The sequence below is a fragment of the Podarcis gaigeae genome (genome assembly GCF_964106915.1).
Source record: "Podarcis gaigeae genome assembly, chromosome: 8".
NCBI classification, from domain to species: Eukaryota; Metazoa; Chordata; class Lepidosauria; order Squamata; family Lacertidae; genus Podarcis; species Podarcis gaigeae.
Window position 1 is genome coordinate 57,466,568 of NC_139684.1, and position 140,492 is coordinate 57,607,059.

The 140,492-nt window shown below is 46.2% G+C and overlaps 7 protein-coding genes and 1 long non-coding RNA gene across 16 annotated transcripts in view; 4 read left to right on the forward strand and 4 right to left on the reverse strand.

Moving 5' to 3' along the window:
• Positions 1-2,378: 2,378 nt before the first annotated feature.
• HPCA (hippocalcin) lies at positions 2,379-31,435 on the forward strand. Of its 2 annotated transcripts, none has more exons than XM_083751954.1 (4): positions 2,379-2,900; positions 19,418-19,856; positions 26,608-26,713; positions 27,553-31,435. In XM_083751954.1, exons 2-4 carry the CDS (start codon positions 19,479-19,481, stop codon positions 27,648-27,650), a joined length of 582 nt encoding a protein of 193 aa, XP_083608080.1. In that variant the 5' UTR covers positions 2,379-2,900; positions 19,418-19,478; the 3' UTR covers positions 27,651-31,435. The 2 variants fall into 2 exon arrangements, with proteins under 2 accessions (XP_083608080.1, XP_083608079.1); XM_083751953.1 differs by lacking the exon at positions 2,379-2,900 and adding an exon at positions 7,370-7,383 and having other exon boundaries at positions 19,458-19,856.
• On the reverse strand, positions 29,097-42,997 carry TMEM54 (transmembrane protein 54). 2 transcript variants are annotated; one of them, XM_083751942.1, is made up of 6 exons: positions 42,704-42,997; positions 36,005-36,198; positions 35,402-35,461; positions 34,399-34,587; positions 33,826-33,960; positions 29,097-31,850 (listed from the first exon to the last, which is right to left on the reverse strand). In XM_083751942.1, the coding sequence occupies exons 1-6, from the start codon at positions 42,714-42,716 to the stop codon at positions 31,758-31,760; spliced, it is 684 nt and encodes a 227-aa protein (XP_083608068.1). In that variant the 5' UTR covers positions 42,717-42,997; the 3' UTR covers positions 29,097-31,757. The 2 variants fall into 2 exon arrangements, with proteins under 2 accessions (XP_083608068.1, XP_083608069.1); XM_083751943.1 differs by having other exon boundaries at positions 33,792-33,960; positions 42,704-42,960.
• Positions 42,998-47,419: 4,422 nt separating this feature from the next.
• RNF19B (ring finger protein 19B) lies at positions 47,420-70,261 on the reverse strand. Of its 2 annotated transcripts, none has more exons than XM_083751708.1 (9): positions 69,181-70,261; positions 56,414-56,619; positions 55,125-55,266; positions 53,601-53,763; positions 52,813-52,927; positions 50,747-50,887; positions 50,184-50,391; positions 49,443-49,574; positions 47,420-48,200 (listed from the first exon to the last, which is right to left on the reverse strand). In XM_083751708.1, exons 1-9 carry the CDS (start codon positions 70,119-70,121, stop codon positions 47,744-47,746), a joined length of 2,505 nt encoding a protein of 834 aa, XP_083607834.1. In that variant the 5' UTR covers positions 70,122-70,261; the 3' UTR covers positions 47,420-47,743. The 2 variants fall into 2 exon arrangements, with proteins under 2 accessions (XP_083607834.1, XP_083607833.1); XM_083751707.1 differs by having other exon boundaries at positions 55,125-55,269.
• Positions 70,262-72,869: 2,608 nt separating this feature from the next.
• On the reverse strand, positions 72,870-85,719 carry AK2 (adenylate kinase 2). 2 transcript variants are annotated; one of them, XM_083751909.1, is made up of 7 exons: positions 85,541-85,719; positions 83,308-83,433; positions 80,735-80,845; positions 78,942-79,036; positions 77,739-77,811; positions 76,566-76,761; positions 72,870-73,647 (listed from the first exon to the last, which is right to left on the reverse strand). In XM_083751909.1, the coding sequence occupies exons 1-7, from the start codon at positions 85,646-85,648 to the stop codon at positions 73,640-73,642; spliced, it is 717 nt and encodes a 238-aa protein (XP_083608035.1). In that variant the 5' UTR covers positions 85,649-85,719; the 3' UTR covers positions 72,870-73,639. The 2 variants fall into 2 exon arrangements, with proteins under 2 accessions (XP_083608035.1, XP_083608034.1); XM_083751908.1 differs by lacking the exon at positions 72,870-73,647 and having other exon boundaries at positions 75,035-76,761.
• A 4,925-nt stretch (positions 85,720-90,644) lies between these two features.
• On the forward strand, positions 90,645-102,617 carry AZIN2 (antizyme inhibitor 2). 2 transcript variants are annotated; one of them, XM_083751810.1, is made up of 12 exons: positions 90,671-90,827; positions 91,026-91,144; positions 93,054-93,134; positions 93,359-93,531; positions 94,425-94,598; positions 95,690-95,862; positions 96,963-97,097; positions 98,194-98,359; positions 99,546-99,708; positions 100,596-100,708; positions 101,337-101,551; positions 102,276-102,617. In XM_083751810.1, exons 4-12 carry the CDS (start codon positions 93,433-93,435, stop codon positions 102,418-102,420), a joined length of 1,383 nt encoding a protein of 460 aa, XP_083607936.1. In that variant the 5' UTR covers positions 90,671-90,827; positions 91,026-91,144; positions 93,054-93,134; positions 93,359-93,432; the 3' UTR covers positions 102,421-102,617. The 2 variants fall into 2 exon arrangements, with proteins under 2 accessions (XP_083607935.1, XP_083607936.1); XM_083751809.1 differs by lacking the exon at positions 93,054-93,134 and having other exon boundaries at positions 90,645-90,827.
• A 1,621-nt stretch (positions 102,618-104,238) lies between these two features.
• LOC310850442 lies at positions 104,239-109,006 on the reverse strand. Its single transcript, XR_014567316.1, has 3 exons — positions 108,875-109,006; positions 108,287-108,381; positions 104,239-104,346 (listed from the first exon to the last, which is right to left on the reverse strand). It is a non-coding gene; the product is annotated as an uncharacterized lncRNA (long non-coding RNA).
• Positions 109,007-109,089: 83 nt separating this feature from the next.
• NDUFS5 (NADH:ubiquinone oxidoreductase subunit S5) lies at positions 109,090-113,855 on the forward strand. Of its 2 annotated transcripts, none has more exons than XM_083751990.1 (3): positions 109,090-109,187; positions 111,743-111,960; positions 113,493-113,855. In XM_083751990.1, the coding sequence occupies exons 2-3, from the start codon at positions 111,745-111,747 to the stop codon at positions 113,595-113,597; spliced, it is 321 nt and encodes a 106-aa protein (XP_083608116.1). In that variant the 5' UTR covers positions 109,090-109,187; positions 111,743-111,744; the 3' UTR covers positions 113,598-113,855. The 2 variants fall into 2 exon arrangements, with proteins under 2 accessions (XP_083608116.1, XP_083608117.1); XM_083751991.1 differs by having other exon boundaries at positions 109,102-109,191.
• Positions 113,856-127,102: 13,247 nt separating this feature from the next.
• The window catches only part of MACF1 (microtubule actin crosslinking factor 1), a 292,549-nt gene continuing 279,159 nt past the window's right edge, over positions 127,103-140,492 (forward strand). For all 3 annotated transcript variants that reach the window (XM_083751563.1, XM_083751572.1, XM_083751574.1), the window contains exons 1-2: positions 127,103-127,253; positions 132,367-132,643. In XM_083751563.1, the coding sequence (XP_083607689.1) occupies positions 132,424-132,643 (220 nt within the window). In that variant the 5' untranslated portion in view covers positions 127,103-127,253; positions 132,367-132,423. The remainder of the gene's footprint in view (positions 127,254-132,366; positions 132,644-140,492) is intronic.

A 140,492-nucleotide genomic window follows, 5' to 3' on the forward strand; every position in this document is an offset into this window, starting at 1 on the left:
TTCCTCCAGCATTAATTCACCAAGCTACTAACTCTCAAACTCTGCTTCTCCATTAGGAATATGGGGGTAATAACCTACCTTGGCTCACCTTAAGGGTGGTTGTTCGAAGGATTGTTGAAAAAACACAGGAAATGTGCTTTGAGCTCTTTAAGGCTATGTACACACTATATCTTTAAAGCACATTAGAAACACATTTTCCCCCTCAAATAGTTCTGGTTCCTGTGATCCCTAAGGGTTGCTGGGAATCATAACTCTGCAAGGGGTAAAGGATGCACCCAACCTAAAGCTTTCTCTGTTTTGCTAAGCAGCAGCATTGCTGTCACGCAAATTCCAGAGGGGCTGCCCTTTGAGTCCGTAGCACCTTAAAGACTAACATTTATTGTGGATTAAGCTTTCATGGATTAGAGTCCACTTAATCAGATGCAAATGCAGCCTAGTCCCCCACTGCTCCTGGCCAGGATGCCCGTGTGGCAAAACACACCAGAAGAGATCAGTGGAGCAAACAGTGTGTTGTTGTTTTTTCTTTGTTGCTTAGCGTTCTCTGGGAATCTTGTTAGAGAGATGACTCCCCAGCCCTGCCCAGCAACATCTTCCTAAAGGTTTTATGGTTCCACCCAGAACTGGAAATGGGGCTGTAATTTTAATCACTCTATCAATGTTTATTTGTGTAATTTAGAGCAAGGATGCCTCTTCCTCCCATCTGTCCAGGCCATCTGCTCCTTTCGTCACTCCCAAACAGCCCTGCCTGGCCTTTGATTGAGATGGTGCAGGAGTTTAGGGAAATGGGGGGGGGGGGATTTACCTGATTCAGAAAGTGCCTGGCACACACAGTGGCTCAAAGTGAGCAGACCCCTGCTGGGACCCCCAAATGCTACATGATGAGAGAGTGGGCAGAATAGGTGGATGCAACCTGGCCAAAAGTCTGCAAATGCCACTGGTCCACACCATGTTTTGCTTGCCTGCCACTATGAAGCATTTGTGGCACATTGGTAGCCTGAAAGTTGGAGGTGGGGGAAAGAAAGCTCAGGGAACTCGCCATAGGCACCCATTAGCTCGTATCATCAAAAGTGCAATACTCTTCAGCTTCATCTCAGACAGCTTCTTTTTTGTATCCCCCCATTTGGGGGGGGGGTGTTCAAAGGCTGCTAGATGCAAGTAGTTTTGGTGAGCCTTGGAACTAACAAATCCATAGATTATCAAAACCACTTCTTCAGGAATTAATGCATTAAAGTTTCTCAGTTTTTTAAAAAAATGCACATAGAAATGAAAGTGGTCATCTGACATGAGTGGCCCTTTGCTGGTCTCAGGGTCCCAACCAATGCTCAGTCCTGCTACTCTCTGGAGGTGGTCCTGGAAAAGGGGTAATGCAGAGGATTGTACAAGCGTCATTGGAGCTTTAGGAACACAGGAAGCTGCCTTATTCAGGATGAGACCACTGGTCCAGTATTGTCAACACTGACTGGCAGCAGTTTCCCAGGGTTTCAGACAAGGTCTCTCCCAGACCTACATGGAGACACTGGGGGTTGAACCTGGGACTTTTTGCATACAAAACAGAAGCTCGGTGTGTCTAATGAGTGTCCCCTTTTTGCTCAGTAGCAGCTGTGGCTGGCAGGGCCCAAAAGTCTAGGATCCAACACAAGTCCATTCAATGCCCTTCAACCTCCCACTGCCCCCCCCCCCACTTCCTTTGATGGATATTTATGATGCCTTTGTTTGGTTTTCTATCCACATGTGCAGAGCAAGGAGTTACATCAGGTAAAGTGAAGCAACAGCCAACACAGGAAATTTGAAGCAGAGAAGTGACAGCCAGTGCAGGCACTTTGAAGCCCCCCAACAGGTCTAGTGCAGACCCCTGATTTCAAGAAGCTGCAGAGCACAGGAGACTGCTTCTCACTCACGTTTTTAAGCTCTTGCTCTCCAACACACAGAGGGTTATTTTCTCTAGGGCTGCCCTAACACTACTCTTGCCTCATGGTCTGCAAGAAGGCAGGGAAGCTGCGTCTTCCAAGCCTCCCCTGTTGCCCTCTGGTCAGGTCGCTGCTCTTCAAGGAAGTCACAGAGGCTCCCAAAGGCACTTGCCCCATCATGGCGTGGCGTGGGTGGGGACATTTGGACTTTCTGTCCAGACTTCAGCATATCTCTTCGGTGGGGCCAGCTACTTCCAAGGAAGGGTCCCTGGGGTGGCGATCTGAAACCGATCTAAAAGAGATGTGCGTTTGCTGCCAGGGATGTTGCAATGGATGCTCCCCCCCCCCCATCTCTCCCTCTTCGTTCCCCCATTTTCTCTCCTTTGCAAATGAGGAAATCGAAACATGCAAATCGCTCCCCCCGTCAATCAACCCCCCCCCCATATGAATCAAAGCTCCCCTCTCCGCTGCGGGGTGGGGTGGTGGTAATTCTCTGCAGAGTCCTGTAGGCTGGGCGCCTCTTGCGCCCAGTCGGACTGTACCATCCTGGCCCCGAGAAAGGGGAGGGAGGAGGTTTGCTCCGGGGTGGGCGCCTGGCCTGCATTTGAAGCCGGGCGCGGGGTGGGCGAGAGGAGGGGGCCAAGCAGCGCGTGGCTCGGCAGGTAGAGCTCTGCGGGTGTGGGGCCCGGGGGGAGCCCGACGGGTGGAGCCTGAGGGGCCTCCCCTTTCTCTTTTCCCACGTTTGCATTTGCTAGAGCCCCGAGGACCCCCCCCCCCCGCCCCGCTAAGCCCCGGCAGCGGGCGGGCAGCGCCTCCTCGTCGCCAGCGCCGCGGCTGCTCTGGATGGAACAGCTGGGAGGAGGAGGAGGAGGAGGAGGAGGAGGAAGCCTGGCGCTGCTGCTGCTGCTGCTGCTGTTGCCGCCGCTCGCTTAGGAGCCGCCTCAGCCGGAGCCAGCCAGCCAGGGAGCCGCCAGTGCCCGCTTCGTCGCCCAGGTAGGTCGCTCGGGGAGGCGGGCGAAGTTGCAGCCAAACGAGCCCGGGAAGGAAGTTGCCATTCCGCCCCCGCCGGGGGCAGAGAGCGGCCGTCTAGGAGAGATTGCACCGGGCGGCGGATTGCATTGCGTTGCACGTGGGGGTGAAAGGAGCCGGGCGCGCCGGGTCCCCTCCCTCCGATGCAGGCTCCTTGCAGCGAACGAGGGAAGCCCTTTGGCGGGGGGATTCTAGCCGTCTAGGATCGTAACGCTCTTCGTGGGGAAAGGGAGAAGGAGCTCTGTCCTGACACGCCTTTCTTCCCAACACGGATCAGCGGTCTTCGTAACAGTTGCTTGCAACTGCGGCCGGGGATGGGGAGGGGCTGCCTCCGGCACAGGATGGGAACTGCACTGGGAGAAGGGCGTCCCCCATCCCGTAGGAAGCGCAAGAGGGGCCCCCCACTCCCCGAGCGGAGAAGGGCCAGGCTCTCCCACGGTTGCACTCATATGTTGCTCCTCACTTGCAATTCACGGGAGGTGGGTTTTTCATTATTTAATTTTTTTGCGAGGGGGTGTTGAAGAGGAGAAGGGCTGGGTAGAATGCATATGGAAAACGGGGAGGAATTCCTCCCCAGGTTGATTAGAGGCCCGCGTTGGGTAATTGCCCATGCAAATATGGGGCGGGGGAGCAGGAATGGGGCAGAGTGAAGGCATCCCATTTGGAGTGCCCCACAGCCCCGTGGGAAGGGAGAGGGCAGGGATTTCTCCATCCATATGCGTTATGCAGCAGGCATCCACCAGGCACCCAGCACCAGACAGTGCTCCTCCAGCCTCTCCATCCAGTGGGCTATACATACCTTTCTCTCTCATCTCCTTTTATTTCTTCATAGAATAGTAGAGTTGGAAGGGACCCTGAGGGTCATCTAGTCCAGCCCCAGGAGCACCAAGTCTCCTTTCCTGAATCCGAGTGCAACCTTGATATATTGCAGTGTAGCATTGTCTTGAGCATCCCCCCAAAGTGGAAGGAGTTAGTTCAGTTTCTAACCTAAGGCCCCTTCCTTGCAGTGTTCAGTTTCTAACCTAAGCCTTACCAATTGCTTACAGTGTATGATTAACTGATAGCTTTCACTGGCACAAGATGTGTTGACGGCTTTAACTCAGATGGCCTTTTAAAAAAGGGATTCAATCAATATTTCTTTTAAAACAAACTCCCCCAAACCTTTCTATCTCACCTTTCTTCCACAGTGGACCTCAAAATGGCACGTGTAAGATTCCCAAGGGGGGTCCCTCTAGGCGCTAAACAGACCCACACTTGTTTGGCTTCAGCAGCTTCCTGTATCACATGCCTCCAGACCCATGTTGCTGACTCTTAGCCACAGTTTGAACCCCCCCCCCCTGCCACCCATGTCCACAGGCAGTCTACCTGTGAAGATCTGGTGCCAGGAACAAAGAGTAGGGAAACAAACAATCACTTTTATGTGATTGAAGCAGGTGTTGGCTGTGAAAATGGCAAATTCCATGCTAGGGGTGATTAGGGAAGAGATCGAAAAATAAAAGTACAATATCATAATGAGCTTTTGCAAATCTATGGTGCAGCCACAGTTACAATACTGTGAGCAGTTTTGGTTGCCAAATCTCAAAGGGGATATTGGAGAGCTGGAAAGGGACCGCGATCAAGGCAAGAGCTACTTCCCAGCAAGGAAAGGTTACAATGTTTGGAGATTTTCAGTTAGGAAAAAAGTGAATGAGGGTGTGTGTGATAGAGCCGCCTTCCTGAATTTGCTGCCCAGGACTGATAGCAGTTGTAGTCCAGAGCATCTGGAGGGTATCAGGTTGGAGAGAGCTGTTGTAGAGGAATATAAGATGGTGCATAATGTGGAGAAAATGGGGGCAAGGAGGAGGATTCCCCCCCTTTGTCGCAATTCTAGAACTCAGGATCATTGAGTGAAACTGAGTGGAGAGGAAACAGGCAAAATAAGGTACTCCTTTGTGCAGGAAATAGTTGAACTATGGAACTCACTGCCACAAGATGTCAGGATGTCCACCAACTTGGATGGCTTTAAAAGGAAATCAGATAAGGAGGAGGATAATGCCATTGGTGGCTACTAGTCTCAGTGGCTGTTCCAGGGAATCGGAAGTGGAGAGAGTTCCTATTGTGCTCAGGCCCTGCTCGTGGGCTTCCCAGAAGAGGCATCTGGTTGGCTACTGGTAGAACAGAATGCTGTACTGGATGAGACATTGATCTGATGTAGCAAAGCAGTTGTTGATGTGCTCGTGTTTTATAAGCTGCTGGTGCAAATTCTCTGTAAAACTGAAGTAACATCAAAACTCCCCTCACAAGTGTTTAGGATTCTGTGCAGAATGGTGGTGGATGGGGAAATAGTTAAAGGCTCCCAAAAGTCTCTCTCTCTCTCATATCCCAATATCTATAGGTATATGTTTTATGAGGGAGAAGTAGTCGTGTGTGTTCCAATTTTCTATATGTTTTGTTTTTCGCAATAGCTGACTGCGGGTGGGGGACATTTTTTCTGGATGGATGTAGAGATGGAGATGCTTAAGGGTTGAAAGGCCCCTCTCCAGCTATGTATGGATACTGTTAACTGCTCTTCTTGGTAATCGGCAGACCTCTCTTGGGAAATGCTCTTTTTGTGGAATTTTTCATTGTAGATGGCGGTGATTGTTTGGTGCAGGGATCTAGCTGGGGTTTTTTGTACTTAAGCTTAAGGGTGCTTATGCTAGCAATGCACAATTGCAGTTTTTATTAAATCAAGGAGAAAGTAAGGTGACTGTAATGACTTTAAATGCCCTGGATGAAGCCTGAAAGAATCACAGGTGCTCAATTAGCCTGGCACCTAAAAAACTGGCGCTAACACTTAGGCATCAGAAGAAGGAGATCCGCCCCCCGCCCACCTGCTCTGGATGGTTTGAGCAAAGCAGAAACCACTGAAAATACCTGCCCATGATGATAACTGCAACTTGATTTACACATCAAGCAGTGTGAAGTGGTTCATTCCAGTGCTAGAATTCTGAAATGTGCCACCAGGCAGCTTTGGGAGATGACCCTTTAAAAAAAAAGTGTGTTTTTAAAATGCTCCATGCTAAAAAACTAAACTAAAACACCTCCCTGCTTGGAGAAAAGCAGCACATCAAAGAGATGGGTATGCTAACCCTTTCTGCTTGATGAGCTTGCTTTCTACATCAATAGCTTATCAAAATTCTGTCACCTCATTCTGTGTAATGTGTTGAACAGCTCTGGATTGTGGACCCAAAGGGCTGGTGTCAAAATAACATTTGGTAGCGAAGGGAAGAATTTGAAGCATATCCATGCAGTTGGTGGGAAGAGTGGGTCTCCAGAAGTGAAGTCATCTGTGTGTGTGTGTGTACAGTATATGTGCAGTGCTTTTTTCTAAAAAAATGTTTAGGGGTACTCTCATTTTGAGTCAAGAAAATCACCATTTTATAGTTCAAGTTGGGAAAAAGAAATACAGTAAATGGACAAAAGTACAAAGATTCACAAAATGTTTAGGGGTATGTGTACCCCTGCATCCCCCCAGAAAAAAGCTTTCTCTCTCTCTCTCTCTCTATATATATATATATACATATGCACACACACACATACACAAATGAGGTGATGAGATGGGTTATTTATGCAATTTCCCCCATAATTTCCCTGGAATCCTACTGGATCCTGCTTGTCGGTTTAACCATTGGAAAGTTAAGAGGATGTGAATAAGCAATTTGGATGACATTTTCCTTTGTGGATGTGCTCAAGGGATTGCGTCAGGAACTCCTCCTGCGAACGCCAAATGTTGCATTGAAACAGACCCAGGACAGTTTTGGGCTTTGGGGGGAGTGTTTCCCTAGATCCTGCAGGAGAAGGCTGTAGCCTCCATGCTCTGATCTGGGTGCATAGACATCTGTCTGATCTTGCAACAAAACACTAGATTAGCTAGACCGTGACTCCGCTCCAACCAGTCTTTCCTTATGTGTTGGGGTTTTTGAAGTGTGTGTGTGTGTCCATTTTGAGCAAAGGGAATGGGAGTGGTGGTGAACCACATTGCACATTTCCTCTGCTCACCTCTCTCGCTCATTTCTTTTCTCCACTCCCCCTCGCAACCCTTCTACAGGGTCCTCAAATGGGTTGTGGGCATTGGGGGGCTATGAATGCTCTCAGTAAGGATGACCAAATGATCAAGGACTGCCAGTTCATTGAATGTCCTCTAGCGAGCAGCCAAGCACACACCCCGTACTGACCTGAACGAGTATCGCAAAAGGCAAGAGTATTGCTTGTCCGTAATATTTTCTTTTTCCTGCCTGCTCTTCTCTGGGGCCAGTACTGGGCATATTCACATGACCAGTGGAAAGTGTTTAGTATCTGAGATGATGGGGAATGTATGGCTCACGATCTGGAGTCTTGGACTGAGTCGGCAGTTTGCGTCCAATTGCTGTTAAACTCTCTTGATTGAATTATTTCTTTTTCAGTGCCTCAACCTCATCTTCTTTGGGTGAGTATTGGATTGTCATTAAATGTGGTGTGTACTATAGAGCTGAGGGAAGCAGATCCTTGACAGTTACCAAATGGAACATCACCCAAAATCCTTAATGGGGTGCTATCAAGGATAAAGGTGGAAAAATGTAATGTAATGTGTTTGGGTTCCCGGGGTCTCAGAAATATGACCAGTCATTCGACTTGTATTTATTAACGCTGCCTATTGCAACTTTCGCTGTGTGACCAAGAGATCTAGAAACTTTTAACAAAAATGAAAGCTGAGATTCTCAGAATTCGTTGTGCCTCATTCAAATATGGAAGTGCGAAGGAAGTTGTAGAAAAAAGACCTTGCGGAGAGGAAGGAAGGAAATTCTTCCTGTTCAATACCAAACCCGACTGACAGGCTTCCAGCACAGCTTACTGAGAGAATATTACAAATCACAATTGTACAATAAAGCTTGGGGTGGTTTGCCTATAGAACAAGGCAGCTGTAGAGCAGATAAAATTGCAGCACAGAGAGGTAAAAAACTGATCAACCTAAGCTGAATAAACTAAAGGTTTATGAAATAAAGGTGTCTTTCCCTGGGGAGAATATTCCAGAGTCAGGAGGCCACACCTGAAAAGGCCCTACTGGTAAGATATGTTTTCTTCATCTAGCCCCAATCAACTGGCTAGGGATGATGGGATTTGTAGTCCTAAACGTCTAGACAGTGTCAGATTGAGGAAGACTAATTTAAAGTAATGGCAACTAAGTTTCATTATGATCCCCAGAAAGTCTTAGAATAGAGCGGTGGTGGCTTCTGGAACCTGGTAGCATCCTGATGAGTGCAATTTACATAATGTCTGAGTTGTCAGCACATAGAAAATGGAACGTGTGTTGTCCATCAATAGGAGGCATTTCCCATGAAAGTGGAATCAATTCTTTACGAAGCAGCAGAGGTGTTGTGTTCTGAGTTGTCTGCCCACTAGGTGGTGCCATCCATCCAGCACTGGGTTTTAGAGTGGTAATGGTAAAGGTAAAGGTACCCCTGCCCGTACGGGCCAGTCTTGACAGACTCTGGGGTTGTGCGCTCATCTCACTCTATAGGCCGGGAGCCAGCGCTGTCCGCAGACACTTCCGGGTCACGTGGCCAGCGTGACGAAGCTGCTCTTGGCGAGCCAGAGCCGCACACGGAAACGCCGTTTACCTTCCCGCTAGTAAGCGGTCCCTATTTATCTACTTGCACCCGGGGGTGCTTTCGAACTGCTAGGTTGGCAGGCGCTGGGACCGAGCAACGGGAGCGCACCCCGCCGCGGGGATTCGAACCGCCAACCATGCGATCGGCAAGCCCCTTTGGGTTCTAGAGCAGAAAGGCCAAAATTCCTTAAGATTAGCCAGAAAGAGCTGAGAGTGGCATCCTTACAGACAGAAAACAACAACAACAGCAGCAGCAGCAGCAGTGGTGGTTGTAATAGTAGTAGTAATAGTTTGGATCCTTGCTACGTTAGGAATTCATTGCTCCATCCATTCAGAATCACGAACGTCTTCCTTGATTATCCTTTTTAAAGTCCAGATTATTGAGACTATAATTCCAGGGATAGTCTGCTGAAAGGGGTTAGTAAAATATGAATGAACCATCTCTCTCTCCCCTTCTGTCTCTCCATGATATTCTCTTTTGCTTTGCTGAAAATAAATTTCTGCTCAAAAGGGAGCTGACCCACTTCTGCTAAAGCTTCCAACACAAACATTGCTCAAGCCACGTTCTTCCAGGGTGGGGCTCCGGGTGTGGGGGAGCCTTGTCTAAAGGATGGCCCCCTCCACATGTGATGAAAGAAACCCTCCTCCCCTGGCAAAACCCTGAGGGAGGCCAGGTATAAAGGAGGAGCAGGCTTTGCTGCTCCTTCTAACGGTTACAAGGAGGAGGAGAGATCTTGCCAGAACCTGTCTTCCACACCCTAATCTTGAAAGGCTGCCCCTGCAAAAAAAAAGATCCCCTAGCCCCCCCCCCACTCCTGTGAAAGATCCAGGAGTCCTTCACTGATCATGGTCACCAGAAAGACTTTGGCTTCATAAATCAGACCCCTGTTTTGTGCAAGCAAAGCCCCACACATCCCTGCTCCTGGATATGCTCAGCATTTCCAAGTCCGTATTTCTGCTTTAAATATATATTTTTAAGCTTGGGGTATGAATGGGAGAGAGGATGTGAGCTTTCTCCTGCAGGTATCAGACCAAGGCCCATCTAGCCCAAGCTCCTATCTCCATCAGTGGCCAGTTGAATGTCTCCAGGAGCACACTAAGAGAGTGTGAAGGCGGCAGCCACCCACTCTTGCCTCTCCCAGCATCTCAAATTCAGAAATAGAGCACCTCTGAACACAGAAGTTCCATTTAGCTGTCAAGGCTCATAGTTGCTGCTCTGTGGACCCATTCCACGTATGCCTTTGTCCAAGGAGAGCCACACCTTTGGGAGGGGCTGCCTTTGCTCAGTGGCAGAATGCACATGGAAGGGTCTCGATTCAGGCCCTGGCAGGATCTCAGCCAGCAGGAAGACCCATCTGTGCCTGAGACCCTCAAGAATCCCTGTCAGGCAGGCAGGCTCAGTAGACTTGTACATTTGCAGCTATTCTTCTGCTGGTGTGTTTTAAGGAGGCATCTTGTGATAGCAAGCTAATAAGTCTCTTGTGTGAAGCACTCCCTTTTTACTGTCCTGCTGCTGTGTGCAGGAGACTGGAATCTGGTGTGGTGTCATCCCCCCACCCCCTGCCCCAGGTTTGGGCAGGAAGAATCTTCTCCTGAGGATCTGTTGTGCCACTTTTAAATCTGACAAGGTGGGCTGCCCTTGAACCCTACGCGTGGACTTCCTGTGTGCACACGCATGGGTCTTCTGCACACAGTGCTGAAATGGGTGGTCAGCTTTGGGTGTGACTTCAAGTTGATCAGCCACTATGGCAAGAGAAGCCACACCTCCGTCCTTCCTGAATATGCTGTGACTGATTGCAGTTCTCTGGGTGAGCCGACCAATCACTGGTCAGCAACTTAGAATGCCATTTCACAGCATCTCTGGTTACAAGGCTCTCAGGCCTGGGAAAGGTTGCCAGGTGAGATTTTAGAGACCCTTCGTTCACCTGGTGCCCTTCAAATGTTTTGGACTACAATTCCCTCAGTCTCAGCCAACACATCCAGGATCTTGGGGTCCTGGTGAAAAACTCAATGAACATGACAATTTGGTGTGTAGCTGCTACAAAAGGGCAAACTCTCAGGGGAAAGGTGCTCTTATCTATGCTGTGGCCATACGTGAAATACTGTTCTCAGTTTTGGTCCCTCCATTGTAGATCTAGGGAATGACAACCAAAGTGATCAAGGCGTCTGAGACAATTCTCCTTTGATGAAAGTTTTCAGCGTTGCTGGTTTGGGGGCTTTTGAGAGTAGGAAATGGGGGACATGGAAATGGGGGACTTTATAAAGTGATACATAGCGTGGAAAAAGTGGTTGGGAACATGTTAAGAACATAGGAACCTAAGAAGAGTCTTCTGGATCAGTCCAGCATCCTGGTCTCACAGTGGGCAGCCAGATGCTTTTGGGATACCCACAAGCAGAACATGAGCACAAGAGGCTCCCCACGGGGGAAATGCACACGGGGGAATGGTGAGGTTTGTTCTCACAATATTTGGTCAGCTTAGACCGTTTAAAAGGGATTATTCAAAATACAGTGGTACCTCTGGTTGCGAACGGGATCCGTTCCAGAGTCCCGTTCACAACATGAAAAGCCCGCAACCTGAAGGGCCGTACCTGCGCAGGTGCGTGGCACGATTTGGCGCTTGTGCACATGCGTGAGCAGCGAAACCCGGAAGTAACCCTTTCTGGTACTTCCGGGTTGCCGCGGGATGCAACCTGAAAAACGTAACATGAAGCAAACATAACATGAGGTATGACTGTAATGGAGCATCAGACTCCCTATGGTTACTAGTTGTGATGGTTGTGTACCACATTGAGGATCAGAGACAGTGTGCCTCTGAAGACTAGTTGCTGGGAGGATGTTGCAGTTGTGCTCATGCCTTGCTTATGGTAGGCTTCCCATAGGCATCTAGGTGGCCACTAGGATGCTGGACTGAATGGGCCTTTAATCTGATCCAGCAGAGGCTCTCTTCAACAGAACAGAGGGGAAGAATATGCCTTTATATCCACTGTATGTATTTAGTTATAACGGTTAGTTAGTTATCCTTCCCTTTCTCCCAAGTTTGCTCAGGGCGGGGTGCACAGATCTCTCCCACCCCAAAATGTTTGTTCTTGCAGAAGAACCCTGGGAGCTTGGTCAGGCTAAGTCACATGGTGGGGATTTGAACATGGACCCTCCCCAGTCTGACACCAGCCAATTCACCACACTGGTTGCTCGGCAATGGAAGGAGGCAAAGGCAGCCTCTTCTTCCTCCGACTCCATTCACTTGTGATGACAGTTGGGGAGACCAACAAGGAAGGAACAGAGGCAGCAGGATAGAACCAGTGTGGCATAATGGTTAGAGTGTCAGACTAGGACCTGGAGACTAGGATTCAAATCCCTGCTCAGCCAGGAAGCTCGCTGGGTGACATTGGGCCAGTCACTGCCTCTTAGCCTAGCCTACCTCACAGAGTTGTTGTGGGGATTAAATGGGGAGGCGGGGAACCATATACACCACCTGGAGCTCCTTGGAGGAAAAGGTGCGATATAAATGCAGTAAAATAAATAAGGTATGAACAGGGTCCCTTCCAAGCAAAGCCAACTGTCTGCCTTGTTATGAGTGCCTCTTCTGTTCTGGCCCCTCTGCTTGAGAATCAAGTGGATTCCACTCCCGGTTAGATAAGGGATTCTGGTTTCTCACCCTGCCCACGAACAAACACAGTTTTCCACTTCAAGGTCCCCTTAAGTGAAACCTTTCCATCTGAAGGGAAGTATCACTGCCATTAAGAGCAGTTTAAAAATGCATCAAGTCAGCCACAGCCATATGACAAGAAAATTAAAAGAGAAAAAAAACCACAAGGAAATGTCCACCCACACACAGAAGCCAGGGTGGGGCATGCTATAATTTTTAACTGCCTATGGAAACCAGTGGAAGAAAAAGGAGAAACCCAAAGTGGTGGTCGGCTTAAAAATGAAGAGAGAAAAAATGTAACTCCTGCATCTAAGCTCAGTCATACATTCTATCTCATCCATTCCAATGGGATTTGAATGTTTCTAAGGCCTTTCAGAGCTTCTGGTGTATTCTTAGGAATGCTAGAAGGTTGAAACTGTCAGACTGAGAAGAAATAAAGACTCTGTGCGAAATCCTCCCTTTTTCTCCCCTGCCCACCATGTGAATACAAAGGAGTGTCAAAGGCGTAGGGTCCTGTGTTTACAAAAGGGTCGCTCTTAGCATGGATGAGGAGGAGCAGCCCTTGGCCAGAAATTTCATGGTGGTGGTGCAGAATCGCTGGGAACTATAGACAGATAGCCTGATTCATTGACAGGAAATTTTATAAGGAATTTGTAAGGAGTGCCCTCTGCTTTGCGCTCGTTGACTAGAATACTGGAAAATGGATTTCTTAACCATAGAACTGTGCGGATTAGAACATGGCCTCCGCTGTTTCCTTATATTCGCGCAAGTAAATGGGCTAGAGACTTGACTTTTGTTTTTTAAATATTCAGGGAATTGATTTATTTATTAAAAAGAATTATATACCGCCTTATCTCATATATATATATATATATATCACAGCGGTTTACAGCAATATAAAAATATGGAACCATACAGTTCCAAGAACAAACGGAGTTAAAAGAAGTTAAAACCAAAAGAATTTAAAGCAAACATCAGTAGAAGAGGCCTAGAAATATTTCTGTGAGGCAGGCCAGTTCTAGATTTAAGGGGGCACTGAGGTAGTCCCTCTTGGGGTGTCCCCTCTGCTATGGAGGGGAGTTTGAAGTTGCTTCTGGTAGGCAGTAGCAGCATGAGGCAGCTGGGCCCAAGCGCCCTTTATATTTCCCATAATGCCCTAGGGCAACGTTCTAGGGCCATCTTGGGACATCTAATGGGGCCTAGGTTGTTTGGAGTTCTGGGCTGGAAAAATTATCTGAAGGTGGGAGAGAACAAGGGCAGGCATACAGAGCAAGCCAAGGTGGCTGCTGGCTCTGGGTATTCCAGTAACCATAGGCAGCCCAATGATGAAGGCAGCTCTAGCAGTTGCTCAAGGGCATCCTTCACCAACCTGGTGCCGTCCAGTTGTTTTGAACTATGGCAGCCTTGCTGAGTGGGGCTAACAGGAGTTGTAGTCCAACATAGATGGAGCGTGTGGGGTTGGCGAACACTCTTCTGGCATAACCTCCCTCATAGGATGGTTGTGAGGACAAATTGGGCAGGGGGAGTTCTTTGGAGAAAGTTAAGGGTTTTCAGCCTTGCCCTAACAAATAAATGAATCATCCCCATTCTCCACGGTGAGTTTGCAGGCTCCCTGCAGCTGTTGTAACATCCCATCCATTATCAAAATGGGGCTTTCTCCATTCTGGAGTGCTTCTTAGTTTGGAAACTGTTTTGTGTCCTGGAGGTGTCCCCTCCTCCCCTCCTCTCTGGTCTAAATATATTTTCGCTTTTAGAAGGAAGCTGCTGGGCAATGTGCTGGGCCCTGACCATCCAAATGGCGCCCTTTTCCTTCTGGGCCGGAACACGGACCCAGCCTAATTGCATCTGTGCTGTCATTCTCCTTGTGCAGCTGAGCTTGTATGAAAAATTGCGCAGCTGCGGCTGCTGTAAGAAATAGATGGAGGGGAAATGAATCCAGTCTTGAGAGCTTTCTTTTTCCCTTCCCCAAAAGGCAGGCTCATCTGATAGCTTCAAATCAGAGATCCGGTTTGAGCAGGGGTGGAAATAAAATGTGCTCTTGTATAGCTTTTTATTTATTTCTTATCACCCTCGGCTGATAAGCCAGTGGGTGAGAGAACAGGCTATGTTTTTGCAGAGAGCCAGTTGCTGCTTATTTGTACTGAGTTGCAGCCTCTTTTGTTCCAAGCAGCGTACAAATGTAATGAAAGAGCAAGGTTTAATTTCTGCAAAGAAAGACACCAGGGGATCAGTGCTGTGTGGAAGCTTCTTGCAAAGCTGACCTCTAAGCCAAGGGTGTGGGTGTGTTGCATCTTTTGGATTAAGCTGTGGTATGCATTGTGCACTTTGCACATGATCAGAGATGTTGTCTTCATTATTTCTTCTTCACGTTTATTCTAAGGTTGAGCTGTGGCTCAGATTAAGCTCAGTGACAGAGACTGCAAACTTTTGGGGTGGAAAGACAAAATTAAAGGCAAGGTGAGGGGGGGGGAGGCTGGGAGAAGGAACAGCATTGAAATGGGAGGTCCAGAGACATGTATCAGGAATGTGGAGGCCTTTTAATTCGGGATTGCTGCTTTGGTAATGGGAGAAACCTGTTACCTGAGATTCATGGTGCCCTCTTTGAATAGCGTCCAGATATGTAGCAAGCCAGAATCTATTAATTTGTAATTACTAGATCAGTCTTTGTCAACCTGGTGCTTTCCAGATCTCGCGGACTACAGGCTGGGGCTGATGGGAGTTGTAGTCCGGGATATCTGGAGGGCACCTGGTTGATGAAGACTGTTCTAGAGGCACAGTTGGAAAACCCTTTCCCCTTCACACACTTCCCTGCCCCCTCTTCCTGCTAGTAATATGTGGACCTTTCATGAGGTCTCTATGGGCCTTTCCACACAATGGCTGTATTCAAAAACCTTGGTGGACCACAGTTTGTGGAAACCAAGCCTTATGAGGAACGGTGGATGGAGCTGGGTATTTAGCCTGGAAAAGAGGAGACTGAGAGGAGTAATAATAGCCATCATATAGCTACCAAATATCTGAAAGGCTGTCACATGGAAGATGGAGCAGGTCTGTTTTCTCCTGCTCCGTAGGGTAGGACACGAACCAATGGATTCAGGTTACAAGAAAGGAGATTTCGACTAAACATTAAGATGAACTTTCTGACAGTAAGAGCCATTTGACACCCACAGGAGGTTATGCACTCTCCTTCATTGGAGTTTTTAAAGCAGAGGTTGTACGGCCAGCTGTCATGGATGCTTTAGTTGAGATTCCTGCTTTGCAGGGGGTTGGACTAGATGACACTCGGGGTCCCTTCCAACTCTACAATTCTATGGTTCCCAAGAACACAGAGGTTGCTCCTGCATCACTCCTGGCATGAGCAGCAAACCACAGATCCCTCGCGTAATGTTGCATCCAAACTGCAAATTAGCTCAAACAAACCACCTCTGGGAACAAGCCTTGTGGGTTTGTGTCACAGCTTGTTAGGAGCAAAACAAACTGCAGTCCCCTATTTCAGACAGAAAGGTGGAAAGTGTGGGATGGTGACTTGTTGCTCCCACTGGCTGGTGGGGAAGGGCATAACCGGAGCAGTCTCTGTGTGCTCAGTAAACCATTAACTTCAGCAATAAACTGTGAAACACCACAGGGATACTGTATACAAGAATAAAAACAAGATGAGTAAAACCAGATAAACTTCCATGGACCATGAGTTCCATCTGGCAGGTAGGCACCTGGTCTGAGCCTCTGTGCAATAGACCTCTGGCACATGTGGCACCACAAAGGGGGTCTCCCTAGATGATTACTGGGAATGGGCAAGTAGGGAGGAAGCAAGGTGGTCTTGCAGAGAGCCTGGTCCCAAGTTGTTTAGGGATTTATAACCTTAAATTTGGCCCAGGAGCGTTCCTGCAACACTGGTGTTAGATGTGGTATCCCTTGATGTGGGAATGCAACCAACGAGGCAGAATGTGATCTAGCAACCATTTTGTGGCTGTTGTGAGTTCCTTGCTGATGACATCTATGGAGTACTTTGTGCACACGTCGGGGTCGGGAGGAGGTTTTAGTATTTGCAAGACGATGATGATTTATGTATGTATTGAATTTATACCCCACCTTTCCTCCAAGATGCTCAAGGTAGCATAATACATGGTCCCTCACCACCCTCATTTCATTCTCACTACAACCCCGTGAGGTAGGTGAGGCTGAGAAGATTGCAAATGAGCCACAAAGACTGGATTAGAAGGCATAAACTTTACTGAGCCACGTGTTGCTTCCCAACAGTACACAAAATGGAAACTAGTCAGATCTTAACTTCCTTTCCCTGCAGGTGCCACCCAGAACTGATTCCCCCCATACTGACATTTGTAAATCACTTCAGGCCCTGTTCACGTTACAGAGGTAGCCTTGCAGTGTGTGTCTGTGAATGGAGGAGGGAGCAGGCACAATGCTCTTTGTCCCAGAGCAGATTCCCAAAACGGTGAGCCACTCACCTTTGCTGCTGCTTATAACTTGGGGGGGGGGGTGTATCTTGAGAGGCAAGGCCTCCCTTGACAGCAGCACCTGGCATTGCTACATCCACAGCTTGGAACTTAGTTGACTGGTATCTAAGTGGCAGCAAAGCCCCTTTCCCCAAATTTGGTTGGTACGGCTGCTCCGTCCCAGGGGCGCCGACTTATAAAAAATATTGGGGGGGCCCATACCGGGGTCCTGCCCCGGGAAGTTTTCTAAGAGCCGCTCCCGGCCCGTTGCTGCTGTTGCCGCCCGCCTCGTGGCCCCCTCGCCAGCTGATGGAGGGAGAGAGACCGAGAAGGAGAGAGATGCGTGGTGGGCAAGGCAAGTGCCCGCCGCGCCTCGCCTCCCACCGCCCCTCGTGCCGGCCGCCCCCTCCCCTCCCTTCCCCGCGCGCTCGCTCGCTCGCCCTCCTCACTCCAGCTCTTGGCCGTTCGCCCCAGGAACTCGCCGCTGTTGGGGTTGTAGATGAACCTCTGCCACTCGGCCATAGACTGGCTGAAGGGCTTCTTCTCCTCCTTGGCCATAGCGAGAGAGAGAGAGAGAGAGAGAGAGAGAGAGAGAGAGAGAGGCTGGAAAGAGAGAGGGAGCTCGGCGGTTCGCAGGCGGTTTTTCCCCTGCCGAAACAACAGCGGCTCCTCAGAACCGCTAAGTAACTCTCCCTCAGGCGCCCGGCGGGAGAGCAGAAGAGAGGAAAAGGAAAGAGGGGCTGGGCCAGTCGCACACACCGAGCAAAACTACTTGCGCCGCCTCTTTTACTACCGTAATAATTATTTGTTTTAACTCATTACTGAATGTATTTTAAAAGGTAACTATCGTCAAACAAGGAAAATAAAAAATACCAACATAATTTTGTGATTTTACAAAGCATAATATAACTAATAATTTTCTTAAATTATTGGGGGGCGGAGCCCCCCAAACGAATTTTTGAGGGGGCTCGGGCCCCCTCAGGCCCCATGGAGTCGGCGCCTATGCTGCGTCCCTCTATGGAGAAGCATGACACACCAGTTATCCCTGCTTTGGACACTCTGGGTTGTAGTTCTGTAATCTGTCATAGGTGGGGCTGCTTTTTAAAAATAAGAAGAAAAAGAAAGCTCTGCTGACCTAGAATATGTATTCATTTATTTTGTAGCATTGTAGCAATGAGGCTGCATTTTAACGTTTCAATATTTTATTGTTGTATTTTAATCTTGTTTTTAAGTTGTATTAATTCAACTTGTTTTTATTATTGCTTGTTAGCTACCCTGAGCCTAGCCTTGGCTGGGGAGGGCGGGATATAAATAATAATAATAATAATAATAATAATAATAATAATAATAATAATAATTATTATTATTATTATTATTATTACTGTTGTTGTTGTTAGGTCACCCACCCACCAAGTCCTCTGGGCAGGTTACTGACTTCAACAAATGCACACACACACACACACACAGAGAGAGAGAGAGAGAGTGTAAAAAACAATATCAATGTATTATTAATACCATGTTTAATAATACGTCTCTTGGCAATTAATTCTTTCAGCTTTCAGAGTTGCTTGTGTTCTGTGTAAGCTGGATTTATCAGAAAATCTGATAAATGAGCACAGAATGTGGATTCCTGAATATCTGAGCTTTCATTAAAAAAATTAAAAAATAAAATAATCAGATGTTAGTTTGTGTATGGAAGTCCAAATAAAAATTAAAACTATTGTGTACTTTCCTGAGGAATTGACAAAAGGTAGAAATGGGAGAGAAAGTTCATTCAGTTCACAATTAAAATAGAATGCACCTAATTTGCTCTTTCTAAAACATGTGAACTGAAACAGCTTTCCTTCAAAATTCACAGGTCTGTCTCTGAATTTTGCAGTGCAGATCTCCAACCATGTAATATATATATATATATATATGCAGGTTTTGGTGTCCTCGGGTGTCTTCCCGTGTAAAAGTTGGGGTGTCTAGGCGACGTTTCGCCTAGACACCCCAACTTTTACACGGGAAGACACCCGAGGACACCAAAACCTGCATTCCTGTACCCGTGAAAATCTACGAAAGCAAATATATATATATATATATATATATATATACACACACATGTGAGAGTAAAGTGTGCATAAGCTGCACATATAAAATGCATAGTGTTAAGGAGAATTGCTTAGCAAAAAATTTGTAGGTTCGGCAAAATGGCATACAAATATGTGTATATATTACGAGAAATTTGCGCCAAAATGCTGGTTAATTTTCATGGGACTTTAAAGAATAAAAAAAAGTCACAAGTTGATGTGGAAATGAAAAACTGAAACTAAAATTGATGCATTTGCCAAGCCCTAGGTGCAAACTGTCTGCTCATGCAGGGCTCTTTTTTGAGCAAGCCCTAAAAGGTAAAGGGTCCCCTGACCATTAGGTCCAGTCGTTACCGACTCTGGGGTTGCAGCACTCATCTCGCTTTATTGGCTGAGGGAGCCGGCGTACAGCTTCCGGGTCATGTGGCCAGCATGACTAAGCTGCTTCTGGTGAACCAGAGCAGCGCACGGAAACGCCGTTTACCTTCCTGCCAGAGCGGTACCTATTTATCTACTTGCACTTTGATGTGCTTTCGAACTGCTAGGTTGACAGGAGCAGAGACCGAGCAACAGAAGCTCACCCCGTCGCAGGGATTCTAACTGCCGACCTTCTGATCGGCAAGTCCCAGGCTCTGTGGTTTAACCCACAGCGCCACCCGCGTCCCTGGCAGGGTATAAATGAATGTTGGTATACCATGGGCAGTCGTTCCATTCCAAACTCCCTCTTGCTTCCTGCATTTCAGTTTTAAACCTCCAGTCCAACCATGGGGAAGCAGAACAGCAAGCTGCGCCCGGAGATGCTACAAGACCTCCGGGAAAACACGGAGTTCTCTGACCTGGAGCTCCAGGAGTGGTACAAAGGCTTCCTCAAGGACTGTCCCACCGGCATCCTCAATGTGGAGGAGTTCAAGAAGATCTATGCTAACTTCTTCCCTTACGGTGATGCCTCCAAGTTTGCTGAGCACGTCTTCCGCACCTTCGACACCAACGGTGATGGCACCATTGACTTCCGAGAGTTCATCATCGCCCTGAGTGTCACTTCGCGGGGGAAACTGGAGCAGAAGCTGATGTGGGCTTTTAGCATGTACGACCTGGATGGGAACGGCTACATCAGCCGGGAGGAGATGCTGGAGATTGTGCAGGTAACCTTTGGCCCTCTCCTCCTTCTCCTTCTCTTCTCCTTCTCCGCACAGGCTCTCCAGCTCCCCAAAACTTTCCCAGCCATGTCCATGAAAAATACCCTGAGCTCCCTCCATTGTTTCCTGCTTCCTTCAGTTCTGGGCAAGGTTTTGGTATTTCTGTCTTGAAGGTTATCGCTTAAGAAAAACCTATCCGATTTCAACATTGATCTCTTTGCCTCTGACAGCTTTTGAAGTTGTTATTTATGCGGCTTACTGCAGTATTTGTAGAACTTACGGTGCTTGGTAATGTTGTCCTAGGAGCATTGTCACGCTTTGCTGGTTTTTAATCTATAAAAAAGGACATGAAGGTCGAAAGATTGAGGAAATGTTGCCTAACAGAAAGTGGATTAGTTGGGTGTCATTCTAGAGTAAATATTTTGAAAATTTCTTTTATGTGACTGACAGGCGGAAAACCGGAAGTTGTTTTTATTTCTATTCTATTCTATTCTATTCTATTCTATTCTATTCTATTCTATTCTATTCTATTCTTCTATTCTATTTTTTCTTTTCTTTTCTTTTCTTTTTTTTCTCCTCTGGTGTTTTCTTTTCTCTTTCTCTCTTTGTTTTTATTTAGATTAAATTAGATTAGATTATTCTGAAAAAGCTTTTTAAAAATCTCATTTTTAAAAAGGGATGTGAAACTGGAAGTTGAGAAAGAAATTGTAACACCAACAGATTCATGTTGTACTTAGACACCCCACAGAACTTTGGGGAAAAGTGAAAAGTGCTTATGAGCTCATTGCAGACCAAGCTTAGCACTGAGGGCAAGTGCTCCAGCTCATCCACCTCTAAAGCCACCCCTGGATGTATCAGAGCATCTGCCAGCACTCTTCCCTCCAGCTGTTTTGGACCACAGTTCCCTGCTGTCTGGGGCTGCTGGGAGTTCCTAGAATCATAGAATCTTAGAGTTGGAAGGGACCCTGAGGTCATCTAGGCAGAGCAGAAACCCAGTCAGAGCAGGCTGTCCATGGGTGAACCATGCAGAGCTGCAAAAGGCAATTCTTGTGTTTCAACACCAGGAATGAGTGAATGATCCAGATGCACCCAATGCAGATCCTCAGTCTTAAATCAGGCTTCTGTGAAGGAGGTGAGACCAAAACAGCAAATCATGCAGAGAAATGACAGGGAGACTCCTCCATGGTGGGAACTATGGGCTCATGGGAGCTCTTTCAGTGATGAATTTTGTCTGGGAATTGTAGTCTCAGGGTGTCAGATAGGCAATGGAAGTCCTAATTGCTTATAGTATACTAGAGGCAGAAATAAGGGCTTGAAGATGCATGTCATGAGGTGGAGGAAAGAAAAAAACTTTCCCCTGCCCTACATTGGGAGGTGTCAAGTGAGGAGAAAGGAAAACAGATGCATTCTCCCCACTTTCCAGAAAAATTATCTCCCCCAATATATAGCAACTAAATGCTCATTTTTAGGGTTGGCTGGAGGCTTGAACAGGAGCTGAGAATTCACTGCAGCATTTGATGTAGTTCTCATCTTGGTTGGGTTTATTTCAAGCAGCCTTTCTCTTTCCACCTAGCACTCACTGTTTGAAGGGAAGTGTTGACATTGCCTTTTTCAACCCCTAAGATATGTAATGCAGGAGGACCAAAATAGTTCTGGATAACTAGACCCTAAAACTCAACAGTTTCAGAATTTCCCCCTAATTAAAACTGGCCCTCACTGCTTAATCAACCAAAGCCATAGTTGGTTAATATGCTGATTAAGTTGATCAAAGCTTGCAGTCCTAATTGAAGGAGTGGGCAAATCCAGTCTTAAGGGGTAATTAATCTTGAGTGTGTGCCGTTAGTAGTGATGATTTAATCTATGCTTCAGTTGATTAACGCACAAAGCTTTAAGATATGTACTTAGGCTGTGTTTATCAACAGTATTTGCAGTGGCCCAGAGTAATTCCTTGGAGGTGTGGGTGGGTGGGTGGCCTGTCAGTGAAGCCCAGGGGTTTTCTCTGGTTTTGCAGACAGGCCTTTCCTTCCTGTCTGTCTGTCTGTCTGCCTCCCTTCTTCTTTTCCACACACTCTCTCTGTGCCTCATTCTCTTCTCTCCCCCTCTCTCTGTCACTCTCTAAGCGCTGCTGCAGATTTAGAGGAGGATACGCCCGACAGAGGAGATGGGAGAGCTGCTTTTCATGGAAATTTAATCGGCAAAGGGAGCAGATTAGCTGGGGTGAAGGGTGTGACTGGCTTGCCCCTCATGGATCCCTCTGTGCCAGGGCACTCTGGCAACTCCTCACCCCACCCTTCACTGCCCACTAGACGGGGGGGGCAGGAGGGCTGGAACAGCTGTTCCATTTCTGTGCCACAACAAGATGAAATGAGACATGGAGGCTTTAATCCCGACCAGTGTCAGCAAGTCAAAGGAAGGCGCCCCCCGCCCCCCCATCAGTGATTTGGATGAGAAATTAGGCCCATATTGCAAGATGCAAAGCTATAGACCTCTCAAAGGAGCCCCAGGGCACAGTCGTAGAAGAGTCCATCCCTAATAATTTTGGTAGCACTCTTTAAGCAATTTTTCAGAGGGTTTTGCGGGATTTGTCTTGCAGGTCTTCATAGCTCCTCCCCAAGAGATGTCAGAGCATCACCTTCATCACCACTATTCCTATTATTCCTCTTCCCATTTTTCAGGAGATGGAGCTGAGACTGAGGAAACTAGGGACTTGCCAGTGGGCACACAGTGAGTCTGTGGCAGGCGTGAGGCTGGACCCTGTCCCGCTTTTGCCCCACTCCCCTCGGTGCCTTTTGGTTTCATCTTGGCTTTTACCTCATCATCATCTAGATAAGAACTAGTAAACGGGATGTGTTTGCAGAGAAGGAGCAGAGAGGGATCAGAAGTGCTGAAACATCACATTTCTCCATCCCTTGGTGGTTAAAATTTGGAGGCCTCTTGGGACCCTATGAAGGTACCTCTGACATCTCAGGAATACCCTAAATGGAACTCAGCTGGAAAGGTCTTCAGTAGGAAAGAGGCTGAATTTCACAACACCTTCACCAAGGCTGTTGCAATAGAGGCTTTTCGTGTGTTTAGGACAGCTACAGTCTGGAAGCAGAAACACACCAAACCCCTGACAGACGAGGCAGGTTGGAGCAGGGAAATAGTGGAACAGAAAAGTGCCGTGCATTCCTCCACTTTGTCTCCTCCCAAAACTACTTTTCTTTTCTTCTTCTTTTTTAAAGTAAACTGCATCAGGGACATTAGTATACACATGTGACACATTAGTGCATACCAAGGGCTATGTACACACGACTGTTTACTCTGGCTCCAGTGCTCTCCCACCACAGGGGTTGGAAGCTGAGCATGTGTGACCACAATCCTGTAGTCTTTTGAGAAATATCCCTGTTTGATATGTTTTTCCTCAAGCCAGCTTTCATCAGATTTGAAAACACAAACCATGGTTTATGGTGAGGTGTGCATTGTTCAGACAGCTGTTGTGCATGCACAGACGACAGCTTTGTCGGAAAGGAGTTCAGGTGGGATTGCAGGTTTGGGGAAACAAATTGGGTCAAGCGCATCAAGCAGAGATGCTCGTGTCCCCTTCTCTGGTGTGTACAGCAATGTGCAAATGCAGCTTGAAATGCATTGGCGGGAAGCAACATCACTCAATTTTAAGCCATGAATGTGTTCATAGCCTAGATCTCTCTCCAAAGAGAAGCCCTGGTCCTCAGCAGCTTCCTGGGCTGTGCCCTGGTAAAAACAGGCAGTGGAGCCTATAGGTTCGGTGGGTCCAACTCTGGTGTCTTTCACACACTGATGCCTCCCAGATGTTTTGGGCTGCAACTCACTGGCTGTGGTTCAAAACATCTGGGCACCAGGTTGAGGAACGCTGTCTTACACCCAGAAGAGAACCAGGTTTGACTTCAGCCTGCTGCAGCTGTTGTTCTGGTTCTGTGTCTTTTCAAACCACAATTTACTTTGAACATTCCTCTGCGCAGCCAGAGTGGGGGAGGGAGCAGAAACCCTTTGTAAATGAACTTGCCTTAGGGGATCCCTTTTTATTCCACGCTGACATGCGTTACGGTTGTTTTTGATCCCATCCAGGTTACAGCACCTGCTTTTTGGGAGAGAACAGGTGGGTTCCCCACAGAAAGCAAGAACTAGTCCGGATTGCTTGGAGGCAGCTGTGAATCTTTTAACTGGGTCTTGGATATTTATAAATTGGAGCTCTAAAGTGTCCTTGGCAGAGAGAAATTGGAGCACCTGGGAGGGTGGCTTCTTTTTTGTGCAGGTGAATTAAATCTGGGTGTGTTCCAAGATCAGTCGAGGGTCCCATCTACCCATTCCTCTTGAGAGGTAGAAAGAATAACATCCCCTTTCAGGTTGAAAACCCAGATCTGTGAAGGATCCAACCGTCCGGGGCTGGTAGGAGTTGCTGTCCAGAGCAGTTCAAGAGCACCAGGTTGGGGGAGGCTGACCTCGTAGCAAATGGCAGCCATGAACTCAGAGGCATCAGTGAAGGAGTTGGTTCAGCCAGGTGTTGGAATCCTGAATTTCAAACCTTTATCCAAGATGTGAGAATTCACTGGAAGGGTCAGCCTATGTTCCCTATCTGTAAAATGGGAATGCCAAGGGCTTGCAATGATGATGGTGATGATGATGATAAGTACCACAAAATAATCAGTGATCAGAAATCCACACTTATTTTGGTTTGGTTTGAAGTATCATGGCCATTTCATGGTTGGCCCTGGACCCAGATCTGTCTATCCGGAGGGGCTGTTGTGGAATTTGCTAGGTACTCACACAGGGCAATAGAACATGGTGAGGAGGAGGGCTTGTGCCCTACTTTTTCTGAGGTTGCTTCCTTAGACAAAATAACTCAGCAGGGGCTTCCCAGGAAGCATCTTACGAGGTTATGGAAATGCAACACAGACCAGTCACCTTGATCTCAGTGGCAGCTGGCCTGGGGAGTCTGCCTCCCTCCAGATGTGGCTGCACTCCAACTCCCAACATCCCTGGACGTTGACCACACAGTCTGGGGCTGATGGGAATTGGAAATCCCACACAACATCCAGAGGGTGCCAGGATGGGAACATTTCCTCCCCACCTCCTCATACTAGAATTCAGGGTCACTGAGCTCCAAAAGCAAAACACTTAACTTCACACAACACGCAGCTAGCTTATGGAACTCACAGCCACAAGGTAGTGGTGTTTGGTCAGTCGCTTAGACTGACTAAGGATTTGGCAAATTCACAGAGGATGGCCTTTCTGTTAACAGCTGTCTGCAGAGGTAGTATAGGAGACAGCAGGGAAAAGTGGACATCACCTCCAGGTTCTCCTTGGAAGCTCCAGGACACTTCTGTCTCCAGCTGCTGCAGGATGCTGGCGCAATGCCTGTGTTCTTACTGAATTTCCTGCCTAGCTTTATATTGCCCTCTCCTGGTGGCAGGAGAGTATTGCATGTCTGCATTAAGGGTTGCTGCTGCTGCTGCTGTTAGCCTGGGTTTGCCCTTCTGGACTCTGATCTTGCCCCATACAGGGCAGCCATGCAGAAGGGGTGGGGTGGTAGTGGTGGTAGTGGTGGTGGTGGGAAGACAGAGAGACAGAGACACTACCCCATCTGTCCTTACAGTTTGTTTTCCTCCCCACTGAATCCTGTCCTCAATGTTTAGACTATTAATTACCAATTTCTCCAACCACGCAATGCACACAGCCTCCTGGGAAACAGCAGGCCTGGGTAAAAAAGAAAAGGAAAGAACGTTATTTTGTAAATGCTGCTGTTTTATTTAATCAAGTCTGCTCTCCTTTCTTCCTTGTGGCCTCCGAGCGCTTGGAGATTGCACAAACATAGTGGTATTTCTCGTTGACTCTTACCCAAGGGGCCTCCACCACTCCTTAGAGAAGCCTGCCCTACCCTTGGTCTAGCTGGGGCTGATGGGAGTTCTTAAGCATCTGAAGGGCACAAGGTTGGGGAAAGCTGGCTTAGGGCAAGAGATACTAGGGTGGGGAGAGGATTAGACATGCATTAGATGTGGGAAGCTCCGGAGCAAAACCAGGAAACCCAGAGCTGAGCAGATGGTGCTGGCAGCTCTTGAGTTACCAGCATCGCCCAGCTTGCCCAGACAATGCTGGGGAGGTCACGGGCTGCTCTGGAGGGCCCCTCCCCATCAATCCCTGCCATCTGCGCTGTGCTGCTGGCCTGGCCCGCAAGGAGGCTGCTGCATTTCACACACTTTCTTCTGACCCATGGCAGGAATCTTCGCACAACCTGAAGATCTGAGGTGGGTCTGCCTGTGTGTGTTAGTGTTGCATTGGGAAGGTTGTGAATGTTTTTGTAGCGTTTCTGGCAGAAATTATCATAGGGGCAGCCTATGTGACGCCCTGCAGAAATTTTGGACTACAGCTCTTGTCATCCCCAGCTAGCAAGTCCAATGGTCGGAGATGATGGGCGTTGGAGGGAACCATGTTGGCCTGCCCTGTCTTAAAATATGAATTCAGAGGTGTTGCGAGTGCTCAGCTGCCTGGAAAGGGCAGCCTTTTCCCCTGGAAATCTCCCCCCCCCCCCCGGCAACAATTTCAGAGGCTTGGGGCTGGTTGTGACTATACACTTTTAAGAGGAGCTGCTTTCTCCATTCTGCATGGCATTCTCTTTATCGATCTGCCGGAAAGGCAAAATAGAGCTCAAGAGGGAGAACTCCTTGCTTAAGCTGACCGTCCCCACAGGGCTGCAGCTCGGAATTTGTGTCTCAACTGGTTCCCTGCTCCTTCTCCACAGGCCATCTACAAAATGGTCTCATCTGTGATGAAGATGCCTGAAGATGAGTCAACTCCTGAGAAGCGAACGGAGAAAATCTTCCGACAGATGGATACCAATAATGATGGTAAATGAAAGGAGAGAAAGATTAAGAGGCAACCATCATCCTTAAATCCAGAGCTCTTAGATGGAAAGGCAGGCATGCTGATTAAATATATCAGTTGGGGCGGGGAGAGTGACAGGAGGATGACCCACACAGTGATTTGGCAAAGCTGGAGGTCAAAGGTGGTGGGAGGCAGGGAAGGAAAGCCAAGACGCCTTCCTGCTGCAAGGACAGGTTTTAGCATCTGCTTTGCATGCAGAAGGTCCTAGGTTCAATCCCCAAACACATCTCTGTGTAGGATTGGGGAATGCCCCCTGGTCTGAAGCCCTGGAGAAGGAAGATCTCTTCCTGCTAACTCACCTGCAAGGTGGTTGCCACTTTGGGAACAACCAGTCTAGATGGTTTGGACAACAACTCCCATCAACCACTGTGAGTGCAGCTGTGAGATAGATGGATGGATGGATAGCTCTTGACCCTACATATAAATATAATGCAGCAGCCTAAGGGAAGCTAAGCAGGTGCTCAGGTGTGGTCATTGGCTGACCTTGGAGTCTTGCCATGGAGAAGAGGTAGGGTAATAAACAGTAAAACAAGGGGAGAGGTGACAGGAAGCCTCCACATGCTCCTTGTGATGCTGAAAGATGAAAGGGCAGCCTGAAGAGAAAGGTTGTTAACTATGCACTGGGTTGGACAAATTGGACATGGCAAATCTTTGATCTCAGGGAATCCCATAAAAGGTGGGGCTTCTGGGAGTCCTGTGCCATGCACAGGTGTGTGTCAGGTATGGGCCCTGAGCCTGTGACGTTCTAGGCTCCCTTCTGGACAGCGTGTTCATTTTGCTCTCCCCTGTCTTTCCTCCCCAGGCAAACTGTCCCTGGAAGAGTTCATCAAGGGCGCGAAGAGTGATCCTTCCATTGTGAGGCTGCTGCAATGTGACCCCAGCAGCGCCTCCCAGTTCTGAGCACCCCCCGCCCTGTCTTCCCTGTGCAGCAGCAGCGGCAGGACAAGGTGGCTTTCGGAAGCGGAGGCGGCCCCACCACCACCACCTCACTTGGCTCACGGTCTCTCCCCTCCCCCAAGGAGGTGACCAGCTTCCCAGTTCTCCCCTTGGGGTAACGGACATGTCCCCAAGGAGGCAAATGGCACTGCCAACGTATTTCTGTCTTCTGACTCACAGGTTTCCTCTCTCCCCCTCCCCTGAACACTGTAGTTGTGTGTGAAGGTGACACTGATGTGGGGGCTCCTGCGTGGTCAGGACAGTGGCAGCAAGAAGGTGGAGCACACAGGCCAGCTCATTTGCTGAGGTGTTGGCATTTGGGTTTTGCAAACTGTTTTCCACACCTGACTGCTGCTTGTGATGCACTATAACTGTGACTGCATGTGTGTGTGTGTGTGTGTGTGTGTTTGTACGTCTTTAATTACAGGAGCAGAATATGCTGCCTGGGGTCCAGTTCAGCCTCCTGAGAACCTTGCACTGTCTCTTTCTGTAAAGCAAGCCCTCTAGGATTTAGGGCTGCCAAGGGAGACTCTTGGGAAACTGAATGAAATCTCAGAAGGAAGGAGGAGATGATGGGGGGGGGGGGAGATGTTGAAAGATACGATGGGACAATGAGCAGGACTAGCAGTGGTCATTTGCTCAGTACTCTGTGTAGCTGTTGGCTTCTCGACCCTGGCTAGGAGAATATATTATGTATAAAACAGCCGCTGCCAACCTGGTTCCCACCAGATGTATCGGACTACAATTCCCATCAGCCCCAGCCAGCACCTGTTGGCTGGAGCTGTTGGGCGTTGTCACCCAATACATCTGGCAGGCACCAGGTTGGCACAGGCCAATGTAATATAAGCACAAATATACACGTTCAAATCATTTAGGAGCATTTCTTTCCAGTATAGAGCTAGTATTTTTCGCCTACACTACATGCAAACCCTGGTTGTTGTCTGATTCACATGGAGCAGTCTCACACTTTTCAAGTGTGCTTGAATGCAAACAATCCTGTCTCACTGAAAGGTGCCGGGCCTCCATGGCCTTCAGGTGCCCGCAGATCAACATAGGAAGAACCTGAGAAGGAATCACACATTGACAGCATGTAGGGCAATTTATTTAGGTGGTTCATTCGTAACTCACACCTTCCTTGCGTGTTTGTTTCAGGAAGGACAGAGCGTCATCCTTGACCTCTGTTTCAAGCACCACTGAAAGGAATAGCCCAAGCCCCCTTCCTTAAGCCTTTCCACATTTGTTGTCTCAGAGGGCACACCTTAGAGCACCTGGTGCAGTCGGGGAGAGCCCCTCCATCGGACCCTGAAAATCTGCAAGGGACTCCTCGGGTCTCAAGGCTGTCCATAGAGGAACAGCTACAGAAGCCAACCCCTCAACAGCCAAGGTTAAGCCTTCACATCCCTTCAGCACTTTCACATGTTTGTAGTTTATTTATCAGTTTTATTTATATCCCATCTCCCTCTCTGAAAGATGTCCAAGGCAGTCAGTTATCAACATAAAAACACAAGAATATCCAGTGTACAAAAATAATAATAATAAACCCCAGTCATACAACTCCAGTGCCTACCCCCATCCAGTGGCCTGGGCAGATAAAAACATCTTCAATTTCCTCTTGAGCACAACCAGTTAATCTTTCACCACCATCCTTGTAAGGTAGGCCAATCTTCTCATTCCCTGTATTACAGATTGAAGGCTGTGAGAGAGCAATGACTCAGGTAAGACCAACGAATGGGTGTGAGATTTGACCCAGGGTATCCATATGCTCAGTTGGTTAAGAGCCTGGTGCTGATAATGCCAAGGTTGCAGGTCCAATCCCTGTTTGGGACAGCTGCATATTCCTGCATTGCAGGGGGTTGGACTAGATGGACCTCAAGATTCCCTCCCAACTATACAATTTGATACACATGGATGGCTCAGATTCAGCTAGCACTAATAAGAGAGTACTGAGGCTTCAATAAACAGACACATTGTCCATGTTGCATGTTTCACCATGTGGGGGCGCCAGGCCCCACACTGAGCTTCAGCGAGGCAGTTCCTGTTGCTGCATTGTGGGTGAGAGATCAGAAGCAGGCAGCTGGGCTACTATCTGTGCAGGCCGGCCAGATCTGGCTGCCTCCCTTCCCAGCCAAGAACCACGTAGGGCTTGGCCACACAACCCATGGGTGTGTGCTTTGCAAATAAATAAATGGGAAACCTGGAACCAGGCAATCAAAATCTGTTCCTTTGCATACATGTGCCTAGTGAACACCCACCCACATTTCTGCTTCTACGGAGTTGGGCTTTTATTTCTGCTCTTGGGGAAGGCAAGCAGGGAGCAACAGTTACCAAGAGCTGAAAGTCCACTTTAAATGAAGGCTGGGGTTCTGACGGTGTGGCTGCAGGAGACACCATGGGGAGAGGCAGCAGGTATGGTTTGCCCAGATGAATCTCAGCCCAACCAGGAGAACTGTTGCACTAATGAATCAGTCTGTTCCCCCCAGACCACTCAACCCAATGGTCTTCCGGCTCTGGAATGCCTCTTTGTTAACCCACCCATCTCTAGAAGCATAGAGCATGCCCAGACAACAGCTTTAGGCTCCACCCACCACATGTGCACTGAAGTCCATTCTTCCCTGCCCTGCTATTTCAGTGAGTATTTGCAATTGGTGGGGAGGGGGCTCAGTGGACATGGGCTTAGAACTTTAGCAGTAGGTTGGAGAGTCTGTGCTCCTGCATGCGTGGCAAGCAGGATTAACTGGGTGAGGAAATGTGAAGGCACCCCAGTCAAATACAGTGAATGGTACAGCCCACACAACTGTTTCTGAAATGGAGGGCATCATCACAAGCTTGCTGTCCAGCTCTACTATCCAAGATGTGATGGAATGTTTTATGCTGTTCTGCGTGGATGAATAGTAGGAAGCTAAAATTGGGGGTTGGCATTCAGAGGGGCCCTTAGAGATGGTGCCCTTTGCAATTGACCCCCAAGGCTGGAGAAGAAGCAGAAGGAGCTGTGAGGCAAGAGGAAATGGCCAGTGGGGCAGAAGGTTTGGCACTGTTTGCCATGGCCTCTGCCAACCTGGTGCACTCCAGATGTTTTGGACTACAACTCCCATCAGCCCCAGCCTCATGCAACCATATGATGCTGAGGCTGATGGAAGTTACAATCCAAAACATAGAGGGCACAAGGTTGGCAGAGACCGATGTACAACTTGTTTAGCCGATTAATTAGCTGCCGCTTAACCCGTCAATGGTTAAATTAATGCTTTAAATTTCCCAAATCTTCAATGCCGATGGCCCTTCTAACATACTGAAGGCAGTGTCAGTTTAATTTACAATTTCACAAACAAATGCTACCACGCCTTCTTAGAAGGAAAAGGCCGTCTTCCGTAGATCCGTTTTCATTGCCTTCTAAATTAATGCAAAATAGCTTCTAAGAATCGCAGCCCCTCCAGTCAAAATTTGCCCCCCCCCCATTAGTCCAAGGGAGCATTCGTTGATCAATGCCATCCCACCCACCACCCTCCTTCTTCAAAGAGGGCTGTTTGCTCACGACAGAGCTCCAGTCCCCCTTTCTACCTCAGAAATGGCTGAGAGTATTGCCACCCCTCCGCTCTGGAGAAGAACCCAGCTCCACCCCATTGCAGAAGTGGAAGCATCAGTCCTTCATCCATCCATCACAGGAGTGCATGCAGGAAGCAGGAGGGGGAAGGGAACCACAGGCTTTGTTTGTTTTTAATAGCTTCAAAAATAAAAGGGTTTTTTTTGTCTCAGTGCAATGGCCCGCAGAGTCATTTCAGATGTTCACAGGAGCCACGTGGACCCAGCAGCTCCCTTCGTTCTGGAGGAGAGGAGCGCTTGGGGTCGATTTCTCAGCACAAAGCACCAGAGTGCTAATCAGAGCAGTAAAAGGAGGCCACTGTTCTCCCGCTTCTGGAGCCCAGTTGCTAAGCTTTGGGCCTCGCCCACTGCGGAGAGGAAGCACGAGGGGCCACGTCCATGCAGGCTGGAGCAAGGCTGGACCGCAAAGCAGAGGAAGCCACCAGATGACACGGCAAGAGCAGCCACAATCTGGGCGGTGGCAACAACTGGCCTCTAGAGCCGCGCCGTCTCCATGCGGTCCAACCTCAGGAGATTGTGGCCCTCGCAGCTTTCTCTGGTCTCAGGCATGACAATCTGCAGGGACACCTATAAATCAAAAAGGCCGGAATTAACAATAGTCCAGGTGCGGCAAAGCTACTTCAAGGTCATTTCTGTTTCTCAGAATTAACGTGTTGCTGCTTTTTAACCACACAAGGGAAATCTCACAGAAAACAATTGCTCACCGAGGGGGTTAATACTCAAGCTTGTCACATGAGGGAACAGTCACCACATGGCAAACTGGGCAAGGGGGCAGGAGGAGTTCATCAGATCAGGAAGCTCACTTGTCTTGACAGTTAACCAGTTGTTCATGGGTCGGGGGGGGGCAGTTTGTAGATAACAGACATCTAGATCATTGGACCAAATTCCTTTGATTAAAACTTTAATGAGCGTTTGGAACAGATCCCATTGGCATTCATGAGAGTAAATATGGCAGCTAGGTCACCACAGATGTCTGTGATGTGCCGCTGTCTCGTATTCAAACAGCTCTTCTGGGCTCAGTTGAAGGTGGTTCTTTTTCTGCCACAGTTTCCCCGTGCAAAAAGAGCTTTTAAGCCCTTTGCCTTGATTGCAGGGCAAGACTCGCTCAGGACACCAGCTCCAGAATGATAGGGATACTTCTGCAAGATCTTGCAGGAACTTGGGACAGCACTGCAAGAGCATCCCCAAAAAGGCCCACCAAGAGCCCCCCCTCCTGGCAGCAAGGCAGAAAGCTTAAAAACACTGCCATTCTTGCATTTCACTTGTGGGACTTCAGCCAGCCGACCTTCAACCACGTGTGGTAGAAATAATGCCATTTAAATGTACATAAGATGCAGTTGTGCTATATCAGTTGCTGGGAATCACAGCAGTCAGACGCTGCTTTGTGGGCTCCCCAGAAGACCCCAGGATGGCCCCCCTTGGCCAGATCCAGCAGCCAGGCTCTTCTTATGTGCCAAATCAGGTCACAGTGTCACTGTCGGGGTGGTGTATATGGAGCTGGCACACAGACACACTGATGCACACATGATAGAAAAGTTCTGTTATTGGCAGGTATACTGCAAATTAGGTACGGCCAGAATTAACAAGATGCAAATTTACCAATGAGTTGCAAATTGCTAATTATTTGACACTGGCCAAATTATTCAGAGGTGGTTCAAAGGCCCCAGAGGGCTTGAATTTGAATATTTGACAAGATTCTGACAAGCGTAATTGGATCCAGGAGTTTCGGGGTCCCAGCTGCATCAGAGGAGAAGGCCAGCGTTAAGAGCCTCGGCTGCCCTGCGGAATTGCTTTCAGTTTGCAGAGTAAAGGCTCTGCAGACCATTTGCCTACCATCTGAAGCTGCCACCGCTAACTCGGCGCCCTCTAGATCTTCTGGATAGCAGCTTATCATCCGCTTTAGCCAGCACAGCCACCATCACTGGGGCTGAGGGGGAGCTGTAGTCCGAAACATCTGGAAGGCTTCTAAGCTGGCAAAGGCCAATGTGAAGAATGGAAGCAGGCAGCTGACATAACCAGAGGGGCTGGGAGACTCCCAGCAGCCAACGAGGCCAGTGGGTTAGGGTTAGAATTGGTGGGGCCCAGCAAACCCAGATGTTCCCTGCATTGTGGCATTTATTTGCTTATTCATTGCATTTATTATACTGCCTTTCTGCCAAGGCACCCTGTGAGGTTAAAAGGGTTAAAACAAATGATACTACATGTAAAGTTGGGTGGGGAAGAGGACAGTCCGGCTAGAGCAGTCCCCAGTATGATCTTCACCTGCCTCCCTCGGTCTCAGATCTTAGATCCTGCCTCTAATTTATTTGTTTTATTACACAGGTGGGGCACCTCTGGCCCTCCAGATGCTACTGGACTGTCATCAGCCCATCTTAGCCAACAACTGGGGGTTGTAATCCAGCAACATCTGGAAGTGCAAGGAGCTATCAGAATTTGGGAGTGGTGGTAGAGTGGGGGAATCACACCGCAAACCCTTCTGCAAAGTACATGATCAAAGGAGACAAGAACCTGAATCAGGAGGGTGGTGCAAGGAGATTTGTACCTTCTTCTTGCGTGTCCGCCTGTGACACAGCCTCAGATTCAGGAGCACAAGGGTGATCAGGAAGCATCGAATGCTGAATATGATCTCTATGGCATCCAGGAGGAAGGAGATGCTCCAGAGGACCAAAGCAGAGCTCTGTGGGGAGGGAGGAAAGAGGGCATGAGGGGGGCCTTCAAATTTTTGGAGTCAAAACCCAATGCCTCATAGAACCATGAAGACAGGACCTCCGGATCACCTAATGCAGCATTTGCAATCAACTCATGCAATCCAGGGCCAGAGTATATCACAGTCCCAGATGGGGCAACAAGGAAACGCAAGAGATGATCCAGCTAAGGTCTTGCATTAGCTGAATGAGTGTGCATGGACTCTTAGAGACTTCTGCAAACTGCAGAGGATCCTCAGCAGGGAAAAGGAACAACATTAAAGGGTCCCCAGAGGTTAGGAACTAAACCATGCTAGAACCTTAACGTTACACTAGAAGCCTTTTATAATCCCGCCCCCTCCATCTTAGCACCTCTCCCATTGCTTCTTCCAAGAGCTCCCTCGTGGCAGGAGCCCACTTGGCAGACTTACATAGACCCGGGTGGGGTCAAAAGGGCACTCGTGTGCAATCTGGATGATATCCACATTGGCAAAGGTGCAACGAGCCAGCAGGGATCGCCCATTGTTGATGAATGTGTAAACAATGGCGACGGCCAGCCCCACGGAGCAGAACAGCGAGAGGAGGGCACTGCTGATGCTGAGGGAGAAAACGGCCCATCTCTGCAATGGAGAGAACACAGTGGTGGGTCTGCTAGTCAAATAGGCCAGGCACACATGGCTTGCTGCAGCAGGGAGCAAGGGGTCCAAATCCCACCCAAAGTGACCATGGGAAAGGTCGCTCTAAGGTCTGGGTGCATCATCTGGGAGCTGAGCAAAGAGCTGAGGTTTCTTGGACACCCACAAACTCCCAGGAACATGCAAAGTGTTTCTTTCACTGTTGTGTTTGGGCTCTGGTATCCATTCATTCATTTATATACAGTATTTCTAAAGATTTGTGGACAGCTTAATCACCACTCTCTCAAAGCCAAATTGAGATGCCAGGCATTAAACGTGGCACACCTCAAAACCTGCAGCCTGGCTTCTATGCCCATACCCTCCCCATGCCAAGCATCCCCACACTGAAATTGGCACAGCCACCATCCTAGAAGGCGGGTCCCCCCTTCCCCGCTCCTGGAAGGAGTCAAATAGATTGCAAGGTAGCAATGTGGAAACCAATCGTTCTTGGGTGGGGCTCTTTACTCCCCCAATTCTTGAGCTGCAGCCAGTGAGGATATTTTACAACTTCTGAAGCTATCAAACTTTCCATGCCATCATCTCATATCCTGGGTGGGGCAGGCAGCTGAGCTGACAGTAACTTAAGATATGAGAGTACTTAGCTGGGGGTGGGTCTCATGAAAAAGAGGGTCCCCTGCCTGAAGGTCAAGGCTTCGATAAACAGCTGGGTGTAACTAAGAGCCTTGAAGGGCTTCTCCACTCGGAAACATGACCTGTCTCTTAAGGGAGATGCCTCTGCTCCAAGAGAGGGGTTTCTTACCAGCGATTTCCGGGATACATATCTGGAGAGCACAATTGCTGCTATTCCACAGGAGATTGTCTGCAAAGGGGTGACAGATGACAGGAAATAACACACCGCAAAGAGTTTTACAAGGTTACAAGCTGGGCTGTACGTGTGGGAAGCCAAATCCCCAAAATCCAAATGGTGCATTCAAGGGGCCATATGTGCGAATAAAGCACATTTGAGAACTTTGCACCATCTATTTGAACATGGGGGACTAAAGAAGAGAGCATAAAAGAGTGCCCCCCCAATTTTGGCTCTGGCCATTCCCACAGTAGACCAACCTCAAACAGAACACAGGTTCCCTACCCTAAAAGCACATCATTTCCCCCACCATAAGAGTGAATAGCAACCATTTACTTGTATGTAAGCCAGAAAAGCTACACTATTGGGAGCGGACTACACTGCAAGATACTACTACTACAATTTTCATTACTCTCTGGCAACCATATCCCAAACTGGAGCACATTTGGTTCGTTTCCTAGAATTTCAAGGGCACCCTCTCTGCCTTTGCAGAGCTGGCCCTCAGAAGCCACGTCAGTCTTCCCTCCTCCAGCCAAGACCCTGCAAGGAGAGGCGTACCAAGATGGCAGAGATCACGGTCACAATGTTGGAGATGGCGTACTGCAGGGAAATGGTGTCATGCGGGTTGGCAATGTGCCGCAGCACCGTCCCATGGACCAGAGCGCTGGTGATGAAGTTTAGGTGGCCAATGACTATCAGGATGAGTCCTGTTTTCATCAAGAGCTTCTGGGCGCTGCTGGAGTCAAGGTGACCTGAAAGAGAGGGAGGCGAGGTCTTTCTTCCAGGACTGAGTCTGGCTCACAAGCCACTGTCTCACCTGGACCCAGAGCATGGAATGTTGCAAAGTAAAACAAAGCCAGAGGGAAATTATTATTTATTTCATCCTTATTGCCCTGCCCTTCCTGCCATTGGGAGCACAATAAAAACAAGCTACTTAGAAATTTAAAAAACCTCCCCCTTTCCATGCCAGACATCATGTCCCCCCGCCACGCCAGTATTTACCCTTTCACTAAACCAGGGTCCAGCAAACCTTTTATGCAGGTGGCTGGTCCACTGTCCCTCAGAGCTTGTGGAAGGCTGGACTATCTATCTATCTATCTATCTATCTATCTATCTATCTATCTATCTATCTATCTATCTCTATCATCTATCTATCTATCTATCTATCTATCTATCTATCTATCATCTATCAATCTATCATCTATCTATCTATCTATCTATCTATCTATCTATCTATCTATCTATCTAATCTATCTAATCTATCTATCTATCTATCTATCTATCTATCTAATCTATCTATCATCTATCTATCTATCTATCTATCTATCATCTATCTATCTATCTATCATCTATCTATCTATCTATCTATCTATATCTATCTATCATCTATCATCTATCTATCTATCTATCTATCTATCTATCTATCTATCTATCTATCTATTATCTATTATCTATTATCTATTATCTATCATCTATCTATCAAAAAACCAAATTGCTATGCACACTGCGAGGGGGGCAAGTAGTCCTCCTCCTTCACACACACACACACACACACACACACACACACACACAACCCAGCCACCTTCTTGGTTTGCCGCCTGCCTCATTCGCTGAAGGGCTGGCAGCGGTGGCGCGAAATGGGCTTCCTCCCTGCCTAGAGAAAGCATCCGGCCCCCAGGCCTTAGTTTGTCTACCCCTGCTCTAAACCTTAGTTTAGAAAGTTCAGGTCCCAAACATCATAATTTTCCCACATAAGGAGGGAAATTTCTTTCAGTTGCTTGATGGCTGCCTTTGTTGTCCTTTTCTGCCCCTTCCCCAATTCTACAGTATCCCTTTTGAAAGGTCACAGAACTATATACATGGAGGACGCCAAGTGTGGCTGTGCCACAGATTTGTATAAAAGCATCATGTGAGTTGATATAACGTGGCAGTTTTATGTTGATCCTTTCCTAAGAATCCCTAGAATGGAATTTCCCTTCCACACACCCCACCCCCAGGCTTCCTTGTGCTACAACATTTTCACCAAGCTTCCCAAAGTGATCCCAAGAGCTTGTTCCTGCTCCGTCACTGCCAGCTTAGACCCCCAAATAAGGTATATATATGTGAAACTGGATGTCTCTAAAGCCCACTGCTTTCTTCCTCTCCTTTCTGTGCTCTGTTTCATCTGCAGGAGGGCCAGAGCAATTGACAGTTTCTCCTTGCTCTGGCTAGAAGATAACGACGCTTTCAAGTTTTATTATCAACTTATTTTATTAAACCCTGTCCTTCCAAAGGAGCTCAGGGTGGCAAACCCTTCAGTAATAAAAAATACTTTTAAAAATAAATAAAAACATTTAAATGAAGCTGAATGCTGGAAGATTCAGGACAGATAAAAGACAGCCGTTCCTCATGCAGCTCATAATTAAACCATGGAACTTGCTCCCACAGGAGACAGGGATGGCCACAAACTTGGATGGCTTTAAAAGAAGATTAGATAAATTCATGGAGGAGAGGGGTCTCCATGGCTGTGCTCTGCCTCCACAGTCAGCAGTGTTATGCCTCTGAAGATCAGCTGCTGGAAACCACAGGAGAGGAGTGTTGCTGTTGCTCTCAGGTTCTGCTTGCGGACTTCCTATTGAGAACAGGATGCTGGACTAGAAGGGCCATTGGCCGGATCCAGCAGGCTCTTCTTATGTTCTTGTCTTTTAAGCACAAACTGCTTAGAACATCTAAACCTATACTAAAAAAATATATCTAAAAATTTAAGAACAGATGTGACAAAATCATGTGGTCTGGATATGTCCTCTGAAACAGGAGTTTTCAGCAGGCATCTAGAGGAGCACAGGAACAGCACTTCCCTAATGTCAATATTTGATTTGTTAGTCACGTAAAACAGGGTAGTTCTCTAGGCAACCTACAATCAAGTTTTAAAATTACAAAATTGTTTTAAAATGGCCATGAAATTTTTTTAACAAATCAATATATTAAACATGGAAACATTGCCAACCTTCACAAGAAAACAAAGAGGTTTGTGAGAGCTTAGCACAGTGGAAGTCAAGAGAATGAGGAAACTAAACAAGTAGAGGCTGGGTACTGCTTCCCTTTTCTTTGACAGGGTTACAACTTCATGCCCAGCATGAATTGTTTGCATTTCCAGTTAAATTCTAAATGCTCCATTTAAGCCACTGAAGGTCTTTTGCTAAAGTTCAAGGTGTTTTACAAGTTGAGCCTACCAGTCAGAAGCAAGCACCCCTGAGCTTAAGGGAGTTTAGTCCCAGGAAACCATACACAGCATTGCAGACTTGCTATAGAGCATAAAATAGCTAAATTCATGGATCAACACAGCTGCCGCCTGCACTCCTTGGTGTGTGTGTGTGTGTGTGTGTGTGTGTGTGTGACTGCAGGAGCTCCTGCTCTTGTATGTGAGTGGTACAGCCCAGCAACCCAGTGCCATGGATTGGTGGGCAATAGTGAGTCACCCTAATCCAGATTCTGATCTGCCTTTAGTGGGAACTAGATGTGCAGGCAAGCAGATTTTTCTTAAAGGTGACGAGGCAAGCCACACACCACAAGTTCAGTGCACAGGGCTCAGGATTCCTCAAACTGTGGGCCTTGGGCCACTTTCAGGTGGGCCTCAGCACCACAGCCTGAGTAGGACCTCCTCACTTGCCCTGCCAGAGCCTTTGGGTTGGACCAAAGCCAGCCTCTCCTGCTGTGTAAAGGCGGTCCCTGGGAGACAGAGAAGTTCAAAGGGGGAGAAGAAAGGAAGGTCTCCTTCCTTTGAAAGGGTCAGAGGTGCTGAAGGAAACTAGAAAGCGAGAGAAAAGCCTAAGATTGAAAATGCTATTCTCATACAAATTTTCAGAGCACTTCACAGCTTAAAGCCAAACAAAGTGGGGTCCAGGACAAAAGCAGAATAAAACACAAGCTTTGGAAACAATAAAATCAATTCAGCAACTTCCGAAACCAGCAAAAAATTTTATCCAATATAAAAATGATAATCTATAAATGGTTGGGGGAAAGCCTTCCTAAATAACAAGATATTCAGTAGGTGCCTAAACATCAACACTCCAGGTGCCTGCCGGATTTCAGCTGGTCGTTTATTCCAGAGAGCTGGAACTCAGACACTAAAAGGCCTGTTTCTAGTACAGGCTAAAAGCAACTCTGGGGCAAATGGCACTCTCAGTGGTGCCTCATCTGAGAAACACAGTTGCTGGGCAGCAATATAGTGGCGAGGAGGAACTAGATAGAAATAGAGAGACTGGAAATAGAAAGAAAAGAGGTAAGAGGGGAAAGCTGTTATCGGAGGAAGAAACACATGTAAAAGATTAAGGGAAGAAAGGCACTGGCAGAGAGGGTTTTTTTTGGGGGGGGGGTAAAGATAAGGCACATGCTGAATGTGATAGGAAAATGAGTAAAAAATACTTTTACTAGTTTGGAAGACACAAGGGCTATAGGGCTTTCCTGGTGGTGGCCCCATGCTTGTGGCCCCACCTTCCTACAGAAACTACGAAAGGCCCTTTCAACACACACATTCAAAACAAGCCATTTTGTTCCCTTCTGCCTTTGTTTGACAACATTTTAATGCCAGTGATTCTGATTCTTATGTTTCTAACCTCTCTGCAAAGTATTTTAATTGTATTTCCATTGGTTGCACATCACCTTGGGAGGTCAAAGCCCTAAGTGATGGAATATAAATAAATACTTTAAATAAAGAGCTAAAACATTGCAGATTTGGTAGGCTCCTGATTTATAATGCCTATGGAGTTACCACAGAGACATGCAATATCTCCTGAAAATCAAGATGAAAACAGGACAGTTGGAGGGTAAACCATCTCCTTTTAAAGTATTCCAGGGAAGGAGGGTCTGGCTTGTTCTGACCGACAGTCCCAACAGCTGCTGCCAATCAATGCAGACAGTACTGAGCAAGATGGACCAAGAGCCTGAGTCAGTACTAGACAGGTTCCTGTGTTATGTTCTTGTAGCTCAGTCGGTAAAGCCTTAAACTCTTAATCTCAGGGTTGTGGGTTCAAGCCCCATATTGGGCAAAACATTCCAGCATTGCATGGGGTAGGACTAAATGAGTCTCAAAATCCCTTCCAATTCTATAAATCTATTATTCCTGTTGGAGAGCCTGGGGTCCTGCAGATAATATTAGACTCCAACTCCTATCAGCATGGCCAGGGATGATGGGAGTTGTAGTCCAACAACTTATGTAGGGCTGCAGATTCCCTAGCCCTGGGCTACATGGACCAAAGGTCTGATGCAGGAGGCCATTGAATGGCTACATCTTGGACCGACTCTATGGTGACACCATGCTAACTCCCAGAAGCCTCAGCCAGGCGAATGGAAGCTTCTGGCAAAACAGTTTTTTAAAAATTCCTGTAAGGCCATAGAACAGGTTTTAGGGGACCCACTTTTTGCTGATTTATCACACTATTTGCTTTCTTATGGTGACTTTGTACTTTCATTATATGTTTGGAGAAGGACAGGACAGAAATGAGACTATAAATCAAGATACACAATGTACTACCATATGCAAAGATATACAAATTGTACCGAAAAATTACACCTTTTCTATTTCCAGCCCCACTGCATCTTTGCCCATTAACATTAATCTTGCCAGATTGCTGGTGTAGTGCCCAATATACAGAATGATATACATTTCATTTACTGAAAAATGCTGGATATGGGGAGGGAAGGAGCAACACAATAGGTTAACAGTTACAAGAGTCAATAATTAGGAAGGCAAGTTAACCTAACTCAGATGCAGGAACAAGTTTGGAACCATTCTCAATATTCACCAGTGGTGCTTATCTGCACCTGTACAGTATTTGAACTGTGTGCATACTTTATTGCTCTTTGGACTAGGGCACAGGGAAGGTCTCTCAGAGGCGTAACTGTAAGCTAGGCCGATGTTGTTCAATCTTGGGTGCCCAGACACTGTTGGACTCTCATCAGCCCCAGCCCCCAAAGCCAATGGGATTATATGAGTTGGCGTTGAACTATATCTGGGAATCTAAGGTTGAAAAACCACTGCGTCGGGCTGTCAGGTGGCAGCTGGGAGTCACCAGCCACAGCCTGACAAAAGGCACAGCTCCCAGACCTCCAGATTTGTCAGGTGTTCCAGGCCTGAGGATCAACACTTCCCTTCCAGAAAGCAAGTGAAAGAACCTCAGTGGCTGTTTGTGGGGCAAGCTCCTCTTTACCACAACTGTGTTGCAGAACAGAACGATGCAGAGCCACCTCCCATAGATCAAGGCAGAGAGAAAGAGACAGAGAGAGGAAATGGGGAGACAGACACCTTTTCAGAGGGAAAATTTCACACCATTGGATCAAGGGTTTATGGAGAACATTCAGGCATGTTGACTCAGGCTCCATAAGGAAGTCCCAGCAAGGTGGCATTTCCTTTGGAAAACAAGTCTGTGTCTTTAAAGATTAACCACTCGTTAAACAGCAAACAGCAATCAAGGTCATCTTCCTGCTAGAACATCCCAAAGTCTACAGGCTGCAAGTAGGGTTTTTGGGTGGGGGGAGGAAGGAGAAGGTAAAATTTTAAAGGACATTCAGCATGCTAGTGGTTTAGACTCCCGTTTTTGCTCTTGCAGGTCAATGTGGTAACCGGTGTGGGCAGGTACTTCTCAAGAATCTGTTCTGGAAATCATCTTTGTAGACAGGTGATTTCCCAGGGCGCACAGTCTTCCTCCCTGTTTTCTTCACTTGTCAACATTTCACTTAAGCACCTTAGGCACAGGTGCCTGCCTTTTGGGCAGGGGGGGAATTATGAAAATTTGTAAAGTCCCATGTGTGTTGATGGTTCTAACTAAAGCTGTTTTTCAAGAACAAAAACCACCAAGAGCTGAAGAAGAAAATAGGAGTTCCATTTTTATTCTACTAGCCAGCCTTAGGCAAATCACTTTCTCAAAGTGTGCCTTGACCTCATATACTACTAAAACCCAGGATCCCTTTGGATGCCACAGAACAGCCTTTGCCAACTTTGTGCCCTCCAGATGTTTTGAGCTGCAACTCCCATCAGTCCCAGGACCAGCACAGCCTTGCTGGCTGACACTAATAGGAGCTGTAATCCACTAGCCACAGGGTGGCCAGGTTGGCTGCCATTGAAGATGCTGAGCCAAACCTCTTAAGCTGTGTTTGGTTGCATCATGGGACACTTGGCACTGTTGCAAGGAAGCCTGAAGGTACTGACACCTTTCTAGGGAAGTGCCAAGGGTCGGCCCTGCCCCGCTTGCCTTTGACTTTGGAGAGGAGCCAACTCACCCAGCCGACACATCTTTGCAGTTTGGGATCAGGCCATCAAAATACATGAGTTAAAGTCCTCTGTTCTCGTTGTCTCTGCAGAGCACCTGGGAGCTGGCCTTACTGCAGCTGCAGCTGCCTTGGCACTTCTTGACCATCCACCTATTTCGCGCTTCTTCTGGTGCCGCCTGGCTCTCAGCATCAACCCTCCTCCTCCAGCCCTACAACTGCAATTTGAAATCAGCTCTTCCTGTTTGACCAGCTCTCCAGGCTCTAGAACAAAGGGCCAAACTCCACCTTCTCCTTCCCGCAGGAAATGTGATTCACCTCCCAAACCCCACCCACTCTGGAGTTCCTTGCTCCAGCCTTCCTGACTTGCTCCCCAGGTATGTCAGCTTGACTTAACATGCTCAGACGCCAGTGGCTTGTCTGATCTAAACTTCCCACCCTGCCCCCTCTGCATGCTTCTCACTGCAAGAGTTTTGGTATTTATTTCTCTTCCTCTCACCTGCAAAACATTTGAGACAGAAAATGTGGCTTTGAAAAGCTCATGTGCATTCCAAAATAGAATCAGGAATGTCATTCCAGAGCAGTAACTTGAATATCTTTTGATCAGCCCTGCATTTCAAGGTGCCCAAACTTGCAATTCCGGATGTCAGAAATTCGAAGGCAGCAGAGTCAGGTGCACAACGATCTTTCTGCAGGTCTATTCTTAGGGCCATTGGCTTCTTGGATTCACTTTGCTGTAGTGCCACCACCATTTGCCAGACAAAAATACACACACAGCAATTTGTAGTTCTTATAGTAGACTACGCAGCCAGCATTGCTCTCACAGAAGCCACTTGGTCCCATTCCTCACACACTCTGGAAAGCCAGATCATAGTGCCCACCTGCCAACCTCCAGAAGTGCTTTCGAGTCAGAATTTCTTTGTGAGGATTCATGCAATTGAGTTATTGCAGCACCTTGTGCATTTCGTTTTCTTCATGTTCTGATTGCGCTCCCCCCCCCCCCCGATTTCACATATATATGCAACTGTGCTTAGAGGAAACTGCATATTTACTGCTCTTTCCCTTTGTTTGTTGTAAAACATTTGAAAATAATATCTTTTAAAAGTTAATATGTTTACCAAGAGATACAGGAAGGGCAAGGAGCAAGCAGGCGCACAAACATCTGGTACTCTTCTAAGGCAACGTGAGCCATACCACCAACAGCAAGTGTGCTCTGGTAATTTCCTAAGGCTGGCTAACTGGCTAGCTATCTAATTTTATGTCACCCTCCATCTGGAGATCTCAGGGCACTTCACAGCATAAAAATACAAGATAAAAACACAAAATACATAATAAAAACAAAAACAACCCAATCCCTCCCCCCCCAAATCCCCAAATTTAAACAGATATAGAATGTTTATCAGCCAAAGGCTTGGTTGAAGACTTCTCTTTGTCAGCCAATTGGCTCCCAATGTGTTTCCGAGCAGAATTCAAAGTGTTGGTGCTGACCTTTAAAGCCCCAAACGGCCTCGGCCCAGTATACCCGGCAGAGGGCCTTCTCGGTAGTGATGCTTGCCCTCCCATCAGATGTCAAGGCAATAAACAACTATCTGACTTTTAGAAGACATCTGAAGGCAGCCCTGTTTAGGGAAGTTTTTAATGTTTGATGTTTTGTTGTTTTTAATATTCTGTTTGGAGCCGCCCAGAGTGGCTGGGGAAACCCAGCTAGGTGGGCAGGGCATAAATAATTTGTTGTTGTTGTTAGAACCTGAACTCGTCTGCCCTGTCTGTATGTCTCTTTTACCCAATTTCAAACTGAGGTGGGTGAAGAGAGAGCAAACCACTTAGGAACATATTGGAAGCTGCCATATCTGGAATCGGAATATAGGCCCAGCTAATTCAGCACTGTCAGCAGGGACCGGCTCTCCAGGTTTCAAACAAGGACGTTTCCCTACACCACCTGAAAATGCAATGGGTTGAACCTGGAATCTTCTGCATGCAAGCAGGTGCTCTGCTACTGAACTATGCCCCTTGCTTTCTTCCTTTGCTGCATGGCTTTTAGCTTTTCCATCTCATTCACCAATAGGAGTTTGGCTTGCACTGCAGATTCTGGGATAATCAGCTATACTATCAACACCCACCAGCTAAGTGCCTTCAGCTATTAAGTTGTAACAGAAATCTCAAGAGGTTGCCAATTTTTCACATCACACAACAGAACAGACTCATAGAGCAGGGAAGGACCAAAATGCCTAGTTCCAAGTGTCATCCATTCCCCAAGGCCTCCCTCAGATCTCTAGGCAATCCAAATCACAAGCAGAGAAATTTCAGGTACTCACAGAGGCCTAGTTTCAGAGGACTCAATACAGCAAGTGAAGCTGCATTGCAAGGAAAATGAGAGCACACCATCACCACATGCACATCCCGGTATCATAACCAGTCTGGGCTAGAGGGAGATTCCTTCTTAAACACAAGGTAATCAGAGTGCTTCAATAAGATTTTTTGGTGGGAGCTGCTGAAGGTCAAGGGTATTTTGACATTACACTCAGGGAGTCTCCAAATTTCCCACATCCATAGTTATAATGTTAATACCATGTGCAGAGGCTACTCACCACCAGCACTTACAGCCATTCAGCAGCAGGGAAGGGGGGGGGAGAGATAGGATTGCAGGGCCTCTCTGTCCACTCTGCTTGAAGATTAGCTCTGTCAGGCTTCTCCTTCAGCTGTTATCTACAGCAACCATTCCACCAGGCTGTAGAAGTGAGATGGGACTGTGGAGCCTCTCAACCAGCATTACTGGAAGACAAGCAACTTTTGACTCCTCTTCTCCTTGAAATATTTTCATTTTAGCTGATCACTTAAGGAATAAATAGCACCTGAGTTTACTTTTTTCCATCCTCCTTCCCAGTCTGTTTTCCTTTTGAGTCGTGTATTGAAATTGCAAGCCTGGGGGCAGGGACTAACATTTGTTAAGTGCTCTGGGAGCCTTTTTGGGGTGAAGAGCAGGATAAAAATGCATTAACACAGAATCATTCTGTCATGCCCTGCTTGTGAACTTCCTAGAAAGATTTGGTCACCACTGTGGGAGACAGATAGGGACTGGTCTAGCAGTACAGACCCTGTGCCTTATTCTCTCACCACGTATAGGGCTGCTATCAGTATTCCAGCTGTGTGGGGTTTTTTTTTTTTGAGAACTTTCATTGTAACTTCTGTATTATCTTCTACATGCCACCATCACTGGTATGTCAGGGACACACACAGTCAATTATTCACATCACCAGTATCCTGACAGTCATTCATTACTATGTTGAACTCAGATACCACCCCATCCATTTCTGCACAGCACTACCAAACTGGTGCTGCTCTGTACTGCTGCTCCTTCTCTTTCTAATTTTAGAATGGAGCAGTAATGACAGCTATTTCCTCTCCTTGATTGCACTTGTTTTAACTGCTCTGCTCCAGAGCTCATTAAGGAGAAAAATGCTGAAATATTTAGAAATTCAAACAGCAGTTTAACAGTTGGGCATCTTGCATAAGGCTACAAGAATAGAAGTGTAGGAAAATTTGGCTGTAAAGTGCTTCAGTCATGAATTTTGTATTGTGGAGGCAGCATTCACAACTAGCCCTTGAACTGTAGTGCAAGGAGGATGCAGGCTTCAGCCCGGATGCAGGTGTCTTGTCCTGTGCACACAACACTTTGTATTCCAGATACCAGAAACTGCCCGGGCAAAGAGAATGAGAAACTCAGTTTTGGTTACTGAACAGTGAGTGAACTGCTGAACAGTTAAGTCAGAGCAAGTACATGGTACTGGATCCTCAGGACCTATACCACTTCAGAATGAAAGTAGTTGTCACATTTTTAATACATATAACCTCCCAAACATGAAAAGCTAGTGTTATCAGGAGAAAGTTTCCACTTTCTACATGCAGGAAATGTTTGACACTGGGGAGCTTTCAAATACGCAAAACAAACCCACAAAGGCTTGAGGGAATTGTACCACATAGTATTCCTACATATTTGGATCTCCACTTTGCCCTCTGAGAGGCTTTCACTCTAAACACCTCTGCATGAAGGGTTAAGGGTGTGTGGGTGGATGTGCATGCGTGCACAGAAAAGCAAAGCTGCTTATACAAGGACTAACAGGATGTGAAAGAGTCAAATAAATAAATAAATAAATAAATAAATAAATAAATAAAATTAAATTTCCCGAAGAGCCTCCTTCACCTTTATGCTTCTGCTATCTTTCGCAGCCTTTTACACTCATTCCTGTTATACAATGTGGGGGTACCCAGTGGGACTATTGCTACATGACATACATCTGTTCCACTTCAGCCCTCCAGTCACTTGCCACACTCCAGTTGCAAGCTGCATCAAGCTTTCCTCTGGACTCATTTCCTTCAGGCTATGCCTCCTAAATGAAGTGTATTGTTGTCGTGTCCTTATCACTTCAATAGTCTCAGAGCATTCAACACCACAGTATCACTGAGTGCTCTGTCATGATGCAAAGCAAACTTGCAACTGCAGAGACTCAAGCAGCCTCTGGAGGGCAGCAACTTCAAACTTTCACCTTACTCTTGTTGGAAGTATGTGTGCCACACCCAGGCTTCTACACAACAGCACTAATCAGACTGAGTTAGAGGTACATCACTTATATTTTAGGGCAAGGAACAAGCTTTACCAAGGCAGGAGCGCAACAAGGAAAATTCAGAAGAACTTACTGGTCCTATGAAAAGGGAGGACAGGATCCACTGTGAATGGCAACAGGAATCTTTATTAAAGGCGTTCTTTAGGCGTATGTTTGGCAGACATACGATGTACACGCACACTTTTATGTACACTCTTACACAACTCACAGAGCATCACCAAGCGCTTGAACCAATAAATTAAAAAAAAGAGAGAGATCAAGGGTTTATTATCATGTAAGAAATGCCATTTCCCCAGAGACAGGTTAGGGCAGCAGTCTGGGGAATCAGAAACAAAAGCCAACAATGACATAATCACCCCCACTCCTGGGTGGCCCTCACCATAGTAGAGGCAGTAACAATCAGTGTGCTTCTTCTCAGGAGAGAGCGGCCTCATACTCGGGCCTCAATGCACTCCAGCGTAGAGACTCTCTCCTCTGGCCTGTGCCCTTCTGCTTGGGCACACTGGCCAATATGGGCACTTGGGCTCTCAGCACCTCTGGTGTTTGGGGGATGCAGGCAGGCAGCAGTCTGGGGATAGGGGGAATCACATTCATCAGAGGTAATGTCAGGCACATCGTCCGACTGACTGTCTGAGCTCTCCAAGTCACTTCGGATGCTTTCAGGCTGTGCTAGAGTGATGTCCCAGGTTTTGCTAGCAATGCAGTCTTTTTGCTCACAGCTTTGGTGGTTGCACATCTGCTCCTGCTCTTCTTCTGCTTCCTCTTCCTCATTCTCTGCCATCTGAGTGTGAACATGGAGAGAATCCTCTGTGCTGCTCCCACTAACAAGCTGGTAATGGCTCGGCTTGGTCTCTATGTCCACCTGGATCTCCATATTATTACACTCTCTGTGGAAGGAGGAGCCCGTGTGAGTTCTAGGAGACAACTTTTATTTCAGAACTATTTATTGCAATTCTGAGTTAACATTTCTAATATAGTTTTTTAAAACCTACTACAAAATAAACAGTATAATACATGAACAAGGCCCCACAACATATTGCTATGTATCCCTGATGTGTGTGTGCTACCTGAGCCTGTGGCTAGAAAAAACCCAAAATGTTAGCATCAACAACATTAAGTCACTGCTCCAATGTGGGTCCATATGTGTGCACAAAAGCATACACTTGGACACATAGACAAACAGATGTTTTTTAAACACTGACAAAGTGCAACCGTAAGAATAAACCCTGCTGGATCAAGCCAAAGGCTCATCTAGTCCTGCTCTGAACCTCACTCTTGCAGCCTGCAACAGGGGTACAACCAATTCAAAATAATGAGATGGCTAACTCCTGCAAGTGATTTGAACTGTCACCCTGAGTTTCAGCAGCCTTCCCTGATTCTAGGTCACACACAGAACTAAAGAATCCTGAAAACATTTGACATAACTTTATGTAAAAGTTGTTGCTTCCCACTAGGTACTGCAAGCCTATAAGAGCAGGCAACAGTTGAAGTACACTGAGAGCACATAGAAATATGTTAGCTGAAACAAAGTGGCACGAGAGGTACAGTGGACCCTTGGGTTACATTACCTTCGGGTAATGTAACGTTCGGGCTGCGAACATGGAAAACCTGGAAGTGTATACTTCCAGGTTTTGCCGTGTGCGCATGCACAGAAGCACTCTTATCGCGCCGCGTGTGTGTGCAAGAAGTGGCACCTCATGTTGCAGACTGTTCAGGGTATGTACGGACCCCCAGAACGAATTAAGTACATATCCTGAGGGTCCACTGTATCTGAAAATTTACTCTTTAAGTTAGTAGCAGAATAATGAAGTATCCAGTATGTGTATTCTTTTGTCTTAGCTTCCGGTTAATTTTTCACTACACATTAATCAGCCCCTGCAGCTAAATACTTCTGAATGATCTGCAGAGAATGATAGTCAACAAAATCCACACCAAGCCACATTCATCCAACTTTCCATCCAAATCTGCCATACAAGAAAAGGCTCTTCTCACTAAATGAGGTTTTCCATAGAAAACAAGTTATGGTGACCTCCTACCAACATCTTTTAACAAGATCAGAACAAAAATGATGGGCTTACTTCAGAGTCCACTGACCCCATTACAAACATGAACTATCTGCATTAACATACCTGTCTTGGGGGTTGTAAGAACTAATGATGGAGCCTGCCATAGCTCGCGTGCTGGCATTGTCACTGATGGCTCCAAGGCTGACCGAGTCCTTCGGGAAAATCTCTTTCTGGACATCAGCCTGCACTTCCAGCCTGGGCAAGGGACAGGAATTTATTAGGTTCTTTATACTAATGTAGCTCTCCCACCTCACTTGATGTTTGACTACACAAAGGAGTTATTTAATTCAGAAGAATTAAGCATAAAGTGACTCAGTTTTAAGTAACAACTTATTTTGCTGAATTTTGCTTTGCCTGTTTTTCTCTAGAACAGGATTAGGTCATGTCTGTGGTCATGACTAACAGTTCCTGTGTAGCACGTTCCCATACATTCTACAGTCAAATTCTGGGCTGTACATTTGGTGCTAGATAGAGATTTGATTACACAGCTGCCTATTTCAGACACTGGATCAGAGGAACAGACCTTATAACCTTATGATTCAGGATGCAAGCTTTCTTGTTATTGTGCCAATGGGATGTTGAAGTATGCAAGACAATGCATGACAAAAGGACAGAAAAGACTTAACCCAAATCATTTTTATTTCCAATCTAATAGAACCATGAAGTAAGAACAGGGGACATTCTTGCATGGGAACACCTAGCTTGGGGGTTGTGAAATACACGCAAACTAGGTTTACTTATGACTGAGTCTCAAACCCATGATATCACACACAGGTGCTGTAGCCTAAATGAACTTTTAATTACCTGCTGTACTTTCCTTTCCCACCCAAGAGGACTCCACCGCTCAGGGTGCCCCCTGAGAGCGCAGCAAAGCTGGCTGTCTCACTGTAGTTGCCCTGCATGACACTGAGCCCATCAGTAGGGCTCCCACTGGTGCTCAGCACACTGGTAAGGCCTTCAATGCTGCTTTCCCCGATGCTGGGATTCTTCAGAGCCCTCCAAGCATCCGCCACTAGAGACCATGAAAAATATAAGAAGGAACATAACACAAAAGGTGACTTGACAGCAGCATTCCTACATTAGCCAGTTAAGTTCTATTTAAACTAGCGTACCTGGAAGTAAAACAATGAAGCTGAATGAATTTAGTAGTTTTAAATATTTTTGTCCATATCAGTTTGGAGCAGCAAGTGAAGAATATGTACAAAGTAATGTGTTTGTAATGTTAGCAAGAAAGAGAAAGAAAATCAAACTGATCTCACAAGTTCACCCCATCAATTATCTAACCCTTCCACCTGTCCATGGATACAGCTGTTAAGCACAGTTGTTTTCCCCCCATCAAGATTAAAAACACAGAGTTACTTCTTTACCTGTAATTGGCCCATCATCTTCATCAAACTCGATTTTGACTCCTTTCCCATTGGCTGTGCTAACTCCACAACCACCACCACGACACAAAGAAATTGGCACAACTCCATAGACATATGCCAACATAATAGGGACTCCAATACCTGGAAAAAAGAATAAAAGTTAGCAGGAAACCAGAATCCTGCAAATACAGGTATATGTCCTCTCTGCACATTCTTCAAGGACAGGATGAGTGACATTTCGCTCAGTTATCTTCTTACCACCATGAAAGTGCTTAGTCAGAGACTAAGAACACTATCAACTGGAGAGAAGAGTAGTTTGCATAGATTACACAGATGGCTACTAGAAGAACAGCAGTAACATGTAAGTAGCTTGCCTTTCTTTCTTGCAGTTTGTGTGCTGTTCCATAACTGAGTGATTGAAAACCTCAGGAGAATGTCTCTTTCAACTGCAGTACCAGCGCAAACTTTCACATCAAGAATTGAGCATAGTGGGAGCTTTGTAGTATAATAGAGACACCCAGGATATCCTGAGAAAGTGGCCATTTATCAATTGATATTTGTGATTATAGGCTGTTTGGCCAACTAGCAAAGCATGAAAGTTGAAACAATCAAGCAAGAGAGCTTTGAAACCAGTTTGCCTTTGCACTAAGTCACAACAAACATTTTATTCTAGCAAAAATCCTTGATTCTATGAAGATAGAAGACAATTATGAAACTGACACCTAGTGTGTGCAAAGCAAACTTCCTGTCATTGTGGGTGGGGGAGGCGGGGAGATGAATGACTTTATATCTTGACTAAGGTAAAAACAGGAAGATTTCAATTAAAGGTGAGGTCTGGTTGACAAATCACCTTGTCCTCGTGAAAGTCAAAGCTTAGCAAGAGAACAGGGATAAATAAAATTCTTTTAAAAACATAATTGTTAAAGAGTGAGAAAATGCTGATCTATGGCAGGACTGAGGTGGAGGAACATGGGTCCAGAGGGAAAATATGAAACATTAAATATGACACAGGGTCTAAACTTTAAGAAGTAGTAAATATACAAAAGTCTATCCATTTTGCATAAGAAGACCTCCAAGTGGAAGGGTTCTGTTCATTCAAAAATATCAAGTTTAGTTCCTTGGAGGTTATTTGGTTGAAATGTATCTACTAAACTGTGAGATCAAGGGACTGTAAAGTATGGTGAAGAGTTCTGATATTCTTCTCACCCTTTGTCAGATTAGAAATGGAAGCATCTGTACTTGTTGTTCTGGGCACAGTGAAAAGACTCTTAGCGCTGTAGAGATAGCACATAATACCAGTAGCAGGTATTGCGAATCACAACAAGAGATCTATAGAGTTGCAGTTGATATTAATGTAAAAGCAAACATCCTCTAGATCTATGAATGGAAACCATATCAAGGGTATCAGCAAAAGAAACCATATAAACCCACTGGGCATGGATAAAGGAAGCAGAGCTGCTTCTTTTTGAAAGCATGCTCTGTTGCTTGGACACAGTTGCCTATTTAAGTGATGTTAGGGAAGGTATTGACCAAGGCTCATTTTCAAGGAAAGACACACAACTTTTTATTGAGTTATTATTTCAAGCAAAGAAGAGGGTGACAACGTTCAACCTCATTCAGTGTGGCTTATTGTAAAAGATGCTGTGGTACTACAAAAGCTGGAGGGCATCATGTTGACTGCCCCTGCTATAGAAAACAGAGGTGGTGCATGGCAACATTAATATAAGTGATAGAAAACTCCATAACTATATAGGGACAGGGAGGAGAAAGATAGTTTTGTTTTCCTGAGCTCTCTCAAAGGAAGTCCTTGGCTGTACCACTTTCACAATGCCAGAAGATTATTGAGCAGAAAGGAATTCACCACCACTCCGCAAAGCATGAACATTGACCACCACCACCCACCCCAAGTTCTGAGGATGCTCTGCAAAGGCACTGCATTGCATCCTGAACTAAAATATATGTGTTCCATGTAATTAAATTATAACCCATCTAAGGAGTGTTGGGGTTTGGAAATTCTTAATGCCACTGTCAGACTGTGCTTTCTAACACAGAACTCATCTACTTACCTACACTGACAGCAGCAATGACAGGCGATGCAATCACAGATAAGGTTACTCCACCAGTGATGGCCAGGTTCCTCTTGTGCTTAGAGGTTTTTTTCCCCTCATACCTGCTATGAATCTGATATAAGAAGAATCAAGGATAAAAACAGGCAATGCAACACAAAGAAGAATGGCATTCTAGGAAGATGTTACCTATTGCAGCTCTTAATAGTTTATAGCAGAGATGGATTCTCCAGAAAAAAAGAAGAGAGGCTGAAGGACTCTCTAGAGGTGGAAGTCTCACTCTGTCCATAACTGGACAGACTGGCAGAAATCAGAGCAGGGACCATCAACAAGAATCAATGCCACAAAATCAGCAGCAACTTCAATGAAACTTACTAGGCATGCAAAGCCGCAGGCAATATGCAGTTGGGCTGACCACACACGTGTTCTAAGGAATATTACCCACCCCAGGTCCCATAATGCAAACTTCAATTATCACTGAGATCTCTCCACCTCCAACCTAAGAGTAGCCTCCTGGATCTAACTATAGGCCCTTCTAGTCTAGCATCTTGTTTCTCAGTAGCCAACCAGATGCCAATGGGAAGTCCACAAACAGCTATGTATACAAAAGCCCTCCTCCACTGTCATTACCAATGATTGGTATTCAAAGGTATGGTGTAATATATTGTATGGTCCCTCTTAACTATCAGGGGAACAACCACCACTTCTGCACCTCCCCTCCCCCCTGCAAAAAAAACCATCAGCCTTGTAGTTGGATTTAATTCAGCGTATACAGTTATTATTCTTACCTTTCTCCCAACATAAACCGGGATTCCAATGACCATGGCTGGAATGGCAATGCCAGCAATGAGGGAAATACCCACTGGGGCACCAATCAATGTTCCGAGCTGCCAGAGAATCTTCTTTTTACGACTCCATGGCTTCTTGCCCCAGAATGTGCAACCAGAAGGGCTGCAAGAGATTTTATATTTGGTCTTCAGAGGAACAAGATTCAAAAATGGGGGGAAGGCAGACACCTGCCCACAAAGGTTCTACCAAACCTCTCCCCTCCTCTTCCTGTCCAAGTAGCTAAAGGTGTGTCTACAGCACAGATGGGGAACTGTTTCGACTCTGCGGCAGTGTTAGAAACTGAGATATGAAAGCTAGGAGCTAAATGGCGCCTTAAATCTAGGTTATGCACACAACAACATAATATCTAGGTGCGTTTTTTTAATAACAAGAATACAAAAATGAAAATGAATGAACTGCAGCTAAAAGTCTTATGTTCATTTTTCACATGGTCTAGTCCTCATCTGAAGATTGCAAAAAACAAAGCCATTCTTCCCCTGCCCACCCCCCCTCTAATATTCTTAAGAGGGTTTCTTTTCCAGTCTTCAGAGAGTGGCTGGAAATGGGGAGACAGAAAAAAGTCCTCCTTTCCTTCCACTGTGCAATTTTAATCTGAAATCTTAGGCTCAGAAACTGCTCTCGCTAATGAAATTCCCTGTCGCAAAACGTGCCTAGAACAATGGGAGTTTCGAATGCTGCTCTGAGGCATGCAGTCCCTCGCTGCCAACCCTCCAAGGGCCACATGCCAGCAGTGGGGGGGGGGAGGGAGGGCACACTTTCTCACAGACACATAATACGCACACACATGTATGTACACAGTACACAGCCCCCCACCCTGCAGCTGATCCATGTATAGTCATGGGTAAAAGAAAGTGCACCTCCTTTGAATTCTGTGGCTATACATATCAGGACATAATAGCAATCATTTGTTCCTTAACAGGTCTTAAAATTAGGTAAAAACAACCTCAGATAAACAACAATACATGACATATTACACCATGTCATGATTTGTTTAACAGAAATAAAGCCAAGATGGAGAAATCATGTGTGAAAAACTAAGTGCACCCTTACTGCTTCCATAGGAATTAAGAGGCTAAATAGCAGACAGGGGCTGCTAATCAAATGCCCTTGCTTAATTTATCATCAGCAAGTGTGCCCACCTCTTTAAAAGCCAAATATTTTAGCAGTTTGCTGGCCTGGAGCATTCAGGTGTGTTTTAACATAATGCCAAGGAGCAAAAATGACAGAACACTCTTAGAGAAGCAAGTGCTGCTGCCCATGAAATTGGGAAGGGTTCTAAGGCCATCTCCAACCAATTTTAAGTCCATCAGTCTACATTTCTAAGTAAGAGAACACAAATCAATATTTTATCTGTTTTGATACTCCCACAGCACAGTATCTTTTGAGCAGTAAAGGTTTTGGACCACAGCAACATATCTCTAGCAAGGTAGAGCAGCTTGAGGGCATTTTACCCTCCAACTTACCTGAGGTAATGCAAATCAGAGATTTCCTTCATACAAAGCCAGCAGAATTCACAGCCACATACAGCACAAGTCATGTGATTACAGCTGCCATCATTCATCTTGATGATGTAGGCACTGCAACGTGGACATGGCTTGATGTCATCTGCTATAGAATTGAAAAGGAGAATCCAGTCAAATTTTGTGCACCTAAATAAATCCCAAGAAGGAATTGAAAATCTTTGAGATCTTCCATTGTAAGAAAGAAGGTGAAAGAACCACCACAGTCTTACTCTTCCAGCCCATCCTCCTTTGAATGAAAAAAAGTGTTTAAATCACATGGCAGGTCAAGATTCGAAAACCTCATTGTTTCTAACTCAATTGACTGTGCTTAGGACCATGGCCTGACTCACTTATTTACCAAATTTAAATCTCACCTTTCCTTCAAGGAGTTCAAGAGAGAATATGCTCCTCCCTTCCACCCCCATTTTATCATTACCACAATCCTGTCATATAGGCAGGGGGGCGGACTGAGAATGAATGTCTGAAAGTCACTTGGTAAGGTTATTGCCTGAGAAACTCATTCTTAGTTTAAAGGGGTAAGAGTATCCTGGGCCTGACAAGTAATTCATCCCTGATATTTTTAACAAGGCTGCATAGGATCATAGCTCATTATTACTGCAAGTCCTTTAAATTCAGGAGGTCCCAAATTCAGTCCCTGTCATCTCTAGTTATATCAAGTGATGGGGAAAGACCTCTGCCTGAGACCTTGGAGGGCCACTGCCAGTCAGATTAAACAAGACTGGGCTAGATGGAGAAACAGTTTGACCTAGCAGAAACAGCTTTCTATCTTCCCAACTCCACCAAAACACACTGCTGTTGCCAGCATGCAATTTGAAGAATGACATTTGATTTGAACTAGTTATGTTCAATAGTTATGTTATGTCTGAGGTAAAAGTTTTATAACTCACTTGAAGCAAGTGGGTACTTTAAAACAGAGGTGTGAAATCTTAGACCTCGGTGCTAAAAGCATCCCTCAAGGCCTCTCTATCCAACCTTGAGATTCTTCTCAGGCCACATCCCTTATTCTCCTCAAGTAGTTTTGTCTGTCCAGAATGTGTCCTTGAACTGTGATGATGCTTCCTGTTTGCCAAGATAGAGGAGTGTATGTGTATGTGTATAAACCTTTGCCTTTTACATTGCTGAAATTTAGCTACCATACAAAGGTAAAAGTCACATTTAATCAAGTCAATCTCTTTCCGAGATCTTCACACACAACTGCAATAGCTAGCAAGTAACTCACTGGTACATACCTGGTCCAGATTCTTGTCCATAACTGAGGCCTGAGGTGTGCTTTGTCCGTACCCGCAGAGTTTGTGCTCTTTGTTGGCGGGCCATGTCGCAAGTTTGGTTTGGGTGCCATATCTGCTTGCAGTGATAGCAAAATTCAGTCTGGCAGCCTTCTCTCTCACACGTCAGTTTGGGGCAGCTTGCACATCCATAGGCAATAACAGCATAACTAAGCAAAAAAGTAAATGGCAGGACAGTGTTTTGTTTGGGACATGTATTGACAAAACTGGACTATGTGAAGTAAAGCCACACAGACAACTGTCTCTGTAGAAACCTACTCAGCCACAATTAACCTAGCTTTCTCAGATTTACTACCTATATCTCAGCAAAAATTAAGGCACTTTATTCGATGTACAGTAATTAACATCTACAATCTAACATATTGTTCTCTCCCTTGGTGAGAACAAGACATTTACTGACTTGCTTGTGTAACATTCTAAGAGCTCTAACCATGAGAAGCCTGTCATAATAAAGTTAGTTTTCTCCCCATCTCCCTTAATGGGCTTATAGTTAGTACTTTGGAAAGAGAAGCACCAATTGGCAAACAATTTCTACCTGAGCACAAAAAAGAAGTCAGAAGAGAGGTAAAAAACAATTCCTTGTCACAGAAGCTACCCACCATACACAAAAAAATGACACAAGGAGGTTGTCTAACACTGTAGTCTGAATATTTTGTAAGGGTCAGAAGTATCACCCTTGTTACTCTTCTATTAATTCCCAAATAATTCAGGTTGCATGACTATTTCTCAGATCTTGCAGCATGAGAAATCTGGAATAGTCCACATGATTCACAACCTCTGGGAGATGGAAAAACCATTTTACCCAAGTGTAGCACAATTAGAAAAGGTGGCCATCACATACCTACGTGCCAATATGCAGATTCAAAAGACAGAAAAGGAGGTCCATGTACGTCTGTAGGACTGCTTTATATTTCTAGTATACAAGAATGCGCAGTACCAGCAGAGAGGCAGATTTAAATATATTAACTGGCACCACCTGTTATCAAATGGACTGCCCTCAATTCATGCAAGTCCTCAACAAAAACAATTATGTTTCATCAGGAGATACAGAAATTCATGTTTCATCAGGAGATACAGAAATATGCATGACTACAGAGCATGCTTCCCTTCATTCTGCACTGTCAAAATTCAGGTAATTTCAACTTCCCCAGCTCAATCAAATTCTGCAGAACATGCAACCAGAATAAAACATGTCTAGGGTTTTTTTGCAATGTACTTAACTTGCACAAGTTATTCTAAATGTAACATTCATTTTTTTAGTGGATGTGATTCCAGAAAGCCATAGTTCTTACATGGAGGAGGGGAGGCCCTGCACTGTACAATTTGTATGCAGCTGCTGGGGAATCTATACTTCCTTTTTGTCAGTTTGATAATCTCCTAGCAGGTGGGAAAAGAGGCTTTGACTATCCCAGCTCTTCTAAACTGAGTCCCCACTGGGGAATTAAGCCCCCCTCTAGCCATTCCACCCCATCATTATCAGGAAGCCAACTGCTGTCCTACAAGAATCATCTTTCACAAGGAGAGCAAGAGGACAGCTGATAACATCAAGTTCAATGACATAGTGTTAATGACAAACCTTTCAGGCTTGAAGGTACAGAAGCCAACAATTAATTCTCAAGACTCCTTCTCAAGAACTGCATTTCCACACCCAAAACTACATTGAGAACAGAATCTACAAGTGAGACCTGCAACAAAACACTGAAGTGCTTTTATTTAAGGTTCCAGCCAGCAAGCCAGGCCCTTTTCCAATACACTGCATTCCAATACTCATGCCTACACCCACCCTGTTTTCTGGGTATCTCCCCTCACTCCATCAGTTTTCAGGACCTCCTGAGCAGTCTCAGTCTTCATATAACCATTTGGTTTTAGTGGGTCTAGGCAGGAGGAGAGTCACTGTGGTTCATAAGCTATCACTGCACTCACCAGAGAACTTCTCCCCATTGGAGCAGGCTTAGATGGCCTGCACCTGTTGTTGGGCCAGATAGATTGGGGTTGCTATCAGATGTTCTACCCACCCTGCTGCTAAACAAACAGCTTATCTGACCCAGCTGAAGGAGGTGTCCTTGACTGTGGTGTTAGTGAACCCCAGGACTGTTCTGGAGAATTCAAAGTTCATGCCTAATCTGCCTCTACTGGACCAGCCTCCATTGCATCCATGAAGCTGTCTCAGCATATTTTTGCACGGCCTGACATACAAGATGGGATCTAACTTTGATTTCAGTCTTTGCCACAGGGTGTGAGAGAGATTGTCTGGAGATGTGAAGGTATTGTTATAGCCCTGCTATTAGATCATTTCTTGATGAGATTTGGTGTCATTTCTTCTGCAGAAAGAAACTAGATTTATTTTTCTACTTGATTCTTTGCATCCCTCAGGTTTGAATACTGAAATTGATTATAGTTGCTTTCTATAAGTCATTACTAATGCTTGTATATATAACACCTGTTTATGGATAAAGTTTGTTTTACATTTGTTGTTCTAAAGGGGTAACTTTAAGAAGAAAACCTCACAGCTGCAGATTTCTGTCACCTGTAACTAAAATCAATGCTGCTCCTGTCTATATAATCTTACATTGTAACAGTTGTTGTTCACTGCAGAAACCACTATGTTAGAAGTTCTATTATCTTGATACTTCATATATGGTATGTACTTCTATAGCACAATTGTTTATACAATTTTAATTTGTTAAAATATGTTGAATTACGACATTATATTCATTTATATTACTTAGAATATGTACAACGGATGAAGCCCAGGAGGGCGAGTTCCATGACTTTGATATACTACATATGAACATGTACCACTGATGAAGCCCATGAGAGTGAAACAAGGCATTCTTCCGGAAATCCTTGTCAACACTGTGGAACTGTAGTAGGCTCCAATTTGGACTTTATGAACATATGTGGAACAGAAACTAGAAGACATTTGGTCTTTATGAATGAACTGATTTATTGGGACTTCCATCTATATTATTGCACTTTGTGTGCTGTTTATGTGCAAGATAAACATTTGATATTGTGATAAGAATATATAGGAGTATTGTTTATGTGAATGCACAGCCGGTTACATCTTGTGTGTTTGTCAAATGTATTTCATGTAACGCAAGCCTTTGCGAGATTTGGTGTCATGACAAAAATCCCTCCCTGCAAGCATAAAGGGTCTATCAGAATGGTCTGCCATTGAAGACTTATGGAATCCAACTGATTCTTGAATGCTCTGTGGATGTTTCCTGTCTTGATGTGGAACGGTGAGATGAAGCAGGCTATCAACAAAATTGCCCTCAAGCCCTCTGTCTGACACTGTGGAGCCTGAGTAACATTGTGGTTCTCTGCAGAATTTCTGACAATGACATAGAAAAGATGATAGGTAAAGCACATTTGGCCTAAGATGTGATGTGAGAGTGACTGAACATAATTGTGCCTATTGTGTGGTGGTTAAGGCACCAAAGGCTTAACTGGCTGCCACCATTGTGTCCTCAAGTAGCTGTCCAGCAGATCTTTTCAAAGTGGCATGTGCTTTACTTATACCTGCTGCAGCAAAAAGTAGGCTGGGACCCTCTGAGGCCTGCTGTAATAATTTTGCTAGGCACCAAGTAAAGGTAAAAGCATTCATCTCCACAGTGATCTGAACACCAAAGTTAGAAAGGATATTGGTGAGGTTTCCAACTCATCATCTGGTTTAGTCCTGTAGGATCAGTTTCAGCTAAAGAGGACTGAGGATGTAGAAAAGATATTTGTAACAGTTTGTCCTACCATATCCTTGCCCATCAAGGCTAATTCAAGCTAGCAGGAATGGGCTGGCAAGGAAATTCCAGGGATTGGTGAATGTGTCATTATGCAAAGGGGTAGTGCCAGACAACCTTAAAGATGTGGTTGTGTGACCACTCCTCAATAAGCCCTACCTGCAAACCAAGGTTTATGATTAACTACCTCCTGAACACAGGTTCTCCCTTTTTAGCCAAATCAAGAATGGTGGAAGTCCTAACACAGGCTTATTGGAGGATACTGATTATCTTGAGCCATTCCAGACTGGCTTCAGGTCATAGTATCCTCCCAATCAGCTTTGTAAGATATAAGTTGAGGGCACGATATTGCAGTGGTTCTGGTCCTATCTATGGGGTTGGTTCCACAGCTTCCTTGCAGTTATGCTATGGGTACTGCAGGGTACTATTCTATTGCCAATGCTATTTAACATCTAAACATAGCCATAGGAGTGGTCATTTGAAGTTTGGAGGAAAGTTCTATTTCTCTACTACATTTGAGTCATGAGTGTCATGCATGACCTTCAGAAACTGAATTTGAATCTATCCTGGCACTTGCTGCTAGCCTCTTGTTTCTGCCAAAGTTTTTAAAGTGCAAAGCAGATTTTTATATAAGCAAGGCACTGGTTACAGGGTATAGAATGTACAACAAAGGTTTAGATGCATGGCTAGGCACAAGTGAACACACTGAACTAACAAACAGCATGCCCCATCAACCTGTTGAGGAGGGGGTGCTTTTAGTGTGTGGTACGGCGCTGGAGTCTTTGGAGTGAGAAAGCAAATTAGCATTCCCCTGAGTGGGTTGGAACTGCGGTTTGTTCATGCAGGTGCCAGTACCTCCATGCCCTTGAAGACCGAAGTGGAGTTGGCTCTGCATCCAACCTAGTCTGTTGCCTCCCCAAAAGGCAGCAGCTCATCACTAACAGGAGGCAACATCAGAGGTGGTTCCACAATAGCAGAGGTCTGACTAGAGGCAGCTGTTATCACAGAAGAACAACATATCTCTGTCAACCCACTCAATCCCTCCCCTGAATCCAGCTGTGCAGTCACTGCCCCCCTCCTTTAGTTGAGATTCCTGCATTACAGGCGGTTGGACTAGATGACCCTCAGGGTCCCTTACAACTCTATAATTCTATGATTCAATTCCGTGGGATCCCAATTTCATCTTCCACAACCCACTGGGACCCTTCTCTATATTGCCAAACTTCAACTCCCCAAGTTCTTATTTTTCATCTGGATTGGACCAACCGCTCCACAAGACCTCCACAGGACTCATGGCAGAATCCTTAATGAAGTACATTGTGGGTGGGTGTTTTTGAGTCTGGAAATAGGGAAATCTGCCAGTTCTAGATGGGGTTGGACTCCTTTTGGAAGGACAAGTGCACAGTTTGGGGGTACTCTTTAATCCATCTTTGTCACTGGAGGCCCAAGTGACCTCAGTGGCAGGAAATGCCTGGCAGGTCTGCTAAGTATGATTACAGGGATACCCAGCTACTGTGATCAACATGCTGGTAACCTTACAATTGGGTTACTGTAACACATTCTATGTGGGCTAACCTTGAGGTTGGTCTAGAAGCTGCACCTAGGTTGCTGAAGCTTCCTACTGCACACATGTAACATCAATAAAGAGGGATCTGCAATGGCAGTTCATTAGCTGCTGAACAAAGTTTTAAGTGTTGTTTTTGACCTCTGAAGCCCTAAACAGCTTGGGAACAGATTACAGTATATTCAAGACTCCCTTTTCTTTATAGTCCATCAATGACACTGTGTTATTTCGGTGGGGCACTTCTGACTGCACTGCTTAGTTGGCTGGAGGGACAACTATTGTGGCACCCATTTTGTGGAAGAAGCTCCCCATGGAGATCAGGAGAGCAGTGGTAATAGGATAATTTCACAGATAGTTAAAAACCATTCTGTTTATCATGATATTTTCCTACAGCCAATTTTAAGATATTTTTGGGTTCTAGCTGCTGAAAAGATATGACTATCTAGTATTTTAAGTTAATTGTATTTATTTTATTTATTTGCATATTTTGAACTGCTTCGAGGTGCACAAATTTATAAATAAAAAGCTGTACGTATACAAATATAATATAGTATAGTATAATATAATATAATATATAATACAATACAAGTCAATAAAAATAGATATAGAATTCTGCTTCTACCTTGACCTCAAGTACCAATCTGCCTACCACCTTTCACATCCACGGACTGAATGAGGGCTAAATACATGCCCCACCCTATTCATGCTCTGCTCTACTCATTTACTGGTAATTCTGCCAACACAATGAATTTATTATAATGCCCTGAAATATTCCCCTCAACCTCAGGGAAAAATACAAAGCAACGAATGTCAGACAGCAGCACGAGCTGACTACAATGAAAAAGGTAGTTCCAGATTTGTATGCAGATCTAACTGTGCACTAGAAGACCAACATTACCATGGAAACACACCCTTGTGTTATGTCTGCAGTTTACCTCCCTAGGCAGAATAGCTAAGCTTGCCAATTTATGAAGATGCTTGAAGCATGGGTGGGATTCAGAAACCATGAGGATTTTGCATGCTATTTTTCTCAGAACATGCTTTTACTGCAGTCTCACAGAGAAACTGAACTATGAAACCTATGTGACAAAATTTTCTACAAAACATGTGAGAAGCAGGGAGAAAGAAATCATATGCATCGTTCTGAACCCACACAGATTACTGACAGCTCTTAGCATATGTGCTGCCTGAAGTAGTACCTATCTTGGCACCATGTACAATTGACTTTTGTGTAAATGTGACAGCTATTCATCAGAGCACATGCCCTATCCCACTGTCTCTTCCAAATGTTTTTTACACATAAAATCTCCCACCTGATAGCTGAAAAATTGATAGCTGCTGTTCAAGCAAGTGATATGCAAAACTGCAGCTGGATTTTGTGCAACCAATTTTTTTGATACTGTATTCTAACGGTATTACTAGCACTAGCAGCTGCACTGCCTGCTTGTGGTGCTCACCAACCCACCTAACAGCCCCCCACATTAACCCCCTAGAGCAGGGGTCAGCAAACTTTTTCAGCAGGGGGTGGTCCACTGTCCCTCAGACCTTGTGGGGGGCCGGACTATACTGGGGGGGGGTAACGAATTCCTATGCCCCACAAATAACCCAGAGATGCATTTTAAATAAAAATTACACATTCCACTCATTTAAAAACACGCTGATTCCCGGACCGTCCATGGGCTGAATTTAGAAGGCGATTGGGCTGGATCTGGCCCCCGGGCCTTAGTTTGCCTACCCATGGGTAGATCTGTGCTCTTTCTCCATCTCTCCCTGCCTCCCGAAAATTCTATGAAGATTCAACAATTGCAAAGGGGGAAGGAAAAGCAACGGTTAGGGCATGGGTAAGCAAACTAAGGCCCAGAGGCTGGATCTGGCCCAATTGCCTTCTAAATCCAGCCTGCAGATGGTCAGGGAATCAGCGTGTTTTTACATGAGTAGAATGTGTCCTTTTATTTAAAATGCATCTCTGGGTCATTTGTGGGGCACAGGAATTTGTTCTCTCCCCCCCCCAATATAGTCCAGCCCCCAAGGTCTGAGGGACAGTGGACCAGCCCACAGCTGAAAAGGTTTGCTGACCCCTGCCCTAGAGCTTCCCATTACCACCCCATGCAATTCCAAAGCTTACTTTTCACCTCTCAAACCCCATTTCTGATGCCAGTTCTCTCTATTCTATAGACTCACTTTGCACTCATTTCATCTTCACCCCCTTGTTTGTGCCTCGTCCTCTTTTTTGTGCAACACCCTTACATACAAACCAACCGCATGGTAATCTCGGGTACCTTCCTCTTCCAACACAGAGCAACTAAGCACCTTTTTCACCTTCCACTCAATTATGAAGCTATTCCCTCTTATTCTGCAGACCCTTTCATGACTCTACTTTAGTCTTCAACCCCATTCCCATGCCTCTTACTACCTCTTTTTTGCAACCCCTTTTACACTCCTATTTTTACCATCACCCCCTTCTTTATTCCATCCTCGTCCTCACTTTTCTCAACTCTCCCTTGCACACAGATCACCATTTGCATGCTTTCTCAACTCCCCTATTCTGCAGCCCCCTTTGTGGACACACACCATGATGATATACATTACTGTAACTTTAAAAATGAGTAGAATCTTAAAACCAAGACTGTCAGTTGGGCTGTTCAGTTTTAAAGGATGTTGTACATATATAGATGTTTGATTGTTAACAAACTAACTCTTCTAAATTACTACATTGAATCTTCACTGAACTTCATGTTGAAGACAACACATGGTATTAGGAGTGACATACATTCTGTGAAGCTACTGTGGGATATTTGAGGGCTCAGCATCCTTTATTTCTCTGAGGAATGGAAGAGAGAGAAGTTTGAGTTCAGCAACAAGGAAAAAATACTGAAAGAGGAAAAGAGGTTGTTTTAAACTGGTAAAAGTTTGAATAAAGCTGTGCTGGAGTAACCCTGGGGGTGGTGGTTGTGATTTTAAACAACAGCAGAGGTTTGAGTAAAGCAAGAATGGAAGACCACTGAGGATTTTTGCTTGTTTTAAACCAAATCGGTTTTAAGAAAGAGAACAAGCAGAGATGCATACAACACAGAAGCTAACAGCACAAAGCTAAAGCAAAGCCTTTCAAAACTCCCTTCTCAGTGTACTCAAACCCTGTTTTAAACTGCCACTTTGCCCCACTCAGTGTCACCCCTGCTACTCAAACTTCTGCCATTGTTTAAAACCACTTTCCCCCTCATAATGCCTCTCTTCTTTCTTTTTTGCTACCACGCCATGGCAACCTTCTGCGCAACCTGCCTGTAACTTTGCCCCTTACCCCACCCTGATTTCATGCAAATCCAGGATTGTGATGAGGCACTACAAATGGGGGCTACATTCTTACATTGTTATTATATACAGAGAAATGTAAAACATAACACTTTAATATGGAAAAGGTCTGGTTCATTATCTCTTGCCTGTTTCCAGACTTTTGGCAGGGGTGATATTTCATTTTTAAATGAACTTCTGCAAATTTAAGAACAGTGTATTTTTTAACAAAACAAAATCTAGATTCCAACAGTGAACGTCATGAAACCCACCAGTGTCTCAAGTTTGTTACAAAGGATACAGTGCTGAAGCTTCTTTCAGAATGTTTCTGGGTAGTCTTCAGGGTCTCTATGTACAAACTATTAGCTTAGAATACAAGGCAACCAGATAGGATATATTTCATTTCAGTGTTAAATAGCACACTAACCTTCAGAACCCTGCCACAGAAGTAGCACTATCTCAAATAAAGCAAGTTGGCGGTATCTATCCAAGAGCAGGGTGTTCCATCAGCTTGTTTTATGTTTCCTATCAAATCTGATAAATTTTGCATCAATTGAATAGAGGAAACAGTTAAGTGATAACCAGATTCTTGCTAATTAAGCAAAGCAGAAAAACTGCCCAACAGTATTTAGTGGAGCTACCATGTGGGTGGTATGCCTGCCCACCTTCTTTTGATCTCTAATTCCTCTAATTATGCAGTACAGCATAATTTGGGACTGCCCAGCAACAACATATGCATGACAGAAATCAACAGAATCAGAAGCAATTACAACAATTCCAAGAATATTCTGCAGTGCCCAGTACATTACAACTTCCCTTACCCCATGTTTTAAGATGAATGTTCTAAAGGACAACTTAAAGAATCATTGCTTGTACTTTCCATGCTGTCTTAAGAGAAACATTGGGGGACTGATTTAAAAGAAAACAGAAGTGAAAGTAAAACAAGACTTACTCAAATCTCATTCTGACTAACTGCCAAAGGCTAGGCCATTTCCCAGTTACCCAACTGGATGTTGAATCACAATGATTCAACATTTCACCACCTGCATCCCCATACATAAAATGCTTTCTTACCAGAATGTGCAAGTTTCTGTTCTTACTGAAAGTCATTGTTTACAGTTTCCTCCACTATTGTGAAAGGATAGCTTAAGGCTGTTGAACTTCTCAGCATACAGAGGGGCTGGGAAAGACCCACAATTCCCTGGCATTTTAGAAACAGGAACTTTTCAGTAAAAAAAATTCCACCACAAAGCTGAAATACATGCAACACTTGTGATCAGAAAATTTCAAATCAAACTCCCCTTGCCCCTACTTCCAAGGGTCACCCACTCCTCATCTGTAACATCAACCCCACATCAATAAATATTCATTAATACTTAAACCAGATTCTCAGGAAAATAAATTTTACTGACAAAACGATTCTGAGCAAAGTCTACCTGCAACTAAGTAGACAGGAATGACACAAAGTACAATTCACACCTCACTGCATGACCTAGTTAATTAACTACCATCAGCAGTGCCAGCCAGTCCTTGCCAAGGATTCAAGCCACAGAATGATTTGGGAGTATCTAGATCATCATAAACTGGGACTTTCCACAGCTGTCTGACACATTATCTTCCCTCTTGATGGGCCACCCCTCCTCTGTTACTGAGACCAACAAGTCATAGTCTATAAGGTAACAATAAACCACAGTCAAAACAAAAAAAAATCCTTCCAGTAGCACCTTAAAGACCAACTAAGTCAGTTCTTGGTATGAGCTTTCGTGTGCATGCACACTTCTTCAGATACAGAGTGTATCTGATACAGAGTGTATCTGAAGAAGTGTGCATGCACACGAAAGCTCATACCAAGAACTGACTTAGTTGGTCATTAAGGTACTACTGGAAGGAATTTTTTTTTTGTTTTGACTATGGCAGACCAACACGGCTACCTATCTGTAATAAACCACAGCTTAAGATTTGTTAAGGTCTTTTGAAGAAGGGCAGTTTATTACTAACCACCATCACTCATGGTTTCTTAGGTTTGTTTATGCTCCTTGTACTGGGGAGGAGAAATGTGGGATCAATCAAGCAGCAGGTACTACTCGTTCATGCTAAATCACAATAACCCAGAGATCCCAGCTTATCTTTACATGCCAACACAAAGTGTTTGAGATAGTATTTCCATTTCATATAACTATTCCTCTTGAGGATTTGATAGCCACAGCATAGAGTGAACTGTTTCATTATAGTCTGCCCTTTAATAAATTTCTAGACGCACAAATCCTTGTAAATGCAGTTAGTTTTGTTTACACATACATGTGCTTCCCTCCATTACTTATGTGTTGCCCTCCATTTACAGAGGGAAAGACAGTCCTTAATAAACACCTCAAACTTTAAAAGATATACTGATCTTGTAAAGTTTGTGTCTTCCACGTGTTTTCAGTCTGCACCATGATAACTGATCTTATACATACATCCTATTTCCCTTCCTACACTATGATCGTGTTCAGTATTACCCAAGCCCTGTAAAGAAAGTGTTCACTCAAGAGATGCAGCTCCCTGGGTCGTCTAAAGGTTTAGACTACAATCCTATGAGGAATGTATATGCTGATTTGCTGATTTTTAAATACTTAACGCAGGTTCTAGCACATCTTTGGCACTTCCAAATGATCTGATAATGAAAGTTTTGTTTTCATTTTCACTTTCACTCACACCTATTCCTTTGCAAAATTATAACCATTAGGCAACAAAAATAGCTGCCTTAATGAGATTGGAGAAACTCCTTTATTAAGGGCTGCGAATGATTGGAAGAAGCTAAGTGCATTCAAATTGACACTTCATTGCTGGACATAGTCCTGCTGGTGCACTGCATGCACTTGATCAGCAATGCTTTAGTCTTAAAAAATTCTGCTGTTTGCCACCATTTCCCCTAGGATATTGAAAGAGTGTGAGCAGTTTGGGAACAGGGCACTTACTTGTCTCCCTCTGGACAGAAAAAGTCAGGTGAGGCACCATTGTTGAAGCAACATTCCCCGTACTACACTTAATTTCTATAGGAACATGGAGCAGTCTGGGCTCCTTTCAGAGGAAGGGCAGGATAGAAACTTAATAAAATAAAATAAGTGAACAGTAGTTAAAAATACAATACTTATTACTGCATACAATGTTCTTAGTGTTCAAGTGTTTTTCAAACACTCCTACAAGTCGGAAAAAATATAAAATAATGATGTTAACTTTATTGCAGATAAGGGGCTAAAGCTAAATGGCTTGCTATGACTGTTAATGGCAGGTGAGATATGAACTATAGACACAATTATACACTATTTCCCAAATGAAGCAGCAGTGTGTGAACTAAACAAGAATATAAAATCTGCAAAAACCACCTCTCCCACAAAGCCTCTGGGCTTAATTCCCAAAGCCCTTATCCCCAACAGAAAAAAGCCAGAGAATGCTCTTCACACCCCTTTTTCTTATATTTCCATCACTTTGCCATTTTCTTTCTAAACTATCCACTTTTAAACTGTAAACTGTTGATGGCAGAGTGACATACCATTTTTGCTTATTTCACTCTAATGCACCATGTATTCAGCTGGTACAGAACATTGGCTTGGCTACAAAGACAATATTTAGTCAATGCAAAGGCACCTCCCCTGCACCTTTAAACTTTAAACTGCAGCTGGGGCTCAGTGACATGACCTTTAAAAAGAGTTATCTCCCTAGTACTACATGCCCGTCTGTGAACCTTGAAACCTGGTACACATCCTGCCAATCATGGCTGGCCCCAAATCAAAGTACTGGCTTGCTTTCGCTCTGAATTGGTGCAGGACTAAGCTGCTTGGAATGATGCTGTTCTTAGGTTTAATGTCCCCCACTGGCAAGAGCCCGCTAGGTGGTGCTGTCTGGACCTCACCCACCCCTATCTGTAACATGGGGGGCAAGATCCAAACCGGCCAACCTTTCCAGGGTTGTTGTAAAGATCACAGCAGGCTAATGCAGATAAAGCAATTTACTTCCCATAACGGCCACCAAAGTAGCAGCTGCTGTTTTTACTTATTATTATTATTATTATTATTATTATTATTATTATTATTATTAAGCGTGTCCTTCCTCCTGCCCCTGACTTTGCTCTCTCTCACCCGCAGTCCGGGGCCGGGCACCACCTGCAGTCCGGGTCGGCGGCCAGGCAGCGGCGGAGCATGAACTCTTCATACTTGGCGACGAGGTGGGGCGAGTCGCGCAGGAGGAGGCGGATGTCGGCCGGGTTGAGGCGCTCGCTGCACTCGGGGCAGCTGATGTTGACGCGCGACTCGGTGATCTCGATGCGCAGGTACTGGCGGAGGCACGAGCGGCACGAGCGGTGCGGGCATGAGAGGAGGCGCGGCGCGTTGCCCGCCGGCTGCCGCACCAGGCACAGCGGGCACTCCAGCTCCGACGGGGAGGACTCCTCGCCGCCCTCCTCGCACTCCGCACCACAAGACGACGACGAAGACGAGGTGGCGGCAGCGGCGGCGGCGGCATCGCCCTCCCCGGTAACCGCCGCCGAAGGAGCAGGAGGAGGCTGTGGCGGTGGCGATGAGGGCGGCGGCGGAGTGGCCTGGGCTGATGCTGCGGTGGGGCTGGCGATCGCCGCCGCCGCCGCCGCCTCCACCACCGGGGCGGGCTTGGCTTGAGGCGGCTCTGGCTTGGCCTTGGCCTTCCGGCGGCGGCGCACTCCGGCCCCGGAGGCTGAGGACGAGGCGGCCGAGGCGGCGGCCGAGAAGACGCTTTGGAAGCTGAGGAGGCGGCGTCGGCCCCGGCTGGTGCCGCTGTTACTGCCGCTGTTGCCGTCACCTCCTCCGCCGCCGGTGCCTCTGCCGCCTCCTGCTTGTCCTGAGCTACTCTTGGGGCATTTGGCCGGCGGGGCAGCCGCGTGGATCGAGGTAGAGCGCGGCGACTCCGAGTCCTTCTCTGAGCCCATCGCGAAGGAGAGGCGGACGGCCGGAGAAAGCGGCGGCAGCGGCGCCCGCTCGGCTCTGCGCCTCCTCTGAGGTGAAACGAGAGAGAAAGGGGAGTGAGGCGGGGGGAGGAGAGAGCGCATGCGCGGCCGATGGCCCGACCAACCGACCCACTGACTGACTGCTGAGGTAACCCAACCGCCGCCAACGGCCTTCCAGCTCCGGCTGCGCAGGCGCACGCGCGTCAGCTCCACACAACTCGCTTTCCTTACCCAAGCTGTCTGCTCCTTTCGCAATGCGCATGCGTCCCAAGCGGGGGAAGGCGACTTAAGAACCAATGTATTTTATGTAATTACATGTAATGCAGGCGTTGTGCTTTGAGCCTACGAGCTGCTCATAGAGTGAAGGTCCAAAAGGAAGGCTCGTGAGGCGCTCTCAGTCTCAGAGGGTGGGCAGGCAAAGCCTTGTTTCTCTGTGTGTGCAGAGTTCATGTGAGCCTCTGCTATTTTTGCCTTTGATTTGCCTCCCCCCACAAAGAAGACAGTGTATAAGTCTTATAAAATAAATACTGGGCCGGAAGATGTTCAGGTTGAGGAATAGCACCAAACAACTCTAGCTGGCTCCAACGCCTTTTGGGGGGGGGGCTAAAGTAGGTTTTCTAAATGCCACACGTTCCAGCTGCCACCCCAAGCCCCTAATTTTGCCCCTCTAGTTGAAAAAGGGTGTAGAGCACAAGCCTCAACATATGGGCAATAGCAAAGCACATGCTTGGCATGTAGAAGGCCCAGATTCTAGCCCTGGCATATCCAAGCCCCCTGTTCCCCTCAAAGAGCTACAGTTTCCAGGGTGATTTAACAAACCCAGAGAACTCAGAGAATTGTAATTCTGGGAGCAAAATAGGGGACCTCGATAACTCTCAGAACCCTTTAAAAACTACAGCTCCGAGGATCACCATCCTTAGCTCTTGATAAGACTGTAGTCGCGACAAGAGCCAAAAAGTCTCAAGCTGCTCCAGGTAAGGGAGCCTCATCTTGCACAATGAAATCCCAAACTACTGTACCAAGATTCTTCAGTTTCTTTAAGTTACTTTGTTTCAGCTTCCTCCATTTCTGGCTGCTTGATTTGTATTTATAGCCAGACACAACATATTATGTATCCGTGTGTGTAATTATACATGCAGGACAAATGCCCTTTAGACACTTATCCTCTAGTGTCAGTTTTTCTATGCACAATGAAAACCAGAAACCTAGATCATCTGCTCCCATAGGTTCCAAAGCTTGTAAATCCTATTGGAAGCACTTGCCCTGCACAGGAAACACCAGCAGGAACCAAGGAACTGGGGACCTATTGTTTTTGAGATGCCATGACAGAAGGTGCATTTCTCTCTGTCTCTGGGAACTACAAGGTGAACCCTAGAGTTTGCATCTCCTTTCCTGGGTGAGGGTCTGGACCAGCAGCTCCCTGTTCATCTGTTCAAACATCACTTGTTTTTTCACTAGAACTCGTAAGATCTGGACACCTAATAGACACATGGAATCAAATTTGCATAAAGGTCTTCAAGTGTGTTCTACCATTCAGCTTCAGTCTCCAGCTTCAGGTTATAGACTTGCAGCCCCCAGCCCAGTGGGGGACTTTCTGTAATAATGAATAAACCACGAATTCCAGAGGAAACTGCATGGAAGCAACCTTGTGCCTGGGAGAGATACGTATACAAGGGGATATTTGGGCAAATATTGCTTCTTGCATTACCAAACCCAACCCTTTGGGTTCTGAGCAGGCAGCAAAAAGCCAGAAATAAGTTTTCGCCTATTTCAATAGGAAAATTCCCACCCTTTTCCAGTATAAGCTGAGCCCTGAAGGTCTACTCTAATATGGAGGTCTTGCAATACTTCTGGAAAGTGTTTAGTGCAGTTGTTCCCAAACCTTTTCCCCACAGACCACCTGAACATCGCTGAGGGTCTTGTCAGATAGTTTTAGCAAGTGTAATATGCTGTGCTAAATGCCATATTGTTCTTAATTGTATTTGTATTGCTTCCTTTATTTCTTATATATTGCATTTTATAAAAGAGATACAGGCAACAATACAAATAAAAACCAACATGGACATTTAATGCAATGCATATGCCACTTCTCTTCTTCAGCCACAAATCCAGACACTCCATGGGCCAACCTGAATGGAGCTTTTCCTTGTATGGGGATGGATATTTATTTAAATTAATGGGCAGTCGATTATTCAACCAAAAATCTTTGTTTGCAAATTTTTAGCACCCAACTCTAGTAGAATGAACATAGATGAGGTTGAGCTTAGGGAGACTTTATAAAAAGTATAAATAAAATCCCACTGATAAAGCTGTCAGGTGGGGAAGAGCCCAATTCCTAGCCTCAATGAGCTGAGGTTTTCCTTTCTACAAGTGTGCTGCAAGTGTCCAGCATTCTTTTCTCACAGTGGCCAACCAGATGCCTTTGAGAAGCCCTACCTGTGTGCAACAGTGCTCTCCCCGGCTGGCATTCCACACCCATCGTTATTCAGAACATCAGTACCTCCACCACTAAAGCGAAGCACAGACAAACATGTGGACACTTGACAAGTCCTGTCCTGTCCATAGCTAGGATCACAAACCTTGCTATCTGCAAGCCCCAAGTTAAATTTTCTCTTTGAAGTATCATTACTTCCTTTCCTGCCCCACCCCCCCCCCACTTAGAACACAGCTGGCTGTGGTTTATCCTTCTGGTTTCTCTCTTCAGGGTTCAGGTTTCTATCGGGGTTTAAATCTTCCCTGAAGCCTGTGCAGGACCTGAGACTTTGCAAGAGAAACAGGTCACAAAGAACTTGAGCCTATTGCTGCAACCAGCCTCCCACAGTTCCCCACACCCAAAATCAAGGGACAAAATTGTTCAGGTACAAAAGTGACAGCCATTTTTATTGAAGCAGCAAGTGGGCCCTAAAAGGATGGCAAGTAAAAGAACTGGAAACTGCAGTTGTTTGAGGGCAGGGGGAGTGTTCTTGGTTCTGATCTTTCAATATTTAAGTGAATACTACGCTGAACAGTAAAGCAGGCAGCACTGCCCCGTCCAGAAGGTGACGACTTTAGATGCCAATTGCTGATGCAGGAATTCTGCAGCATCTCTGCAGCGGGAGTGATTGAAAAAGCCGTTATACCTGAGGCCAAAATTGTCCACCCCAAGTGGAGGCTACGTGGAGAAAAGGCACAGCAGAAACAAGGACTTGGGCACAGCTGGAACTCCTGGGCTTAGAGAAGCCTTTGAGCGGATTTCTTGCAGTGCATAGTCTGCTAATTTCTGTGCTGTGCCTCCAGTGAACTTCCTAAATCACTGGGGCCATCCAGGGAAAAACAACTGGGTCCAAGATAGCTTCCCCTCCCTGCCAAGTTAATTTTCTACAATGCAACTGTCTAGAGTCAGAGCTATGGTGATATCCATCCTTTACAAGCCCATTTTAACACAACACAGTACACATTTTCCTCCCTAAATTCTGGTTTGACTTTCTTAAAACAAAATTCCTGTCAAGTTACCCCTTGTGCTTCCTTCCCCTTTCCTTGCCCTCCTTTCATTTGCCCCCTTGGCTTGAGGGCAAAAGGGTGAGGGTGATGAACATGCAGCATTCGATCGTGTTCTGTCCTGTCTCGTCCACCTCCTGGATTCATGCGGCTGAAATGAAGACAAAATATAAAAAAAGAGAAATGGTCCTTAAGAACTCAAAAGGAATACTTCTTTATGGCAGACAGAGGGGGGATAAGAAATCAAGGAGGGGGGGCTTGGGGTATTTAACACACTTGTGTATTGCCCTTCATAATATTTATCCCAGGGTAGCTTGCAATGCAAATTAAAAAAGAGCAATAAGGATGATGGTGGGTGGCGAACGGACTGGCAGCTGCAATGGAGCTAAATGGACTGGCTGTCCTTGTTGGGAAGTTCTTGTTCTTAGGCTCTCTTAATAAAACCTCCATCCCCTACAGGAAAACTAGCTCTCCCTTCACTATTAGATTATAACCGCCTTCCTTTAGAAGGCCTCAGAGGATTCCCAGTGTACAGACCAAAGCTGCTTACGCTCAAGGGATTGTTCATAATCTTAAACTAACAAGGCACCATCATTTTCTCAGAGACAGCAACAAAAGCAAGCCTTGGACCAGGTGATTTGCAAGCTTGATTCAGCTGCATCCGTCTCCAAGCAAAGCCACGCAATCTGTGCCCCCAGAAACCTAAGCACCTTAGTAGAGTTCTCTGTTTGAATAAGAGATTAAGGCAAGAGCAGCCATAGGTTGGTTGCAAACAGGAAAGGGCTGCAACCCCATGGGATGAATGGGTCTTTTTAAAATCACAAATTCTGTGAAATGGGCTTCCTCTTGGAAAGAGATTATCTTTTCAATAAATCACCATTTTGAGAAGGTGTAATCAAGTCCCATTCTTTTGAATCCCATGAGAAAATACCATCAAACATCAGTTCTGAGAAAAACTTTACAAAAACAAAACAAAACATTTTGAGGGGTGAGAATGGTATGTCTCCCCAGTGCCATCAGATAATATAGTGAGACAAGGCAATTTAGATTTCAGGACTGTTATCAGGCCATCAAACAAGCAAATATTTTCGACTAAACTACATAATTTCCATTGTGAATTTTCTTTTTTCAAAGCTGCAAAATGCCTCTTAATATACTCTGCAGTTCAATGGGTTAAAGTGTTCTTCTCACTGCTGCGTTTCTTGCGCAGCGAAATACTATTTCAGCCTATTTAATCAAAAAAGGAGCACAGGTCTTTCAGAAGAGTCATTTGGGAACAAAAATGCATTTAAGAACAATGTAAGAACAATTAAAGGAAGGATAAAAAGAGAGAAGTGGAAAAAGACAAGGACACAGGTCAGTGGACAGGCACAATGACTTCCCTCCCCCCCCACCCACCCGCCAAGGGCACTCTATACTTTACAGTCCCTGATCTATCAAGTCAGCTACACATACACAAGGACAAGAGAGCTGGAAGGTTGTGAGGCTAACTGGCAGATATAAATGTGACCCCAGAGGTAGGCAGCAACATCCACGCATGCTAGAATTTGCACCTTTATTGTGTTGCAGCAAAATAGGAAAAGACCCCGGCAGCCACAAGAGCCAGGTGAAGGCGAGCAATGTAGCTGTAAGCTGGCATGATGAGCCCCGCAGATGGAAGCACATTATGAAATCAGAGTTCCCTCCCCCACCCTCTGCACGCCAGCAACATTGCCGCTCATCTCAAGAAAACTCAAGTGCATCTCAAGCATATCACAAAGGCAGGTCAAGTTTGAATGAGAACAACAAGGCTGCTTCAAAGCAAGATTGCAAAGTGGAGAGCAGGGGCTCCATTTCCATATCACCTCACTGAAAGGCAAGAACAGGCTCACTTCCAGCCAGCCTTCCCCAGCCTGGTGCCCCCTGCCTCCATGTTATTTTGGAGTACAACTCGCGTCAGTTCCAGCCATGCTGAGAGTTGCAGTCCACACCATCTGGAGGGCACCAGGTTGAAAAAGGCTGCCTTAGCGGAATACAAAGTCAATTCTCATGAATAAATTAAGTGTGCCAGTAATACAGGGCAACAGCATCCAGGCTCTGCCAGACCATTGTTAAGTGGGTTTTCAGTTTCTTCACCACAAATACAATCTGGCCCACATTCTGGCGCCACTGCTAACCTGCCAGAGGAAGGTAAATGGGAGGGAGTGTTGATTGTCTTGCACCTTTGCCCCACGGTGGCATAATTCAGCACAAAGCCTAGGAACCCTCCGTCTGCATTCTCACCTTGTCAAACCAGTCCTCATTTTGCCATCTTATGCAAGTTATGGCTTGTACATTAATATACTAAGCCACAAGCACACACACAAAACTTATGAAGAAGTTATGCAGAGTAGATGCTTCCACATATGGGCTTCCTATTTCAGGCTTTCATCATGAAGTTGTAGAAGTATGGGATATGCACCGCACTTCCAGTGATGTGCTGGTTGTAGAGTTTCCGCTTGGCCCGTGGAAGAACAGGATGTGCCCATGTCTCTTCACACAGGTGCACACATCTGTGCTGCTTTTGCACACCCCCTCTTTAAGCTGACATGGCATTTAATTTCCTGCAGTTTTAGAGCCAAGGACTCAGGACAAGGCCAGCCAGCAACTTTGCTTCCCGCCCACAGCCGCTAGTTTGTGACCTTCAGAACTCCTACAACATCGCACCAGGCCACCCGACATGTAGGCGGAACAGGAGAAGCGGCAGCAATTTTCCAGTTTAACCCTGTCACCAAGATGAGTAGCAGAGCGCTTTCACTTTTGACTGAACAGGCGCAGCAGCCTAGTTCCCAGGTTCCGGAAAGTGGAGCGTGAAGCCGCTGCGCCCCCTGCAGGCCACCTGCACACAGCCCACAAGCTCTTCAAAAAATATATGCATACAAATCGGAGAAAGCGCGGCATTTCCGTTTAATGGACAGTATATAAACAGCCTTCCTCCCTTGCAGCTTGATACCTCTCCTACAGAGCTTGCTCTTGCAGACCCCAGAAGACAGGAAAGGAGAAGGAAGCATCAGACAGGAGAGCCTTAAACAAACATAACCAGGTCTTTACATGTTGCTTTTGAGAAAGCTGCCAGGATGCTGGCAAAAACCACATCAGGGGACTGGGAAGCATCCACAGCCGTATGGATCCCACGCCTGCTATAGTAGTTAACCAGCGGCGACGTCTGGGTGTGGTAAGCCTGCAGACGAGTCTTCAAAGCTCCTTCGTTGTCATCTGACCGGCGTATCAAGGGCTCCCCGGTGACCTAACCAAGAGCAAGACATAAAAGCAGGGGCAGCTGGTGATTTGGACAGCAACACCCGTGCCACCTCTGAACACTGGCCATGCTCATCATAGCAGGCCAAAAGGACCAAAACTTCAGGATACTGCAAGACGCGAGAGCTGTAAAAAGCCTTAGCAAGCTTAAAACCTGATGCTACTAGCTTGATGACTCCCAGGAAATCTCAGGGGCTATTCCAGTTTCCATCAGAGCCAGCCCAAGATATCTGGTGTTCCAAGCACCTAAACTGTCCAACTTAGGAGGTGCCCCCCATTATTCCTTGTACTGTGGCAGAGAATGCTGGGATTCAAACTCTGCCTAGGGCACTTTGCATTAAAAGGGGGGGCAGCATAATTCTGTCCTCTCATTTTGCATAATTTGTTTTGAAGTATTTTGTTTAATTTATTTTGGTGCTGCTAACCATTGGAAGGGACCAGAAGCTATTCCACTCCCTCAACCAGTGGAAATATTATTTCAGTCTTCCCTTTGGATACTGAGATGTTGCCTACACAGTTTCAAGCAGTCTTTCACAGCCAGGAAGGCAGGGGTCAAATACGTGCCCCCACTGCTGCAAGACACTGGCCAGGCTCTGGTGAGTGAAACAGTCCCACAGGTTCTGCTTTGGATAACCCCTCCCACTCAGCCCAACAATTCTGCAGAAGCTAGAGGTATGTTCAGATCTGCACTTCTGATTTGATTAAACTGCAAAATTATCAGAGGATTCTAAGTCTAAAAGCAATATCCATAAAGTCAATTGGGAATTCAGTTTTGGTTCTGAATGAATGACCCAGTCAAGACTTAACTGCAGACTGAAGCCACAGCAAGACCATTTTTAAAAATTACAGTATTAAATTAAAATAAATTAAGTAAGTCTATCCAGCCTACTGAAGGCATCACAGAGCAATCAAATGCATATTGAATGGAGCGCCAAAAGGGAAAATCAAAATGGGAAGGTTACATACATCATCCTTCATGTGGACCTTAGGAGGATTGAATTCCTCATGGTATGAGCGGCCACTTGCTGGGTGGATGAGCCTGAAAGACACCACAGCAGTCAGTCGAGTGCATTTCAGAGCAGGTCCAGGGGAGGAGTTATAGAGGAGAATTTTCTTCAGAACTAGGACTACAAGCATTTGGATCAGGCATTAGTGCTGATGCTGCAGCATCAATGAATCTAAACAGGTGGTCAGTCCTTGGATGGAGACCACTGTTGTTGTTTTTTAATTAAAAAACACCTGTATTTATATCCCACCTTTCTTCCATCAGAGAACACAAGATGACAACTCAGGATTCCTCTATCCAGACTAACCATATTTAAAACCCTCTTAGGTTCAATGTATAGCTATGAAATAAGTTTTAAACGGGGTGTGGAGGGGAGACACCATAGCAGAGGTAGGGAACCTGTGGCACTCCAGATGTTGGTGGGAATCCTGCTCCCATCAGCTTCAGAAAACAACATTGCAGAATGCATCATGTGCCCTCAGACAGTGCCCTGGGACCTGTTCTCCAGAACAGGAGTTGCCAGTGTGGTGCCCATGGGTGCAAAGGTGTCACTGCCTCTTCCGTTATGAGATGGTAAGCAGGGCTAGTGGAGGTTGTACATGGAGCGGAAGGAGGAAGCTGGAGGAGTGGCACTCTATCCCACTTCCTCCTTCAGCTTTATGTGTTTTTCAATGCTCAGGTTAATTCTACTGGATCCAACTTTTAACCAGCTCCCTTGGAAAAGCACGCTTTCTCTCTTTCTGTCTCTTATGGTGTGTGTGTGTGTGTGTGTGTGTGTGTGTGTGTGCTAGATTTGCAGGAGGGGAGAGATAAGTGGCCAGAAGAGATTGTACCCATGGCACTCACTCAAAAACACCAATGTTCCCACAGGCTTATAAAGGTTGGTGACACCTGCTGTAGAATACGCAGAACAAAAACATAAACTTTAATGGGGGGAGTGAGCAGAAGACATGTACTTTTTCAACAAAGGGTTTCTTTGTGATTCTCATTAGCACTGCAATCAAGAGCTATCTGCTCCCCACACATTGCACAACACTGCACTCCTAGCTTTGTTTTATAAAGATTGTAACATGCAGCACCTAGCTTTTCTGAGTGGCTCAGCATATGGAAACACCCTTCTCCACCCCCCCACCCCAGTTTCCCCCAAAGGAAGTGGCGGTTACCGTCCAGTGATTCTCCGGATGAGTAAGGAGTCAGCAACACTGAATTCAATGACAGAATCTAGTTTCTCTTTTCTCTTTTCCATGAGCTCATCCAGCTGCAGCATTTTAAGAGAATGGAAAGAAGAACTACTTTTAAAATGCACAGAATGAGTGGATTCAGGCCTAATAAAATCTCCTCTGAAACAAGAAAAATGAAGGTAGCTGGACCCTCAGCAGGCCTGGAGCTCAGCAATGGAGCCCAAACTGAGCCATTCCAAAATAATGATCTCCATCTATGCGCCCACATTTTTCCAAAGAGAATATACACCTCCTCCCACTTTACTGTGGAGTGTTACAAAATAGCTCCCTTCTGTAGTTTGCAATCCACTTCATCAGATGCAGAAGTACTGGCCTTAGTTGTAACTCATGGTTGCTGGGGAAGGGAGTGTGTGGTCTTTGCCAGCAGTGAGGTCAAAATAAAGTGAAAGGGATAAGTATGTCATTAACAGTGACCATTCAGAAAATTAAGTTGTTGCCGATAACACAGACATCCTGGGCTTTGACAAGCCAATTAACACATGCCCTGTGATAAATATCCTTTGTACAATAAGTGTTGCCAGGGTCCAGACCTGGTGGCAAACCCAGATGCCAGCTCTGTCCTTGTTTCTACTCTAGCAACACAGTCACAGTAACTTCCAATGTCAAAGGTTCATTCACTTGTTCATCTTCCAGTTTGCTACATGTGGTCCTCTGGCAGCAATGCTCTTCTGCATTCTACATAGCCAAGCTCAACAGAAAAGAAGAAATGGATGCAAACCTGACATCAGAAATGGAAATATACAAAAATCAGCAGGGGAACATTTCAACTTCTCAGTGCACTCTGTGTTCCGACCAATATTTGTCCTACTCAGGCTAGTCTCGTTGAAATTAATGGACATGACCAGCTTAGGTTCTATGAGTAGAAATTACTTAGCTACCATCTTATATAACTTACCTTAAGGCAGCTATGGTGAAACAATTCATCAAGAGGTTTGATGCCATTGGTCACGGGCTACACCAGGACAAAGGATTTTAAAATCACACTACATGTGTTAACCAAGAGCAGGATGTCTGCACCATCAGCAAGTGTTTTGTTTTGTTTTGTTGGTTGGTTAATGGCCAATATAAACCTGGGACGCAGGTGGCGCTGTGGGTTAAAGCCTCAGTGCCTAGGACTTGCCGATTGAAAGGTCGGCGGTTCGAATCCCTGCGGCGGGGTGCGCTCCCGCTGCTCGGTCCCAGCGCCTGCCAACCTAGCAGTTCGAAAGCACCTCCGGGTGCAAGTAGATAAATAGGGACCGCTTACCAGCGGGAAGGTAAACGGCGTTTCCGTGTGCAGCTCTGGCTCACCAGATGCAGCTTTGTCACGCTGGCCACGTGACCCGGAAGTGTCTCCGGACAGCGCTGGCCCCTGGCCTCTTGAGTGAGATGGGCGCACAACCCCAGAGTCTGTCAAGACTGGCCCGTACGGGCAGGGGTACCTTTACCTTTACCTTTACCTTTTAATGGCCAATATTAGTAACATATGTACTTTTCTGCTTTTCATTTCATTTTATCCTCAAGTGTTTACAGTTACGCACACACACCTGAACTCTGGATAACACTTCATCTGATGAAGTGGGCTGTTGACCATGCAACCTTCTGCCACGATAAATCTTTAAAGTGCCACAATGCTCTTGCTTGGTTCTGCTGCCACAGACTAATTTAGTGGCACTCCTGGAAACTCTTATCCCCAATCTTAGAAGATCCAAGGGCAGGTATCAGGAATCACGTACCATCTCTGCTTGTCGCACTGTGCGAGGAAACCCATCCAAAAGGAAACCATTCTTGCAGGAGGGCGTCTCCAGGTTTTTGTCAATCAGCTCCACCACCATTTCATCACTCACCTTACAATTTGGAGTGGGATGGGGGGGGAGAGAGAGAGAGAGAGAGAGAGAGAGAGAGAGAGAGACACGAAAATGAAGTCTTGATACAGTGTCACCAGCATGTCAAACATGCTTACCCTACCCACAATACCTTTTTATTCCAAGAAGTCCTTGTGGCTATAAAGTAAGTTTGAAACTAGAAGTGCAAACACACTAAAGGATCAGAAAACAAGAAGGCAGAAAGGATAGCTTTAAGACCTTGTGTTGCACTCAGGATATCCCAGTTTATGCAACGGCTAGTGCAATATTGCACCTTTGATTTCAAAAGAGGAGCCACAGAACAAAAGCAACATCCCCACAATTGCAAGCCCTCTCTATTCAAAGTGCGCCACAGCACAGAAATTGTGCAGCCTGAATGTGGCTGGGGGTGGAAGAGGACTGTCAGTGTCAAGCGTCAGTGCTCTGGTGTTCCTACTCCCAGCTAAAAATTGAACTAAGTGATCTTACGATCCTTCCCACCTATAACTTTCATGAAAGCTTCAGATTTTAAATTTCCATTTATTCCTATGCACCAGAAATACATATATAAGTTTCTGATGTAGTTCTCAGTACTGAAAAAGCTACTGTTATCACCCATCTCAAGACCTGGGTGTGGTATGCAGTCAACGCAGCTTATTGGCTCCAGGTAAAAAAAACGCATTATCTAGAATATCCAGCCATGCCCACAGTGCTCTTGGATGTCTTAGGCCAGTGATAATCACAGTGGTGGCTTGAACGGAACAGATAAGCATTATCCATCACAGCCATGCTCTAAAACTGTAACTCTGAACAAAGTCTTGTTTGGAAGGCCACCAGCTTTGACACAACAAAATGCAGACAAACAGAAGCCATCCACATGCAACCCTAACCATGTCAATGAAGAAGTAAATCCTATTCGATTCAATAGGGCTCACAATGGGGCTATCTGTTTAGCCCATTTTAGTGTTGGCTAAGCTCTAAAATCTTCCTGGATTTTTAACTGTGTATTGACAAATGTACTTTTTTCTGACTGACGGTCGAATAAAAGGTTGATGATGATGAATAGGGCTCACAGTCCTAAGTGAGGTTAGGACTGTGGTCCTAGACACCAAGTCTTGGTCTAAAGATGTCTACAAAGCAAACAGAGAGGGCAAAAAGGCATCTTTTATCAGTTCAGCTGCTGGCATAAAACTGGAATATGTACACGTTGATCCAAAGTATTATTTTTAAAAGGTCAAACAGCAGCTAAATGACCTAAATTAAAATGACAGAGGTGCATTTGCAAACCTGGTACCCTTCTGATGTTTTGACTGGGGCTGACAGATGTAGAGGTCCAAAACATCTGGAGGGCACCAGACTAGCAAAGACTAGTCTAGACTATTGCTAGTTCAAATATTTTTTGTTGCTTCAAATAATGTCCTTTCATTTTATCACATGTGGTGGGAGTGTAAGAAAGTGAAATGCTTTTGGGAAATGATTTATAATGAGATGAAAAAAAATGTTGAGATATACTTTTGTTAAGAAACCAGAAGCATTGTTACTAGGTATATTAGGGAATGATGTTGAAAAGAAAGATATGAAGTTATTTAGATATGCAACAACAGCAGCCAGAATTTTGTTGGCCCAAAGATGGAAATAGGAAGAAATGCCAACGAGGTAAGAATGGAGAATGAAACTGATGGAATATGCAGAAATGGACAAATTAACGGGAAAAAGTCAAAACCAACGCGATCAGAGATTCACCGAGGACTGGAATAAATTTACAGAGTATATCAAAACTGTGTGTGATCAGGAAATAACGCTTGTTGGATTTCAAGAAGCCCTGTGAAAAGAATAGATAGGAATGTCGCTTAAAAGAGAAGATAAAATAAGGATTGTTAAAGTGCAACATAAATTTAGGAAATGTGAGAAGTTGACACTGACCAGGAAAGGATGGAGATGGACGGAAAGGAAGACATAAAACATTTGCTTCCCACCAATTCTTCCTAGTTTGTAAGCTAGACTGCTTTTATCACAGCAATCAGGAAATCTAAACTGTACGATGAAAAATTTAAAAGGTAAAGAGGCACTCAAATTTCTTTAGCCAGGAACGCCGGGAAAACTACTTGAACAAAAAAGAAAAGAAGGCAATGCAATTGGAACACCAAGCCTCACTTCCTGCAACCAGTTCATAAATCAAAATCCATGCCCAGGGCGATGTGTGACACAACTCCACCGGGCGGTGTGCTGAACGTGTCCACAGAGGTTCTGTGCTCAACTCCAAAACTCCGTGGACACGTTCAGCACACCACCGTTTCCAAATGGTTTCCAATTCTCAGTCACATAAATCAGAGGCCAAAGAACAGCATTACAGCATCAGCTGGTGCCAATACTCAATTTACAGAGCAGTTTCCAAAACCATAGAAGCTATTTAAAGGATATGGCCAAAGGGAATGGCTCAGTGGCAACGACCCCTCTGTACCTACCAGCTTTCCAGCATCCATCGTCTGCTTCAGCTTTTTGCCCAGTGGCGAGCCAGAAGCCACCATAGCTCTCAACATGTCGCCTGTCGCCAAGTGACACACACAATAGGCCTCAGCTAGCCGAGGGGCCTGCACGGGAAAGAACAAAGGAAACTTTAGGGGGAAATTCACAGAGCAGCAACTGTAGGAAATAATTTTGGTGCATATAATTAAATTACATAGAAAATATGTTCACATGACCACTACAATACGGTAGAAGCTTTACTGTGCCAGGTGTGTGAATGTACTTTTTGCACTAAAGCCTGCAGTGAAAGTTGGACCACTGAGTCCATCTAGCTTTGTTCTCTCCCAGCCCTACATGGAGATGCTGGAGATTGAACCTGGGACCTCCTGCATGCACAGATGCTCTACTATGGCCCTTCCCCTGTTGGAAGAAGGAAGCCTGGATTATAAGAATTGCTTTGGGGAATAAACAACGACTCAGTGGTGTCAGAGATTGCTAGTGAGAAAGGGATGCAGGATGAGCGTGTGAGGGAAGAAATGGAAACCCCAGTAAGAACCAAGAAGCAAGTAAGGGAAGGCAAAGATGGCCCTAGAACAGCTCTGGATAATTTATACTGGATTTTAGGATTAATTGAGTCATAGAACCAGTAGAGACCTAGGAGGTCACCTAGTCCAATGCTTTTCAGCTGTCTCCATATGTTGCTGGACTACAAACTCCCAGCACCTCTGACCACCGACTACTAAACTATCTGGGGATGATGGGAGCTGTGGTCCAACAACCTCTGAAGGTCAATCTAGTCCAACCGCTTTTCAATGCAGGATGCAACTACTTCATTTGTGACTGGCAGATATACAGTATCTGCTTAAATGCCTCCAATGAAGGAGATTCCGCAACCTCCCAAAGCATTCCTCTTAGGAAGTCTCTCCAAAAGTGTAGTTAAAATCTTTCCCCCTGAAACTTCCACCCCTTGGTTTTAGTCCTGCCCTCTGGAATAATGGAGAACAAGTTTGCTCCTCCAAACTTTGAACTTCCATCCCCCTCAAATGCATCAGAGTGAAAGTCCTTCTCCGCTCTGATCAGATATGCTAACATGTTTCCTAAATTGTTGATAACTGAAGCACACTCCCTCCTGCATTAAAACTGGGAAGCCCACTTCACTCATACAGGGATTTTCCTTTTCACAGACACTGAGGACAACCTCCTCCGATGAGCACTTCTTGCAGCAGGGCAGCCATTCCTTCAGGGCATGCTACTTTGCCCAGGCCCACAGTTTTTATACACTAAAGAATGCTGATGGTTTTTAGACAGGCAAGCAGCTGAAAGCCAGTTTTGCAAGAAATTATTTCAGACATGTGATAGTGCCCCACCCAGCACTGTACAAAGGGCAAGCTGCTTGGCTTGCAACAGAGCAGAACATAGATTAGTTGGGGCAAAGGAGAGAAATGGTTTTTTCACACAGCAAATAAAGTCCTACTCCAAACAACTTTCTGTTTTTGACACCCCAGCTTTAAATGCAGCGGCTTACATATGCTGCAACATCTGAGGCTGTACATCTTCCACAGGAAGTAAACCTCCCTCCACAACATGGGATAGAAAAAAGTCCCCACAGAGACACTGTGCTTCACAAACCCCTTTCTTTCTTTCAGAGTATGGGCATGTGTTGTGTAGTGGTTAGTTTCAGACTAGGCCTTGGGAGCCAGGCTTCAAATCCCTGCTCAACCATGAAGCTCACTGGATGACCTTGAGCCAGCCATTGCCTCCCAGTCTAGCCTACCCACCTAATAGGGTTGTTGTGGGGATTTAATGAGGAGGGGGAGAAGCACTAAATAAATAAATCTCACCCTACGCAACAGCTACTCCTGGCTATGGCAGTTTTGCTCAAAACTAAACAAAAAACTCGGCAGTTACGTTTAAAGTAGTACTAAAGCCCTACAAAGCAGGAACTTGCGGCAAAGTCCTACTCATTCGGGGGCGGGGGGACTTGCTGGAATAAAAATGTTTCCGGGAAATGTCCTGCGCTGGAAAGGGGGTCCCTGCACAGCCTGGGAATCCCGGACTCCTGGGTTCCTTAGAGGAAGCGGGGAAGGGGCAAAGAGGGTCGACTGGGGACCACGCAGTGCGGCTGCTGGACCCTTCACAGCCAAACGGGAGAAAGAAAAGGGCAGGAGCGGGGGAACTGGGGAAGTTCCCTCGGGGAGGGGCTGGCAATCCCGGACGCCTGGGTCCCCTCACCTGGGTCCCCTTCCCCGCCCCAGGCGGCCCGAGCAGCACAGCCCGGATGCCTTTGCGGACCCCGCGGCCGAGGGTTCCTTCCGTCCCGCATTCCTTGCTCGGAGCCATCGCCGCGATCTTCCTTTGCCGCCTGACCCCGGAGAAGGCGTGCGGAGAGGGCCCGCCCCCTGCCGGGCCTCCCATTGGCCCGCGCTCCCGGTCCCGTCCCTGCATGGCGTCCCTGTCGCCCAATAGCCTCGGAACAGCGAGGGGAGTACTTGCTGCCGATTGGGGGACGCGAGGGTTGAAAGGGGAACGCGAAGTGGCTTAGCTGCGCCTGCGCGCTCTCAGCTGAGCGGCCACGTGTGAGGCTGTCTTTGGAAGGGTTTGTGCAGAGATAGGCAGTCAGTCGACCGGGCCGCCTCCTCTTCCCTGCAAATCTCGAGAATTAGCTCTTAGAATCATGGAATTGTAGAATTGTAAAGATGAAAGGGATCCCAAGGGTCATTTAGTCCAACCCCCTGCAATGGAGGAATCTCAGCTAAAGCGTCCATGACAGATGGGCATCTTGTTGCTGAGGAGGGTGGCGCTGTGGGCTAAAACACAGAGCCTCTTGGGCTTGCCGATCAGAAGATCGGCAGTTCGAATCCGCGCGCGACAGGGTGAGCGTGTTGCTTTGTTCTCGCTTCTGCTAACGTAGCAGTTCAAAAGCATGCCAGTGCAATAGATAAATAGGTACCGCTGCGGGGGGAGGTAGACAATGTTTCTGTGCACTATGGTTTCCATCACGGTGTGATGGAAGTGGTTTAATCATGCCCCGGAAACCTGTCTGGACAAACGCTGGCTCCTGGCTCCTTCGCCGCATCCCATAGAGTCTCCTTTGACTGGACCTTAAACATCCAGGGGTCCTCTATTATCACTATCACTGCTTTCATTGATGTTTTATAATATGTAAGTAGTTAAAAAAAAAGTATATGAAATCTGGTTAGCTAAGTAAATGGTGCTACTATATAAATGCTACTATAGCACCATCAAAGCGCATGGAGCTTTAGAGAAGGTGCGGATACACTGGGATCAACTAGATGGTTGATTTGTAAGAGAGGGTGTTTCTCATATTTATTTATTTTTGCATAACATGTACAATATGCATGAAAAGGGCATCAGAACAAATATACACCTTGTTGAAAAAGCAGGAACATAAAATTATCAAAAAGCAAAACTATTATAAGGCTACCAACAACTAATACTGAAGAAAAGAAAAGTTTGAAGGGCAAAAGGACATAGGGCCAAATCAAGTCAATATTGTTGGAATCTGTCTGTCTCGGAAGACAATGGAGATGTGCGCCTTTGGAGGGAATTCAGACTGCTGGAAGCCAAACTTGGCAAGAATGAGGTGATGGATAGCCTCAATGGGAAAGAGTTTTAACAAAAATATTTAAATACTTATTCCACCTATATATAAGGCCACTGAAATGAAGAAACCTGTGCAGCACTGGAGTTCTGTGTGAAACTGGTGAGGTCAGTTCAGTTCTGGTAGTGAAACCAAATTTATTGGCTTAGAATATGCTCAGAAGCACCCTGCCCTTTAATTCTAACTTCATGTCTTTTGCATCTGGTTCTGGTTGGTAGATCTTGGGATTCTAGTGGGAAAAAGCAGATTCTGTAAGCCTGAAATCTGCTCAACCCCTTACTTTGCATAATATAAAAAGACAGGTCTCTGTGTGAGATGTTTATAATTAATACTTTGCGGGCTTGAGAACATGTGGAGAGGGGAGGAGAAGCAGAACATTGTTTCTTATGCAAAAGGACCCAGGTTGAACTCCTGGCATTTCTAGGTAGGACTAAGGAAGACTCCTTCCTAAAACCCTGTAGAGACATGGTCAGCTGTTTTGGCCCTCTAGCTGTTTTGGGACTACAATTCCCATCATCCCTGACTACTGCTCCTGTTAGCTAGGGATGATGGGAGTTGTAGTCCAAAAACAGCTGGAGGGCCAAGTTTGGCCATGCCTGGTGTAGAACAAATTCCCATTGGCTCCAGCTGGATGTGCCTGATGGGAGAGGTAGTTCGTGGCAGAGGATCTCTGCCGCCAGCACTCAAATATTGGTGACCTTTGTGCCTTGAAGAACATGCAGTTAGCAACCAAGTGAGCATAGAGTCCATAGGTCTCCTCTTGTCCCATTTGTTTTAAAATAAAATTTTAAACCAGCCTGCCCCCACTCTTATCAGCCTTACCTGAGCTGTCTATGCTGACAGTGGCTGTTAGGAGTTGTAGCCTAAAACAGCTGGAGGACACTGGGTTGGGGAAGACTAATTTATATTCTGTAGACAACACAGCAGCAATCATTTTAAACAGTGAAATGAGGCCATTAACATTGAATGTAGCCATATTATTGTGGTCATTGTGGTGTTCTTTAATTTTAAAATATGCTACAATCCTATATGGGACTCTCTTGTGATCGTTTGTAGAAGCTTTGATGAATGCTTATAAATCAGGGATGCTCCCCCAGATAACCTTGGCAGGACGGTCAAGCACTCCTTTTGGATCTGTTTGGTTTTTGCCTTTGTTAATCTGAATGCAACCTTTCTTCAGTGGTATGTGGAGCGTTTATACGAAGTCACTGTTTGTGGTAAGCTCACCCTCTAATCCAGCCCTTAAGAGATTCAAGCACTTGCCAATCAATTCTTCAAAAATATGACTATTTGAACTATTTTCCAGACAAATTAGAAAGCATGGCATGTATAAAAACAAATTCAGGATCCTCCAGAACCACTGATTCAAGGCTAGGATGGCTGCATTGTTGGTTATTTTTGCTTGTTTCTCCAGATGTATCTTAAGGTCAAGAACTTGCCTTGAGATGAGAAGCAGAATAACCCTGTTATTGCTGGAAGATGGATTCATTTCTCCTTTCTGACAAAAATTCAAGGATGCTTTGTTAGTGCTGACAGTGGAATAGATAAACCCCTCAAAAGACATGGCTCAAAAGTTAAGCATTGAGTAGTACATCAGTTCTGACAGGCATAAATGGTTAGAGTCTTTGGCTATGACCTGGGAGAGACTAGGATTCAAATCCCTACTTCATCATGAAGTTCACTGGGTGACCTTGGACCAGTGACCATCTCTTAGCCTAACCAACCTAACAGGGTTGTTGTGAGGATGAAATGGGGAGGAGGAGAACAACCTTAAGCTCCTTGGAAGGTAGAAGTGGTATATAAATATAATAAATATTGTTTGTACACTTCATTGGGCTCTCAACAGTCTTTAAAATGTCTTAGAATTACAGTACAGTGGTACCTTGGGTTAAGTATTTAATTCGTTCCGGAGGTCTGTTCTTAACCTGAAACTGTTCTTAACCTGAAGCACCACTTTAGCTAATGGGGCCTCCTGCTGTTGCCGCGCCGCCGGAGCACGATTTCTGTTCTCATCCTGAAGCAAAGTTCTTAACCTGAGGTACTATTTCTGGGTTAGCGGAGTCTGTAACCTGAAGCATATGTAACCTGAAGTGTATGTAACCCAAGGTACCACTGTATAGAGTTGGAATGCATCCCTAGGGTCATTCCTGCAATGCAGAAATCCTGCCCACAACCATCCCTGGGGGGACTTGAACCACCAACTTTCTGGTTAACAGTCAGATGCATTGACCCCTTGCACTAAACGATCAACTGCAAGCATTTTCATTAATGCTTCCATCAACTGCATCTGCATCTGTTTGCATTGAAGCAAAGCAGTAGGTCTGAAGAAGAAGAAAAATATATTTTGCTTTTAGATTATGCTCACTTGAGTGACCCTCACAGAAGATGAATTTCCTTATGCACGTGTGAGAGGAAGAGCACCCTCAATTTCTGTGAATATAAGTATTGGCAACAGGTTTTTAAAAAAGAGAAAAACATTAACTCTTAGAAAACACCATGACTTTCTCTTCTTCCCCCAACCTCCAGCTGTTACACCAGGAGGATTACAGTAATTAAGCCAGGCTGTCAGCAGCACAGCACACAAATCCAGGCCAGGAAAAGCTTCATTCTGGTTACAGCCTCAAAACGACAGAATAGTGAAGGATTCCCTCCAGAGGTAATTTCGCAGCCACAGGAGGATTTTCTAGACCGCGGAAGGGAAGCAATGAACTACACCCATCCAGTGCTGTGCACTGCAGTCCTGATTCAGATAGGGTGGGCAGAGAGACAGCAGCATTGCAGCAGTTGCTGTTGAAAACCATAGTAAAATACACTGGGTGTAAAGTGTTAGTTGGCCCAACTGACACAAGGGAGGGCCAGTCAGGGGAGGCTGGCCATGATCCAGCAGATGGCCACATGCCCTCTTGGAGAAAGGCAAAAGGCAATAATAATATTGCCCTTCAACTACTGTGTTAGGAAACGCATGTGATTCTGCCCACCGCTAAAAGCTGGAGCCGGTAGGTTTTGGGGTGTGAGTGTGGCATATCAATCTCCTCCACACTAAACTGCTGTTTTACAATCAGGTGGTACATAAATTTTATAAAACAAGTCACCCAAACATCGTACCCTGGATTTGTGACCTGCGGCAGAGCTTTATTCAGCCTGGTCAGGAAGCTCACATTAAAGCAAATGCCTTCTTTGCAAGAGGAGAGGTGCTGGGGACCCAAAAGCCACATCCCTTGAGTTTGGGGAGCAAGAGAAAGGAACTTGCTGCCTCTTTCACAAGCCTAAGCAACTCATGCAGGTCAGACACAAGTCGAGCTTGACCCAAGCCAAGCGGCTGCCCCAGTGGCAGCACCAGAACCTCAGGCTCCCCTGTCACGTTGCAGGGCTGAAATTATTGGGCGGCATCGTGCAGCCATTTGGAGGGACACACAAATGTTTTGGAGACCAGCTCTGATCTATTTCAGTTCTGCTGGTTGGGAAAGCCATTCAACCACCAGCAGCAATAACACACATCCCCACCACACCCACATTAGCTTGTGAAAGTGACAGCTTCCCCCCTTCCCCAAACTCTGAGATTGTCCTCCATGCCTTGCCTGTAGCTGCACCTGTGTGCAGCTAAAGCTGGAAGGAGAGAGAAAGAGAAAAAGGAGGATGGAGTGTCTGTGCTTTGTTTTCTCTCCTTCAGCCAATCGGATTGCTGTGCTTGGTTGCCAAGGCTACCCTTGTGAGCAGAGATGGAGGGGGCAGCTGCCTATATAAAGGACCAGCATTCCTCCTGTGTCTAAGATTAGCTGGTGCTGCTTTGCATGGTGTAGGCTTTGGAGTGGGGGGAGGAGGAGGAGCAGCCACTGCCGAAGCCTATATTTACTCTTGGGAGACCCATGGGCAAAATCCGTTTAAATGCTTTTTAAGGTGGGTGGAGAGGTATTCTGGGTACCAAGGTGGGTGGGGAGGGGATGGAGGCTCAAGGGAGAGAAGCGGGATGGTAGTGTATCAGAGGGAGGGGGCAGGGAAGGGAACGATTTTCTTGCATGGTTGACTGAGCTGTTCTGGTAACCAGGTGGATTTCCCGCCCCACATCCTCCATATCCCCACCCCCACCCCTTACAGAGATCTCGGATCCCCAGCAGCAACTGCGCCTCGGGGTGTTGCAAAAGCTCAGAGTTCACCGGAGAACCCCCCTGGCATTACACCTAGCCACCCAGGAAGGAGGAAGGCTTCGGGACTTGGTGAGGCCTTGGGAGGAAAGGATGGAGGTGGGGTGGAGTGGTGGAGGGTGGGGTGGGGAAGGGTGCTTCCCAGGGAGAAGAGGGAGGAAGGGAGAGGGACAAACATCGCAGACACACCTTCACCTGAAATGGGCACCTTTCACCCTCCCCAAACCCCAGGTCTGCACTTCACTATTATTAATGTGGGTTAAAGACACCATTCCCCCCGTTTTGTTTTTGTGTTTTGTGGCAGGGGGAGGAGAAAGAGAGAGAAAGACCTTGACGTATATATGCTGTTGTTGGCAGGTTCAGCACAAATAAAAATAAAGTCCTCCTTTATGCAGCTCATATTTAAAACCATGGCATTTGCATGGCCACCAACTTGGATGACTTTGAGAGAGAACTGGGCAAATTCACGGAGAAGGCCACAATTATTACTGTTGTTATTATATTATTTGTTATTGTTAATCACCTATCCACTGTAAGGTCCTCAGAGCAGGTTACAGCGTTAAAACACAATATGGACAATTTAAAACAACGTGCAACCATAAAAATAAGGCGGTTCCTAAAATCATACACTTCAAATGTCGAAAGCCAGGGTAAAGAGGTGTGTCTTCAGCATTCTCCAAAAGCTGTATAATGAAAGTGGCAGATGCATTTCTGTGGAGAAGGTGTTCCACACTTTAGGGGCTGCCACTGAGAAGGCCGTTACCCCCTAAGCCTTTGAGGGTAGAGGAACAACCAGGAGGGCCCCCTCCACTGACCTCAGCACCCAAGAGGTTCTGAAGGGAAGGAGGTGGTCGTTCAGATATTTAGGGGCCTGTGTTATTTGGGGCTTTAAACACCAACATGAGGACCTTGAATTGTGTGCAGAAATTACCTGGCAACCAGTGCAGCTGCTTTAAAACAGGATTATGTAAGATTTAAGTGGAACCCCAGCCAGTAATCTGGCTGGTATATTTTGGACCAATTGAAGTTTCCGAGTTGTCTTCAAGGGCAGACCCACAGAGTGCATTGCAATAATCTAGTCTGGAAGTTACCAGAACATAAGAGTACAGTGGCCAAGTCATCTCTGTCCAAAAGGGTCAAAAAAGCTACAACCCCTTTTGTTAACAGCCACACATAGAAGCTTTTCCTGTGCACCCCAGATGCCAGCTATATCCCTTAATTCCAAAAAGCTAAAATCAGTGGTTCTGATTTATCGATTGCAGGGCTGTTCCATTGGCTCAGCTGAGGCAACAGTAACTTTAGTCTCTCCATCAATGATTTCCATTCTAGTCAGTTCAAGAAGTACTAAGTGTCCGAGTTTTCTGTTTTCCTCCTCCCTCCTAATCACTTTTCCTTTTGTGTCACATCTTTAGATTATAGAGTTGAGGGCAGGGAGTGTCTTACTACTGTAAGCCGCTCTCAGAGCCTTTTTTGGCTGAAGAGCAGGGTAAAAATGGCTTGGGTCGAAAGTGCTACTCAGGATCATGCAAGGTATTTCTGTTATCTAGTGGAATTTGCTTTTTTAAAATATGAAGAAGTGTTTTTGAAACTTTCCTCATTGCTGTGTGACATAAAAAGACTGTGATTCAGCCTAAAGTTGGTTTAGAAATCATGAATTCAAGTTTAGTTGTTTATTCCCAGGTATATGGGAACAGGATTGTGGCCTTAGCTGCTGCTTTGGTTAGGTTAACCATTTTTAAAAACTCTTTAATCAGCTAAAAAGGGGGCTCACAATCAGGCCACATATTTGAAAAACATAAATTATATTTAATAAAAGTGTTTGTGCAAAAACAAAAATAAAAAACCCTATAACCAGCTAACAGTATATTAAGAGAAACATTTCTCCCTTGCATGGAAGGAATGCCTCTTCAAGGATGATGCCTGCTATGGCACATGTGTGCATCTGCAATGCTCTAATCTCTTGCCCCTGAACTCTGTGCAGTGCCCCAAAGAAGATAAAGGACAAACTCTGCAAGATCCACTTGTCCCAACATGAGAAGAGAATGGAACAGATGCAACAGAGGTCAACAGAGACTTGGTGAACTCCTGAAATGCTGGGCCTTCAGCTAGGGAAAATCTCTTTCTAGACTTCATGTTTCTAGTCCTCATGGCTGGTCATTAGGAATAACTTGGGTCGTGCCCATGGAGGCAATGGAAGGCATGGCTGCTGAGCACCTTTCCTTGGCCTGAATGGGAGAGGAGGAGGAGCCTGCCTTAACTGTTCTTCTCCTTCCTTTTCCTTCGCAGTGTGTTGCATACTTAAAAACTATACCCCCTACTGACGGAGGCTGTAGAAGCAATATCCTCCTTCGACAGTAACGATGACCAGGTACTTGGATGAATCGGACATCATGATGGTGGAGGAGGGCTTCACCACCAGGGACTTGCTAGAGAATCTCCTCCTGGAGGTTTCCCAGGCGGTAAGAGGCAGGGGCAGTTGACTTACTGGGTGGGTGGATTGTAGTCCTTTTGGTGTCTCTGCATCCCATTTTGCTCTGTCCATATTACAGAGTATGACGCTATCATGTGCACAGGGGAGGGAACAGTTTACCTGAGCCTGTAATTTTCCCCTCTTTTTTTAAAAAAAAGGTTTTTTAAAAATTGCACTAACATGCTTCTTAAATATCAGCGCTATTTCATGATGATTAAAAAGGAGAAGGAAAATTGTAATAAAATGACCTGACAGGAAAGACAGAGCACAAGTGCAGGAGTCCAGGTTTTACAAGGGTTGGGAGCAGGTTTCTCGACCTTTCAGTTTGAAATATATGCTTGAAAGTCCATGTGCTGTTCCTGGCGAAACCTTGGGAGCCATAGGAATAGTAGCTGAGCAGGATTCCCTGGGATCAGGGCAAGGATCCTGCTTCAGGGCCCTTCTAACACTTTGCATCTCCCCCTTTCATTTGCAGAAGCAGAATAAATCACACAAAATAAGAGTAGCCAGCTTTGTGCAGGTGTAACTTATACAGGTCTCAAAATTCAGCTTTTCATATGGAATGGTTGGAGTGCAGAGATGTGAATTTATATCCCATTTGTAGCCCACCCTTCCTCCCAGAAACGTATGCTGGGTAATATGAGAGCTTCCAGTTTTATCCTCAGAAGAACCCTGTGAAGGGAGGCAAGACTGAGAAATGGTGATGGCCCCAGAAGGCTCTGTGGCCAAGTGTGGGTCCCCTGAACCAAGTGGGTGCACAGAGCCCAAGAAAAAGGCAGCCGCTTTAAGTGAAAGCTGTCCGAAAGGCGAATAGCATGTTAAGAACAATTGGGTGTGTTTCCCCAGAGACAGGCTCTCTTGACTGTCTTTCCTCTTTTCCAGGGAAGCCAAGAAGCCTTTTTTGTGGCAGATCTCGAGGATGTGGTGAAGAAACATTTGCACCTCCTCAAGGCCTTGCCCCGCATCAAGCCTTTCTATGCTCTGAAGTGCAACCACAGCAAAGGAGTGGTTCAGATGCTGGCAGGGCTGGGAGCCGGATTTGGCTGTGCCAGCAAGGTAGGAACGTGGTGGGAACAGGGCAACTGGGCTCCCTTGGAGAAGCAGCTGGATGCATGCATTTTTGTTTGGCGTGCATTGCAGCATATGCCTTCATTACTACTATTACTAGTAGTGGATGCTCGGGTTGCAAATGTGATCCGTGCAGGAGGCAAGTTCGCAACCCGCAGCGTCTGCGCATGCGTGGGTTGTGATTTGGCGCTTCCGCGCATGCACAAAGAGCAATTTAGTGCTTCCGCACATGCGCGAGGGCCGAAACCCGGAAGTAACCTGTTCCGGTACTTCCGGGTTCGGCGTGATGCGCAGCCCGAAAACATGCAACCTGAAGCGTCTGTAATCCGAGGTATGACTGTACATTTATATCCCGCCTTTGCTCCAAGCAGCTCAAGGTGGTGTATACATAGTTCTCCCCCCTCCAATTTATTCTCACAAGACTAGAGAATGGAGAGACGGAGGGCAGCACCAGCATCCATCTTGATAAAATGTTGCTCTCCTGCAAATGGCTGGGAGGAAGCCTGGCTCACAGTGCCTTCCCCAGCTTGGTGCCCTCCCAATGTGGCTGCTGGACTACAACTCCCATCAGCTTCATTCAGCATGCTGCACTTGGCTGGGCTGATGGGAGCTGTAGTTCATAACATCTGAAGGGTCACCAAGTTGGGGGCGTCTGATGTAGGCGAAGAGCCTATTGCATCTTCTTTTTTGACTATTCTACCTCTTTCTTCACCCTGATTGCTGCAAGAGTTGAGTCCCAGCAGCTAACTGGGCAGGATGCAGTCCAGAGAGAAAGCCAGAGATAGGAATATTGTTGCTAAGGTTGCTGTGCCCAGCTGGGTGCAACAGGGCTAGACAGGCTAGAGGAATGGCTGGGAGAAGGGTGCAAAGGAAACAACTGGCAGGCAACAGAGCCTGGATCAGAAAGATTCAAACCCTTGACTTAAAATGCCTGCAGTTCCCTCTTTCCAACAGCCTTCCTGGTCCTGCAGGAAAGAGGGAGTCTGTATGTGTTCCTCTACAGTTCCCAGCCACCCACTGCCTACACTGCCCAGTCAGAAGAGTCCTTCCTTCCAACATCCTTTGTTTTGAACTTTCAGGCAGAAATGGCCCTGGTGAAGAGTATTGGAGTCCCGCCGGACAGAATCATCTGCACCAGCCCTTGCAAGCAGATCTCCCTAATCAGATATGCAGCTAGCCAAGGGGTGCAGCTGATGACTTTTGACAATGAAGTGGAGCTCAGCAAGGTAGCACGGAGCCACCCGTCTGCCAGGTAAGGCAGACAGCACCTGTGGGCATAAATATAAATATATATGCAGGAGGGAACAGTTGCAATGGGCAGAAGAGTCTAGCGCAACAAGCAGAAGTAGTGAATCTTAAAGGTGTTGATTGCAAAGGATATGGGGGCCTTTGCTGGAACCCCCAAAGGTTTCACTTTGCAGTTAGAGAAAAAGGGCCAGGTGTGTGAAGTTGCAGGTCAGACTGGAGCAAACTCCCTGTGGAGTAAGATTCAGGTTTCAACCAGGCTATGGGGTTGCCTGCAGACTGTTTTTATTTTGTGAGAGGGATTCAAGCACATCCCGGAAACTTGGGTTCACACAAAGTCGATTAATGGACTCTATCACTCCACAGCGACAAATCCACTTAAAAAGAAAATTAAACTTTTGTGATTAGGAAAGTGACAGGGAAATAGATTGAAAAATGTGGGATGAATAAATGAATAATGGGAAGATGTATAGACACCACAAAAGCAAATCAGTTGTGGATCTTCCCCTTAGAGATGTTTCTAGCACCTTCATTTTACAGTTTTCGGTGAATGCTGAGGACAATTTTATTTGTCCTGACTTTTGAGGTGCAGATTTTTAGGACCCATCATATTTCTCTAATTGTAAGATGTTATAAAATGTTTTTTAAAATGTTTTGTAAAGTTGAGTTTCAATGTTGTAACCTGTCCTGGGACCTGAGGGTGAAGTACAGGGAATATATATATATATTTAATGTGGGACTGAGGATAGAAACTTGCAGTCTGAACTCAGATTTGCTGTGTGACTCTGCAAGTCTTTGTTCCAAAATTCAAATACAATGAAAATCTGGATCTTGAAAAAAGGCGGAGAAGAGAGAGAAACAATCAGCAAAAGAGGAGATATTAAAAAATGGGATATTTTAAAAAAAATTGCCCTTGGTGCAGAATTGGAGGGGAGGCAGGTGCTGGGTTATCACAAGCATCTCCTGGAAAGCGACTTTGAGTCTGTACTGTGACAGATGAGTCTGTACTGTGCCTGGCATGCTGTTGGCTCAGAATAAGCAACATACCACTATTGTCACAGTCGTTGTCTGAGTTTGCTCTCCCCACCCACCCACCTTGTTCCACAGAATGATTCTGTGCTTGGCTACCGACGACTCCAGGTCCTCCACCTGCATGAGCATGAAATACGGCGCCACACTTAAAGTCTGCCGTCACCTGCTTGAGACTGCAAAGGAGATGAATGTCGAGGTGGTTGGCATCAGGTAGGCTGTGGGTTTCCTTGTGCTCTCTGAGGAGAGGGAGAAAAGGGCACTCGATCAAGGCTCACTCCTAGGCAGCTGGCCCCAGGCCTCTTCAGCTGGCCCCCTACCTGGACCTCTGGGTCTTGCTCTGTAGCTGCCATTGGCACTGCCCCTGCATCTTCCCTACCGAGTTTTCAGCCCATGTCAACAGCTGAGTCTTGGACACACCCTGTTTGCTTAGGACACAGGGGAGAGCAAACCACTTGGGGCAGAGCCACCTGCATTGTTGGGGGCTTCCATGAGCAGCTGGGGGGGGGGGACAAGTAAGAGCCCCCACCCACATCAGGGCAGTAGCTTGAGTGGCAGTTATAATAAATTAGTCAGTGAGAGATTTTCATCATATTTTGTGGCACTGTCCAAAAGCAAAAAAAAAAAAAAGGTTGGGAAATGATTCATAATAAAAAGCCTCTTTAGACCCTCCATATAAGAGCAAGTGGCAGGCATGATCAAGGCTGCCAGAGTTCATTATGCACACAGGAGAAAAAAGAAAAAAATAAGTATTGGCTGGACAAATTAGAGGAATACACGCTCTCAAAATGAATGCATTGTTTTAGTTATTTAATTTGTGAATCGCTTCCCTTGAGGCACCCCAAAGTGATTTGGCAAACCGTGCTCTTATCAGAACAAGAAAATAAACACTGAGATGGGACAGGTTTAATGAAATCTGGGCTTGTTCCACTGAGTATTGCAGAAGCAAAGAACTCTACCCAAACAGGCAGCGTTGCTTTTTGCATCCATCTAGATGTTGGTCTGGAAATGTGACCTGTGTTCTGTTACTTTTAAGAGTTAATTTGTTTTTTCCTGTGCATCAGTTGTTTGTAAACTGTGGACATTTTGCACACGCATCTCCAACAGATCTTGGAGGATGTGCGTATCTTGACTGGATTTTGTACATGCATATAATACACACACACACACACACACACGTGTGTGTGTGTGTGTGTGTGTGTGTGTGTGTGTGTGTGTCTGTGTCTGTATATATGCACATACACACACACACAGAATGTTTAAAAAATTTTGAAAATCTACTCACCAGCCCACTTGCCTTCCTTTCCAGCTTCCACATTGGAAGCAGCTGTGCCGACCCCCAGCTCTTCACTCAGTCCATAGCAGACGCTCGCCTGGTCTTTGAAATGGGTGCAGAACTAGGCTACAAGATGCACCTCCTGGACATTGGAGGGGGCTTTCCTGGTGCTGAAGAGTCCAGAGGGCGCTTCGAAGAGGTACGAGTCTTGGTTCTCTCTTCAGCAGATGGCAAATAGGCCAGTTTGGGGGAGTGCTGGCTCCGGGTGCGCAAGACCTGGGTTCAAATTCCTGTTGAGCCGAGAAGCTTGTTGGGTGGCCTTGGGCAAGTCACAATTGTCTCAGCCTAGACTACCTAGTGTGAGGATAAATGCAAGATGCTGAAAAAGCCAGAGCGAAGAGGCAGTGGAGGGCGGGTGTCTATGAAGGCAAGTGGGGCACTCCTCCCCCCCATCACAGTCTTCCCCCAGCTAGCTGCCACCTAGTTGCCTCCTTAGTAGTAAGCAGTCCAGGGGTGATGGTTTTGCCTGTCATTGGCCCTGACTATGCCAGACTTTGCTCTGAGCTTCAAGGCTGTGCATCTGCTGGAAAGGAAATACAGTGGTACCTCGGGTTACATACGCTTCAGGTTACATATGCTTCAGGTTACAGACTCCGCTAACCCAGAAATAGTACCTCGGGTTAAGAACTTTGCCTTCAGGTTGAGAACAGAAATTGTGCTCTGGTGGCGCAGCAGTGGGAGGCCCCATTAGCTAAAGTGGTGCTTCAGGTTACGAACAGTTTCAGGTTAAGAAAGGACCTCCGGAACAAATTAAGTACTTAACGTGAGGTCCCACTGTATGAACATGTCTCTGCTTGGAGCACCAAGAGGCACATTGGAGGCTCCCCTGCACCACCATTTCACCCATAATAATGAGACGTCTTTTGCTAGTGAAAGTAACAAACATCTTCTACAGCTAAGGAGACCCAGTTTCTGAATGGACACAAGACCTTGAACACTGTCGTATTTGGGTTGCCATTTACCCCAGTGAAACACATCATTACAGACGGTGTGAACATTTAAAAAGAGGTCATATATTTGATCAATTTTAAGGGAGGCCAAAGCAAGGTGTGTGAATGGCATCACATCTTGTTTGACACCATACACACACACACACACACCCCGCACTGCATATATTCCCAGGTAGCCTGTAAAGTTCTGCCTAAGACTGATTCCTGCTCCCCCATTGCCATCAGCACTCAGAATGTATTGACGTGATTCCTGCATTGCAGGGGGTTGGACTAGAATAGATCACCCGTGGGGTCCCTTCCAATTCTACAATTATATGACTTAAGTCCTACATGTTTGTAACAGCTGGATGTGGACTCTTCTCTCCCCCTCTTCAGACAGCAGCTGTGGTCAACTCCGCCTTGGACCTATATTTCCCAGAAGGCTGTGGGGTGGAGGTCATTGCTGAACTGGGGCGCTACTATGTGGATTCAGCCTTTACCTTAGCGGTCAACATTGTTGCCAAGAAGGAGGTTCCCCTGGACCAGCCGGGCTCTGATGGTAGGTTTGGTCAGTTTCCGTCCGGATTCCACAATAAGCGTGAGAGATTATTGCCAGACACCACCAACCCATCACATGAGACAGGGAACACCAAACCCAGGGGCCAAGTGTGGCCCTCAGACCTCTCTGTCAGGCCCTTGAGACTCTCCCTAGCACAGGCCTCCTTTCTAGGCCACACTCCTCAGTGAACGTGGGTGGTGTCTTTCAGCTGTACAGTTTTCTATATCCCAAGATCCTTGAGGAGGCCCTTCTTCCTGTCTCAGCAACACAGGGCTGGCCTGTCCATGAGGCTCAGTGAGGCAGTTGCCTCCTGTGCTTGTTGCCCCTGCCGCCTCCTCAGCTGCTGCCATCTCCTTTACAGACTCCTTTTTTCCTCCCTGCCACATTCAGCAAGCCAGAGCTTCTCCAGGCTGCCTCCAGTTGCTTCAGGCAGTGCAGGTGGGGATTTTCTGTTTTGCCTCAAGCAGCAAAATGTCCTGGGCCACCCCTGCACCAACATCTGAAGCACATCTGACAGGAACAGGGCCTTCTCAGTGGCTGCTCCCAGAGACTCTGGGGCTTCTTGCCAAGGGAAACTCACCAGCCCAGTCACTGGTTACCTTCCACTTCTATTTGGCTGGGCCTTTGATGCATATGCTGACATATAAATACGTTGCAATTAGGGTTTTTAAATTTTTTTTTAATTGATTCAATGGATGTTTCACTTGCTTTGTGTTTATGTTTATTATTTTTTTACTTTGTATTTTCTTGCTATTTCATTGTATTTGTATTATTGCTGTTAGCCGCCTTGAGCACTGCTTGGTGGAAATGCGGGATAGAAATTTAACAAACAAACAAATAAGGCACCCCTGACTTGGCCTCTGCTGCATTTCCTCTGGCTGTCCCAGATGAAGACCCCGGTGGCAGGAAGAGCTTCGTCTACCATCTCAACGATGGCGTTTATGGCTCCTTCAGCTCAGTCATCTTCAACAACGTCTGCCCAATCCCCATCCTGCACAAGGTACAGAGGGTTTTGTAACTGGCTCCCTTAAGCAGAGCCACAGAAGGAGAATGTGGCTCTCACCTGGCACCAAAATCCATTTGCAGGTTTGCAGCAGGGATGGTCAAACTGGAAAGCCCAGCGAAGCAGCACCCTCGGGTGCCAGAGTCACACAAGCCCCTCCCTCAGCAGTGCCACCATCTTGGGGCACCTCTCAATGGTTGCTGCTTTGGGGTGGGATTCAATAGTAAAAAGCTGATGTTCGCGGGTGGGCAAGCTTCCCGTTGCACAGATGGGGCACAGTCTCGTAGAAGTGAATTGTGACAAATTTGGGAAGAAAGCAAATGAATAGGCCTTTTTCGTGGCAGTAACTTAAGTCCAGTTGGTTTCAGTGCAACTTGGTTGCAAATACCTTTTTTTGATTTCCAGTGATGATGTTTTTTAAACATTGTGGGAAGTGCCTGTATTAATTTCAGACTTTACTCCCTTCCTCCTGACCCAGAATTCTGGTTAGTTTTGGGGACAGAGATTCAGTAACCTGGAGAATTTCCACTTTCTTTTTAAAAATACATGTTTCTTGTCCTCATAGAAATTCATGCAAGGTCTGGCTAGCCAGTCATAGCTGTTTCCTCCACTTCTCTCGATGCAGAAACCCTCTCCAGATCTTCCCCTGCACAGCAGCAGTTTCTGGGGACCTACTGGGGATGGGCTGGACTGCATTGCAGATGGCATGGAGCTCCCGGAACTGCACCCCGGGGACTGGCTGATCTTTGAGAACATGGGGGCTCACACCATGCCAGCTCCCTCAACTCTCAGTGGGGCCCAGCAAGCACAGATCTACTACACCATGTCAAGAATGGCCTGGTGAGATAATTTCCCAGAACCCCTTGCGAGGGGGAAGCAGGAGATTGTATCAAATCTAAAAGCGGAGAAAGCTGTTGCCCTCCAAATGTCACTGGGCTGCAGCCATTGCCCCTAATGGCCAGGGCTGATGGGCAGTGGTGAAGGAACCCTCTCCGGCACCTGAGGCAGGACGCCCCACCTGGTGACACGCGTGGCAGAATGCTGCTCGCCTGTGCAGTCCATACGGGATGCCGCTCGCATGCGCAGTCCGTACAGTCGCCAAGCAAGCGGTGCCCATACTGACTGCGCACCCTCGGCTGTTCTACAGCGGGGGGCAGGCAGGGACCATCTTGTCACACACACACCTCCAGAGTGGCACCGGGGGCAGCTCGCCACCTCCACCCCAAACTTCGTACTCCCCTGCTGATGGGCACTGTAGTCCAGTGGCAACTGGATGGCTGCTAGTTCCCCAGGATGGGAGGGCTTGGATCTGAAACACTTTCAGAATTCTTAAAATGCCGCAGAAGCTCTGTTATTAAACTTTTATTAAAGGCAAAGGAGTGCCATTTGCACCTGTGCTTGTGGGCAGGTGGCAAATCCCACTGGATTTCTTTAAGAGCACAGGGTTGAGTGAGAGCAAACTGGGAATTTTCTGCTGTCAGGAGAGGGGCACCAGTTTGGAAAACTGAGCCAAGAGAGCAACTGAGTCCTTTCTCTTTTGTCTTGGGCTTGCTGCGGCCCACAGGGAAGCCGTCCAGCTCCTTCAGGGGAAACTGCTGCACCCGGAGGAAGAGGACCGGGAGAGTACATGCACCCCCCTGTCCTGTGGCTGGGAGATCACGGACACCCTGTGCGTTGCCCCCGTCTTCACTCCAGCAAGCATCATGTAAGCCGTGCCAAACATTCACCACGGGGGCCAGACCCTCCTCCCAACAGAGTCCTGCCACACCTTCTCCCTCTCTCTTTCTCTCTCTCTCTGGCCTGCCTGCCTCCCACATTTTCTGCCCTTGAGTAGGAGCTGTTTTTATCCCCACCCCCCAATGCTGTGTGGTTTTTAAGTATGCAACATAAATCCTGTTCCTCCTGATCTGGGCGTCTCTTGTGTTCTATGCATGAGTGTGCAGAAGTGAGTTGGAAGGGACCCCAGGGGTCATCTAGTCCAACCCCCTGTAATGCAGGAATCTCAGCTAAAGCATCCGTGACAGATGGCCATGCAACCTCTGTTTAAAAAACTTCCAAGGAAGGAGAGTCCACCACCTCTCATGGGAGTCTGTTCCACTGCTTAAGAAGAAGAAGAAGAAGAGTTTGGATTTGATATCCCGCCTTTCACTCCCTTTAAGGAGTCTCAAAGCGGCTAACATTCTCCTTTCCCTTCCTCCCCCACAACAAACACTCTGTGAGGTGAGTGAGGCTGAGAGACTTCACAGAAGTGTGACTGGCCCAAGGTCACCCAGCAGCTGCATGTGGAGGAGCGGGACGCGAACCCGGTTTCCCAGGATTACGAGACTACCGCTCTTAACCACTACACCACACTGGCTCTTACCGTCAGAAAGTGTTTTCGAATGTTTAGTCAGTATCTCCTTTCTTGTAACTTGAAGCCATTGATTCGAGTCCTACCCTCCAGAGCAGGAGAAAACAAGCAGCTCCCTCTTCATTTGACAGCCCTTAAGATATTTGACGCAGGTGGCGCTGTGGGTTAAAGCCTCAGCGCCTAGGACTTGCCGATTGAAAGGTCGGCAGTTCGAATCCCGGCGGCGGGGTGTGCTCCCGCTGCTCGGTCCCAGCGCCTGCCAACCTAGCAGTTCGAAAGCACCTCCGGGTGCAAGTAGATAAATAGGGACCGCTTACCAGCGGGAAGGTAAACGGCGTTTCCGTGTGCAGCTCTGGCTCGCCAGATGCAGCTTTGTCACGCTGGCCACGTGACCCGGAAGTGTCTCCGGACAGCGCTGGCCCCTGGCCTCTTAAGTGAGATGGGCGCACAACCCCAGAGTCTGTCAAGACTGGCCCGTACGGGCAGGGGTACCTTTACTTTACCTTTAAGATATTTGAAGATTGCTATCGTTAGCTTTTGCTGCTGCATCACACTGTTGTTGAGAGCCAGTGTAGTGTAGTGGTTAAGAGCGGTAGTCTCGTAATCTGGGGAACCAGGTTCACGTCCCCGCTCCTCCACATGCAGCTGCTGGGTGACCTTGGGCTCGTCACACTTCTTTGAAGTCTCTCAGCTTCACTCACCTCACAGAGTGTTTGTTGGGGGGGAGGAAGGGAAAGGAGAATGTTATCCGCTTTGAGACTCCTTCGGGTAGTGATAAAACGGGATATCAAATCCAAGCTCTTCTTCTTCTTCTGACTCATGTTTAGCTTGTGGTCCACCAAGACCCCTCAATCCTTTTCAATATACTGCTAGTAAGCCAGGCGCCACCCCACCCCCCAAACCCTATATTTGTGCATCTGGTTCTTCCTGCCTAAGTGCAGAACCTTACATTTGTCCCTATTGAAATTCATTTTGTTAGCTTGTGCCATGTTCTCCAATTTGTTAAGGTCATTTTGAATTCTGATTCTGTCTTCTGTGGCATTAGCTACCCCTCCCAGTTTGGTGTCATCTGCAAGATCTAGTTTAAAGCTCTCCTGATCAGATTCTCAAGACTCTTGGCAAACACATTCTCGCCAACTGCTGTGAGGTGCAGCCCATCTCTCGCCAGAAGTCCTACCTCAAGGAGGCGGAGACCATGATCCAAGAAGCCAAATCCTTCCTGACAACACCACCTGCACAGCCAGTGGTTGACCTCAAGCATTTTCCTCTCTTCTTGGGCCACGACCTTCAACAGGAAGGAATGATGAAAAGACTACCTGTGCCCCAAGTCTCTTCAGCTCCTTGCCCAGTGTCTCGTAGTTCCTTGCTGTGTGTTGCAAGCTATGTGTAGCAGTATTATTTGTACCCACGTGAATCAGAAAAAGGGGTAGTGGTCAGCGGGCTTTATAAGACTTGGCAGCACATTGTGAATCTTTGCTCTCAGAAGACAGAACACCCCCCATGACATCCTGTTTCCTCCACACACCACTGCCTCTGTTCCCCTAAGTAGGGAGTCACCTATCACTACCACTCGTCTCCTCCTCCTCCTCCTGCTCTGGGTAGTAGCAGGAATCATTCTATGGGCTGTGCCTTCCAGTGTGGTGTAGTGGTTAAGAGCGGTAGTCTTGTAATCTGGGGAACTGGGTTCGTGTCTCCGCTCCTCCACATGCAGCTGCTGGGTGACCTTGGGCCAGTCACACTTCTCTGAAGTCTCTCAGCCTCACTTACCTCACAGAGTGTTTGTTGTGGGGGAGGAAGGGAAAGGAGAATGTTAGCTGCTTTGAGACTCCTGAAGGGGAGTGAAAGGCGGGATATCAAATCCAAACTCTTCTTCTTCTTCTTCAAAGGCTGCTTGGAGTGTTCTGAGGTCTGATTCTGTCGTTCCCAAGTCTTCCCCTCTTGTTTACTGGAGCTTATTTTGATATTGTTTGGATAAGTTACAAAGACCGTGAACTTATTGTTCCTACTCCTTCCTCCCAGCTTGTCAACATAGCAAATACGTTATCAGCACACTCATCCACAGTCAGTAGCCTTGGATCTGAATGGGTTAGATCAAGAATGGAAAAAGACTCCTCCAAATCCATCTCTTCCTGTCTTTTTCTCCGGGGGCGGGGGGGGGGGGGAATAATCGTTCTGTGCTCTGTACCTTGCACAGCCACCTTCGTGTCTTCTGAGGCTGCCCTAGCGCCTCTGGCCCAGAATCAGTGTCCAGGGTGAGAGCATGGTAGCGACTCTGCAACTCTAATGACAAAGTGTGGTTTGTGACTGCCCTATTTCTGTGCATCACATTCCTCCAGGGGTTAGACTCTTGCAATGGGCAATCTGTCTCCACCCTGGGGGCACCCCATCTATCTTGGTGCTCAATCTCAGTCAACTCAGCTTTATCAAGTAACTCTGCATGTTGTCCTGTTGCTTGAGGTGTGGCTAGGTGGGCCTCAGGGGTTAGTATTTAATGCTTCCGATGCTGCAGATGAGATTGGTGCAAATCACATGCCTGTCTGGGAAGAGTGTGGGAACAGAAGACAGCCCTGTTTGCAAGCTCTGGTTGCAAGCTCCCAGGTTCTGCACTGAGCTAAGTTTGACTGCTGTTGTAGCTCCCCCCCCCCCTCAGATCCTGTGTTCCCACAGAGCAATTAGCCACACACACACCCTCTGGCTTGCAATGAAAGAAAAGTAATCAAGAAAAGTAATCAAGCCTCTAGCAGAGCACTCAGCCACTCCCTGAGGCCTGCTATCAATCTATCAAACTTCTAAACAGCTCAGAAAAGCAAGCAAGCAGCCTTACTCCAAAAGACACAAGCTCACTCTCTTCAGTCTCCTCCAGCAATCCTTGTCCCTGTTTGTGAGGTCTGGTGGCAAGCTCCCAGGACCAGTGGGTGCAGCTGGGGCACAGATTCAAAGGAGGGTTCACCTGCAGAATGGGCATTACTCTGGTTTACAATAATAAACTCAGTGGTAGCGCTCCAAACCAGACCAGCTTCTCCTGTGTGGTTCTGCCTACCCACAAAATGGATTTTTCAAGATCACTCTTAAGCGTTCCTGAAAAATGGCCGCTATAATAATAATAATTTATTATTTATACCCTGCCCACCTGGCTGGGTTTCCCCAGCCACGCTGGGCAGCTTCCAACAAAATATTAAAATACAATAGTCTATTAAACATTAAAAGCTTCCCTAAACATGACAGTGGTCCTATGCATACCTAGCTAGGAGTAAGCGCCACTGAATGCAGTGCAACTTACTTCTGCTGCAAGGCAATCCTGTGCATGTTACTCAGAAGTCATCCCATTGTATTCCATGGAGCTTGCAATTAGGCAAGTGTGCATGGGGGGGGGGTAGATTTTCAGGAGTTTTAAAGGAGGAGGAACTGGGAGCATGGCAAAGTGCGTACCAGGGATGATATAAACTAGCTTAAGGCCCTGATTTTTTAAAGTTCAAAAGCTTTGACCCACTTGCAGAAAATAACACAATTCTTACTCACTTTATATATTTCTTATGCAATCAATTCGCATGCATTAAAATACACCTGAGCTTAACAACAGGGGCATGAGTCCAAAATTTGTGCCTGCTTCCTGTTAAGGTGCAAAAGTCTTAAAGTAAGCCCACCCCAACCTTGTGCCCTTCACCTGTGTTGGATGACAGCTCTCATCAGCCCCAAACAATACGGCCATGATCCCATTAGCCTCGGAATCATATGGCTGTGCAGGCTGGTACTTGTGGTCAAAAACATCTGAAAAGTACCAGGTTGTGAGGGTGGGGTGCTTAAAGGCTTCCCTTAAACCTTGTGCTGTTCTGCCTCTTGCCAACAGAGGGCACTGAGGGGAAAGCCGGTGGTATGATAAAATATGAATACAAAAAAGGAAATAATGATAGAGCAGAGGCAGAGGAAGGCGCTGCTAGAACCTGCTGGTGGCCTTGTGGCTGTCTTGCCATCTCTTGTCTATGATGCTGGCTGTTCTTTCCCATTAATTTGTGAAATATGTTTTCTCTCTAGATATAGAAAAATTAAAGTGATACATAGGCTAAACCTTTATTTGGTTTTGATTTTAAGCACTTGCTTCCTAGCAGTTAAGCTCAGTTAAAGACACTGGGACTTACTTCCAAGTAAACACAGACCACAAGGTTTTTTACATGCAGTTAAGCCCTGGATTTGGGCTGGGAGAGGGTGGTGCCCAGATGTCACCTTTAGAGTAGCTTCTTAGGCCTTGCCACAGTTGCATATATATTGCATGTATTGATTCAAAGAGAGATGCACATCTTGAAATAATTACTATTACCAGGCAACCTTCAGATATTTTTTTGAAAGCATTTGTACCCTGCTCCTCAGCCAAAAAGGCTCCCAGAGTGGCTTACACACAGTCAGCGAAGGCTGTGTTCAGACTCCCATTGTCTGTGGTTTATTGTTGCATTTATATCCCAACTTTTCCTCAAAGGGGCATACATGATTCCCCTCCCCCACTTCACTTAATCCCCAAAACAACTCTGTGAGGTAGGCTAGGCTGAGAAGCAGTGACTGATTTGAACCCTGATCTCCCAGGTCTTAGTCCAACAATCTAACCCCTACATCACACTGGCTCACTGTCCAGTGCTGGGTTTTTAAATCCATGTTCACACGAAGGCTATCAAAAATGTGTATGTATCCTTTACTTCATTGTAAAAGACAATTGTAATGTTTGATGGTTATGTTTCTCAAACCTTAAGCCATTCCTAATTCATCTCTAGTCAAGGTCTGAACACCTTTGCACAGGCTAAAAACATTCCTGCCCAATCAACTTGCACTAACTGGTGTGTACACAAACAGAAACAAATCTGATACGAATGGAGCCGTGCTGATGTGAACAGCAAGGAGGAAAGAGCTGCAAAACGCATAAGGGCAAGGAGGACTTCACTGGCCAAAGGGAAGTGAGATGGGAAGGGAAATGGCGGGGGAGGGGAGCATACTTTGGGTACCAATTCTTACAAAGTTATTTGGTAGCTGAAATGGAAACAGTGCAGAGCTAGGAAGAATCTGGTGCATAGCTGTCAACTTTTCCCTTTTCTTGCAAGGAATCCTATTCGGAATAAGGGAATTTCCCTTAAAAAAAGGGAAACGTTGACAGCTATGATCTGGTGGAGCTGGTCTTATAACAGAGCTGTGGCAACGTGAGAGCAGAGGTCTGTCCTCTGAGAAGGAGGGCTTCTGCCTACCTCAATTACAACCCGAGGGATCCTCCTCTTTTCCTCTTCTGGCATAAGGATTGGGCTGGCTAGAAATCCAAACTGGCCTCAGCCCCACCTTTGACCTGCATCGCTAACATCGGAGTACAATTACAAATAGGTAGCCGTGTTGGTCTGCCATAGTCAGAACAAAAAAAATTCCTGAAGAAGTATCTGAAGAAGTGTGCATGCACACGAAAGCTCATACCAAGAACTAACTTAGTTGGTCTTTAAGGTGCTACTGGAAGGAATTTTTTTTGATGGGAGTACAATGCAGATTACGTTGTCTTCAGCCACACCTGCCCACCCTCATAGATCACAGTTGCAACTGGGTGTGAGTTGGCAGGACTAGTGGTTAAATTCTTTAAAAACCAACTTACTGAACAAAATTAAACTAGAATCCTGAATAATAATAATTCATTACGTTTATATCCCACCTATTTTCCTTTCTAAGGAGATTCCCTTCCTCATTTAATCCGTACAACGACCCTGCGAGGTAGGTTAGGCAGGGAAGCTGTATGGGGATTTGAACCCTGGTCACCCAGGTCTTAATCCGAAACGCTCACCACTACACCTTACCGTCCAACACGCCTGCTGCCCGTTCACGTTCTGGCTTTCTCAGCCCGTCCCTGGAGGCTGCTCTCGCTTCTCTCCTACCGGCAGAGGGCGAGGAGATTCGTTCTTAAAAAATAGTTTATCCAATGTAAGCCCGGAAGTTAACTCCCGAGACGGCGAGTCACTCTTCATTTTTCTGTTCTCTGTGTCTCACGTACACGTAATCTGAGCGGAATCCTCCGCAAGCTTCGCAAGGAGCTTTACGTCCAGCCGCGACTGTCGTGAAAGCGAGGGGCACGCCTGACGGCAGCACTGTCGCAAACGCTCGCAAGGACAGGTAGGTAAGGAAGGCGGGGGGGGGGGTGTTACTCAGGTGGAAGGGGCAGGTGGGGGGGGGTTGTGTGGGAAGGGTATCCATTTCAATCCCCCACCCCGTCTGCCTGCGGCGGGGAGGGACAAGCTGTGTAGCAAAGTTCCCTGCAAGATAAAAATTCAGAGCCATTACTTGAAGCAGGTTCTGGGGTCTGTTACCTATCTATGCCTTTGGCGAAAGGGTGGGCGGTAGTCTGAGGGAGGGTCGCCCCCAGAATAGTTTGCTGCTCCTTGAGGCTCCCCTCAGTCCCTGGTGCATGATAGCGCCCAGGCTGGTCGAGGTAGCTTAGAAAGCCCCTTCCTCTCTTCCTCCTGGCAACAAATATGCCGTAAGAATAGTTTAGAGCAGTGGTTCCCAAATCTTTTTTGGGATCATCCCCTCACCGTACCCCATAAAAAGCATTATTCAGAACAGCGGTTTGTACGGCCCACTAAGGAAGATACCGCAATAAAATTCAAAACAGTAACAATTAATTGCATACTTATTCAAAATTCAATTAAAGATATTTAGTTTAATTCATTCAACAAAACTGATGAACTTGATTCAGTGAAACCAACTTTTCAAAGTCAGTCATTTACACCTCCAGCACCCCCTGCTGCCCACTTTCCTCCTCTCCCTGGATAACCCATATTGGCAACCACTGGGTTGGTTCGATGCACTAACCATGCACTGCCTGTTTCAACAGAGGCTAAACCATCTCCTTTGAGTCTGCCCAATGGTAGGGCTGGCCCTGCTCCCAGATTTGCTAAACTTCTGGAAACTTTGAAGCCGGGTGTGTGGATGTGAAGCGGGATGTAGTCTGGGAATATTTTGAAGTCTGGTGGGGGGATTTTGGAGGAAAATGAATTGTTTTGAAACATCTTCTCATTGATTTAAGCTTGCTTTAATATGTAAATGTTTCAGGTGTATTTGGCAAACTCACAGATTTTACAGTTTGGTATATAACGGTTTAAGACTCATTTACTTAAGGGATCACCTTACCTACATGCCACTTTGATCTGCAAAACTTTAACTTCTACAAGTGCCATACCGTGTTGGATCCAAGTGTATGAGTAGTTCCTTTAGAGTAGCAACACTCTAGCTTTAGCTGTGGAACTCCCCTCCTATTGACACGAGGCAGCAACATTCACTACCGGTATATTGTTTTAGATGCCTCCTGAAAACTTTGTTTCAGTGGGCCCATTCAGGCACATGACTTGGAAACATGTGTTTTAAAATTTGAATATGTTTTGATTTTATTTTTAATCATATTTCCTAGTATTTGTCATATTGGGCTCCTTTGAGAGGAGTGTGGGGAAAAAATGAAATAGTGTATAAGTTTACAAGGAGTTTAGAAATATGATTGCATTGATTTTCTCCAGATGGTAATTGCAGCGTATTCAGCATTAGAGAGGGAACAGTATGGTGCTATAACCATTAAGTCCTTAAACGTATCTTGGATTTCTACCAGTTATAGAATTATTATTTTGAAACCATCACTATTATGGGGGGCAGGGGGGTAGAATTATCTAGACTTGGAAACCTTTCCTTATTGTCAGCATTAACCAGACACAAAAAACCTACAGTGAATGTTCACATCACAAGCATTTTTTCTTCTTCAAACTCTTTCCAAATCTCTGAGAAATAAAAAAAATATGCAAACACATGTATGTTTGTGGGACACACTTTTGCCCATTCCTAGCTGTGTTAAAATCTTTGATTTCTCCATTGATTTCTATGGTCAGCTCTCGCTTCTGTCCCTAGGGACATTTAAAAATAGTTTCTCAATGTGAACTCGGTGAATGACCTAACTGAACAGTGGAGTAGTTCTGTCTATGTGTCTCTTCCTTTGTACTTCTTCTCTAGCCACTCAGTTCCATTCCCAGCCACCCAGTTTTCATTTCTCCAGCCTCTTATTCAGTGTTCCTTGCCATTGAGTAACCTAGGGACTGTGAAGGTTTTCCATTAAAGATTGATTGTATCATTACAAACCTCATAATTACCCTGAGTCTGCTGGTGTCACCCCTGTTTTGGTGCGAGTGGGGGGGGGGAGAACTGTACTGCAGAGCTAGCACATAGCCGTTGGGGGGCTTTCACCCCCATAAAGGTGTGGGCAGGTGCTGTGGCTGTAGCCCTACTTCCTGCTCCTCATTACTTGGTGCAATGGTACAAGCTGACCTCACCTCTGGTAGCTCCTAGACGTTGCCAAGTGTGTTATCCATATCCTCCATTTGAGGATGCATTAGGCGGTGTTTTTTTTAAAAAAGGAGAAAAGAGAGCATATTAAACTGGAATATTTTATTTATCCACCACTGCCACTTCAAAGATGAAGGCAGTCAATCATCAGATTAATTTGTTCCTGCTTGAACATGCTCACCTTAAAGCCTTTCTTCCCAGAATTTCCTGCTTCTCTCTCCCCTGGTCTAATGTTCCCCCTAAGGAGGATTTCTTCCTGAGTCACCTGGCTACTCTTCAGCTACACACCTAGCTATGCACATTTAAGATCATTTCTTTATTGGTGTTTTTTCTCCCCCTCTCAGCCATGCCACTTCTCGATCTCCAGAACCAGCTGGGCATTGATGTTGACAGGTGGTTGCTCATCGGGAGTTCCAAGCAGCCCCACAAGCAGGCCAGTTTGTGCTTTGCCTTTCAGAAGGAGTGGCTGGAGTGTTCTGATGGCATTGGATCTGTAAGGGCAAAGAAGGAGTGCCAGCAGGAGATGGAGGATCTTGCTGAATGTCTAAGCAAGAAAAAAATGGTGAGTGGGAGACCTGAAGCAGGGACTCAGGGTCAGCAAGTGTGCATCTGTGTGCAAGGAAGTATTTGTCTGCTTGCTTTTCTTATTGCTGGAGTATCTGCAGAAGTTGACTGCCTCTTCCCAAGTGCTGCTTGAAAGAGATGGTATGGACAGTTTGGGGGAGAATAGAAATGTAGTAAGTTTGCTTTCCCTGGGCAGAAGTTATTAGTAGGCAGCTCATTTCAAAGGCAGAATTCTCTTGTATTCCCATCCATCCCTGATGCCATTCAGAGCTACCATTTGTCTTACCAACATGAGGGGCAAAGGAAAGAGAAGCAGCTGTGCTTCCTTCTCACTGCAGTGAGAACATTAGAGAGGTAGAGTAATTCACAACTGTAGTTAGCGTGGGTGTAATAAACTGATTTGTAATTTAGGTCCAAAGCAAGTGGTTGACTTGGGGTAAGGGAATAGCCCTTACTCTATATGCTGCTAACTGCAAGCAGGCTCTGCGTTTTGTGCGCTAATGTCGGGGATCCATTGGTTGATCCCTCAAGGGCAGGGCTGATGTGTGATGCTGCTTTGCAGTGTAGTCAGACCAAATGGCCTGGTAAATTCTGACTCATTAATTTTGCCAGTATATGGGACACCTTTTGAGGTGCTATCAGGGTGGGGGAAGCAGGTGGAATTCCAAAGTGTAAACTCCTGTTGGGTTTGTGGATGTAAGCTGGGAGAAAAGTTAAAATATTTTCCAAGCTGCAGCTTGTTGCCATCTTTCAATGTAACTGGCCCACCCCTTTGAATGTTTTCATCATGCAACGGGAGCAAGGTATTGCTGCTTCAGAGCCTCTCTCCTCTCCTCCTCACCTCCCCCAGCCCCATCTGTTGTTAACAAAACTGCCCATCCCTAACTGGGCTTCCCACATCTCCATAGCTGAGAGTGCAGCATGAACATCTTGGTCAGCTGTGCAGGCACCTCAGGAGTCTGGCAGACCAAGATCATTTTGTGGCAAGTAGAGAATAGCAGGTCATCTGGAGGGCAGCCATGTGTGGGAGCCCATCAAAGCCTTTTGCTAGTAAGGTACCTCCTGGCTCTCACTCTGCGCCTTGATGCTGAAAGATTCTGACACTTTGATCTAAAGAACAGAACTGCAAGACTGAGAGTAGCAGAGTTGTCAGTCTATTTGAACTCAAGATCGGCTTATAACCCACTCTTTAAAAAAAACCTTGTATATGTCCGTTCCCCCCCTTCTCTCCCCACCCTGATCTGATCTCTTTACACTTGTAAAGAGTTGGGCAGGTGCAACTTCTCACAAAGGAATGGCAAAGCAGTCTACTCTTTTGCACAATTTTTAAAGGGAAAGGGGTTCCATGTTTTCCCTTGCATCTGGTCACCCTTCAGTGAGTTGGAGTGCATTAAAGGGAGTGCTAAATCTGAGACCTTCAGCAATGGGAACATGCTCCTTTACAAATCCCCACGTGCTCTGACCTGCTGGAGAGGGCAAGATTTAACTCAGAAGGTGACATCCCAACTCTCTCTTCTGTTCCTTTGGCAGGTGAAGCGAATGATGGCGATTCATGCACAGAGGGAGAAGCTGATAAAGGAGGGAAAATACACCCCTCCTGACAACCATTCTGGCAAATTTGATCCCACACCTTGAACTTCTGCTGCTTACCCTGGAGGAAGCAGAGCAGGAGCCACTTCCCAGTCTCTCTCCCCCCCTTTTTTTTTAAAGAGTTGTATCACTAATGTATCAACAACTTCTGGTCAGGGTGGAGACAATTGACTTTAGTCATTTTCCTTTAGCTGCCAACTGCTCCTCTCTTGTGAAGAGAGGAAGTGGCAGGCTGTTCCTGAAGTTCTACTGAAGTGGCAGACTGTTCCTGGCTTGAATAAAACCACCTCTTTGGATCTTGAACGTTAAGCTTGAGGTTCTTTTCTTTCCCCCCATCTTTGTTATTACAGTGGTACCTCGGGTTACAGACGCTTCAGGTTACAGACTCCGCTAACCCAGAAATAGTACCTCGGGTAAAGAACTTTGCTTCAGGATGAGAACAGAAATCATGCGGCGGCAGCAGCGTGGTGTTTCAGGTTAAGAACAGTTTCAGGTTAAGAACGGACCTCCGGAACAAATTAAGTTCTTAACCAGAAGTACCACTGTACAGAGCTGCAAGTAGCCATTTGCTTGGAATCTGTGAAAGTGTGGAATGCACAACATGGAAGGTGACCACCTCAGTCAGAGAACACGGCTGGAGAATCTGTTGTTGCTGGGATCCCAACTCTCATCAGCCCACACAGCCTAGTGGTCAGGGTTGATGGGAGTTGTAGTCTAGCACCACCAAGAGAGAGGTTCTGCATTCCGATCTAGGTGCTGAAAATGTTAGCTTCCTTCCACCACTTGTTCCTGCTGTCTCAGACAAGCCTGTCTGTTATTACATTTATATCTACCTGTCTTCTCTCAAGGAGCTTAAGGTACACAGTGCCCTCCCCTTTCTATCCTCAGAAAAAATGTGTGAAAGAGGTTAGGCTGAGAGAGGGTGACTGGCCCCAAAAGTCACATAATAAGCTTCATGGCTAAGTGAGGTTTTTAACCTTGCCCAGTTCTAGTTTGGTGCTGTGGTTCTGTCCGATCCTTTGCTTCCCACCCATGCATCCCCATCTCTATTTTTTCTGCTACTTCTTGGGTCTAGAGCAGTCTTCCCATCTCTGTGCATCAACCCAGCTCCCTCATGTTCCTCTTGGTGAAGCTTGCCATGAGGAAGACATATTTTGGGGTGCCAATAATGAGTACAGTATAAGAAAACAAATGGATCTGGACTGCTGGCCAGTGGGCTTCTACAGTCTGTTGGACAGTCCTCTTGCACCATGGATGGGAGTTGTGGTCCATGTCAAGTTAACAGGAGGGTGTGTGAGTCATTTGGACTCTTCCCCTTTGAGTAGCCCTCTCCTTTCAGCTTGTTCACTTCCATCTGTTCAGACTCTTCCTTGATCCTTCCTCTTTTGCATTACAAATTCACATCTTGTCTAGCAGAGGGCCATTGGACAGAGGGTGTTGCCCCCACAGCCTCTACGGTGCCTAGCACATGCTCATGGCCCTGCATAAATAAATAGCAACCATTTTCCTTCTTACAGACCTCTTTAAGTGGGGATCCTCTGTTGAGTAATTGAATTCTCAGAGAGTGATGTCCCACTCTCTAACATAGTGCAATAGTTATTTGTGGCAAAAAGGCTACCAAATTGCCCAGAGTTTCTTGTTTTGTTGCCAGTCAGTAACTTGGGAAGTTTTATTACTGGAGGAGGCCAAAGGCTTCTGGGATTTCATTTAGGGAAACAGGAGGCCTCTGTGCATTTGGGTCTCCACCAATCTTCTGCTTTCATGCTTGGTGGAATTCTCAGAACCACCCTTTGTCTTCCTCAAATCCCTTGTCTCAGTCTCTAGCCAGCCAGCTATATCATTTTAGGAGCTGTCATGTAGTTCTGCAAGTCTGAGGTATGCAGGGACCAGCTGTTTGGTTGCCTGCTCTTCTGTAATACCTGTATTGAGATTTGCAGGTTACTGCAAAGGATTTGGGCCAGTTTTAGCTGGATCAACTCATGTTTATTTACAGGTAGAGAGCGCCAGGCTGGGATTCTGTTCCCTTCTGCCATACCTACCAGCCTAGAACTGTCATCTGTCATCTGCTGGGAAGCAAGGAAATGTTGCTTTTAAACCTTACCTGCCACTTCAATAAAGTCACACAGTTCCCTGGTTGCTCCATGTTTACCTTTCTGACAGGCGCTCTCCCCCACACCCCAGCCTGCCTGCCTGTCTCTGTAGATACATAAAGATTAATAATAGGGGCTGTGTCCTTGCTCACACTGCTACCCAACCCCCTGCCATCCCCCCCTCATATTAGCCCATAGAGCAGGCACCCCCAAACCTGGCCCTCCACCTGTTTTGGGACTACATTTCCCATAATCTCTGACCACTGGTCCTGTTAGCTAGGGATGATGGGAGTTGCAGTCCCAAAACAGCTGGAGGACTGAGTTTTGGGGTGGCTGCCATAAAGCTTCCCCTTCTCACCCCATGCAACTTCTAAGCTTGCTTTTCATTTTCCCCAACTCCATTTCTGAAACTACTATTCTGCAGCCCCACTTTGCATCCATTTTCAGCTTCACCCCTAAGTCCATGCCACCTCCTTTTCTACCCCATTTTTTTTCGTCTACCCTACTCACTTTTCTCAACTCTCCCTTGCACACAGATCCCCCCCCCCAAATTCCATGCATTCCTCCTCTACCATAAAGGCCCTTTGCAGACACCCCCTGTAACCTTAAGATGAATAGAACCTTAAAAGCAAGCCTGTCAGTTACCTTGTTCAGTTTAAAAGGGTAAGTTCAGCTGATAGAGGTTGCACATATATGGATGTTTGCTTGTTCACAAAATACCTTTTCTAATTTACTATATTTAATATAGAACTTCATGTTGAAGACAATACATGGTATCAGGAGTGCAATACATGATTGTGGGAAGGTAATTACCAGCTTGATGCCGATACCAGTGAAGATCCTCGAACAGATAATTAAACAGTCAGCCTGTGATCACCTCGAAAAGGATGCTGTGATTACTAAGACTCAGCATGGGTTTCTCAAAAACAAGTCATGCCAGGCAAATCTCATTTCTTTTTTTGATAGAGTTACAAGCTTGGTGGATCATGAGAATGCGGTAGACAAAATGTTATCTTGATTTCAGTAAGGCTTTTGATGAAGTTACTGTTAGGTGGATTTGTAGCTCATTGACTGACCATACCTAAAGAGTGCCACAGAAGACAGAACCAGGATTAAAGATTGACTTAACAGATTGGAGAACTAGGTCAAAACTAACAAAATGAATTTCAGTAGGAACAAAATGTCCAGTTCTACACTTAGGCAGGAAGAACCAGCTACACAAATATAAGATGAGGGACATCTGACTTTCAAGTACTGTAGTATATGTGAAAGGATCTAGGCTACAGGCTTAACCTGAGTCAACAGTGATGCAACAGCAAAAAAAGCTAATGCTATTTTAGGCTGCCTCAAAAGTAGTCTAGTGTAAGGATCAAGGGAAGTAATAGTACTGAAGGCAGCCCAGTATCGGGAAGTTTTTAATACTTGATATTTTACAATGTTTTTATATACGCTATAAACCACCCAGAGTTGCTGGGGAAAACCAGCCAGATGGGCAGGGTATCAATAATAATAATAATAATAATACCACTCTATTCTGCCTTGATCAGACCACACCTGGAGTACTGTGTCCAGTTCTGAGAATCACAATTTAAGGATGTTGACAAGCTGGAACATGTGCTGAAGAGGGAGACCAATATGATCAGGGGTCTGGAAACCAAGCCTTATGAGAAATGGTTGAAGGAGCTGGGTATGTTTAGCCTGGAAAAGAGGAGAGACTGGGAGGAGATATGATAGCCATCTTCAAATATCTGAAGGGCTACCACATGGAAGATGGAGCAAGCTTGTTTTCTCCTGCTCTGGAGGGTAGAACTCGAACCAATTGCTTCAAGTTACAAGAAAGTAGATTTCGGCTAAATATCAGAAAGAACTTTCTGACAGTAAGAGCTGTCTGCCAGTGGAATGGACTCTTTCAGAAGGTGGTGGACTCTCCTTCATTGGAGTTTGTTAAGCGGATGGTCGTGTGTCATAGATGCCTTAACTGAAATTCCTGCATTGCAGGGAGATGGGCTAGATGACTCTGTGGTCCTTTCCAACTCTACAATTTTATGATTTGAAACTAACACAACAATGCCATTCCCAGCTCCATTCTCATGGCACTCAAACCTTGTTTTAAACTGTCACTCTTTCCCACGGTGTTATCTCATCATCATTTACTCTATTTTTTAAAAATCACTTTTTCAGTTTCCTTTACTCAACTCTCTGCTGTTATTTAAAACCATCATTTTAAAACTTTTCTTCTCTTGCCCATGCAAATTCAAGACTGATGCAATACTGCAAATCCTCCAAGTGTGTGTGTGTGTGTGTGTGTGTGTGTGTTACCTCCCACATTACAACTGTCATATACTAACATTCAAGCGATATTCAAGGGAGTAGGTGGCGTTGTGGTCTAAACCACTGAGCCTCTTGGGCTTGCTGATCGGAAGGTCAGCGGTTCAAATCCACACGATGGGGTGAGCTCCTGTTGCTCTGTCCCAACTTCTGCCAACCTAGCAGAAAGTACACCAGTACGTACCACTGCGGCAGGAAGGTAAGTGGCATTTCTGTGCGCTCTGGCTTCCGTCACATTGTTCTGTTGTGCCTGAAGCGGTTTAGTCCTGCTGGTCACATGACCAGAAAGCTGTTTGTGGTCAAACGCCGGCTCCCTTGGCCTGAAAGCGAGATGAGCACCGTACCCCATAGTCACCTTTGACTGGACTTAACCGTCCAGAGGTCCTTTACTAATATCCAATCAGTGGAACCAAATATGGACCCTTATCTAGCCAAAATGGCCCCCATTCTCTCTCAAGAAGGATGTCAGAGCACGTTTGGGGGAAATCCAAAGATTGCAGCAATACAATACAGTAAATGTTTAGGGAAGAAAGCCAATGAGGACTGAACATGCTCAGTGTGTGCACAATGCTGGCTAGCAGGGTTGGTGGAAAATTGTAAAGTATGCTGGCTGGGGCTGATGGGAGTTGTAGTCCACCAACAACTGGAGGGCACCAGGTTGGTAGAAGCTGAAATAAGTATCCTGGAAGAGAGCATGTTTGGCTAGGACCATGAAGAGACTTACTCTTTCCTGCAACATTTTATTACAGCTTCCACTGGGTCAGGATTAATTTTGCATGCAAAGTGCCCTGTAGCACAGAGTCCCTCCAGCAAAACTAGGCTCCCTGTGATGATATTATCACTACTGTAATGTGGAAAGTTCCTGAAACAAATTGGGAGTACAAATCATTCAGCCTTAGAAATGCCCCCTGCCTGCCACCTCCAGCTCCAGAGAGGATGAGAGGGGAAATGGATAAGGCAGAGGCCAAGCAGGACCTTGTGTGTTTGATCTTTTTTAATTGCTAAATCTTCACCGTTGTGTGACTTGTTTCATTCATTAAGAATGAATTTTATAGGGTGTGAGTGTGTGATACATTTAAGAAGTACAACAGGAAAAAATTCAAATACCTGTACATTTTTTCCTGTGAGTGTCATACATGAGTTGTTATAACATTATATCTGAGGTACGTATGTTAGTGTGTGGCTGGTGGTTGTTAGAAACCCAGAATTCTGAAGGTGGCAAACAGAAAAAGCAGAAGGATTGGGTTTAACTGAGTGTGTGAGAAAGAGAAGTGTCCTCCTGCTGGTTAGCAGAATCCATAAATATGAGGCAAAGAGTGTGTGTTCTCTCTCTCTCTCTCTCTCTCTCTCTCTCTCTCTCTGCAAACACAGTCATGAGCATAATGCTCCCGTCCTCACACTGTGTGTAGTCAGCGATAAATCCTCACTTGGCTGAGTGTGTTAATTCCCCCTGCTGCCCACAGAGGAAAGCAAGCAGCTAATTATGCCAGGCTGCCTTTCCACAGCTGCGCTCTGGCCTTGCAATGAGGCTGCAAGATCAAAAAACCAGAGGCCTATTGGAAAATGGGACAGGAGAAGGCAGATCAGGTGCTTCATGCCCTGACCACTTCCCTTTTTGTTCCACCTGCATTCCAGGTCTGGAGCAGCAATGCCTTGAGGGGTGATTGTAAAAAGGCATGTAATAGTCTACTTGTTTTATAACAGGAGCAGATCCACAGCAGGAAGTTTTGATGGAAGTCCTGACTGCGAAAATTGTTTTCTCCATTCTATCTCACTTGATGTTTTAGACTACAACCCCCACCAATCCCAGCCAGCACAGATGTGCTAGGTGGAGTGATGGGGGCTGTGGTTCAGCATTAAAACTGCCAATATCATAACGCCACTCCACTAATCTGTGGTGCAACTGCACTTTGAATATCATTCTGGTCACTGCACCTCAAATGGGACATGTCAGAACCAGCATTGCAGGGGGCTGGACTATATGACCCTTGGTATCCCGTCCAACTCTACAATTCTATGAGAACACAAAAGGGGTCAGGAAAGGGCACCCAAGGTTATTCAAGGTCCTGAAAGACCTACATTGGCTCCCAGTACAATTCTGAGCACAATTCAAAGTGTTAGTGCTGACCTTTAAAGCCCTAAACGGCCTCAACCGAATATACCTGAAGGAGCGTCTCCACCCCCATTGTTCAGCCCAGACCCTGAGGTCCAGCTCCGAGGGCCTTCTGCTGGTTCCTTCACTGCAAGAAGTGAGGTTACAGGAAACCAGACAGAGGGCCTTCTCAGTAGTGGCGCCCGCCCTGTGGATTGCCTTCCCATCAGATGTCAAGGAAATAAACAACTTTTAGAAGACATCTGAAGGCAGCCCTGTTTAGGGAAGCTTTTAATGTTTTGATGTTTATCATGTTTGTAATATTTTGTTGGGAGCCGCCCAAAGTGGCTGGGTATAAATAAGATATTATTATTATTACAAGGAGCTGGAGTGATTCCATTATGCAGAAAAGGATTCCTCTTTCTTTCCAATTGTGAAGTGGAAGTGCAGCTAAGATGTTGTTGTAAAGGACCACCCCTACAAGGTGCATCTTCTTTCCAACAGACCAACTGGTGGCTCCTCTTCTTCTTCTGCAACTCGTCCCTCGGAAATCGCTCCCCTTTGGAAGGTGCAGGCTGCTCCCTCCTTGCTCAGGTCCCAGATGGATTAATTACTGTAACACAGATGGGTCCTGCAGCAAGGAAGCTGCTTGGTGTGCCCCTGTCAAAGTTTCATTGGTGGGAGACACAGATGCTCCATTTCCCCTGTTAGTGACAGACCAAAGGAGCGTTCGCTAGAAGGGAGCAAGGGAAGACCAGCTCCCAGGGTGCACCAATTGCAGTATCTAACAGAACTTTAGCTCTGGCTGTGAACTTGTTCTGCAGGTTTCTGCGGTTCCTCTCCACTTCAGCAGGGCTTGTACAGCAGACCCTTCCAACAGGCTTGGGGGGACTGCTTTAATGAAAGGTATGGTGCTGTGCTGTTTTTATTGGTGTGGTTTTAATATATTTCATACATGTATATCGTCTTAATTCTAAATGTTTTTTATGTTTTTAGTGGGGCAAATAAGGCACATTTTCCATTTTCAAACTTTGACAAACAGGGAAGTGCTTTTAGGGTGCCTCCAGACTGCAAGTATTTCGCAGGAGGAGTTCAAGTGCATAGAGAGAAGAGCACGCAGGTATGTATATGGGAACTTCAGGTTTGTGTAGTTAAAGTGGACTGAAGCACTCTCTTGTCATAGCACAACAAATCTGAGAGAGAGAGAGAGAGAGAGAGAGAGAGAGAGAGAGAGAGAGAGAGAGAGAACCAAACCACAGACTTTTTACAGTTTGGAAAGTGAAGGGAAATGCTTTGAAAACTGCATAAATGAATGAAAGATTAATGGGAAGACATATAAACACCACAGAAGCAAATCAGAATGAATGCTCATTGTCATATAACCTGGTTTTTTTTAAAAAAAAAATCAGAATGAATGCTCAGTAAAGGCCAGACATAGTTTAACCTATCCAACTTTATTAATGGCTCAATAAAACAGTAAAAATGGGTTTTTAAAGTGAAATGGAGTTTTATCTATTATACAAACTTACATGCTTGCTACTTTGCATATATAATGCTGGCTTTGCCAGTCATTGAGCTGTGCCCTACAACCAAGAATCTGATGCTCTGGCCCTCAGATTTCAGCAGATATCACCTATATGCTTTGACACATATATTTGCCTTAATAGGGGACAGAAACTTGTTCCTTTAAGCAAAATCACTGAACTGTGCCCACCAATGGCACATTCCTAACTTTTCCTTCGGCCAGCTCTATCCTGCTCTGCCCTAAGGCTGCCCAGCAAAGCTCCCTCCTCCTCCTCCTCCTCCTTTTGCTTTTTCTTCTTCGATCTTTACAAACACAGTCAGGGGGATTAGGAAGATGCCAGAACAGAAAAGAGTTGAAGAGGAGGACCAAAAGCAGCTCTGGAGGAAAAAATAATAAAAACAGACATCAAAGAGTCCTGCCATGAGAAGGGAAACAGTGTATGTACTGAATGTTGGTGCAGGCTGTGAATGATATAAATAACCATTGACCCAAATCTGTTTAGTCCTCCCTTTGAAAACTCATCCCTGGTCTGGCTGTATGCAAACTCTGGAATGGTGCTCTATACCCTCCAACATTTCTCTGATGAAAATAGGGACGTCCCATTCCATAATGATTATTTTACTATTTATACCCTACACATCTGACTGGGTTGTCCCAGCCACTCTGGGCAGCTTCCAACACATATAAAACATAATAAAACATTAAGCATTAAAAAAAACCTTCCCTATACAGGATTGTCTTCAGATGGCTCAGGGGTTGGATAACTTCATACCCTCCAACATTTCTCCAGTGAAAATAGGGACATCCTAAGGAAAAGTGGGATATTCTGGGATCAAATCAGAAACTGGGATGGCTTCTCTAAATCAGGGATGTCCCTGAAAAATAAGGACACTTGGAGGGTCTGGTGCTCCAAGCTCAGAACGACTAAAGAAAAATAGGGGAGACCCAGGAAATGCAGGGGTTGGCTTTTTACCCAGAGGACTCAGTCCTGGAACATGTCAGGATGAATAAAGGAGGGTGTGCCTTGGAGCATGCAGTGAGCCCATATCCCCATCCCAGCCTTGTTGCTGAGCAACCTCAGTCCAACCTAAATTACCAAGGGTCAAGTAGGACTTCCAGAGCAAAGAGCAAAATGTTCAACTTTGCTTGAGAGCCAGGTGATGACTGGCCATTTTGCCTTTGTGCAAAGTCATTTGCCTCAACGATGCTGAAATAAATGATGAACCAGTAAGTGAAAAAATACAGTGGGGAACAGAGCTGCAGTGTGATGCCACTTCCAGAGGCTGACACACACTGTCGTGATAATTGCTAGTTTGCCACAAAGAATGTGAGAGGAAAACTGCACTTAAAATAAGACAAAGGAAGAGAAGACTAAGCTCTTTTAAAAAGAGAGAAAATCATCATATCTTGCAGCATTTGCTAGCATCCATTCCGGTTTGAGTCATCCAATCAAGCACAATCCAAGTACTGGAGGAAATATTTAAATATCTTGAAAGGCTTTTGCATCCCAAGAGACTCTTCCAGATCAATTCAAAATGTAAACGGCCATTAGGCTTGGCAGATTGGGGGCGTTGTGGAAATCCACAGCAGGGAGGGCCAATTGAGGGGGGGCGGTGTTGCAGCTGGAATTCAGTTCCAGTTGTTGGATTAAGCTAAGAGCTAATGAGAAAAAAGAAAGAAAAATATAGATTGAGAAAGGGACAGAAGAAGAGTGATACCTAACAGTTCATGGAAGGGTGAGAAAAAACCATACAGTTCTTGCTGAGCAAAATGAAACAGCTGTGGATGTTGGTCTGGTATTTGAAGGTATTTTTAAAAACAATCACCAATTTTAAATGTACCAAAATAGCCATATTAGAGCAATTTTAAGACAAAACAACACAAAATAGTGTGTAAGTTTCTGCGTTCTCCTGAACTCTTCATCAGGCTGGAAAGTACACAAATGGAGGTGATAATATAATAATAATAATTTATTATTTATACCCCGCCTATCTGGCTGGGTTTCCCAGGTGAGGGGAAGAGAGGCTGTCTGTCAGTAATTAAAGTATGTTTCCTTTGAAATGGTATTTCAGAAAGCAGCCTGGCCAAAGTCCGAACTTCCTGGGGAAAAGTTCTTAACAAAGTAAGCGGATCTTGTAAGGTCCTACCTTGTGTTATGTGAATTAGCATAAATGTTTGGTCTGTACTGTTTTTAATTAATCCCACACTTCACTCTCGGAATGTTAGAGGATTTGCCTTAATGCTAAAGGCCTTGGACTGGATCCAGGAGGAAGGAAAGTGTGGTAGTGGCGGCAGCTTCACCATGTGCTTCCTCATAAAACCTTCTTGGGTGTTTTTAATACATATAGACATGGCTATGCCCATGCCGTACTCTGTAGTCCTTTCAGGGGGTTTGGTCCTTGTATGGGTCTTTATGCAACTACTCCCTGCACTGCTGGTCTGAGAAAAGAAACATCTCTGTGGATGCAAAGAACAGAGTGAAAGCCAATGAAGAGTCGGCATGTAGGGGGTTAGCCGTCATGGGAGAGAGAAGGCATAACACCACCTAATCCCACAGAACAAGCTTGTTTTAGGAAAACAAACGCTGGGTCAGCACTCTGTGGCCAAACAGCAAGAACCACTCTCTGTTGTTTGTTCACAGCAGTTGGCTTTTAGAGGTTTACTGACTCTGAATACAGAAGGTCAACAGGAAATCCTATGCTTGTCCTAAAGAAGCTGTCATTTTAAAGTTCTCCAAGAGGTGTACATATTTTTCCCTATCCCACCACCGGCTCACCTCAGAAAGACGAGAAGCTGTGCAAGAGCATGGGAGCGTTTGTTCATTTCTGTGGGATGTTGCACAAAATAATTCATAGAGGTGGAAGGGACTCCAAGGGTCATTTAGTCCAACCTCTTGAAAATAGAGGAATCACAGCTAAATCCCTGGCAGATGACCATCCAACCTCTGCTTTAAAACCTCCAATGAAGGAGAGCCCACTATCTTCTGTCCCACTGTCAAATGGGAAGCTGCCTCATCCTGACGGTCCATCGATTGCAGCATTGTTTACTCTGATTGGCAGTAGCTCCTTGGGGTCTTGGGCACAGAGGGGGGGTCTTTTCCGCCCCATCTCTGTTCATTCTTATCTATATTTTAATAATTTGATTATGCGTACTTGCTTTTCCAAGTCTGCCGATTTTATTGGTATTTTCTTTATGAATATTTTATATTTTTTAATGTGAACCACTTAGAGGTTTGTTTGCTTTTACTAAGTGACACGTTTCGTTAAATGAAAATAAATGAAGCTACCTGTTACCTGACTCTCTTATTTGGAAATGCCAGGCATCAACCTTGAGACCTTCTGTGTGCCACACCTTTGCAGTATGGGCTCTCCCCCCACCCCCCCGAGCTAAATGGTGCTTTTTTAGGAAGCTGCTGTGGTCCACGTACTACCTGTTCCCACAGCTTGATTGGGATTCCTTTCATCATGCAGGTGCATCAGTGTTTATAAACATAAGAACCTAAGAAGAGCCCTCTGGATCAGGCCAACGGCCCATCTAGTCCAGCATCCTATCCTCACAGCGGCCAGACAGATGCTTCTGGGAGCCCCCAAACAGAGTGCAAGAGAACTCTCCCCTTCTTTGGTTTCCAGCAAGTGGTATTCAGAGGCATGATGTCTCTGGCAGGTGAGGTCAACACCACCATCCTGGCTAGTAGCCATTGATAGCAATCTCCTCCATGAGTTTGTCTAACTACAGATATCCAAGTTGCTGGTCATCACTGCCTTCAGTGGCAGTGAGTTCCACAGTCTAACTGTCTGAAAAAGTATCTGTCCTGAATCTTCCAACATTCAGCATCATTGCATATTCATGAGTTCTAGTGTTATGAGACAAGGGAAAAACATGTTCTGCCATGCACTCCTGAATGGCACATACTTTTTTGGACACAGGCTGATTTTTTGAAAGCAGCAGCACTGCTCTGCTACTTGCAGGGAAGGCGACATCTTCCACAGAGAGGCAGCAGCCTGATTTTCTTTCCCAGAAAACTAGGTTGCTGTCCCTTAAGTTTAATCTGAGGCAGAGCTCATAGGCAGCGCCTGTTTTTCAGAGCAGGACTCTGGAATTTGTGATTGTTGTAAGAAGGCCACCTGTAAATAGCCACTCCTTTGGTTCATCTTTGGCGAATCAGACTCACTTCCAGGTGAGCAGGTGGAAGAAACATTTGCACTTTGGGAAAGAGCTGATTCTTTCCCCATTTATTCAAGAGCCACAAACGACTGTGTAGGCAGATGGACTAACAAACAATGATCTGCTATTTTTTGTGAACTTCCTTGCAAGGCTTGTTGTAATAATAAGAGATGGTAACTGAGTCACCTGCAGAGTGCATTTCCGTTCTGTTAAGTAAGATGATCATCTCGCAGTTTGGAAAATTCAGCGTTGCAGGAAAAGAGATAAAGCTTCCATGTTTAGAAGGAGTATACCTAGGGGTGGGACAAGCAATAGGAGAAGGCTGTTGTCTGTTAAAATAGGCGGGGGCTGGCCACAGCATGAATGGGAAGCTGGACCAAAGGCTGGACTGATTTGGGAGCAGACAAGCTCTTCTGATGCTCCGATGGAGGTGTGTGGGATGGGTGTGATTTGTGTCAGGCTGGTGTGACTTTGGAAAGCTCCAGAATAGTGCCAACTTCTATAGGAGGGTGTGCTATCTATGGCAAATGATGGCTGCTGCATGAACCATATCCTATGCCAAGCTGTGCATAGAATTGTTGAGGTTCAGCAGATAACAGGCCTGGCGCCAGATCCACAGAGGCTCCAGTATGCACATGGAGTCCCTGGTGTAGCCAGGCTCTGAGATAACTACATGGATGGAAGGCATTACTTATCCCTCTGGAAATGTGCATGGATCAGCCTTTGCCAACCTGGTGCCCAACTTCCATTAGCCTTAGCCAGGCACTGTCTGTATCCTAGAACCTCTGGAGGGCACCAGGTTGGCCAAGGCTGCCATGGACATGGGATTCTTCTCTCCAGTGCTGGCTGTGAGAGGACAGGAGTGCGTTTCTCTCTCTGCTTCATCTATGCCAGGCTCCTGGTGTGTGTGTGTGTGTCGGGGGTCCATGATAAGTGCTAGGCTGAAGGCAGGGAGCAGCTTGGATCCTGGTGTGGGGGGGGAGGGAGAGGAGAGAGAGAGAGGTTGGGATTTGGAACAGGATGCCAACTGCGAGGCTCTGGCGTGGGCAGTTCTCCGGGGGGGCGGTGGATGCCTCTGGCCGCTCTGCTGGCCTGGGTGTGGGATAGGTGTGGGCCTTCTCTAGGGAGCCTCCGCCAGCATCTAGGGGGAGTACCCATGCCAGGGGGCTAATTGTGGGCCCTCTCCCCCCATGATCACCTTCCCCGTGGTGGCCACTTGTGCGTGTGGACGGGGAGAGGGTCGTGCCACCCCTCTGTCCGCGTGGGCGCGCCTGGCCGCGGGGCGGTCCCGATCCAGGCTGGGCGAGGGGCGGCGTCTGCGCGCTGCTGGCGGCGGAGAGAGGGAAAGAGAGGGAGGGACTGGCGGTTGGCGGCCGCTCGCTCGCTCGCTCGGCTCGGGCTCCTGCTCCCGCCTTCCTTCCTCTGCTGGCTGCCTGGGCAGTTCGGCCATTGTGCACGCGCGGAGGTCGGATCCGTGCGCTCCGACCCACTCAGGCCGCCTGGTAAGGTTAGACCGGGCGGGGGGGGGGGGCAGGCGGTGTATGGAGGGGATGTAGGGAGGGAGGGCGGAGGCGGCCGGGGCATTTTCTCTCCCCACATCTCCTCCGCGCCATGGCACTCTGGCAGCATCTGGGGGAGGGGGAGGGGAAGGGGGCACCCTGTAGCCTGGGGGTGGGAGAAGGGAATGACCTGGCGGCGGGGGAGGGAGGGAGCAATGAAATGGTGCCAAAGCAACAGCCCCCCCCCCCGCCGCCGCTTCCAGGCAAGGATGCTCCAGCGGCATCTTTGCACCTGCTGCTGCTCCAGCTGCAGCCCCCAGACCCAAAAGGCTGGACGGGGCGGGGCAGGCACCGATCGGAAGGCAGAAGGCGAACCTTTAAAATAAGGGGGGGTTCTGTGCTGGATTTGTACCCACGAGCCCACGGGTCGCTTTCCTCTGCGCGCCCCTCCCCCGGCCCCCACCGAAGCACCGAGGGTCGCGTTTGTGCCTCCGTTGCACGGAGCCTCGGCATGCCGCCGTCTACTCCCACCGGAGGTTTCTGGGGTGGGTGTGTTCCCCAGGAACCAGGCACCCCAAAAAGGCACCCTGCCTTTTCATTTCTCCCCACCCCGGGTTGCCCTGGCAAGGCGTAGTAGTCGCCCGATGGGCTTGTGGGTTTGCCTGTCAGATGGATGCCCATTGAAACGGGCGCGCAGGTATCCCCACTCCCAGCAATGGAGGGGGAAGGGTGCTTTACTGGGGCGCGGGGGGAGAACAGTGAATGGAGGCTTACAAATGCTCTTTGTTCTCGACTATTATTTTCATTGATTACAAATAGGATTCCAGCCTCTTGTTCCCCATTCCTTGTTTTGAATTACCCTCCCCTTCAGAAATCATAGCGGTAATAGCATCAAAATGGAAACGAGGGTATTTATAAATGGTGCTAGCAGATAATGAGGTCTGAGGATCGGGATGTTGTTGTTATTGCTCCATCACACTAAATGCACAATTTCGCTTTTTAATGGCCCTGCAGGTTTAGAAACGGGTATTATTTAGAACTGTGGTTCATCATCTCTTTGATTGCGTGTGGATTTAAAAACATTTATCCTCCACCACTCAGTCTAGGGATGGAATTATATTTTGCATCTGATGGCTCGTGATCAAGTGGATTTTTCTTTTTTTAAAAAAAAACTGTTTCCAACTGGATTCCAGCAGTTGTGGCTTTTTTTGTTTTTGGCATATTATTGAATAGAATCACTGTATTAAAAAAAAATCTGAAGAGAGGGATGCTTTGAATGGAAGCAAAGGCATTCAGTTTATTAGTACAGTAGCCTTCTTGCATTTCTCGTGCCCAAGATGGGGGATTCTCTCCCTCTCTGTCTCCCTCTCTCCTTTCTCTCCCTCTCCCTCTCTCCCTCCCCACATTTCCAACCCCCTGCTTTTAGCACCTTAAACTAGAGCCTTGTAAGGCTGATAGTAAGGATGCATCCTTCTGGCATTGGTGCTCAAGAGTCCAGGGTTTGCAAAGGAGGAAGGCATTCTGCATTTATGAGAAAGGAGGACCACTTGGCTGTCAAGGAGGCTTGCCACGACACAGCAGTGGTACTCCAGGAAGATGACAATTCCTACGAGGGAGAAGCCACACAGCAAAGGGTCTAGGAAGGGAAGCATGCTTCCTTCGAGGGACCCTGCTCTCATTTACTACAAATGTAAAAAAACAACACCAAAAATCCTTAGCACCAGTGTGGACAATGCCCACTTTGTTCTCCATGGAAGCCGAGTTGGCCAGACCTGAAAGAGTCACACAGGGCTTAATTGGGATTTCCCTGGACTCAGATCTGTCTTCAGTGCCAAGTCTCAACCTTGGAGTATATGAAATGCTATTGCTGTGCGCCTCTGAGCATATGCAGAGTGCCTTCTGATCCCTACTGGCTGGAACCATGTGGAGCAGGGACTTCCAGATCAAGGAATGTGGCTTCCAGCAGGGGTGGAATACACAGTCATTCCCAACTGCCACAAATATACGTGTCCTAGTTGACAATTGCAATGTAGAGTGCTGAATCTCTGGACAGGCATGTTCTCTGTGGTACCTCCTCCCTTGCATCAGCCTGGGCAGGGGTAACTCCAAGGCACCTTCAGCATAATTGGGGTTTCTTATATGCATCAACATCTCCACACCTCACACACCCAACACAAACACACAGAAACCTCATGCCTAACTTCCATAGAAGCTGTATACTTGCCTGTTACAATTTTCAGTGCAAGAGCTCCATCCTGTGACATGCGGTGTGCATGTGTGAAGTGCCTTTCCCTCACCCTTGAGAAGCTGCAGCTGCCTCCAGCACCTTGGGAGTTGCAAGACAGGGCTTCTAAGACAGCATTCCCCACCACTCTATCTGACAGGCGAGGCATGCATATTTTATTTTGAATTAAAAATGGGAGGCATGCCTTTGTTTTTACTTTGAAAAGAAGCCTGTCTTTTATGTTTCTCTGTAGCTGCTAGATGGAGGTGAGCAGGGACTCATGCAGAGAAGTAACAGGCAGCCTCCTCTGAAAGTTTGAACATGGCTATTCTATGGCATAGGGCAGGAGTAGCCAATGGAGTGTCCTCTAGATGTTGGACTATAGCTCCCATCAATCCTGACCATGGTCATGCTAGCTGGGGCTGATGAGCGTTATCATAGAATTGTAGAGTTGGAAGCAACACTGAGGGCCATCTAGTCCAACCCCCTGCAATGCAGAAATGTTGGTTGGAGTCCAACAGCTTTTGCAGGGCATTTGTTAGCTATGCTTAATATAGGATGTGACTCCTATGTGCACTTGAACCCTGCAGCTCTTTGTAGAAATTAAGTAACAAGACTAGGGCCAGATCACACTGGAGATGGGCCAAGATGAACAGGGAGGCTGCAAGGGGTTGGACAGATCTGAACTCTTTTTCTTCTTTTTAAAATCAAGTTTCTAGACCTCATGGAAGTGAGAGTTGAAACCAATGTCCTGCAAAAGCACTGAAGCTCTAAGTTACCACTCACTCCTTTAGGACTTCCTGCCATGTTGCCCTCTCTTTTTCTTTTAAATATGTTTTTATTATTTTATATAACAAGGACACAGAAAGAAATTTGGCACCCAATGCAGAGGTCTAATTTTCTTGCTTCCTACCATCAACTAACTACAATGCGTATTTTGTATCTTTAAATGGTCTTCTTCATATGTTATCCCAAAATGTCTGTCCTTGGCTTGCCGTGAGCACTGGAGATTGTGCTTGTCCTTTATTTTAATTTCCATAGAGTACAAAGCAGTCCCATTGTGCAATAAAATCACCCATAGGCCTTCGTCCGGTAGTGGCTACAGACCTTTCTTTTCCATACCTCTTTGTGCTTACTGACTGGCAGCCTTCCCCAAGAAGGTGCCCTCCAGATGTATTGGACTCCTCTCAGTCTCAGCATCATATAACAGTGGTGACTGGGGCTGATGGGAGTTGTAGTCCAAAACATCTGGAGGGTACCAGGTTGGCAAAGGCTGATTCATGCACATTTTCAGAGGGATAGGTAATGCCTTCCGTCCATGTAGCTATGGCAGGGAATAAGAATCAAATAACCTAAGAGCTACCCTGATGGATCAGGCCAAAGGTCCTTCTCTTCTAGGTTCCTCCTTCCCACTCTGGCTGAACAAATGCCTCTGGGCAGCTCACAAGCAAGGGGTTAAGTCAAGCCCAGCCACCAGCCAGTAGCCATCCCTGCATTATGTAGCAGCCAATCCTTTAAATTAATTATGTGTCACGTGGATGAGAAGACTTCTTTTGGTCTGTTCTGAATCTCCTGCCAACCCCTTTCCTTGGCTGACCCCTGAGTTCTGGAGCTGTTTCCTTCACGTCATTCCTGGGCAAAACCACCCGCACCCTTGATATATTTGGAGGAAAATAGGGGGAAATGAATTTGCTTCGTTCAAAAAGAACATCTGCGGGATGTTTAAAGCACAGGAATCTCAGGGCAAAACATGCAAATGTGCATAATGGCTACTGATTTGCATAAGCTGTTAGGAGCACAGTCTTTAAGATTCTTAGGCAGATGTCAAGGTTTTCAGGCACAGAGAATGTTCTGTTTTTGGAGCAAAGGAGGGAGATCAACTTGCTCTTGGTTCATTAGCACTGTGTAAGGTGCAATGCTTTCCGGGGCGGACTTTGGTAATCTTTTGTACTATGGTGCCCCTGAATGGATCTTTTCCATTATGAGTCTTCTCAATTTTGCACCCTGTTGGCTTGGTGCCCTGTGGGGGGGGGGGACTGCCCGCACCACCCTAAATCCAATGCTTTGGAGTCACCCTCCTGCCAGGAGATGTTTGTAACCTCATGGTAGTGGAGATCAAGGACCTGGGGGCTGGACTAGATGGGAAGGGCAGTGCAGGAGAGCATGTTTAGAGCGCCACTCCCTCACCACTGCTTGATTCCACTTGTCTGTGGGGCGAGTCCAGCTCTGTGCAGCTCAGGGGGTCGTGCTAAAATCTGACGGGCAGGTGCTGTTCCTGATAAAATCCATAGCCAGGTCCTGTCTCAGACTGTACAACACAAATGAATTTTTGACCCACAGAGGCACTGTAGCACCAATATCAAGCCACCCTTTTTGCTCATTGAAGGGTTCTGATGGGCTCAAAAGCTTGCTTGCTATTTTGTGACATTTTGGCTGGGTAATAAAGGGACTTTGCTCCCCCCCCCCCAATAAAAATGGCACATTAACTCTTAGCTCTGCATGCTGGTGTAACTTCCACTTCCACTACTGAGACTATGGAAATGGGTTTGGCAGGTTTCTCTCTGAGAAAAGCTTATTTGTTTGGCATGCAGTGGGTAAGCATGGTTTGCTTGACTACCCCATCCTAGATGCTCATCAGGCTACAAAAAGTGTCAGCTGTTTTCAATTTCCCATCGATTAACAAACCCGTCACCATAAATTCACCCACTCACCCATTGGCTGTTATGTGCCTTCATATTCCCACTAACCTGAGATGTGTTTGCAGCTCTGATAATACAAATGTCTTTGTTACTTTTACTGTATGAGTCGCAGTTGAGTGCAAAACTGTGACTATGGAATTAAACTGATCAATTAATTAATCAATAATTGTAATAATCATGCTGATATTCCTAGGCCGGCTGTTCCTAAGGATCGGCAGCCCCTCTGTGCCTCCTTCCCTCCTTCGGGGCCATGTCGTCCTCCGACGAAGAGACCCTGAGCGAGAGGTCTTACCGGAGTGAGCGTTCGTGCCGAAGTGAGAGGTCCTATCGGAGTGAGAGGTCCGGCAGCCTGTCTCCTTGCCCACCGGGGGACACCTTGCCCTGGAATTTACCTCTCCATGAGCAGAAGAAGAGGAAAAGTCAAGACTCTGTGCTGGATCCAGCAGAAAGAGCCGTCGTCAGAGTAGCTGGTAAGGAAGCTGGTTCAATGCCATCGTTTCAGGGAGGGGAACCTCAGGGCGGGGGGGGGCAGTGTGGCCCTTGAAGCCTCTCTGTATGGCCCTTTGGACTGTCTCCAGGCCACTTTCCCTGGAGTTTTCTTTAGAGCAGGGTTTCCCAAACTTGGGTCTCTGGTGTGGGAATGTTCAGGGATGCAGGAGAGGATATATTATGAGATTATATCCTTATCCAACTTGTGCTAACAAGTTCCCAAAATATCAGCAGAGTAAGACATTCCCCTTTTTAAGTTCGCAACGGTAACGTGTGCTCAGGTTCGCTAGAACCTCTATAACAATTACTCTGGTAATTTCCCCTTCGTTCCCTCTTAAAATACAAGACACAACACAGTCTTTTATAAAAGTATAAAAAGAGTTTACTCACGTTCTGTTCACAATAGGATCCCAGAAGGCAGACAGGCTTAATAAGGTAATATACCGGTACATTTAGAATCTATCTTATAGGAAGATAGTCCCTTTCTCCTTTCTTGGCTGGGAGCCAAGAGGGCATCCTTAGCAGATGTTACTTCTTTGAAGGAAGATGGCAGAGAGAGCAAGAGGCAAGAGAGAGATGGCTGCCCTGCCCTGTGCTTTTATCATTAGCTGCACAGGTGAGGCCACATCCACCTCTGGTCACATGCAGAGGAAGTCTGTCCCAGGACTGGCTGGACAGACATCCCTCCCCATGTCTCAATATGTACACTCCAGGAATGTTGTAATTGACTGCTCCTGTGTTTTTGCACTGCAACTCCCATCATTCCAAGCTAGCAGGACCAGCGGTCAAGGATGATGGGAACTGTAGTCCAAAAACATCTGGAGACCCAGGTTTGGGGAAACCCTGCTTTAGAGGCATGTCAATTCCTAGAAAGTTGGATAAAAGTGAAGATGACAAGGCCCAGGAATGTGACCTCTGCCGATCAAGAAGTTTCAAAATGCTCATGCATTGGGGTCCATGTTCAAATGCTTGTGGTGAACTTCAGACTCCAGCATGCCGGAGCATATGCGCACACAGCCCTACCTGAAAAGCTGTCTGTCTGAGAACCACTTGGGAAAACTGGGCTGAGTCAGGGGGGTGAGCCACAGTCTTACTGTCACGTTTTGGGGCTGAGTCACATGAGTAGGACTGAAATAATTTAGCTCAAAGAACTCATGTCTCCCTGCAGAGCTTAGCACTAGATCAGTGTCTCCCTAATGGCACACTCCCCCTTTAATTAAAATTAGAAGCACGTCTCACCCAAGGACCTATTTGTTTTTTGAATGTAAAAGGGGGAGGATTTCCTGCCCTCAGAGGAGCCTATCCAGCCTCCTGTGTTTCTATGGAAGATACTGTTCTTAGGCAAACTCAAAGACTGGAGGTGATGGGTAGCAGGGGAAGGAGACCTGAATTAGAGCAAGCGAAACCCAAAGAGAAGGGGGCGTTATCATGATTGGTACCAAAGAAGAACTGCTCATTCCGATAAACTTAATTCACTTGTGCGTATGCCAGTTTGAAATTGCCCATTGTATCACATTGAGGCTAGGCTGGTGGCAGGAAAAACCTACTGGGAGGATGGATATGGCACAGAGGGCATTTTTAAAGTAGCCACTTGGCTTCCAGTGGCAACTCCAGAAAGACAAGAAAATGGGTTGGGATGAATGCACTGGTTGTCTCTCCTCCTTCCCACTTTCCCCGCGTCTTCCTGGTACACCCTCCCACCCCCACGTCTCCCCCAGCTGGATGCATCTCATTTCCATATCGCTGCCTCTGTCTTGCGTCTTTCTTTGTCAGTCCTGGGCTGAGCACTTCCACAACCCTGGCCTCCTCTCCAAACAATCCACTCCCTGTGACAGGCTCCTTTGCTCCCTCCTCGGGCATGACAATGGCAGCACTGCAAGGAGCAGTGAAGTGGTCACTAAAGGGGACTTCATCAACTGACTCAGGGTCAAGGGCATGCTGGGGGCCACTCAAAACCTCTCAGATGGGGCAAACGCTTGCCCACTGCTCTGGACCTTGCTGGGCCACCTGCTTCTGTGTTTGTGACAACGCAAATGTTGTGATGTGGTTTTTGTAGCAGCAGTGCAAAGGCAGTGAAAGCTGTGATGGTGTTATGGAAAACAATGTTATAGAGCAATGGAGGCATCAGAATGGCTATGTTTTCTGGGGAAGGGTTGTAGATCAGTGATGGAGCATTTATGCAGAAGGTCCCGGGTTCATATCCCAGCTGAGAGAAGGCACCCTGCTTGGAGCCTTGGAGAGTCCCGGCCAGTCAGTTTAGACACTTCTGCACTAGATGAACCAGTTGCCACTCAGTATAAGGTAGTTTTTTTGTGGCGAGATTCAGGACAGATAAAAATGAAAGTACTTTTTCATGCAGCACATTGTTAAACTATGGAACTTGCTCCCTCAGGAGGCAGTGATGGCCACCAACAGTGGAAGCTCAATGCTCAGAGCTCCCATTTCACTTTTTACTGGATACATATAGCTATAGGGGTCCAAGAATGGATCAAGACTAGGTGCTGAGAGACATGCTCATTTTTTTGATCCAGGTTGCATTCGATTTAGAGGTGCTTTTTGCCTCCTGGAACAAAACATCCAGGCACCTCATGGCACTCATCTCCTTTCAGCCTTAGCTGCTTCTTTTCAAATAAAATTGCTGCTGCTACTCCATTTATATCTCACCTTTCATCCAAAGGAGTCAAGGTGATGTACATGGCTTTCCCACTCTCCATTTCCTCCCTGTGAGGCAGGTCACCCTGGTAGCTTCATGGGGATTTGAACCTTAGCTTCCCAGAGCCTTACCTAGCGCTCTGTACCACTCTGGCTCACATTTGTGAAGAAGTTTTACAGCAGCCTTGAGTCCCTTGTGAGCAGAGAACATTGGGGCCCTCAGCTACTTTAGTGACCTTGATTTATTTACAGTGGTACCTCAGGTTAAGAACTTAATTCATTTGGGAGGTCCGTTCTTAACCTGAAACTGTTCTTAACCTGAGGTACCACTTTAGCTAATGGGGCCTCCCGCTGCTGCCGCGCGATTTCTGTTCTCACCCTGAAGCAAAGTTCTTAACCCGAGGTACTATTTCTGGGTTAGCAGAGTCTGTAACCTGAAGCGTCTGTAACCCGAGGTACCACTGTACAAGTATCCAGGTTGCACCAGAGGGGCAATATTAGATCTAAAACAGCACCAGTCCCCCGAGTGTAACAGCATACCAATGCAGACTCCCCCTCAAGGTAACTTCTCACCCAGCTTCTAAAGCCAGGCTTCTTTTTCCTTTCCTCAGTCCTTTCCCTTTTTTTCTTCATCCTCAATTCAGGCAGGTGGGGTAGGATACAAGCTTCAGCAGCCTGGAGTAGCCACTCACTCATCCAGGACTATTAATTAAGCCTCATCAGCTCTCAAGATGTACAAAGGCAGAGAAAGGGGGAGAGGAGGAAATTTTGCATCTCTGAAGAGCATGTTTATAAGAATGCAGTGAATAAATACAGATAACTTGTTGGTGTCCTCTGAGCGTCCTGGTTCATCGCAAGTTCTCTCATGGGCAGTCACTGCTTTCCTTTCCTCAGCAGGCCTGCCTTATTCCGTCACTCTAGTGGGCATCAGGTAAATGGTTCAGAGGCAAAACGGCAACAAAGGCATCTCTGGCTGACTCCTTGTGCTGTCACCATCTCCTTAAGGGAGACATTTCCATGAATGCAGCAGCGGATGATGGCTGCCTTCAACATTAATGACACTCGCCTCATTTAGGGGCTGGGGGAAGGATAGCTTTCTGCTGGAATGATGGATTGAGCTGCTAAATCTTTTGGGGGGAAATAAGCAGTGTTAATACAGTCCCATACTCCAAAAGAAGTAAAAATGGACACTGGGGAAAGGGGCCATTTGTTGTGGGTCAGTGTTGACAAGGTATAAATTGTTCAGACAAGGGGTGCATTGTTCATTCCACTGCACACTAGAGGGGGCATTCCCATCAAATAAGGGACATCTGTCAAGCAGATGTTTTAATCAAACTCTAGTAAATTTAATTCCACTGTTCTTGTTGTAGTTTATCCTCTGTGATTGCAGTCCTTCCCAGGTTTATAGCAGCTGTAGGTTTTGATAAGCCTGCTGTCCACTTCCTTGTCCAAATCATTAGCAAAGTTGACATGTTCACACATATGAAGTGCAAATATAGCCATAAGCAGGAGCCTGCTGAATCAGGGCAAAGGGCCATGTAGTCCAGCATCCTGTGGCCAACCCAATGCTCCAATGGGAAGCCTGCAAGTCAAACAGGAGCGCATCAGCACACTCCCCACCTAGTCCTAGCAGCTGGTATTCAGAGGTATACTGCCTCTGACACTGGAGGTAGAATAAAACCATTGTGGCTAGTAGCCATTGATAGCCTTGTTTTATTGCTATGGCCGATGGCTGACGCAAATAATGATTCATTCATCCATTCATTCATTGATAGCCTTGTCTCCCGTGAAATTCTCTAATCCTCTTTTAAAGCTGTCCAACTTGGTGGCCAACACTGCCTCCTGTGGGAGTTTAACGTTGAATATGAAGAAGTACCGTACTTTCTTTTATCTGTCCCATTGAATTGTAGAATGGTAGAGTTGGAAGGAATCCTGAGGGTCTTCCACATTCCATTTCATTGGATGTCCACAAATTCTAGTGTTGTGAAAGAAGGTGAAAAACTTTTCTCTATTCCCTTTCTCCATGCCATGCATAATTTTTATGAACTTCTATCATGTCACCTCTTACTTGGCCTTTTTTCTAAACCAAAAAGTCCCACATGCTACAGCGTTTCTTCATAGGGGAGCTGCTCCATCCCCTGGATCATTTGGGCTGCCCTTTTCTGAACCTTTTCCAGCTCTACAATATTGTTTTTGAGGTGAGGTGACCAGAACTGTACGCGGTATCCCAAATAGAGTCACACCACTGATTTGTATAATGGCATTATTATATTGGCAGAGTGACGTGGGTGGCGCTGTGGGTTAAGCCACAGAGCCTAGGGCTTGCTGATCAGAAGGTCAGTGGTTCGAATCCCCATGACGGGGTGAGCTCCCATCGCTATGTCCCAGCTCCTGCCAACCTAGCAGTTCGAAAGCACGTCAAAGTGCAAGTAGATAAATAGATACCGCTCTGGCGGGAAGGTAAAGGGCGTTTCCGTGCGTTGCTCTGGTTCGCCAGAAGCTGCTTAGTAATGCTGGCCTCATGACCCGGAAGCTGTATGCCGGCTCCCTTGGCCAATAAAGCGAGATGAGCGCTGCAGCCCCAGAGTCGTCCGCGACTGGACCTAATGGTCAGGAGTCCCTTTACCTGGCAGTTTTATTTTAATTTATTGCCTAATAATCCTTAGAGTGAAATTGGCCTTCTTCACAATTGCCACATGCTAGGTCTACAGCTCAGTTGACCCCAAGGTCTCATTCTTGGCCAGTCACTGCCAGTTGACTGGCACTGCCCTCAGTTTGGAGAGATCCCCTTCACAATCTCTTTTTGGTTTAACAACCTCAAACAATTTTGTATCATCAGGAAACTGATGAGAGAACTGTCCCCTCCTGCTGCAGTCCTAGAGGTGTCATCTCTAGGCTAGTCAATAGTTACCGGTAATCATAATTTTACATGCTGCTTAAAGTAAATAAGCAACCTCTTGTATATCCCAAATGAAGCATCTTATTTCGTCAAGCTGGATACAAGGAAATTGCGTGTTGTCCTTTGACAGGTTTATGTTGTTAGCATCTTTCTTGAGAAACGAGGGAGTGCGCCTCCAGGGGTGAAGTCAAACTGCTGTGTTAACCGTACCAAAGTATCCTTCCTGGGCAGTGTGTATGGAGGTCTTGGACTGCTGAGACAACAAAAAACCCCTCTTGGCCTCACTGATATGGTCCAAAGGAAAGCAGAACAATATGTTTAGCACCAGCTTGGCTGCAGGAATTGCCAGGAGGAAGCATACAATTGCCATTCAACCATCTTATGGACTCCACTCCGGATTTGTGTAGAGTTTACTCCTAAACCTTTTCTTCTCCTAAAAATATATTGCATGGTACCAGAAATTTAGGAACAGAGTCTTCCTTCTCCTAGATGGGTTGCCTTCCCAGGTTGACGAGCCCTATATATGATTTATGTATTCAATTTCTATACAGTGGAACCTCGGGTTGCGGACGTAATACGTGATGGAGGCACGTCTGCAACCCACAGCGTTCGCATCCTGAAGCGCCATGTCTCTGCAGGCGCCGGCACAATTTTGTGCTTCTGCGCATGCGTGAAGTATGATTTAGTGCTTCTGCGCACGTGCGAGTGGAGAAACCTGGAAGTAACCCATTCCGGTACTTCCGGCTTTCCCGCGGTCCGCAACCCGAAAACACATAACCTGAAGCATCCGTAACATGAGGTATGACTGTACTGCCCTTCATCACAGGGCAGTTTACATTATAAAAACACAAAAATACATACCATAATAACAAAAACAATACCCCCACCACCACCCTGCAGGTTAAAAGGCAACATATTGTTAAATTAGCCAAAGGCCTGGGAGAAGAGGAATGTTTTTGCCTGGCACCTAAAGATATGCAATGAAGGCACCAAGTGAGTCTCCTCAGGGAGAGCATTCCACAAACGGGGAGCCACTGCAGAAAAGGCCCATACTCGCGATGCTACCCTCTGGACCTCTGGTGGAGGCGGCACACAAAGAAGGGCCTCAGATGTTGATTGCAATAAATCTATTTGTTTATATAAAAAACCCACAATTTGAGAGCTGAAATTTGAGGACTGGAAGGGGGATATTGGTGAGGACAGCACTTTAGAAAAAGGAAGAGCACTCTCGTTTACTTGATGAAGTTGTGAATATTTTTGCATTCCCATTATGATTTGGTGCTCTATACTATTGGGTGCTCTGTGTTATTTGAAACTATTCTAGTTTCCACCTGGGAACAGGGATGTGCCACTAAGAAGCCCAGGAGCAAAGAGGTGATTTTCTTCTCTTTTTCCTGGGGGTGGGTGGGAATGAGTTCCTTCCCAAGTGTTAGTTTGCATATTATTAATGTATTTAAATACATGCAACTTCAATAATAAGCACTTGGCAGAGAGTCATGTTTGGTGGGGCTGTGGTGGAAATATGATGTGTGTGTGAGAGGATAAATGAAAGTTAAGGACAAACAAAGGAGAACTTTGTGCTCCAAAACATGCTTAGGAAGTGAATGGTAATTGACAACAATTGTCATTAAGTAGCATTGAGGCCAAATCAAAATGCAGACAATTGAAAGCAACAGGGAGGCAAAAATGCAGGTCAGGCTGCAGCTGAAATTGTGCAGGAACCCGTCCCCCCCCCCCCCATGCTCACTTCCCTGTCGTGCTCTAAGCATGACAGATGCTTTACTTATTTTTAGGGTAAAGTTGACAGCTGAAATAAGCAACACTGTGCAGAGTGTCTTTTCTGGAGATGGGATGTTCTAAAAAAAGGAGACCTGGTTTATTTTTCTGGTAAGGTGATGATCTGAAGTACATGATGTGTCTTAAAATAAATGAGTCTCCTGAAAATAAGGGACGAATTCACGTTTGCCTCATTTAGGCAGAGGTGAAACACTTGGTAAATAAATGCCAGGTAGAGGCTAGATACTGTAGACAGAGCCAACTTATAATTTGGAGGCTCTATTAATTTGAGCATCTCTCGCTTAAGCTTATGGGTTTGTTTGTTTTAGTAACAACCACCTGGGGGTTATTGATAGTGAGGAACCTCCCTTTCGAACCATCCAAGATATGCTTTGGAAATTCATATTCAGTAGTATTTAAAACATTCTATAAGTGCTGTGGTCTAAAGCACTGAGCCTAGGGCTTGCCAATTGGAAGATCGGCAGGTCGAACCCCCGCGACGG

Excerpts from the sequence above, each read along its gene's own strand:
- HPCA (XM_083751954.1), top strand. The coding sequence starts at position 19,479 with ATGGGGAAGCAGAACAGCAAGCTGCGCCCGGAGATGCTACAAGACCTC. Across the intron at positions 19,857-26,607 it reads AGATGCTGGAGATTGTGCAG|GCCATCTACAAAATGGTCTC; the intron begins GTAACCTTTGGC and ends CCTTCTCCACAG. Across the intron at positions 26,714-27,552 it reads GATGGATACCAATAATGATG|GCAAACTGTCCCTGGAAGAG; the intron begins GTAAATGAAAGG and ends TTTCCTCCCCAG.
- TMEM54 (XM_083751942.1), bottom strand. Across the intron at positions 35,462-36,004 it reads CCGTGATCTCTGCCATCTTG|ACAATCTCCTGTGGAATAGC; the intron begins GTACGCCTCTCC and ends ACCCCTTTGCAG. Across the intron at positions 34,588-35,401 it reads ATGTATCCCGGAAATCGCTG|AGATGGGCCGTTTTCTCCCT; the intron begins GTAAGAAACCCC and ends TCTCCATTGCAG.
- RNF19B (XM_083751707.1), bottom strand. The coding sequence starts at position 70,121 with ATGCGCTCTCTCCTCCCCCCGCCTCACTCCCCTTTCTCTCTCGTTTCA. Across the intron at positions 52,928-53,600 it reads CGGTTTATGTTGGGAGAAAG|ATTCATAGCAGGTATGAGGG; the intron begins GTAAGAATAATA and ends TTCTTATATCAG. Across the intron at positions 50,888-52,812 it reads CATTGCTGCTGTCAGTGTAG|GTATTGGAGTCCCTATTATG; the intron begins GTAAGTAGATGA and ends TCTTTTTTCCAG.
- AK2 (XM_083751908.1), bottom strand. The coding sequence starts at position 85,648 with ATGGCTCCGAGCAAGGAATGCGGGACGGAAGGAACCCTCGGCCGCGGG. Across the intron at positions 80,846-83,307 it reads CGATGGATGCTGGAAAGCTG|GTGAGTGATGAAATGGTGGT; the intron begins GTAGGTACAGAG and ends CCAAATTGTAAG. Across the intron at positions 79,037-80,734 it reads CAGTGCGACAAGCAGAGATG|CTGGATGAGCTCATGGAAAA; the intron begins GTACGTGATTCC and ends AAAATGCTGCAG.
- AZIN2 (XM_083751809.1), top strand. The coding sequence starts at position 93,433 with ATGACCAGGTACTTGGATGAATCGGACATCATGATGGTGGAGGAGGGC. Across the intron at positions 97,098-98,193 it reads GTCGAGGTGGTTGGCATCAG|CTTCCACATTGGAAGCAGCT; the intron begins GTAGGCTGTGGG and ends CTTCCTTTCCAG. Across the intron at positions 101,552-102,275 it reads ACCATGTCAAGAATGGCCTG|GGAAGCCGTCCAGCTCCTTC; the intron begins GTGAGATAATTT and ends TGCGGCCCACAG.
- NDUFS5 (XM_083751990.1), top strand. The coding sequence starts at position 111,745 with ATGCCACTTCTCGATCTCCAGAACCAGCTGGGCATTGATGTTGACAGG. Across the intron at positions 111,961-113,492 it reads GTCTAAGCAAGAAAAAAATG|GTGAAGCGAATGATGGCGAT; the intron begins GTGAGTGGGAGA and ends TTCCTTTGGCAG.